The sequence below is a fragment of the Cupressus sempervirens genome, chromosome 6 (genome assembly GCF_028749045.1).
Source record: "Cupressus sempervirens isolate cs-2001-9-10 chromosome 6, ASM2874904v1, whole genome shotgun sequence".
Lineage (NCBI taxonomy): Eukaryota > Viridiplantae > Streptophyta > Pinopsida > Cupressales > Cupressaceae > Cupressus > Cupressus sempervirens.
Genome location: NC_143123.1, coordinates 623,283,939 through 623,428,117, shown reverse-complemented (window position 1 = coordinate 623,428,117; position 144,179 = coordinate 623,283,939). Strand labels below are relative to the sequence as shown.

Below are 144,179 nucleotides of genomic sequence, written 5' to 3'. Positions count from 1 at the left end.
CCACAACACCCATAAAGATCAAACTTGATTCCTTAACAGGCAACCTGATAACAAGATGGTTCTCCCATTCGAGTACACATAAAAGCTCCACAAATAAAACTCATAAATATAATCTCCAATATGAATGTCAAAACACATCATGACATCCAATCACATCAATAGTATAAAATAAATCTCACAAAACCTCTGGTGTACTCCCTAGACTAGTCGACATCTAATCAACGCCAAAATCTCAAAGCATGGGAAGTACAAGTAAAACAATACAGATACCAAGAGTAAGTTTCATGTTTGGTTTAATCGAACTCACGTAGTTAAGTTGAACATAAGGTTTCATTTTCAGTTAAACATATGTTCTAGGTAATAAGTTTTCATAATCATTCCTTTTTAACTAACCCATTTCTATATTTAATGATTGTTCAATTACCTTATAACTAAGCTAAGGATAATCATTTATTTATTTATATTATAAAAAAAATCCTTAATGATTTTAAATAAAACAAATTCGACTTTATTAAAATCATTAAACCCTCATTAATATCTTCTATTAAATCAATAATCTAATTTTACAATTTTAACAAATAATGTCCATTATTAATTAACTTTAATTAAGCTAATATTAATTAAATTAATCAATAATTGTTCATTTAAATACTTATATTAAAATCTTCATTGATTATCAATTTATTAATATTTAACTAAAAACTATTAATAATTATGAAAACTACATTAATATATATTAATATTTAAATTATTAAATATTAATAAAAATCATTAATAAAACATTATTAAATCACATTTATTAATTACATTTTAAAACGCATTAAAATTTATTAAAAAATAAATAAAATATAAAAGTGTATATATATTTTGACGTGTTTAAAGGCCGGTCGGCCTGGTACTTGCAACAGCAGGTACCCTGATGTGCGCAGCAGCGGTACCGGCTGCCGCGGCAATCAATGCCGGCAGCAGGTATGGTGGGGGGGTAATATCCCCACCCTACATTATGTATTATTATTTTTTTTTAAAATTTTTAAATTATAAAATTTTGAAAAACGTTTTATTATTATAATTAAAAGCTTTGTGTATATATATATAATTTATTATAAACTTTCTTTTATCTCATATATATATATATATATATATATATATATATATATATATATATATATATATATATATATATATATATATATATATATATATATATATATATATATATATATATATATCATTTTTACACAATACTTCTTCCAGTTCATATTAAAATATGTATATATATTTTTAATCCATGATTGAAACTTCAGTCTAATAGGAAAAATAAATCGAACCCTTTGAATTTTCAATCCTAAGATTTTCATTTCCACAAACAAACTCTTTCTAAATTTAAATTTTAAATTCCAATTTAATTCAAAAGCCTAGATCCCGATTTATTACCAATTTCTTTCAATTGCTGAACGAGGTTATTTAAATAGTTTTTCAATCCTGATTCCCAGAAGAAATCAAATCGAAAAAGATTCAGAAGAAAGGTAGCAAGATTCATTCAATAAAATTTGAGAAAGCAATTTCTAACAAGCACGAAGAAGACAAAGATCCGAAAGTGTTTCTAGAATGGTTCACAAACCCTACCTTGATCTGATGCTAACAATCTGGTGATCCCTTGCTAAACCAAACCCTTCAAAACTTTCAAAGATTTCTTTGTTCCTCTTTCAAAAGTGTGTTCCCTGAAAACCTGTCCCCCCGTAATAATGACCCCAAAAAACTCTAATATAGAATCTAATTACCTTTAGGGTTTCTGTCTCCACAACTCTAAATTAGAATAATTATTTAATTTAATTAATTCATTCATGCACAATTAATTTTCTTTTTAAATTAAAATATTCTTTTATTATTCCTTCATGCACTTTAAGTGAATTATTAAATTACTTTATTTAACTTCCACTCAACTTCTATTTTAAATCAATTTATAACTTTTTAAATCTCATGTGCACATTATTAAAATATCTTTATTCGAGTTAACATGTTTTTATCTTTTAAATTAATTTCTTTTATTTTCAACTCATGCATAAATCATGCGAACTATAATCTTTATGATAATTAAATATCTTTTCACTTTTAATTTCATTTTTTTAGAAACTTAATTGATAAAATATTTATTAACTTAAATAACAATAATATTTAGAATTTATTTAAAAATGCACTCTAAATATATTATTATTAAATTAAATAAATATAATCACGTTCTAAATTTAAACTTTATTTAACTTTTTAATATATTTAGAACGTTTAATTTGATAAATATTTATTAACTTAAATAACAATAATATTTAGCATTTATTTAAAAATGAACTATAAATATATTATTATTAAATTAAATAAATATTATCATGTTCTAAATTAAATCTTAAAACTTTTATCTTCAATTTAATTCTTTATATTTAATAAATTTCTCAATTAATTAAATATAATTAAATATTCAAAATATCATAATAATTTTCCATTACATTAAATTATTAATTTAATCTATTAATTAGACTTAATTAATAGAAATTCATCAAAGACTCACAAAACAACATACGCACAAAGGACTCGCAGATTTTTAAAAGGGTAGACAGTTTGTTACGAGTCCTCCTTACAGGACAAGTATTATAGGCTTATGGCTAGGATTGGACCTGATCATTATCTTCACATTCTCACCATTTGAGTATTTGTAATAGGGCACGCTCATCCTGGCAATTCAGGGAAGTCGATGCCCGGTACCTGCATCCTGCATAAAAGATGAGCATGTACATGTATATAATATATCTAAACTAAACAGACAATGGTGGGGAGTGGTTCATCGTGTAGATCCCGACTAGCAGGTGACTACGACTCCCTCCCTTAACCACATCAAACACGTCAGACAGAAAGATAAAATAAACATGCGCACCATACACATGTAAGTATGGGGTAAGTATCATAAAAATCATAAGTCTAATATCAAATGCGTACATATAATAATGCATCTCTATCAATACAACATAATCATCATTAAAGACATCATGTTAACATTTTTATGAAAGAAACCACATTTACTAACTAGGATCATCAAAATACCATTAACAACACATGAATGAAATCAACTAAGCAATAATAACCGATGCATTTGTAATTCAAGACATGAAATAATATCATAATATTGTAATTCCAATATCTCTAAACTAATCAATGCATAAAATCAACCTAAAAGAATTTGACAATGATAACAGAAATGCGAACTAGGGGCAGGCACTACAGTTACATCCATACTGATTATACTACGTGAGCTAAGCTATTGCAAAAGAACTATATTAACGTGCAACTAGACTAGAATGCCATATGACAAAATGCTATGGATGAAAGAAATGTAGACAAGAAATAGAAGTTCTCCACAAAAGGATCTTCAAGAATCCTAATAGAAAACCTATAGCACAACAATACTCAAGAGTGTAGATCATTTGAGGGGGAAAGATCTCTCCCTTTTAAAGAAAAATGGACGATAGAGATCAAAAGACAAGAATATAGCAATCAAGGATTGAGATGAATCTAGAATAAGTGGATAATATTCTAATGGAAGAGACAATTCATAGTGGAGGAATAAAGAAATGAGGAGAGAAGAAGACAATTCATAGTGGAGGAATTTAAAATTGAAGGTAATGGAGGACATGTCATAGTGGAGGAATAAAGAAAATAAATTCAAATATTCAAGGAGGCTTTTTCAAGCCCCACGATGGATGCCAAAAATGTACACTAAGAAAAGTGCACTTCTCTAAACCCTCCTATCCAAGGTTTTCCATATATTTGAAAGCTTGAGATGTTGGATTAGAGCTCCCTAGTCATGGAGTACAAAAGGCATACAAAAACCTAGTCGAGGTATACATGGACTTCCAATCTAGAGGATGCACTTATAAATGGATGCCAAACAAATATGAAAACACCTTTTGTGAGCTTTTTGTGGAGAACTTCTATTTGCACCAAAAATGTACACTAAGAAAAGTGGATCATATTCTATTGGAAGAGACAATTCATAGTGGGGGAATAAAGAAATGAGGAGAGTGGAAGACAATTCATAGTGGATGAATTTAAAATTGAAGGTAATGGGGGACATGTCATAGTGGAGGAATAAAGAAAATAAATTTGAATATTCAAAGAGGCTTTTTCAAGCCCCATGGTGGGTGCAAAAAATGTACACTAAGAAAAGTGTACTTCTCTAAACCCTTCCATCCAAGGTTTTCCATAAAATAAAATAAAATAAAATAAATTTGAATAAAATAAAATAAATTCAAATAATATAGTGTAGAATAAAATAAAATAAATTTGAATATTCAAGGAGGCTTTTTCAAGCCCCACAGTGGGTGCCAAAAATGTACACTAAGAAAAGTGCACTTCTCTAAACCCTTCTATCCAAGGTTTTCCATAGATTGGAAAGCTTGAGATGCCAGCTTAGAGCTCCCTAGTCATGGAGTGCAAGAGGTATACAAATGAGTACAAAAGAAGCTCTCAGTTGAGCCTTAAAAACACAACCCTTGCTAGTAAACCATGAGATGGGAGATTCTTTGAGCAAGAGCAAGAATGCTAGTGTCAAAGAACTCTTGTGTATGCAATGCAAGAATGAGAACCTCTTTGATTTTGCAGGGCCAATTTTGGGTGATTACAATGATCACCAAACTTTAAAATACAAGATTTAATCTTAGAAATAATTTGTGTCATATGACAATTGAACCTTGAAAAATGCATGCATGCATGTATTTTTATGGCCATATAAATTTGATAAAAGGTTCAAATAATAGTCTACTAATATTAGATGTTACAGTGTGTAGGAAACTATATTACTCTCTCAATGATGTTGCAATTCAAATAAATGAATTTTACAGTATAATAGATACGTCAAATGCTCTACGATTAGTGTTGAATCTTTTGCCATTACTATAGTAGTTTATGGGATAAGAAAACATGATCTCCACTGTTAGCATGATATCTACATAGAGCATCATATGTATGATTATTTGCACATTTAAGCTACATCATAAGGTGTAGATAGTTGTGCTTTGTAAAGAACCTGAGTTATTTAAAATTTAGGCTTTTTATAACACTAGGAGACTAGTGGATTTCATAATTTATTTATTTTAAAGCTACAATTTACCTTAAAATGAGGTTCATGCTTGAGATTACTACACACAAGTTTTTGGATTGCCATCTGGGTGCTACTAAGGGGGGGAAGGGTGAGTTTTCTATCCAACTATTAAATTGTTTACTAACCTCATTAATCATTAACTATGTGAACAATATAATCAACAACCATAAGAAGATACACGTACACAATAACACCAAATATGCTAACTAGGGAAACCCTTGATTAGAGGGAAAACCCTAGTGGGGATGGTACTCACAAAATGATGTACTAGTATAGAAGTTCCTTGTAAGAGGATGAACTCTATTAGGAGTCAGTGAAATACATTCATTACATATTAGTCCTTGTTAGGAGAATTTGAATCCCTGTTAGGTGATTCCAACCCTATTAAGAGTTGTAGAAGGCAGAAGGACCCACTTTCCAAACAACTTTAGGGGCAAGACCACCAAACTCATATCCAACTAGTCTTTGCATTGTTCCTTGTAGAACAATAGAATGAAATGACTTGAACTCCTACTTTGTCCTCTTGACTAAACCAAGCTTCTTCTGATCTCAATACCAAGTCATCAACTTCATGTCCAATAATCCCTTGGATCACTTACACATATTTACCAACTTCCCTTATCACTTGCTCAATACTCAAAAATAGAATACACAAACACACTTTATCACAAGGAAAATAACCTTCCTTTATACCATATCCTCAAAATAATTCCTTGAGTTGGGCTTGAGGCTTTCCCAATTAGTTATAATAGGACCTCATTAAAATAATAAAAAATAATACATCTTTTCACAATTACAAACCACTCTTGGCTCATAGTAGATAGAAATTTCACATGTGTGACCTCTAACCTTGCACACTCACTAACTTCATCATCAGGCTATCTACTATTAGTATCTAATTTCCCTTATCATGGTTCTATCCCTATTAAGAGATATAATCCAAACATCAGAAACCACTTATCAGGTACTCTGTTTGGACATTATCCTCTGTAATTCTTGAATAACTCTTGCATGTCTTTAGCTTTCTACACACACTCTTGTCCACTTCATCAAGACACAATATAGAACATATTCACGACTGTTCTTGGCTTGATAATCAATAAATAGTCTGTATGACCTCATTCTCTATTTTCTACTCTTCTAGTCTTCATAGAAATAATACAATGTTGACATTAATGATAAACACAATAATGAATGTAACATGTCAATCATGCTAACAATCTCTCCAATGCTTAGGATACTCCCCAAAGGAATACCAACAACATTCATACTAACAATTTCCCCCCTTAGCATTGATGAAAACATAGATGAAAAACATATAAGCTCCAAGAATACCAAATCCAATGTTGTTACTACTACTATTCTCTTCTTTTCAAATCCTCTTCATCAATTAAATCTAAACTCATAGTAACATTTCTCCTTTTGTGCTTCCACATTCTTAAGATTGGCATTAGTTGTTCACACTCTAACTCACATCAACAATTCTTCATTCTCATTTATTTTTACATGGATGGAGATCAATTGTTCATACTTCTCCCTCATACATACATCTCCCACATACTACATGTACACTTTTCTCCCATGTGATCATCTCCCTCATTATGCTAGAGGATGTTTCTTTCATGCACATTAATCTCCCCCATTATAATAGAGGATGTTTTTCATTTAAACATCTCCCCCATTGACATCAATAACAAAGGCTTCATTATGTCAATCATCTTCTCAAAGTCTTCAAGCATCTCAAGTGTCCAAAGATATTGTTCTATTCCAACAAATAAGAGTCCTTGACAACTTTGCTCATCATTAATACTCCCTTATATAGGAAGCATCAACACTCAGTCCAGATAAATAATAATACTATATACCACTAGACTAATGACATTTCAACATCATTTACATAGAAGTAGGTAGGCGCATAATCCCAAGCATACCTCACAAGTACTCAAATGCATCCTTAGGCAAAGGCTTCATAAAAATATCTGCAATATTCTCTTTTATACTAACATATTCTAATCTGATTCCTTTCTCCACAACTTTCTCTCTCAAAACATGATACTTAATGGATATATGCTTAGTCTTAGAATGCAATAGAAATTTTTTAGATGTACTTACTATACTTGTGTTGTCACAATGTATAATAATATGTTGTAAAAAATATATCCCTGTGTCCTTCAACATCTACTTTATCCACATGATCTGATTATAATTGTTTATGGTGGCTACATACTCTACTTTTGTTGTACTCTATGAGATACAGTTTTGTTTCTTTCTTAGCCTAGAAACCAATCTTCCTCCAAGGAAAAATGATCCAGTACTAGTGCCCTTTCTGTCATCCATATTGTAATGCCCCGCCAGGGAACCCAAAAGAAGTTAACCTAAAGTTTTACTAAGTTTGTCAAACATTTTTTTTTTAAATATAGCATACACAAAAGTAATAGAATAGTAGAAGCAATAACATACACTCAAATAACAACAACACATAATCAGGTTGCAACTCTTAAGGGTCCCATGATGATGAATCACATTTAATTTTAATTAACACTAAATCCAATATATAATAAATCTACATCAAAGCATAATGTGCAAGTATGATTCCATTAAAATAATATATAGTTATCTCGAATGCCACTTGACAATAATCATAATGCACCTTCATCCACTATATAGGTCACAAGGTATGAAGGGCTAAAATAATATACATCATAAAAATAGATTACAACAACGTCACATAAGATTCATAAAAACAAATATAATACAACAAGTATAACCATCCATCATAGTACACAAGAATAGAATGAAAGAGATGCAAAACAAGGTAGTCTGGCCACTACAATCAAATTGTCAGATCTTAATGGTAAAAGTAAATAGCATTACCACCCAACCTCATGGTAACCCAAAAAGGTCCACTCCCACTGCACTGAGGAGATAGCCTCAATTCCCAAATAGGATAACAAACTCAAAAGTAAAATCCAACATCTAAGTCAAGAAAAACCTAAAAGCAATCTAACTCAAAGGTATCAAGATACAAATGACATCTAAACCTAGAGGCAACAATGGCACATAGGAAATCTATTATGTGAGTCAAAAAGTGTCATCGCACAAGCCAACTCTAAGGTTACCCATCTAGTCTTTTAATCTGTCAACTCCCCTAATGACTCTATGCAACATTAGTATCATTTCGTATTGATAAGGCATACTAACAATGAAAGATCACAACCAAGCATCCTCTCTACTCCCATCCTAGCTTATACTAGCACTCGAGGCATGGGCAAGGAAAATAATGACTCTTGTTAATTCATTTTACTCTCATTTAATGTAGTGTTTTTACTTATTAAACAACTTACAATGGGTTACCTACACAACCACTTAGAGCTCTGGGCTCCATTACAACCCACTTCCTAACATCACATTTAGATTACATACCCTAGGCTCATAAAAGTACAACTCAAAGAATCACAGTTTTTACCAATACAATCATTCTAACATGATCGATCAAAAATCAAGTACACATAAACCAATCCATGTCATAACATGACATCACCAAGAACAAATCATACAAACACGTCAGTCCTATATAAGTGACTAGAAAGAAATCCAAAAACAACTGATTGAAAACTCAAAGGCTAAATTAGATAGATCACACCATTCACCTCAATTTCACACAAGAACATTAGAAAGCAATAACAATCAATAGATCAAAACTCATTGATCATACAAGACACATTACCATGGTTGAGTATAAAAGATCGAGATTAAAACATCATCATGACATGACAAAATAGAACTCCCAAGCCTCTAGTAAACATCCTAATTTGGTTAAAGCTAATTCAACACCAAAACCCAACAGTAAAATCACACGTCATAAAAAGAGTACATACAAAAGTCACTTTCTGAATTCATCACATTTTGAAAACATGACAGTTCAATTCTTAGTAAAGGTTTTCATGTTTTCATTTTCTTTTTTTTTTAGGTATTGTAGATTCCCTAACGTTATCTAGTTCACTAGAATCCAAGATGATTCAACAATTCATATAAAGTTGGTTTAAACATTGTTTCATAGTTCAATTCATTTCCAGAATAAAAGATTCAATAAACATACACATACAAATTTTATCTTTACAAACATGACAGATTGATAAAGTTTTCGTTTACAACCAAGGTTCTAGTTTTCATTTCATTGTCTGATTTTTTTTGATAAAGTTTACAAGTTTCAAAAATAAAAGAACACACACTTTTAAATTTCAAATCAATGTATTATCACTAAATCACTAAATCATGTCTCCACTAGGATTATAGAACGAATTAAATAATTATCGATAATTATGCCTTCTTTTTTCAAAAATGTTGGTATATACTAGGGGAAGATTTATGGAGAGCAATTGAAGTGTCAAGGAATGGTGGATCCTTACTGGCTGAAATCAACTATTCCTTCTTCACACTCATCCCTAAGAAGGATTGCCCAAAACATCCTGGAGACTGCCCTATGCAATTCTATATATAAAATATTTTCAAAAGTTATAGCTAATAGACTCAAGGGGTAAAAGCACAAACCTGTGTCACCTTTTATAAAGAAAAGTGATATCAGAATGTGACAGTTCAACATTAATGACAAAAAAAATGGTATTTGCATTTAAAATATGAAGATGATGTAAACTGATGAAATGTGTAGAATTGTATGAATTTTATGCCTATATTTTTTATTATTTTTTTGACTAAGAATTTATTCATTTTATTTTATTTTGAAGTCCCTTTTTTAACTGTAAAAAATATAGGATGTAGTTCCCGTCAAACAAGTATGTGCAAATCATTTTTTTTGTTATGATTTGAAAATATTTTATAGATGACATGTATAGCTAGTGCACAAAAAAAGAAATAATTATTTTTTATGTATATTTTCTTTGTTATAAGTACTCAAGTTCGACCTTGTCAGAATCCAACAGTTTTTTCCTCCCGTCAAAACTTCCTTATCAAATCTATACCTTCTTGAAAAAAAATTACATATTCATGAAGAGGATTCTCTCCTCTAGTGATAAATTTATTTTTTTATTTTTTTGATATGATTTAGTATTTTTTTTCATTTTTTGAGAGAGCATCTTCTGAAATGTTGAAATATCGACTTATAATATTTTTAGATTATAACATATTATAACTAATCAAAACACTCAAAAATTTATATAATGATGATATTGAATCTGAAATCTATAAAAGGGTATTTTTAGTTTTTTTTAAAAATTGAGTTTTGATAGAGAAATGAGATTTGACCAAAACAGGTTTTCGTATCACAAATGGTGACACAGATCTATGCTTTTACCCCAAGGTCATCATGCCAAAATTGATTTCTGAAGAACAAACAAGCTTTGTTCCAGGAAGATCTATTTTGGATGGTATAATCATAATTCAGGAAGTCATTCACTCGATTGTCATAGATAAAGAAGCATGTATGTTAATGAAGTTAGACATACAAAAGGCTTACGATATGGTCGATTAGCATTTTCTCTGTAAAGTCTTAGAAGCATTTGGTTTTTCTCAACAATGGGTGAACCTAATATTTAAATTTATTTCTACTCCGAAGATTTCGGTTCTCATAAATGGGACACCTGAAGGTTTTTTTGATATTTCCAAGGGTATTAGACAAGGAGGCCCACTATCTCCCTCTCTCTTCATTCTAATGGATGAAGCTTTCAGGAGAGCAGTCTCCTTCGCTTATCAGGAAAGAAGGATCTCCAGTATTTCAGTTACCAGGAATCTTCCTAATATTACACACCAACAGTATGCAGATGACACCATTTTACTTGGCAAGAGCTCTGTCCAAGAGGCCATGGGTTTTAAAAGCATAATTCAGAAATACATGAATGCTTCAGGTCAGAAGGTTAATAAAGAAAAATCTAAAATTTTCTTCTTAAACATCGCTCTTGAAATGGAAAATAGGATATGTGGAATTTTGGGTTACAAAAAGGGAATGTTCCCATGCAAATATTTGGGTATCTCCCTGGAAAAGAACTCGAGGTACACCAAAGTTTGGATGGACACGATTGATAAGGTGGATAAGCTGATTGGTAGCTGGAAGAATAAGTGGCTCTCTAAGGCTAGGAAGATTACCAAGATCTGAGCAGTCCTTTCAACCACACCAATTTTTCCCATGGCATGCCTTCCTCTCAATAATTGGATGTCCAAGAATTTTGAATCAAAACTTAGAAATTTCCTATGGAAGGATAAGGAAAATGACAAGAAACTTGCTCTTATTAAGTGGGACAATCTATGCAAACCCAAGGAAAATGGGGGGATTAGGAATTAAGAAATCGCAATGGCAAAACGAGGCTTTAGGAGCTAAACTTGTATGGAGGTTATACCAAGAAAATGAACACAAATGGGCCAAAATTTTATATTATAAATATCTAGATCCAACGGAACCGGAATCAGTGTTCAAGATGGAAAAATTACCTAAAGGGTCGGAGTGTTGGAATTTCATGTCAAAATGTCGGGGAATCATTAGCAAATATCTAACTTGGGATGGCGGTAGGGAATAAAGCCTTGTTCTGGGAAGATTCTTGGGATGGGAAACCTCCTATTCATTCATCCCCCAACTTAGAGAACCTTATTACTAAGTTGAAATCATTGTGGGGTAATAAGGTAAAAGACTATCAAGTTAAAGAGATGTCGGATGGAGAATTGTGATGGAGATGGTGCTCTATCGATGATTTAGAACTTGAACCGGATTCAGTTGCAGCCTTTGAAAATGTCATCTCGAATAGGAAAATTAAACAATCTGAAAGGTTGGATAACCTCATCTGGGCTGGATCAAAGGATGGAATTTATAGTGTGACGCTTGGGTATCAATCTATTATTCATTTGCAGCAGTGGAACTATGTGGAGATCCCTTTAAAATTGTGTTGGGATCTAGCTTGCCTTTCCAAGGTGGGTTTCTTTTTATGGATGGCCCTTCAGAATAGAGTTCTAACCGTAAACATATTAGCTAGATTTGGTATAATGGGTCCCAATTGGTGTGTCATGTGTAAATAAAGCAATGAAGATGTAGACCATCTCTTCCTAAATTGCCCTTTTGCTCAAAATTGCTAGGAATGGATTAAATCCCAACTTAAGTGGTCAACCCCTTTTCAGAATTCCCTTAAGGGGCTCCTTATCTCCTGGCCCACACATTTGATTCATGGGGTATACAGAAAACTTTGGAATATTTTCCCATCCCTAGTGGCATGGGAACTATGGAAAGAAATAAATCATTGTATTTTCCAAAATAAAGAGTAGAATTTAGACAGTTTTCTGCTAAAACTCAAAGAATCTATAATAGAAGTTATGAATGCTAATCTAAAGAAATCATCTCATGAAGAAGGTTCTTTCTCATTTTGGGATGGTATAATGAAGAAACAATGGTCCAATCTGATCAACCCTCCACTGGTATATGCAGCCAGCAATAAGGAGGCAAGGGCCAACTGTAAATGGGCTCCTCCTCCCCTAGGATGGCATAAACTGAATTTTGATGGTGCTGCGAGAGGGAATCCTAGTATAGCTATTGAAAATAGAGATGGAGTAACTGATAGGGGAGGGGTGAATCAGTTACCATAAAAATAAATCCACAGATCCTTGTATGTCTTAAAATAAAGTTGTTGCTGACACTCGGTAACCACACAAATAAATGTTGAAACTAGATAGATGTTCTGTTAACTTGTTAAGAATTTAAAATGATTAATATGCATGCTTAAAGAAATAATCATGAACACAAGAGACACCAGATTTAACGTGGAAACCTAATTTTGGGAAAAACCACCAAGTAACTAGTTACCAATTTTCACTCTTCTGAAGTGAGCCCTGTTAGGAGCCAACCCTGTTAAAGGTTACAAAACATACTGTTAGGTGTGACCTTGTTAGAGGATTTAATCACTCTGTTAGAAGTGGCCTTGTCAAAGGTCTTTAAAAACAATTCAACTCAATTGTCACCTTGTTAGAGGATTTACAAAATGGTTTTCAAACCAACTCTGTTAAGAGGTTTTGAATCACTGTTACAATGATTAGAAAGCAACAATGAAATGATCTTAAATATATGCAACTTATGTTTGCTGAATACAGATCTCTGTTCTGCTTCACTAGATCCTTACTGATTGAACACAACTTTGCAGCTTCATAAGGATATCTAATCCTTCCTCAACATTCACTCATATATCCTCTTATTCATACATTCACACTCTTATGCATCCACACACACACCTTATGAATTCACAACTTGACCTTTCATATATACTATTTAGATTGTCAAGTCAGCTCAATTTACAAGTTACAACAACTTTAAAAAAATATTAAATCAGTCGGCTTCACAAGACAATTTAAACTTTATTCTTTAGAACAATAAAATTCTTTGCTGCTCGACCCAGCTCGGTGACCATTGCTCCAGAATGGTATTCTCAGTGTTAACCAAGTGAAGCTCGGTAAATATTGAAAACCTTGCAACTTTCTTTGGAGACTGAGTTAACTCGATAAATACTGACCTTCCTTCATTTACTGAGTGAGCTCGGTAAAAGCTAACTTTCCTTTGCTTACCGAGTGAGCTCGGTAAAAGCTAACTTTCTCTTTGATGACCGAGTGAACTCAGTAGACATTGAACTTTCCCTTTGTTAACCTTGGAAGCTTGGTTAACATTAACTTTCTGCTACAAGATTCTTTGATGCCCGAGTGAGCTCGGTAAGAGCTAACTTTACTGTGTAATGTACAAGAACGTTCAACAAACACTGTAAATTACTTTGCCAACCGTCTGAGCTCGGGAGACTCTGTCTGATGGCTGATATGACATTTTTGTAACATCAAAGACAATACACAACTAACAATTGTATCCAACAATCTCCCTCTTTGGCATTGATGGCAACACAACATGTCATAGCAGAAATGAAATTTGAAGACAAGTCTTTATCTTATATGGAAACACAACATGTCAACATAAAAATTCTCCCTCTAAGATAAAAAACTCTCCTTCTTACAGTAATCTCCCTCTGTGAAGGAATTACATAACAAATTCTTTATATTTTGAACAAATTTCAGAGAGATATGACAATAAAACTCTCCCTCTTTGACAACACATGCCAAAGATAACTCAACTCAAATGAATTTCAGTGTACCTTTAGTACTGATTCATATGCAGTATTTTCTGGTTACACTACATCAACTGATAGATCTTCAATCTGGTATGAGTTGATGCATCACTAAAAATTTATTTTAGTGAACTTCAGATAGGGGAGTGACCCCTAACTTACCTCTTAGATACAGGAATGCATCCTTAGGTAATGGTTTAGTGAATATGTCAGCAATTTGTTCCTTTGTATGAATATATTCCAATCTGATCTCCTTATCTTGTACCGATTCTCTGACAAAATGATATTTTATTGCAATGTGCTTGGTTTTGGAATGCATCACTAGATTCTTAGATATGTTGATTACACTTGTATTATCACAAAACATAACAACTGGTTCTTTGATTTCTATCTTCATGCCTTCCAACAATTGTTTAAACCAAACTATATTAGAACAGTTTATTGCTGTAGCAACATACTCTGCCTCTGCTATAGATTGAGATGTACAATTCTGCTTTTTGCTTGTCCAAGAAACCAACCTCTTTCCAAGAAAGAATGCACTCCACTTGTACTTTTTTTGTCATCAAGGTTTCTTGCCCAATCAGCATCAGTAAATACTTTCAAATCCAAATTTCCTCCAAACTTATACCATAAACCATACTCTTCGGTTCCTTTCAAATATCTCATTATTCTTTTGATTGCCATCATGTGATTTTCTCTTGGTTTTGCTGAAAATCTTGCTACAATACCAACTTCAAGGGCAATATTTGGCCTAGTATGAACTACATACTGCAACTTTCCAATAATAGATCTATACACTATTTGATCTACTTCTTTTGATTCATCTTCCTTGGTAAGTTTTAATCCAGTACACATAGAAGTCCCGACTGGTTTACAATCTTCCATTCTAAACTTTTTCAATGTCTCTTTGATGTATTTTGATTGAGTAATGTAGATACCATTTATATTTTTTTGAATTTGAAGACCAACAAAAAATTTGATCTCACCAAACATAGACATTTCAAATTCCTTTTTCATTTGTTCTGAAAATTCTTTGCATAGATCATCATTCCCTATGAAAACAGTATCATCTACAAATATTTCTGACAAGACAATCTTATTATCTGGTCCTTCCTTAATATACAGGCTTCTATTATCATTAGTTCTTTGAAAACCAATCTGAATAAGATAGTTATGCAATCTTTCATACCATGCTCTAGGGGCTTGTTTCAGACCGTACAATGCCTTGTGTAATTTGCAGACCATGTTCTTCTTATCTAGATCAACAAAACCTTTAGGTTGTTCAATGTAAACCTCTTCATCCAGTATACCATTGAGGAATGCTGACTTGACATCCATCTAATAAACTTTGAATCCTTTGTGAGCAGCATATGCTAGTAAGGTTCTGACTCCTTCCAGTCTTGCAACAGGAGCAATAGTTTCTCCATAGTCTATTCCTTCTTCTTGAGCATATCCTTTGCATACTAGTCTAGCTTTGTTTCTTGATACCTTACCATCTTCATCCAACTTGTTTCTGAATAACCACTTAGTTCCAATCACATTTTTGTCTTTAGGTCTGGGTACAAGAGTCCATGTCTTGTTTTTCTCTATCTGCACTATCTCTTCATTCATAGTCTCAATCCAACTATCATTTTCCAATGCATCTTTGACATTTCTAGGTTCAAAGTCAGCAAGTAAACAAGCACCTTTCAACTTATTTCTTGTCATGGTTCCTTCAGATTTATCTCCAATGATCTGATCTGCTGAATGATGTCTCCTGACATACTTAGCTAATACAGGTTCCTTGCCTTTTGAATGGATTTCATCATTATCTTCTTGCATTTCAACTTTAGGTTCTATCTGTTCTGGCTCAGTAGATATTTGCTCGAGTTTTCAAACTCGGTAGACACTTGCTCGGTTTGAACTTCCTGTAACTTGGTTACGGATGACTCGGGAGTAGAAGATTCTTGATTCTCTGATGTAACTGGTACTGTATCAAGTTCACTGAAGACAAACCTTTTATAATCTTCTAGTTTCCTTTTGCTTTCTTCTTCAATCCTTTCTGCAAACTCATCAACTTTCACATGTGCACTTTCTATGACTTTGTGAGTAGATAAGTTCAAACACCTATATGCCTTACTTTTGCATGAGTATCCAAAGAATATACCTTCATCACCTTTCACATCAAATTTACCTTTTCTAGATTCTTTCAAAATGTAACATTTACTTCCAAATACTTTAAGGTAACTTACATTAGGTTTATAGCCATACCATAACTCATAGGGGGTTTTGAATGAGTCTTTCTTCAGTTGTACTCGGCTCAAGGTATAAACTGCAGTGTTGATAGCTTCCTTCCAGTATTTGATAGCAATATTTTTTTCAATCATTAAAGTTCTTGCACAATCCATGATGGATCTATTTCTTCTTTCAGCTATTCCATTTTGCTGGGGTGTTCCAAGGGCTGATACCTATTTTTTGATTCCTCTTTCAATGCAAAAGTTATTAAACTCATGTGAAATGAATTTTCCACCTCTATCTGACCTCAAGCATTTTAATCTTTTCCCTGTTTCCTTTTCTACTATGGCCAAATACCATTTGAACTTTTCAAATTCTTCTGATTTGTTTCTTAGATACATGACTGTCATCATTCTTGAGCAATCATCAACAAAAAGAATGAACTTTTCTCCAGTATAGCATTCAATTCCAATGGGGCCACATAAACCAGTATGCACAATTTCTAATATATCTTCAGACTGATAGGTTTTACTTTTAAAACTAGTCTTTCCCATCTTTCCAATCTAACAGTTTTTGCATAGACCGACCTCAGGTTTCTTTATGTTAGAAATGCCTCTAACTTTCTTGAATTTGCTTATCTTTACCAGATTATCAAAGTTTACATGACACAACCTTTTATGCCATAACCAACTTTCTTCAACTTGAGCAATAAAACATGAACATTCACCTAGTTCAAGATAGAACAAGTTACCTTTAGTTTGAGTACCTGATCCAATCGGCTTTCCTTTGTCATCCAGCAATCTTGCTTTACCATGCATGAATTCTACTTTAAATCCATTATTGAGTAGTTGTGCCACACTTAACAAATTATGCTTTAGTCCTTTTACCCAATAGGCATTATCACATATAAGTTCCTTGGTTAGAGAGATTCTTCCTCTCCCTTTTATACAACAAGGTTCATTGTTACCAAATCTTACACTGCCACCATCGTAGTCTTCAAAGTATTCAAACTTAGTTTTGTCACCAGTCATGTGATGAGAACAACCACTATCTATGATCCATGTATCATTTTTGCTCATATGAGAAATGAGTGCCATTTCCTCATCATTATCAGATTCATCTTTTACAGCAATGTAGACAATTTCATCTTCTTCTTCATCATTAGAATCATTAGAATCTTTAGCCATAAAACATGTTTTCTTACCTTTATCCTTGAATGATTTGAAATCTTTCTTGCCATTCCATTTGTGATCTTTTTCTTCATCTATATTCTGCTTGTTTGGACACCTAGCAGTAATATGACCAACTTCTTCACATGAGAAACAGATTAGGGGTACTTTACCCTTGTATTTTCCTCTGCCTCTAGAATATTTCCTTGCTAGAAGGGCTTCAATTACTTCAAGATCACTGTCTGAACTTTGGTTTGATTCATCTTCACTTTTTGACTAAGATTTCTTTTTGCCTTTCTCCTTGAGTGAAATTTTGGCTTCAAATGTTGATTCAATGTTCTTGGAAGCTAGAACATAGTTATCGAAGTTGTCCAGTTCAAATGTAGTCAATCTTCCAACTATAGCCTCTAGATTTATCTTGTGATTTGCTTCACATCTTCTTTCTTGAATTGCAGAAACTCTGATTGCATAAATGGGAAGTAGAGTTCTGAGAACTTTACTTATAACTGTCTCTTCACTGATATCTCCTCCAGAAGCTTTGATTGCACTGACACATGCTTTAACTCTTTCAACATATTTTTTAATGTTTTCATCCTCTCTCATCCTCATTTGATCAAATTGTCCTCTCAGACTTTCTGCTTTGGCTCTTCTAACATTTTCATCTCCTTCATAGATCTCTTTTAGTTTTTCCCACATTTCAAAGGCAGATTTGTAGTCCTTGATATCATCAAATTCTGCATAACTTAGAGAAGATGCTATATCTATCATCATAATGTTGTGAGTCTTCTTTTCAACAATATCATTGACAGATAGTGTACCAGCTGGTTTTGCATATTTTTCATCAAGGTATTTTAGTCTTGTATATCCAATAGAAGCTAGATGAAGTCTCATTAACCCTTGCCATGCTGAGAAATTATTCCTGTTAAGCCTTGGAATTTCCCTCTTGTAAGACATCTTGATCTTTGGCTTAGATCCTTGAAATCTTTCCAGCAAGCACCAAAAGCTCTTATACCAATTGTTGAAAATAGAGATGGAGTAACTAAGAGGGGAGGGGTGAATCAGTTACCACAAAAATAAATCCACAGATCCTTGTATGTCTTAAAATAAAGTTGCTGCTGACACTCGGTAACCACACAAATAAATGTTGAAACTAGATAGATGTTCTGTTAGCTTGTTAAGCATTTAAAATGATTAATATGCATGCTTAAAGAAATAATCATGAACACAAGAGACACCGATTTAACGTGGAAACCCAATTTTGAGAAAAACCACCAAGTAACTAGTTACCAATTTTCACTCTTCTGAAGTGAGCCCTGTTAGGAGCCAACCCTGTTAAAGATTACAAAACACACTGTTAGGTGTGACCTTGTTAGAGGATTTAATCACCCTGTTACAAGTGCCCTTGTCAAAGGTCTTTAAAAACAATTCAACTCAATTGTCACCTTGTTAGAGGATTTACAAAATGGCTATCAAACCAACTCTATTAAGAGGTTTTGAATCACTGTTACAATGATTAGAAAGCAACAATGAAATGATCTAAAATATATGTAACTTATCTTTGCTAAATATAGATCTCTATTCTACTTCACTAGATCCTTACTTATCGAACACAACTTTGCAGCTTCATAAGGATATCTAATCCTTCCTCAACATTCACTCATATATCCTCTTATTCATAAATTCGCACTCTTGTGCATCCACACACACACCTTATGAATTCACAACTTGACCTTTCATATATACCATTTAGATTGTCAAGTCGGCTCAATTTACAAGTTACAACAACTAAAAAAAAAAATTAAATCAGTCAGCTTCACAAAACAATTTAAACTTAATTCTTTAGAACAATAAAATTCTTTGCTACCCAAACCAGCTCGGTGACCATTGCTCCAGAATGGTAATCTCAGTGTTAACCAAGTGAAGCTCGGTAAACATTGCAAACCTTGCAACTTTCTTCGGAGATCGAGTTAACTCGGTAAATACTGACCTTCCTTCATTTATCGAGTGAGCTCGGTAAAAGCTAACTTTCCTTTGCTTACCGAGTGAGCTCGGTAAAAGCTAACTTTCTCTTTGATGACCGAGTGAACTCGGTAGACATTGAACTTTCCCTTTGTTAACTTTGGAAGCTCAGTTAACATTAACTTTCTGCTACAAGATCCTTTGATGCCCGAGTGAGCTCAGTAAGAGCTAACTTTACTGTGTAATGTACAAGAACGTTCGACAGACACCGTAAATTACTTTGCCAACCGTCTGAGCTCGGTAGACTCTGTCTAATGGCTAATATGACATTTGTGTAACATCAAAGACAATACACAATTAACAATTGTATCCAACAATAGCTGGTGTAGGTTGTATCATCAATGATGAGGATAGTCAGTGGATAGCAAAGTTAGCCTCTCCTCTTCCTCCAGTTTCAAATAACGTGGCAGAATTTGAAGCGTTGGAGAAAGGTTTGCAACTCTGTCATAATTTAGGTCTTTCTAAAGTCGCCATCGAAGGCGATTCTCAAGTAGTCCTGAATGCCATTAGAAAAAAAAAAGACTCCTAATTGGGCCTTGAATTCAAAACTCCAAGAAATATTGCTATTATTGGAAAATTTTGAGGATGTCCTGATCATCCACATTTACTGAGAAGGCAATACGATAGCTGACGGACTTGCAAACAGGGGTGTTGATGGAGAATCGCTCTTGATATACAACTTAGAGTCTCCTCCTCCTTTGTAGTTCCTAGAGAGTTTTTCATATATATTCACTCATATTTTCTATTAAAAATATATATATACAGATATAAATGCATATTTATATAAGTATGCATACACATAAATATATATATATATATATATATATAGATATAGATATTCTTAGATATTACCAAAATTTATCTTTATAAATATTCGAAATTATATATATTTAAATATAATATATAATAATAAAGTAAGAAAGAAAAAGATAGAAAAGAGAATAATTTAAGATACATTTGAATATTTCATTCTTTAATCCTTATTATTAGTATTCAATAAAACTTATAATTATTAAAATTACTAATAGTATGTAGCTGTATTGCTATTCCTAATATACCTGAGATATATTTCCCATTTAAAGTCTCCTAGATTAGAGTTCTTATTGTAGCTTAGTATAAAGACTATACCCAGTAAGTATCACATTAGGCATATCTAATTTGGTAAGATATAGAGATTATCTACCAAATTGATCCTTATCCTAACCCACCATTTATTTGGTTTTGTTGTTTCGTGCTTTCCAACTGTCATCCAGATTAAGATCTTGTTAATTGCTATCATTACGAATTTAGATTCTAGGAAGATATCATAATTAGCTATGATTATGAGATTAGGCTGGAGGGAGTTCAGAATTTGCCACTTGGCTCATGAAGTAAAGATTCTGCAATGTGTGATCAGATACTCAATGTTAAATGTGAGCAGTTGAGGTAATTGCCAAATTGAAGCTTTTATTCTCGATTAAGGGTCACATAGGATAGGCCGAATAATGATGGGTTTCCTTTGTTAAATGGAAATGAAGTTTTGAGCGGGATCACTGATTGAGAGTGATAGATTTTTACTGCCTTTGTGTGATTGTTGGTTGTTACGATGAAAACTAATGTGAATGTCTATCATGTGACAAAGAACAGGATTATGGCCTTTCTCAGAAGGTAAAACTGGAAAGATGGAGTCATCTCCTGAGAAATGCAGATGATATGATGCATTTTGCTGTGAGTAGGGTGATAGGGGAAGATGCTTTTGACTATAGGGTGACCTGGAGAACCAATAGTTCTATAATTGGATCATTCAATGGGGTGATGGTAAGGGCGAAGATTGATAGAGAAGAGATTGTTAAGCTTTGTGTAGACATTTTCAATCCTGTCTGGAGGTGAGGGTTAGAGAAGGTTGTTCTCAGTATTGATGACAAGGGCGTAATCCCTTACCCTGAGAAATAGATGGGCCTTCCCCTAGGTGCGAAGGAGTTAAGGACTGGCCCTCGATGGCAGTGTCTAATGGTTAGGGATAATCTGGCCTTTTTAGGGCATGACCATGAATGGAAGCTAGTGTGAATTTCCTTTTAGGCTAGCGTGGGATTAGGGCAGAAGAGAATTTGGAGTGGGTGGTCAAGTATATCAATATGTTTAAATCATATGTGAGCCTGGGAGTAGTTTTCAACGACCTCAATGCCTTGGAATTCTGCATCATCAATGCGAAAAAAATCAAGCAGACTCAGGGTCGATTATGTACTCCCTCCCAACATGGTCATGGATGACCCAGACTCTATTCCAGAGGTGATTATAGTCTCATGGAAATAGTATAATATGTTTACAAGTTTTGGTTTCCAGTATTAGACTATTGTTTTGCTCCTAGATAATCAGGGCTTATATAGTAGGCCTACAAGTTTGCTTAGGGTTCTTATATCTGTATAATATAGGGTGATATGTTTATCTCTGTTATAGCAACATATAGTATTGTATTGTAAATCTTTGACAATATAGTATTTTACTATAAATATTTGATAATAGAAATATATTTCTAAATGGTTTGGTGTTATGAAGGACCAAAAGTTTAGCCCTGAATAATTAGATAATTTAAGGAAGAGATTTAAGAAATATAGTGGCTGGTTACAACAATATCTATTTAAGGAATGCTCTGCCAGTGTTAGTTACATAACAGAGATGAAATGGTATTTTCTCTTTTAAGTAAACAAAGGAATTTGATCTTTATTTGTATAGCCGGGAACCTTGATGGTGTGTCCCAGAATCTCTTCAAAGTGTCATTGTATGCTATCTCTGTTTGCTCCAAGGAGTCAAGACTCTGGTTTTCTTTCCTTATTTGATTCAAGGATGTCGGGTCGATATATAATGTTGTAGACTTCCAGTTACTTGCTTTGACTAGATTGCATTAGATGGGAAGTTTTGTTAATTCCTAATAAGGTTTGAAGATTTTTCAGGAAGATTATGAAATCTAAGTGTATGGTTAATTTTAATGTACATTGTCATTTGGTGTTTTTATATTTAGACTTAAACATTGTGAATACCCGGGCTTCCTTCTTAGTCTGTTAAACTATCTCGGATCTAAATTAATCATCCTAATTTTATAAAATAGGGGATTCATAGTAAGATCTCCCTTAGCGACATAATATTGATTTCAAGATATCAGTGAATAATCCTGTGACCAAAAATTATATTCGTTCCATTGTATGTAGACCTAATCATGACTATTTTGATAGATCTGAGGGGCTAGCGTTTTTAGGAATAGCTCACATTCAGGATGTATATAAGGTAGAAGTTGGTTAATGTGTAGACTGAAAAGACAAAAATTAAAGATCGAACCTTGACTTATAAGGGATTTAAGAGTACTGGTCTTTGTCTAAATTCATTGTTCATAGAACACTCATGTTAGATAAATATCTCCAATTTAGTTTAAAAAAAGGATCAATTAATTAATCAGTTTGATTAATGGACTATAATAAGATCTGATAAATAGATTGCTTAATAATAATTCTAAGTTTTATAAGAATAAAAATATGTATGTTTCTATTGAAAGTATTTTCATTTGCATACTAACCATCCTTGTGTCTTGAAGAAAGATTTTCTAGACATGTATCTGACATTGGATCTTTCCACTTTTAGACAGAAGGAAATTACTCTGAGACAAATTTCCATGGGAATGCCCATATGTATTTTTATGTAAGTTTTTGTAAATTCATGTAATTTATGAGATCTGGGGTATGCCCCTATGTAAATGTAATAATATAGGACATTAGTCCCTGGCAAGACTGGAGGTTTTCTTCTTCATTCTTTCCTACCAGTGGCTGTTTGAACGGAGTAACACATTGTATCTTTTATTTTACCTTTATTTTAATATAAGATCCAAGGCCTTGGCCGTTTATCGATCAAAAAAAAAGAAAAAGAAAATTATCGATAATTATTAATAAAATAATAATTTACTAAAAATCATGTTCATTTTAATAATAATAAAATAAATTTATTCAAAATTCCCAATTACATCCATTTGCCAATTAATTAAGTAATTAATAATGATATTAATTAAATTAATTTTAAACTTTAAAAATAACTTTGATTAAAATATTTAATAAATTATAAAACATTTAATAATTTATAAATAATTATTAATAAAATATTAAAATTAATAAAAAAAAAATTTAATTAAAAAACAAACAAATTTAAAAAATAATTATGGCGTGTTTAAAGGCCTGTCAACCTACCTAAAAAGGGTTGTCGTTACAGGCCCTGCTATGGCCACAACAAGTCCTGCTTAAGCAGTACCCACTGTTGTTGTAGCAAGACTACTACGAGAGTCCCTAGCATCGATTAAGAAGAGAAGGGTGGGGGGTGTTTGGTGGCCTTGCCCACCAACAATTATATTATATTTTAAGTTTTTTTTTTGGGTTTTAAAATAAAGAAACAAAACAAAACATTCCCCCCCCCCCCCATAAATTGTTTTTTTATAAAAATTGCGAACAATCCTCTAATAGCGAAACCCAAAAAAAGAATTTGAATTTACATTCTAGAATTCAATTTCTAATCCAAAACCCATCTAATTTAAATTTAAAAGAATGAGGGTTTTAAAAAGACTTCATTCCTCAAACACAGATAACCTCGAAACAAAAGTAAACTAAGATTCACAATAGGATTTTATCAACGATATCAAATAATCCACAAATTTTTGAGAGCAGATTTATCTAGACACGAAGTAGACAGAAGATTGGAAAATGGAAATCTTTTGCATAAATTAATCGCAGGATTCTACCTGAATTTGATGTTAATACGTAACCACACAAACACACAAACGCATGAAGCACGAGAGAAAACCCCTTTTGAAAAGCTTCTTCTCTGAAAAAAATCCCTTCTCCAAAACCTTGTTCTTGCAAAATGAGCTCCCGATCTCTGATAAAGAGTTCTCTTAAATTTGGGGCTTTGATTATGCAATCAAGAGAGGGGACTTGCTGATCAATTTCTTTTAATATTTTATTATCTTTTACATTTTCATGCACAACTCTTTTAGATATTTAATTACAAAATATCTTTATTAAATAATTCCTTTCTCTTTAATTAATTTTCAAAGCATTTTTAATAATATATTTATTAATTTAATTAATAACATTATTTATAGTTTATTATTAAAATAAAACTCCTAGATAATTATCATTAAATTAAATAAATATAACTACGCCACAATTAGAACCATAACTTTATCTTTGAATTTCATTATTTTATTTAAATAAATTCATGAGATATTTTTAAATAATATAGCTATTAACTTAATTAATAACATTTTAGAGTTTATTATTAAAATATAACTCCTAAATAATTATCATTAAAAATAAATATAAACACATCAAAAATAGAACTTTAATATAATCTTTCAAATTTAATTCTTTTATTTAATTAATTTCTCAATTAATTATATATAATTAAATACATAATTTTATTTATTAAATTTCCATTAAATGAAATCATTAAATTATCTTTTAATTTGATTTAATTAAAATAGAAAATCATCACAGACCCACAAAACCAAATTCGATAACTCAATTGAAGACAAAGAACATAATCAAACTCTAGGGTCAAAGTCACGAATTCATGTCACTTGACGAATTCAGACTAGTGAAACTAACTTAGATACTTGTCCTATTTTCTATGTCAATTGTCTTAGGTTAGGATTCAGACTCAAAAGTTATCTCCCCTCTCTTACCATTGAGATATTATGATAGGGTACGCTCATCTTAGCAATTCAGGGAAGTCGATACTCGGTACCTGCAATCTGCATAACAAACATGGATGTACAAACACATATATTTCAAACTAAATAGGCAATGGTAGGAAGTGGTACATCATATAGATCCTGACTAGCAGGTGACTACAACTCCCTTCCTCAACCACATCAAAAACATCAAACATAAAGAAAACATACGCGCGCACCATACACATGCAAGTATGGGATAAGTATCCATAGAAACTGCATAAAAATCATTCATCTAACTAGCATCATTAAATAACTGGAAGTCACTACATGAACATATATATCATCATCGAACAATCGTGAGATAACTAAAATAACTAACTCAATATATATATATATATATATATATATATATATATATATATATATATATATATATATATATATATATATATATATATATGAAGTAATATCCAACAATCTGGAAAACAAATGTCATTGATCATCAAGCATAAACATAAAGCTCGCCTAAAAGAGTTTGACAATAAAATCAGAAAAGTTATCTAGGGGTCGGCATTACACATATTGCCTGCCTAATCCACATCAATATATGTACATAAAGCAAAGTCACTTGATTTGTGATACGACAGTCCAAAATTAGATGTAACCTTTAAATATCTAAATATTCTCTTTACTTTTACATAGTGTGCTCTAGGGTCTTCTTGAAATCTTGCTACTATACCAATTTTATTTGTTATATCTAGGCCGATGTGAGTCATATATTGCAAACCTCCAATCATGGATCTATACTTCCTCTATTTAATTGTGGGTGTCTCATCTTTTCTAGATAATTTTGTCCAGTTATCATAGGAGTTACAATAGGCTTACAACTTTCCAAACTAAGTATTTTCAACAAGTCTTTCAAATACTTAATTTGTAATAGGAAAATACTATCACTGTTCTCCACAATCTATAGATCTAAGAAATATTTCATCTCACTAATCATAGTCATCTCAAATTCATTCTTCATTCCATCATCAAATTAATCACTTACTTCATCATTACCACCAAAGATTATGTCATCCACAAATATCACAATGATTAACTATCCACTCTCAATTTATTTCTAATATAGATTACTGTCTACTGTACCTTTAGTAAATTTCAACTTTATTAAATACTTATCTAACCTCGCATATCAGGTTCTAGGTGCTTTCATTAGACTGTATAATTCTTTTTTCAATCTGCATACCATGTCCTTTTCTTCTATCAAAGGAAATCATTTAGCATGCTCAATGCAAACTTCTTCAAGTTCTCCATTCAGAAATGTTGACTTTACATTCATTAGATACACTTTGTGTAAAGATATTAAATAGTGTGCAAATAACATTACTAATTAGATTAGCATTCACAAACTAAGTAAATTAGCTACACTTATGATGAGATGAAGGAAACACTGTTGAGGCAGGTAAACCAAGAATGGTAAGCTCCTCAAGTGTGACCTGTGATGACATTGATGTGCCTAAATATGGATGGATGTGTGCTCAAGCGTTCTTCAAGCTTTACTTGGTGATTTTTTGGTCAAGCATGAAGGTGGATGAAGGATTCAACAATGGAGGTGTATGGATTTTAACATGGTGAGGATGTAAAATGGTTGTGTGCTATGGTAGTTAATGGAGTATTATAAGTTTGCTTGAAATTTGATATGAATTGTGAGAGGGGAAGGGCTCAATTTATAGGCTAAGGGGTGATGAGATGGAGGGTCAAGATATGAGGATGGAGAAAAGGTGAGGAAGGGCTAGGATGAAAGGAAGGGAGAGCACATGGATTGTGCTTCTTTAAAGTCCTAGCCTTGTGACAAGTGTCACAAGTGGATTGAGTGGTTAAAATGGAGAGTCAAAGGGAATTATGAGGGAGGAGGAGTGTAGAAGAAGGATGTTAGAGGGATTTATGGCGTGTAAGAGTCATTAATGCTCTTGGATATAAATGTGAGAGGATAAGGGAGACTTTTGACCTTGGCTTGGGTTAGAAGGTCTTAACCCTTACTATAAGTTGTGCAAATTTTTAGGAGGGGGTTAGGTGGTAAGTGGCTTAGCATTGATGGGATGGGTTAGTTACTTGGCTAATTGAGGTTGGTATGGGTGAATGGGTTGGCTTAGGGTAACGATAGGGTTTAGGGATGGTTAGAGATTTGGGATTAATTTATTAAATGCTTTATTTAATAGAAGTTGGATGTGGGATTAAATTAAACAGAATTTTGCATTTATTTAATTTAATAAAGGAATGAGGATTTAATTGATAAATTGATTTTGGGTTATCATTTGATTTTATCAATTGGACTATAGTTAAATAAATTAATTAATTAACTAGGGGATGACAATTAATTAATTGAATATAAAATATTTAGTCAATAATATCCTAGAAGATGACTAAATTAGATTACCTAGTAATGTAATTAGATTTAGGTGTCTACAAGACCAAGTGAAGATTGTGAGATGTTCAGCCAAGAATGTAATTGAGGAACTTACAAAGGCCAAATGGAATGCTAGAGGGATGTCAATTAATGGTATTGATGATGTTGTTGTGGAGTTTGTAGTCAAGTAATTGCTCATAAATTCTTTCAGTCAAGCCAACTAAATATTGTACCCTACATAGTTGTTGATGTGGGTTACAAAAATTGTCAAGAAGGACCATAGTTATGATTTGGCTAAGTTGCAGTTGATTCAACTAGCAAAGAATCTCAAAGTGATAAGAAAAGTAAAGAATACTTCATGCAAGTTTCACTCACTTTTGTTGTGCATATTCTTTTATGTAGAAAGGCCATTTACTACCATTATTGAAGTAGTATGGGATAAAACTAGGCATGTAACTGAGCAGATTAATGGTTACATTGAGCAATTAGGTGAGAATTTTGAAACAATTTTGGATGGTTATTTTGATGAATTCAAGAGAAAATGAATAGCAAGATGAGAATTCCTAAGTCAATATTGGATCATTATTATAATCACATTTATTTCATGGTGGACACTGACTACACCTATGCTCGAGAAATTATGCAAAGGGTTGCATGGTTGAGACCAATGCAATATGAAGTCAATGTTGATGAAGTGTTTGTAGTAGTGATAGCTTTACTGTTAGAAGAATTCCAAGCCATTTGACACATATGAAACTACAAAGATAAAGATGAAGATGTAGACAAAGGTTCCAAAGATGGACCAAAAAATAAAGAAAATAATTTAAGATTTAGAAGGAAAACTTGGTGAGGCACTCCCACAAATTACTGAAGGTGAAGGGGAAGACCAATAGAGTAAAGATGATGAATCAAACTCGGTGAGGCACCCCTACAAATCACTGAAGGTAAAGGGGGAAACCAAGAGAGTGAGATGTTGAAGGAGAATGCTTGTCAAGCCTCAAGAACCAAAAAAGAAAAGATAAAAATTGTTGATCCTAAGGTCAAGAGGAGTTTGAAGAAAGTGGTTACTCCTCCCTCCTTCATGCACAGAAGAGTCACCAGACAAGGATCAAAGGCAACATTTCCTATAACTATCAAGCCTAAGAAAGGAATTGTAAATAAAGATCACCAAGCGAAAAATGGAAAAACTCCTAAGAAAAGGAAACTAAAGGCTAAAGAGACTAACCAAGGTCAAAAGAAGAGACCAAGGAAGAACTTGATCATAAAGCCTAATAATGAAGAGGATAATGAAGGAGAAAGAACAAAATTTGATGATCTAAGCAAATTTTAGATTGTGCCCAGGCAGGCTCCACAGGATATAGACAATGTATGTAAAAATATTCAAAATTTCGGAGGAATTTCTAGATTTAAGCATGTAAATATAATTCTTTAGATAAAGGAGATAAAGAAAAGGGAGAACAAGCAGTGTTGGATATGATGGTAAATTTTAATTATACTCTCATGGAATTAGGTAAAAAACTGCCATAGGAGTTGTATAATAAAATGGATTCTAAATGGAATTGGGCATTTTCTAGTAAGAGACAACTAAGGGAAACAACTCTAGCCCAAACTATGTTAGATTTAGGAAAGACACATATGTATATAGCCTTAAGAGATTGTGCAAAGTAATTTGTACCCAAGAAAAGAGCTTATAAAATTTTGAGAAACAAAATTGAGGAAGTAGTTCAAGAAAGTAAGTTGGTGTGGAAGAAAGTTTTTGGATTGTCAGCACCAACTACAAAGGAAGAGGAAAAAGAAGACGAGAAAAAAGAGTTGGATAATACATAGGATATTTATAGTGATGTTGAATAGTTTTTAGAGACTATAGAGGATGGCTCAAGACAAGGAAAAATAGATAGAGATAGTCACCATTGAGGATAAAACTCCTGACATTACTCCAGTGTCAACTAAGCTAGAAAAGATAGTATCTACCAAGTTAGAACAAGGATACTAAGCTCCAAAATCTATCAAGGACACTTTTATTGATACATCCAATCATGTGTTAGTGAAAATTAAATAATATTCTAAGATTGGAGAGAAAGGAATGGAGAAATAGGTAATTATAACAATTACCGAAACACTTACTGTTACTGTTGACTTCAATGACCCATTGAAATGAATGGAACAAATGGATTTGGTCATATATGTCAAGGAAGAAAGTGGGTTGGTAGTTGAAGAAAAGAAAGGTGAAGAGCCTACTAGGGCTTATTAGACCACAAAGGGTTAGGTTGATAGGATGGAATGCACAAGTATATAATTCTACTATTGGTGAAGAACAAAAACCAATCTCAAGACCTCTTATAGAGGCAAATAAGGAGACAGAGCAAATAAAATTACCGTGATTGGGTTACAGGGTCAGAAGTAAGACAAACCAAATATATGACTGAGTGCAGGACTCTCTACATAATCTAAGGCTAAAGAAAGTGGTACGGTTGAAAAATAGGTGATTGTGACTCAAAACAACCCAGTCTTAGCAATCATGGATGCTAGTGGAGAAAAAGATTCAAAAAGATCGAGTCTTGATGTTTCACCACACTCACTTTAGCTAGCATTACCAAACAACAACACTCCAAAGAAGAAATTATTGAAGAAGAAATTATTGAAGAAGAAAACAAGGTCACCTGGAAAGCTAGTAACCTTAGATGAAGTCATTGTCATAACCAAATTCAACACAAGAACTTGAGATTTGAACAAATGCAAATTTTACAAGATTTTTCGGTAAGAGAAACTAAACAAGAAGAAATGGGGAGAGAGATACAATAAAGGCAAGTACTACAGGAGATTAAGGACATTTTTGTTGAAGCATTTGATGTGGAAAACCTAGATAAGAATGCTCATGTTATAGCTCAATTGGTTCATATTGTGGAGAAGTTAAATCAAGATGATATAGATGCAAATGAAAAGTTGATGGAGTGGAGTTCCAAAAAAATTGATAAGAAAGACATTGAAAAAGTCTCTACTCAAATTGAAGTAAGGCAAGTACAATTGTCAAGTCTAATAAATATTGTTGAAGATGTTGTAAAGAATATTCTTTCTTTGTACAAAAAGTTGTGCGATGTCAAATTATTTACAAAGGATAATTAAGGTTTTATTGATAGACAATGATTAGATTTGAAAGAATCAATACATTCTTTGAACATGGACCCAAGTTCTAAGTTTAAATTATTTCAATAAATTAACTTTTGCCCAAGGGAGATTAGCCGAGATAGTGGTAAATGATGGTAGAATAAGAGATAAACTTGTCTCTATTCAAACAATGTTGTTACCTGATTTAGAGGTTATGTAGAGAGAGTTTATAATAGAAAAGGAGGTTGCACAAAGATATCTAAATCTCTTAATGGCTGAAAGTTTAATTGATCTAGCAGCCACACTACAGATCATGATTTAATTTCTAGAAACAATTAGAAATAGTTGAGATCATGCACTAGCCATGATACTCCATCTACATAAACCATTTTTTGGACAAATATGGTTTAACCCCTACAGCCCAGCGGCCATAAGTGACACAAATAAGGGGAAATTATATATGTATGAGGGAAAATATGTTAGGATGGGGATATGAATACAGAAATGTACATGTATTATTCTTTGAACATTTTTGCAAGTAGAGAATGTCAAAGTCATGTATGTTGTACATATTGAAGTCTTGATGAAGGTTGAATCATAATCTAAGGAGGAGTACTATTTTTCTGTTTTGAGATGTAATGTTGAATCATGATAGTGTTTTTACCACTAATGTCAAAGGGGAAGATTGTTGATCCCTATAGTTTGTTGTCTAATAGTGCCAAACACTTAGTCATTTATTTGGAAGAGTTGGTTGGTCATCACTATGACCAAGCTATCCATTAAAGGTTGAGAAATATATTTATAATTTTTCATACTTTAGTTAAGGTCAAGCAATTCAATGGTCACTGAGTGCTCTTGTACATATTGGATAAGACAAAAGTTTATTGATCTCAAATTGGTTTTGACAATTGAGTGTCAACACACTTAAGATATTTACTAAGTTCATGTCGAACTAGTAACACATGTTGAGCATAATATGTATAGATGTTGAGTTGCAATGAGTGTCGAGTCACTCATGTGCTGAGCAATTCAAGTGTCGAGTGAATAGTTGATGCTGAGCAAGACAAAATTATAGTAAGTGTCGAGCATCAGTATTATCAAGTGTTGAGTAACACATAATGGATCTAGTTGTTTGTGATGGCACAAACAACTATGTAAACCATTTTTGAGCTGACTTCTATATAGATCTCGAAGCTTTGAAGATAAGATCAAATCTATTTGGATTTCCTATCCGATCAACATGCAACCAATTAGAAAAATGGAAGGAATTGACCTAGAAAAATGAATGAATCTCAATCGTAGATTCATACCTAACCCTAAGCCACCAAAGTCTTTTTAAAGGGAGACGAAGCCCCATAATTCAAGAATGTATGAGTGAATATGAATGAGGAAGTGATGCTAGCAAATATTTGAAGGAAATGAAAGGGGTGAATTGATCAGAATTAGTTTCAAGGTGACTTAGAAGGGTGAAAGAATTACCGAATCAATTTGCAGAATAGAGGAGAAACTACACAACATTGCTACAACAGATCAAGAGGATCAAGATGGATAGAATTGCAATCTAAAATCAGCAAGGAAGAGTTGTAAGTATATCAGATCAAACATTCTACTATTACTTTCTAACAACTATATCAACAGGGTGAAATCCTTTGGACTAAGGTTGACTTAACAATCATTATAAAATCCTTTAACAGGGTGATGTTCCAACTGAGTGTTCTAAAGTCCTTTAGCCAGGTGCACTTTTAACAAGGTGTTAAAATCTTTTAATAGGGTGGGATCTAACAATCCTTTGTAAGCCTTTAACAGGGCAGATCATGAAAATGGTCAAACTAAGTAACCTTAAAAGGTAAATTTTATTGTTGCAGTAGTAAAGAATTGTGGGTGTCATCCTCACCCCAATTTTACCTTCTCATTGGAGGGTTTCTGGGTAATCATATCTGATGTCAAGTGTTTATGTGGATGCATTTACTTTACATGTTATTTCAATATGTTAATGCATGCATTATTTTAAAAGTTAAAAGTTTTATTAGTTAAAGATTTGTACTTCTGATTCACCCCCCCCCCCACCTAAGAAGTATACGTTTCGCATTTGTATTTCCAATAATTGGTATTAGAGCTAAGTTCTCATCAAGAGAAGCCTTACAGCTTGGAGAAAAGATCTTGAGATGGAAGTTTACAAGTTGGGAAAGACCATTGAAAATTAGGAGATTGAGATTCATCTCTTACTACAACAATTGAATGAAGCCAGAGATGCCTTGAGAAGTTCACTAAAGAGAAGGAAAGAGATTGATATGGTAGAAAATGACACACAATACAAAGAGATTGACACCACAAAGTTATTTGTAGATGGTAACTCCTGTGAATTTGATGCAGCAATTGTAGATCTCATGGACAAGAATAGAGCACAAGCTGAGGAGATCAGAAATCTCAAGTTGGAACAAGAATCACAAGCTATATTGCTATGTGAGGTGACTAAGCAAAAGAAGAAAGCTATAGAAGACAAGGCCATGATTGAAGAAGACAAAAAAAAATTGGCAAATAGATTGGAAGAAAAATCAGTAGAGCTATCTAGGATCTCAAACATGCAATTGGACACCCTAAGCCAAATGATGAATGTCCATCATGAGTTGAATGTCAAGGACATTGAGATAACTACATTAAAGTTGCAGAATGAACAATTGTAGAATGACCTAAAAAGAGAAAAGGACTTTGTTGAAAGTTTCAACAAGCCAAATGAAGCCATCAAGTACTTTGAGCAACTACTGAAATCCCCTAGATCTAGTAAAGACAAATCAGGATTAGGCTACATAAGAACTGAAGAAGGAGAATCATCCAAAGCTACTAAGGAAAGAAACAATAAAGTTAAGAATTATAAACCTACTTGTCATCATTACAAAAAGAAAGGACATACAACTAATGTTTGTAGGAATAAGAATGCTAGTCAGAATGCTAAACCAAAGAACATGACTCATTGTCACGAGTGCAACAAATAAGGTCATCAGGCACATGAATGCAGAACCAAAACCATGCATGCACCAAAATTTGAAGGACACTACTGTAATTGTCAGAAGTTTGGACATAAAGCTTTTGAATGCAGATCCAAATCCACGTGGTCATCAAACAAGCTAACAAAGGGAAGAAGCTATGAAAATTCCTATAACTAGGATTACAATACAAGACATAGTTGTCATTATTGTCAAGAGTATGGACACATCCCTAAGAATTGCATAAGGACACACTTCAGTAGTAACTACAATAGATGGTTGAGTCAAAATACATGCTTTAGATGTTTGAAGACTAGCCATATCAACAAACAGTGCCCAACAAGGACAAAGGCACCTAACTTCGAGTTCAACAAAGGAAAATGCAAGGTAGATATTGAGCACATCAGAGGAGAGACGAAAAAAACATGGAGGAAGCAAGATGGATGTAGCACATCAAATGAAGGGATCACTTCACCTAATAGGTCAAGTGGTCACATCTTGTCAAACTAAGCAAAAGGAGGTATGTGGGATTGATATTTAAAATGTTTCATCATATGTCAGTTCCAAAAGAAGATAGTGTTGAAATAGATATATTAGCATGAAGAGAGATGCAATATAATATGTAATCTATGGTTAAATCTTTAAGTTTTCATCTTACTGTCAAGTGTGAAAAGTCCTCTTCAATTGTCGAATAAAGCACTAGTATGTGTCGAACTGTCAACCAAAGCCAGTTGAAGCCAAGTTAGTTGTAGCACCAAATGAGGGAAATTTCTATTGGTGTTGAGTAAGGATAATTCTTGTAGCTATTGAGTGATGGAAAAACCAATGGATATCGAGTGAAACAAAAAATACATAGAAGCCGAGTTTAAAGCTATACATGTACTATGCAATAAATGCTATATTTTGAAAGGGTATAAGGGAGAATTCTACATATTTTTCATCATTACAAACATAAAGCAAGAGCGAGCAGAGTGAAGAATCAATTTTCAAGCAAGAACAAAGCATTTGCACGAATCAAAGTGAAGATTGAGCGTCAAATCATCGATTTCAAGGTATTCTTCATCTGCCGAGCTACGCAGTTTCATATTTATAAAACCCTAGCTTGCATAATGGCCTCAAATTCTAAGAATCCAAAGGAGAAGGAACCATTTGAAGTTCAATTAGTTAGTAATGAAGTAAAACAACCAAACTTTAGGGCCATACCAGAAGTTGCATACAAGAATGACCCAGCACATGCATTATTAATTATTTTGCCTAAGGTTGTTATGGTTCAAGATGTGAGAAAATGCTATAACTGCAAGGTAGGAGGAATTACAGACATGGAAATTATACAGGCGTACAATAGGTTATGCAAAGATGGAGTGTTAAAGGAAGAATTCAAGATTGTAGAGAGGAAGGGCTTAACCCATGCCCTAGATTTTTCAACTGTCTTCAAAACTGAGTGGATCAAGAGTGTTCTAAGTAGAATACATGACGAATGTCTATGGCTAGAAGGTGGACCCCTCAAACTTTTATATAGGATACCCAACCCTAGATCAGCCTAAGACTTTAAGAAGTGACTCTAAAGAGGTGATAGAGAGAAATAGAAGAGTAAAGTGGAACAAGAGAGGAATGACTATTGAGACTATTAAAGATCCAATTCTTGAATTTGTTATTAGAGTCATATCACACAAATTCTATTAGTCAAGCAAACTGAATAGTGTTCCTTGTATAGCAATTGATGTAGGATACAAGATAGTCAAGAAAGATCATACTAATGATCTTGCAGAACTACAGTTGCAACAAATAATGGAGAACTTAGGAGCAATAAGGAAGTCTAAAATTGCTCAATGTAAGTTTGGTTCCATACTAATATGCATATTTTTCTATGTTCAAAATAAATTCCCATCTTTTGGTAGAGTAGGATGTAAGACTAATAGGTCAGTTGCTATGCAAATAAATGAGTCCATTGAACAAATGGGAGATAATTTTGAGTCAATAATGACTAGTTACTTTGAAGATTTCAAGTAGTCAATGAAACAGAGGCTGAGAATTCCTATTTTCCTCATGGAGAAATACTACAATGATATTTTTTTTCTAGTAGACATTGACTACACCTTCATCCAGGCTATAGTATCTAGAGTGAGATGGTTAAGGCCTCTAGGTTATGAAAGCCATCACTGCACTTCTTGCAAAACAAGTTGATAAGGCAACTAAAATTTTTGGTAATTATGATGTTGTCAAATCAAAGGTTGAAATGGAGTTGAAAATGGCCTCAACCTTGAAAAAGAAAGACAAAATGGTGAGGAATCTGAAAGCCAAATTTGGAGAAGGTATTGAAGATGAAGATGATGATAACGAAGAAGAAGAAGAAGAAGAACAAGGTCAAGAACCTCTTGCATAGACCCAAGGCATGGGTGAAGATGCAGAAGAAGAAGGTGTTGAGGAGGAACAAGCCAGGGAAGCACCAGCCAAACAAGAACCAAAGAAGAGGAAGGCTAAAACACGACTTACAACATGCCTAAAGGGAAAGAAAGCAGCTAAACCAAGCCCTGCAATGCCTGCTTCTCCAGCTACTAGAGCCAGCGCAAGGGCCACCACTCAAAAGGCTAAGGAGCAAGTAAAGGAAAAGAAAAAGGCTATTAAACAACAAGGTCCTATGCAAAAGAAACTAAGAAGAAAATATATTACACAACTAGAGACTAATGATGAAAGGATCGAGTTAGAAGACACAAGCCAGTTCAAAGTGGTAAGTCATGCTCCCAAATCTAATCTTGAAAACATTTGTGACAATGTTAGGGATAATGTAGATTTAATAGGATTAAAAAATATTGAATTTAATAAACTTGGTAGAGAAGACCAGAAAATGTTAGAAGAATCAGTGTATGCCATGATGGCAAAATTCAAGAACACACCTCTTGAATTTGATAACACAATGCCCAAAGATTTGTATTCAATTGTTGAGAATAAATGGCACTATTGCCTAAATATAGAAAAAGTTATTAGAGAATCTACATTGGCACAAGTGATGCCAAAATTTTCAAAAGGGCAAATCACAAAGGCAAATAAGAAACATGGTAGAAAATTTGCACCGAAATATAGAGCCTTCAACATTCTATAAAACAAGATTGAAGATGTTGTAAAGAAATCCGCTCAAATGCAGAAGTTTATATATGGCTTGACTACTATCAAGGAAGGAGAAGAGGATCCGTTTGAGGGAAGGAATAATGGATAAGATGAGGATGATGATAAGTAGGGAGAAACTAAGAAAGAAAAGGGAGATAATATAGTGGAGGAGGCACAATAGAAAAATGATGAAATGGCAATAACTGAGGAGCAGCAAACAAAACAAAGTGTGCAAGACACACAATTGCCAGCATCAAGCCCCCCAAATGACACAAACACACCTACAGACATAATAAAAGTGAAAGATGTTCCTGATAAATCACCTCAGAAAATTAATGCATTAACTACAAAGGATTTGAAGAAGATCCTTGACCAATCCATATTACAAGCTAAATTGTGTGACAATCCAGTATTGGTCAGTGTGGATGAGCTACAGAAAGTTGTAACTAACATAACTAGGGATAAGGTGAATACACAAGAACCACCTTCTATCATCCCTATAGCTACTAGTGGTCAACCTCTAGTGCAAACATCAGAGGATACATCAGCAAAGGTTGACACCACAATAAAAGTTGTTATGATTGAACAACAAACTTAGACTACAAAAGAGCCTATAAATGATCAAGTAGGACAGACAGAGGATTCTATACCTAAAGCACAAACACAAGTTATACCTTAATTGATCATAATTTATTAGGGAAAATATGATGAAGATAAGGACATACCCAAGGAAAAGGAGTAGGAAGCCATACAAACATTGGTTAATTTACCAACAATTGGCACTCCTACCAAAGTCCTTCAAGAGCTTAGCACTTATGCAATGCCACTTCAAATTTTTGCACCAAGCTCGAGCTCAACAAAGGTTGCAAGGGTACTTCACTATGGAGACCCAACACTAGATGAAGAAATAGTTATACCAAAATATGACTATGCAACCATGTCCTTAGAATAGATCAGCATAATGCAAGAGGTATTAGAGAGAAAGAAGAAAGAAGAAATACTTAGGAAAGAGTATAAGCAAAGGCAAGCACTTCATGAGATAAAAGACATCTTCTTAGATGCCTTCAGCTTGCAAACACCTGATGAAACCAAGCCTATATTAGAACAATTGTCAAAGATTGTTGAACAGGTGACAAATGAGGACCAGGATACCAATGCAAAACTCATGGAATGGTCTAAAAAGAAATTCCAAGGTAAAGTTAATGAGAAGATATCAAGTGAAATAACACTATCACAAGTGGAATTGGCTACAAAGATTGAAAAAGTGAAGAAGGTACTTGAGAATATATTCTCACTATACACAAAATTGTGTGATCCCACACTCTTTACACAAGAAATGAGCCAGGGGATTCTAAGTCTAGAAAGAAGCCTAAAGATATCGGGCATACAATTGCCACAAGCCCAGCTTAGAGTGAGAAGCATTTCCATATAGTGCTTCACACACAAAAGGAACTAGTTGTATTAATAGCAGAAGAGGCTAACACAAGAGCCAAGCTAGTCCTCATTCAAGCTTCCCTAACCCTTCACATGGAAATACTACAAAAGGAACTAGCCTATGCTGAAACAGTGCTAAAGAAAGATCCTAATATTTCAACTTTGGACGGATTAGTTCACCTTTCATCAAAGACAACCATCCAAATCAAATCCTTAGATGTTACAATAGACAACTGGGATGTTGCTCTAAAGATTATAATGAAAGTTAACAAGAATTTTCAGGCTAAATACACAATTAGTGTATAGACCCTTTGACATAAGTGTCAAAAAGGGGGAGATAAATGTAAGGAGGAAATAAAAGCGAGGGGGAGAAAAATATGCAAGGGGAAGACATGTGAAAGGGGAGATAAAAGTAAATAGAGAGAAGAGCAAACAAAGGGGGAGTAAACAATAGAAAAGTAGAAACAAGGCATATCAGATAAAGAGTATCAGAATGATTGAAGACAAAGAGTATCAACAAGAGGCAAATCCACTCTAAGAAATTTTGGATACAAAAAAGACACATTAACTTAGGAGCAGTTACAAAATTTTGAGGTATATAGTCCATTGCAAAATTTTGAACAATTTTGAAGTTTTGTATATATGCCAAACTATGAATGTATTATACTCAAGGGAGATTAGATTCATCATGTATAGCTAAGTGTTTTTGCCACTCATGTTAAAGGGGGAGATTGTTGATCTCATATTGGTTTTGACAATTGAGTGTCAACACACTTAAGATATTTACTAAGTTCATGCCAAGCTAGTAATACATGCCAAGAATAATATGTATAGATGTCGAGTTGCAATGAGTGTCGAGTCACTCATGTGCCGAGCAGTTCAAGTGTCAAGTGAATAGTTGATGTTGAGCAAGTTCAAGTACCAAGTAACACATAATGGATCTTGTTGTTTGTGATGGCACAAACAACTATGTAAACCATTTTTGAGCTAACTTATGGATAGATTTTGAAGCTTTGAAGATAAGATCAAATCTATTTGGATTTCCTATGCGATCAACATGCAACCAATTAGAAAAATGGAAGGAATTGACCTAGAAAAATGAATGAATCTCAATTGTAGATTCATACCTAACTCTATGCCACTAAAGTCTTTTTAAAGGGAGATGAAGCCCCATAATTCAAGAATGTATGAGTGAATATGAATGAGGAAGTGATGCTAGCAAAGATTTGAAGGAAATGAAAGGGGTGAATTGATCAAAATCAGTTTCAAGGTGACTTAGAAGTGTGAAAGAATTGCATAATTAGTTTACAGAATAGAGGAGAAACTATACAACATTGTTACAACAAATCAAGAGGATCAACATGGATAGAATTGTGATCTGAAATCAACAAGGAAAAGTTGTAAGTGTATCAGATCAAACATTCTACTATTACTTTCTAACAACTATATCAGCAGGGTGAAATCCTTTGGACTAAGGTTGACTTAATAGTCATTGTAAAATCCTTTAACAGGGTGACATTCCAAGTGAGTATTCTAAAGTCCTTTAGCCAGGCACAATTTTAATAGGGTATTAAAATCCTTTAACAGGATGGGATCTAACAATCCTTCATAAGCCTTTAATACGGCAGGCCTTCCATAGGGCAGATCATGAAAATGGTCAAACTATGTAACCTTAAAAGGTGAACTTTATTGCTACAATAGTGAAGAATTGTGGGTGTCATCCCCAACCCAGTTTTATCTTCTCATTAGAGGGTTTTTGGGTAATCATATCTGGTGTCAATTGTTTATGTGGATCCATTTACTTTACATGTTATCTTAATATGTTAATGCATGCAAGTTAAAAGTTTTATTGGTTAAATATTTGTACTTTTGATTCACCCCCCCTTAGAAGTATACATTTCCCATTTGTATTTCCAAAAAAGTTAGTTTGTGTCAAGAAACATAGAGTCAGTTCATGTCATGTTATACAATTAGTGCTAAGCATTCAGAAGCTGAGGGACAACATGAAGATTAGTCATGATTGAGTGTTAGAGTGTTCATGTGTCGAGTGAACTAGTTTTGATATTTTTTTTTAGAATTGCACAACCACTAAGGTAAATAATTTTTGGTTGACTTATTGTATGTTTTAATGATTGAGGAGTAATTTAAGGAGTTGATTATGCATTTTGAGATGGATCATTAATCCCTATGCAAGGTGTTTAACCAATTTAAAAAATAGAAGCTTGAAGTGGCAAAAGGGAGAAATTTGGATCATTGATCTTGATCTAGAACCTTATCTAATTGTTATATAAGGAGAATCCAAACACTAATTTTAGCATGGTCACACTATATGTGTGAGAAGTGAAGTTCAGATGCTTTAAGCAAATTTTGAAGGTGATACAAGGAAGAGTGGCTAAGTACAACAGTGAAGTGCAGAACAAAGTTATATCATATCAGAGATGGATCAAACAGTGGAAAGAGGAGATCTATAATCAAGCATTACAATGTTAATTGAAGGATCAAGTACTGATACATTTTAGTAGAGTGAATTAGGGTAAATCTCTTAATAGAGTGGTTCTAACAAGCCTATGTAAATCTCTTAACAAAGTGCTTGCTTTGTTGTAAGTTTTAAATCCTTTAACCAAGGTAGACTAAATAAGTCTTGTAAGCTATTAGTAGGGTAAACCCTTCATAGGATAGACCATCAAAAGTGATGAAAATTTTAGCCCTAATAGTAAAACTTTGTTGCTATAGTAGTGAAGATTTGTGGGTCTCATCCCCACTCCAATTTTACCTTCACCGTGGAGGGTTTCTGGGTAACCAAATCTTTGAGTTATGTGTTGATCATTTACTTTCATGTTTATGGTTGTGATCAGTAGATTAGATCTGATACATCATTGCAATATATGTTTATGTGCTTTGTGATATTGTCAATGTTAGAAAGGTTAATCTTTCCTTGGATGTATTAATTGGGATATTCCAAGGATCCCTAAATGTAGTTTGTCCTATTGTATACATGTGGAGGACATGTCATTGTTTGTCCTTTATTCCACATGTAAGGACAACTCTTTTTTATTCCTTTATTTAGTTTATCCTCCTTAAGAGGATTGTGACACTTTGCACACACCTATTATGAATGTGGCATTCATAGAAATGGGAGTTACAAATGCAACTCCTTTCTCATCTCTATATAAGAGATGCTCCTCCTTCTTTCTTCTTCACTCTCATCACTTTGATGTTATTGTATTGAGCTATTTTGCTCCAACACTCTCTCTCTCTTCTCTAGGCATTTGCCTTCATTCATAATACTCACAAGGGGTTTTCTTTGCTTTCCCCTTATAAATCCTTGTCTCCATTGTTGAACCATCTTGGTGTATGCTCTTGGATTTTGCTTATCTTATGGTAACATTATTTCACACTTAACTTACTTGGATTGTTTCTCGTTCCTTGATCAATCTTATCATTTCTTACATGGTATCAGAGCTTGGCTATCTAATCCTTGTTTTAAGTTTTGTGTTGAAGGTTGCCATTTATTGGAGCACACCTTATTTGGAAACGTCATTGAGAGAAGAAGTTTGTGTTGCAATTTTCTGCTCATTCTAACATCCTTTGTGTGCAAATTTTAGTGTATTTTTTTTATCATTGCTTACTAACCCTCTTTGGAAGGCTTTCCGCCAAAGGTTTTTTCTATAAAAATTTCAAATTTTTTTTCTTGTTTTGGAAGGCGAGCCGCCAAAACAAGAAATATTACTTCATATTACTCATTTATTATAAAGTTGTGCATTTCCTTTTAAAAAAATTATTTCTCTAATATTATTATTGTAGGGGATTCTTAAATACCCTAAGTGTTACTTTTTAATCCTACATACAAAAGGTTCATTAAACCTCTTTATAGTTCTTTTAAAATTTAACTTATATTTTAATCATTATCTCTTTTGAAATATACAATATATTTTCTTTAAAATTTAAAACTTTATTCTAAAAATTTATCTCTTTTAGAAAGAACATCTATGAGATTTTTAAAAAATATATTCCAATACTTTCCCTCACTTCATTAAGTTTTTTTTAGTATCTTAACTTAAATCGATTGTTGTTTCTAAATAAGATCTTATTCTTTTTACTTTTAAAAGAAACTCTCCCGTAAGAATCCTTGAGCGCCTTCTGCTAGCTGCGTACGCGATTAGGGTTTCTGCATTGTGAAGAGGAATCATTCCTTCTAATTTATACATCTTCCACTGTACAAATAACGCATGTTCTTCATGTCGTTACAATAAGTATATCGATTACGCGTTCTTGCCTCTCTATCTGCAATCTATCGACGCCTTTTGCTGCTATTGAAAATGATCAATCCCGCAGCGCACTTCGCGTAGGCAACGAGCGGCTGCATCTTGAGATCTGGCAGTGAGATTGACGGGCATTACAAAGCCTTCAATCAGGCGTCTCGCAAGAAGAGGAGGCGTTAAGCGAAAAAGCGGCCTCAAGAATTTATTTTACAGCATTTCTCGTACCAGATTATATGTGAAACCTACCCCCTTGTCAATATTCTTCAAGTTCAACTCATCTAACCCTGTGTTGTGCATTCGCTGCTCAAAGATCAACTCGTCAACCCTTCAATAGCTCAGACAACAGAGGAGCAATCAACGAAGCCAGTTCGTACCTGCTCATGTGCACACCGAGCCAGCTTGTTTTACTAATATCAAAAGGTTTGTTTGGGTTAAGTTTCAGTGCTACGCTTACGTGCACAGACATTTGACATGCTGTCTATTGTTAGCATTATGTTTGTTTGATTGTGGGTGGCCAAAGAAGACGTTTTTTTTCAAAAAAGGCATTTTTTTTTAGGTTGTTTCAGTTTCTTAGTTTTGTTAAGGAATATTGTTTATTTTTAGCATTCCTGAGTTGATGCATGTGATGCTTTTTGATACGTGTCACTTTCATTATTATTTTTTCTGAAGATTCATTTTTTAACTTTGTTCCAAGTGTTGCATCTTAAACGTTTTGGATGCTATTTTTATCATTAGAAGCGTTTGAATTTCGTTTCCCTCTTGCATGCAATTGTGTTGCATTTAATCATTGTTTTTATTTGGCATATAGGCATCCTAAATATAGAGAATTAGATTCGTTGTCTTTTGAGGCTATTATCATCCTAATAACGCTTCTGCAGGATTCTTTTCCAAGTTTATCCTTGTACTAACGTTTTGTTGCAGGATTATTATTATTGTTTGTTCAGTTCCATTATCACGTTTTCAAGTTAACGTATAAGTCATATTTCTATTAGGGGGGGCATTTTTATTCATAAAAATGTCAACCTTAATTCCAGAAATAAAACTTAGTTATTCTAATTATCATTCCTGGAAAACTCATATCTCATTCATTTTTCGTTTTAAACACCTCTTCGAAATAGCCACTGATCCCTCTCTTGAACCTGGTTCAGCGGCTACCCAAGACGAAAAAGATACTTGGAAATCTAAAAATGAAGAAGCTTTAGGTTTAATTGGTAGTTCCATTATTCCAAATTTATATGTGTTAATTGCTCACTGTTCTAAAGCTCATGATGCATGGTCCATCTTGCAAACCAAGTATGACAGTGGAGATGAATACCGCAAAATACAGTTGCAGGATCAACTTGAAGATCTCAGGTATGCAGATTTTAAGAGTATGGATGAATTTCTATTAAAATTTGATTCTCTTAAAAGCCAAATTATTGCCTTACGTGTTCAATTAGAGGACATTCGTTTAATTCATCTTATTCTTAAAAAGTGTCTTCCTAGACAATTTCAACAGTTTATAAGTAATATTCATGCACAGTTTGCTATTCCTACTTTAACTTCTCAGTTAACTTATGTTATTTTTCAAACTTTATTAAGACAGGAAGAAGCTAAGCTAATTCAGTTTGGTACTCTTAAATCAACTGAACATGCATTTGTGTCTCGAAATTCAAATAATAATTTTCGTTCCAATAATAATAATAATAACAACAAACAATATAATACTAATTCAAATAATTCCAACAATACATTTCATGTGAAATATAATAATAATAACAATCATCATAATAACAATCGTAATACTAATAATCAAAGGAATCATTCCAATTCCAAACCTCATTGTTCGTATTGTGGCAAAGATGGTCATATTGTCAATAACTGTTTTAAAAAGCAAAATGATAAAAAACCTATGAACAATAGTAATAATAATTAAAAATCAAATCATAAAAAAGGTAACTCTACTGGTTCTTATTCTCATCATGCTTTTACTTGTAGCTTTAATCTTTGTAGACCTTTAGAATGGATTGTTGACAGTGGTGCATCACAACATGTAACTTCTCATAAAGAAATTTTTGATTCTCTACAACCTGATATTGCTAACATTCCTATTCAGTTAGCTAATAATCAGACTTGTAAAGTTGAAGGTTTAGGTGATGTAACTATTCCTAATGGTAAATTGCATGATGTATTATATGTACCTGATTTGAAAACTAATTTGCTTTCTGTTTCACTGTTATGTCAGGACTATAAAGTTGAATTCTACAAAGATACATGTTATGTCATAGATCCTCAAGCTCAAAAAGTGATTGCTCATGCTAAAATGGATAATGAAAATTTGTTTAAATTCCATGAATTTTCTAGTTCACGATATTCGTTACATACTTCTATTGATTTCAATATATGGCATGAAAGACTTGGCCATTTAAATTCAGATTATATTACTTTCATGCAAAAACATAATATGGTTGATGGCTTGCCTCACATTATTCCTTCTAAGATTTCCTGTACAGGCTGTATGAGTGGTAAGATGCATAGGGAGCCCTTTCCAAGTGTAAAATCATGGTGGGCAACTCATAAGTTGCATCTTGTCCATAGTGACCTATTGGGCCCCATGGAGAATAACTCCATCCAAGGTTCTTGGTATGCACTTACCTTTGTTGATGATTTTTCTAGATGAACTTGGATCTATTTTTTGCATAGCAAGGATCAAGTTCTTGATATATTCATTGAATTTTAGTTATATGTTGAGAGGCAATCTGGTTTTAAACTTAAAATTCTTAGAACAGATAATGGAAAGGAATATGTGAATAATGATTTTCACTCTTATTTGAAATCATGTGGAATTAAACACGAGCTTACTATTCCTTATACACCACAACAAATTGGTGTGGCGGAAAGAAAGCATCGGACCATTGTTGAAATGGCTAGAAGCGTGTTACATGCTAAGAATCTACATTATAAATTTTGGGCTGAAGCCATGTTTTGTGCAACTTATATTCTTAATAGGACTCCTACCAAAGCTCTCAAGGTTATTACTCCAGAAGAGGCTTGGTCTGGTAGGAAACCTAATTTACAACATTTGCGGATTTTTGGATCTATTGCTTATGTTCATACTCCTAAACAGAAAAGGCATAAATTAGATGCTAAGTCATCTCCTTATATGTTTTTTGGTTATGATGAAAACACTAAGGGTTATCGTGTTTATGATTCCACTACTAACAAAGTTCAAGTTGCTAGAGATGTTTGTATTGCAGAAAATGGAGTCCATGACTGTTCTGCTACACATGATGCAGAATTCAGTAGCACTAAAATTGTGCTGGTGGAGGACCAACCTCCTTCTCTTAACCCTACTCCTCCTCTTAACCCTTCAACTCAAGTTCCACCTATTATTTCTGCTCCTACAAGTCATGATATTCAAGTAGCTACTAATGATGCTTTTATTACTAATGATTCTTCCTCTAGTGATAATTCTATTGCAACTAAACGTAAACCTAAATGGGCTCAAAACTTAATCAATGAAGGTGATGACTACATTTCTAGATTTGGTGGAATTAAACATAGAAGGATTAATTATTGTAATTATGCTTTGATGACTACTATTATGAATTCTAATGATCCTAAGTCCTTTGATCAAGCTAACTCTCAACCTCATTGGCAGAAAGCCATGCAAGAGGAATATGATTCTTTAATTGCTAATCAAACTTGGGACTTAGTCAAGTTACCTCATGGCAAGAATATAGTTTCATGTAACTGGTTATACAAAACAAAATTGAATACTAATAATGAAATTAGTAAATTTAAGGCTAGACTAGTTGCTAGAGGTTTTTCACAAATTGAAGGATTGGACTATAATGAAACTTTTGCTCTTGTTGCTAAAATGCCTACTATCAAATTAGTTATTGCTTTAGCATCTAAAATGAATTGGCCCATTCATCAAATGGATGTTAAAAGTGCCTTCTTAAATGGTGATTTACATGAAGAAATCTATATGGCTCAACCTCCTGGATTTGTTAAGAAAGGTAGTGAAATTTTGGTTTGCAAATTGAACAAATCTATTTATGGTCTTAAACAATCACCTAGAGAATGGTATTCTAAAATTAATTCTTTCTTTATTTCTCAAGGTTTTGCTAGAAGTAAGAATGATCCTAATTTGTATATTAAACATACTAACGATGATATTATCATTGTTATTGTTTATGTAGATGATCTAATTCTCACTTCTAGTTCAGATGCTTTGATTTCTGATATCAAGTTTCAACTTAAACAGAAATTTCAGATGACTGATTTAGGTATCTTACATTACTTCTTAGGTATGCAAATTTTCCAAACTCCTAAGGGTATCTTTCTTTCTCAAAGCAAGTATGTTTATGATCTTTTAGAAAAATTTAAGATGAATGACTCTAACCATGTTTCAATTCCATGTGAACTAGGAACTAAATTACTGGCTGATATGAATACTCCTTTTGTTGATGAAACTTTGTATAGACAATTGGTAGGAAGTTTAAATTATTTAACTCTTACTAGACCTGATATTGCTTATAGTGTTGGTTTAGTTTCTCGATTTATGTCTAAACCTCAACAAACTCATTTTAAAGTTGCTAAATGAATCTTAAGGTACATTAAAGGAACTATTAATATGGGATTATTTTATGATGCAAATTTTGAATTTATTTTACATGCCTATACTGATTCCGATCTAGGTGGAGATCCCAATGATGGGAAATCCACTTGTGGTTATTGTTTCTTTGTTGGTTCAGGTGCAATTTCTTGGAAAAGCAAAAAAGAACACTCTATTTCCCTTTGCTCAACTGAAGCTGAATACAAAGGTTGTACCAATGCAGCTAAGGAAGCTTTATGGATTAGAAGACTTCTTGAAGATTTGGGTCTACCTCAACAATCACCTACCCCTATACATTGTGACAATCAAAGTGTTATTGCCTTGGCAAAGAATCCAGTTTATCATGCACGAACCAAACATATTTCACTTCAACATCACTTCATTTGAGAACAAGTTGAAGACAAGCAAATTACTCTTCTTTATTGTAAAGGAGAAGATCAAGTGGCTGATATTTTAACCAAACCACTTTCTAAAGAGAGATTTCAGTTCCATTGTAAAAATTTGGGTTTACAACCCGTTGATGTAAACTCCCCAAGTAAAGATTAAGGGGGGGTGTTAGAAAGGTTAATCTTTCCTTGGATGTATTAATTGGGATATTCCAAGGATCCCTAAATGTAGTTTGTCCTATTGTATACATGTGGAGGACATGTCATTGTTTGTCCTTTATTCCACATGTAAAGACAACTCTTTTTTATTCCTTTATTTAGTTTATCCTCCTTAAGAGGATTGTGACACTTTGCATACACCTATTATGAATGTGGCATTCATAGAAATGGGAGTTACAAATGCAACTCCTTTCTCATCTCTATATAAGAGATGCTCCTCCTTCTTTCTTCTTCACTCTTATCACTTTGATGTTATTGTATTGAGCTATTTTGCTCCAACACTCTCTCTCTCTTCTCTAGGCATTTGCCTTCATTCATAATACTCACAAGGGGTTTTCTTTGCTTTCCCCTTATAAATCCTTTTCTCCATTGTTGAACCATCTTGGTGTATGCTCTTGGATTTTGCTTATCTTATGGTAACATTATTTCACACTTAACTTACTTGGATTGTTTCTCGTTCCTTGCTCAATCTTATCATTTCTTACAGTCAAGATAAGGGTTAGTGGTGAAAGATATCAATTTGATAATTCTTTAGAAGGTTAAAGTTTTATATATCTTGATCCCCCTCGCCCACCTCTTAGTGTCTTACTTTCCTAATAGACTTGCAACATAGCATACAACTAGGCATATTTAGACACTCACTTGGAATTAGATCACCAAACCTTTTAAGATGGATCCATGTTGTAGAGACCATAATTGGTATATCTTACTATGCTAGACAAGGGTGAAGGCAAGAAGGTAGCCATCACAACATGGGGGGTAGCTACATCATAAATTTAAATATGGTATAATGATATGATAGGTATATTTCTTATAAGTGTGGATAGGGAGATAACACAATCAAGGCAAAGAAATGGAAAGCCTCTATCAAATGGCAACAACTAGAGAAGGAAGAGACAAGTCCAAAGAAACCTAAAATAAAGAAGAAATAAAATTACATGGTTTTCGCTACCCCTAAAGAAAAGAAGGGGAAGTTATACCAATAGAAGAGAAGTAGTGTCACACCTTCTCTCTATACGAGGTCCATTATTGAAGAGGAATATTATCAAGAATAAGAGGTTGCTCTCATAAGGAAAATTCGATACAGAATGAATAAAACAAAGCAACAAAGAAGAAATAACCAAATACAAAATCCTCCCTCATTCCTAATAATCCAATACATATTGAAAAATATATTGATCAGGAGAAGAACTTGGAGAAAGATTGGGGCTTGGATGAATTTGAAGAGGATTAATGAACAAGGGACCTTGCCAACTGAGAAACCCACAGTAAAGACATATACAAAAATATAAGGGGGTATCTTGTAAAGGATGTACCTAAGGGAAAAAGAAGGTTGACATATTAAAGGAGGGAGAAATAAGGATGGAAGAGGTAGTGGAGAAACCTAAGGGGAATGACTACCAAACCATGTCAAGGGCATAACCTACTAAAAATGAAACCATTCCCCCTTCTCCTCCACCATAGGTAGAAAAACTATATGATGAACTAGACAAGGACATAATGACTAAAGAGCAACAACAAATGCGTCTAGAGGTGCAGATTCCATAAGTTTCCTAAAAAGAATCACCATCCTCTCCTCCAAAACAAAAGAGACATACTAGAGGAGAAGGAAGTAGAGCAACATGCAGAGAGAAGAGGAAAATATGGCCAAAGACAAGGATCCCTTTACTAGTGGACAAGAAGAGACCCTTATGGAGTGATCATCAAGATAAGTCAAAACCATTTGGTTATTCAAGTCCATACAACTGAGGAAGACAACCTATACCATGGTTGAGGATATAAACATGCTCTCAATTGGACAATCCTTCCACTTACCTTTAACTAATATTGAAGCACACAAAATCTCATATATGACACAAGATAGGTGGAGAAGCCAAAAGGCATATATCATTATTCCTCCACCACATAGAAGCAATTTTGACCTTACACCCAAGGACTATTGAAATGAAGAAATTAAACTTGGTCAACTTATACAAGAAGATGGTAAGGAATTGATAACAATGGGGATGAAACGTTTGTTTAAGTGCATTGTCACTGATTAAAAACGTATACATGTCATTCAAAAGAAAAATAAGGCTTTAAGGGATTTTGTCACAAAGATAGTAGGTCTAACTAGCTCTGCTAATTAAGATGTTGCATTGAGTGTTGCGGTCAAAAAATGATCCACATTCAATATTCATTTAATTTATTTTTCTTGGGACATGCTCTCAACGAAGGCAAAAAATTTCCAATTTTGAAAAGTGTATAGAGATAATTAAGTGGCTGCTTCATTCTATTATTTAGAATAAATCCAAGCTTTGAGACTTCGTGGAAGGAGAGAACGCCATCTTGGATCAAGCTTATGATTGTGTCATGCCCAAATTTCCCAACCCAAAAACACACACACTCTTTTTTTTATAACAAGTTTAAATATGTATCTACAATTTTACTTTCATAGAGATGCAATATATGTTAGCTTTTCAAATAGATTTGCAAGTATTCAAATAATAAACTAAAATCCTTACAATGATTATTCCTTATACTGAATATAGGATTCAAATGCAAGTAGATACTCCAACAATTTTCTTACTCTTTCATTATACATGTCAACTCACTAATCTTTAGAAAAATGTCATAACTAGGGTACCAAGCATAGAACTCTTGACATTTCCATCCCATTGTTTCAAATAATTTTTATATAGGTTTCATAAAATAAACTAGTTAAAACACTTACCAACCTCACTCTTTTCTACCTTACCATAATGACATCATTAGACCTCTGAAAGGGTCCTAACCATACCCTCGAGAAAGAGATCTAAATGCACCAAGGAGATCATGGGTGTCACCACAAGAGATCTTTCTTAACAATACTATTTTTCCTTAACACTTTCTTCAACTACCTCTTAAGTCACACATTACATAAACAATCTTATAAATGCAAAATGGGTAGAAACACTTTTCATTCAAGCTTTTATTTTTTTCTCTATCTCTAAGATGAATGAACTCCTTCCTCTCCTTCTCTCCTTCTTTCTTCCACAATTTGTAATTCTAAACTCCTACTATCCCCAAGAATCCAAAGTGGGTGAACAACCCTTAATCTCTTCCCCTCCTTCCTCTAATAGTCCTCTACCCATCTTTAACATTTGTTAATAAGGCATGGGCTCCAAGCATTATGGCACAAGGCTCAAAGCATTATTTGTGTCTCACTCTTGTCCCCACCCCCCCCCCCCCCCCCCCCCCCCACCCCCCTTCCAACTCATCTTGTGGAATCTCTCATGATGGAAAGGAAAAAGGTAATCCCACTTTTATTTTCAATACTTTCTTAAAAGCGCCCTTTTTAAGGTGTCACATCATGTCTAAAATACATGATTACATCTCCAAATAACACCTTTCACATAGTTATAGACCTTGGGGGTCTATTTTGGCACATGTACTATGAAAATGACCTCTCATTACCTTTTAAAACCCCTAGGAAGTTTTTTTTGAAATTCTAGGTCATTAAGGACTCTCAGCCCAACTTCTACTTTAACTACTATGATTACATGATTTCCATAAACAAACTTTTATTCAACCCCTTACAAACACCTTCATTATTAACTCTCTTGTGACTGTAGATCAAGTCACGAAAGTTTCTTCTTCTTCTTAAGGTGCACTTACTTTCCTGCAACATAAGTATAATAAGAATTAGCTAACCATACTACACCATAATTTTTTAATTACATTTACAATATTTTAAATATTTTCAATAATACATTATTCATTCACATTTACAAAATAGCTCCACATGGATCCAATGTGGATATGAGTGTATGAAGAAATTCATTGAATCAAATAACATCTAGTCAACCTATAATTCATTATAACCAGTTAAGCTTATCATTGCATTCAATACCTTATTGCAGCACCATGGTGACAACATACATTAACAATCATGATACACATAATAGTGTAACCTAACATCATCATCATCATGAATACATAATTTAACACAATTCTAAAATTAAGTCTTTTCCATTTGAGTCATAATGTATGATCATAATGTATATTTTAGAAGTTTAGTAGATCTCTAGAGTCACTTCATGTATTCATTACCACATAATATCTAAATCAATTAGCTATAATGTGATTCCTAGAGGTGTGTAATTTCCATTATGAGATAAAACAAAGTAAGATAAGGTGCATAATCATAAAATAACTTGTATTAGCTAATCAGGATGTACCCAATATAACGTCCACATAAATTCATAAATCAATCATAACATAAAATGCATCACAACTAATGTTTCAATCTTTGTCAACCTATTATATCAATTAATTAGTGTAATGTGCATAGGCATCCAAAAGCCGTGATGAGTTTGATAGTGAAGTTTAATATTCCTAGTTCTCTATCATAACCCATTTCCAAGTGTGTAGTTATGTTTATATTACATAGATGTTTTTATATTCATGTTAATATATGTTACTATTTATGTTTATATGAATATATCATGCCTACAATAACAATTATCCTTTATCTAAAAGATACATTTCATCTCATGCAAATATGTGTATTTCCCATTTTACTGCATGGCGTCATAAAGCTTTAAAAGAAAAGTTATAAGGACTCTTACTAAGTTCAATAACTCCAAATCATATTCTCTTATACTTCAAAATTATAATTCTATCATAAGTGTTGCATATGCATTTTCGTTGCATATGCATTTTCACATAATATGAAGTCATCCCACTATGGTTATAAAGGACGAGTCGTAGTAATTTATTTAAATAATAATGCATGGAGTACCAAATGGGATTTAAAGGAGCCAAAAAGGAACTGCTTTGATCATGCTACTAGCTAGAAAGCAAGGGACCATTCATATATGAAGTAGATGCTTAGGTCACATCATGATCACTGATGATACTCTGAATATCACAATTTAATCAACTGACTATTTTAATATAGTTTAATTAATTATCCTAAGAAAAATGGTCTTACAAGTCTTTTGTGAGGTAGGGTCTTACAGATTGGGATGCACTATGATCAAACCTTGGGATGATTAAGAAGAAACGTTTCTAGAAGCTTCTAAATTTATATGGTGTTTAGAGATATATATCTTAAATGTTTGTATCAAAATCATTGACATTGGGGTCAAGGGACTTCTAGAAATGTTTACCAAAAGAGAAGATATCAAGAAGGAAGCATCCAAGAGGATAGTTGTGGGGACTATCTTTTTAACAAGATGAGTTTGGAGACATATGAGGATGACCAGAAGACCTAACTATACACTATGGAGATGGTGGTGCAATATTTCAAAGCATCATTTGAAGCTATCATGACAAAAGATGATCTTAGTGAACTCTTTAAGAATGAAGAGATATTCAGAAAGGTAGTCGCGATGATCAAAGAATTCAAAGCTATGGAACAAAAAGTATAAAGTTTTTCAAGAAATAGTACAAGAAAATTTGTACTTTGGATATGTCAGACCCATTTGATGTAATGGGGATTATAGAAAGGTTTGGGATAAAGTATCTATAGATCCTCCTAGAGAAATAAGGGGAAAAAATAGATGTTGGTTTTTACAGTTTTGTAGACTTACACAAATTTGTAGTTTTGTTATAAAATAGTAGAGATCCATCAACTTCATAAATTCACAACTCCTCAAGTCCAACAGATGGTCAACACTTAGAAGAATTTTAAGACAAAAATGATAAACATGAATAAGGTTGTGATAATTTTGGCTGACGACGCATTGTCACATTTTTCACCATCAGTGCTAAATTTAGAACCTCTCTTGCAAGTTTTTGGTGGAGGTAAGGTGCCTATGACTTAACTACAAGTTTTTAATGAGGAGATAATATTTTGGTGCGAAAAGAAATAATAACTTTAGAAGTGAAGCTTGAAGTGGTCATAGAAGACTTGTTTTTGCTAGAGTTCCATCTTCTTCTTCTCCATTTTCTTGACACATAATGGTTTTATGCACATAATAAATGTATGAAAACAAGTTAGAAACTACTTAAGAGTTAGTTGTCCCTAAAAATAGTTCTAATTGCATAGTTTTCATTATTTTTGCATGAGAGAAACCTTACCTCTGAAAATCTCAAATTTAAGGTTGTTTCTCTATTTAAGCACAATTGTACTATGTCAAAGGTTGGCATTTTTTTACAATATAGATATGCAATTAGCAATCATATTCATGGTGTGTTTATTCCTGCTTTAACATTATATTTTATGAATCTATGTTACTGTTTTATTATTATAATGGAGCTTATTATTTGTTGTGATTAATGTTTACGATCATTAGAAGTTTTAGAGTTTGTTACAATTGTAATTTCTTAGTTGTGACTAATTAGAGAGGAAATTTATGTTAGTGTGTTAAGATTAATTTGCCTTGTGTGTATGTGCATTTAATGTAGCTACATTATTTGATGAGTTGTGAAAAAATTATTCACTATTTAAAGTTTCCTTCGATGATTGCATCTGCAAAGTTATGGTTGTGTTGCTCTGGGCTATGCGGGTTTTCCTAATTTCCTCAAAGATTTAATTCACATAGTGTTCAATGATGGCTTATGTCCTTTTATGAATTATTTTTCCACAATTTTCTTAAATCTCACATTACCCTATGCTCTCTTTGTGTTTATTTACAATCTAGTTAATCTAGGAAATTTATTGTAGTTGCATTACTATAGTGTAATGTCCCCATTTTTGTCAATATCAAAATTTGAGAGATTAGCCTATTATTGAGATCCTCATAAGCTAATTATTGTGAATAGAGGGTCTTTTGTGGCAGTGTCTTTGCTTGGGAGGGTCTTGTCTTCTCCACAATTTAGTAAGCTACTGGTTGGTCTTCATTTGGCTCAAGTTGGATTTTGTTTGAACTTAGTTTTGTGTACTTACTACTTGTGGTAAGTCAAGTGTTGATTAAGATGGACACTTTCTATTTTTGGAAAGTGCATTTGGTCACATGGAGAAATAATAGGTATTACTCCTATTTTAGACGACATATTTAAATGATGAGTATTTTGGGAGTTATTATATTTTTAGTGGCCAAATTATTAATAATTATTAAATGGCTTATTATAAAGTTATAATTTAACTTTATAATTTCACTTAAGTTGAGAGTTGAGTTATCACTGGAAAGTGTCATTTATTAATTAGTTAAGCCAAGTCAAGTGAGTGAATCTAAATGAAGCTTCTAATCAATGTTGTGTGGTGAAGCTTCTTGAGTGAAGTCACATTTTGGCAACAAAAGGGAATTTGGAGGTTATAAATACAAGCCCATTTGTTGAGAAAAACATGCTTGAATATTTATTTGCTTTTTTGGCCTTTGTGGCTTTTCCTAAGTTTTGATTTTTGTGCCCTTACTAAAGTATAAGTGTCTAAATTCTAAGTTGTTCTATTGGATATACAGTTGAAGTATTGCAGATTCAAATATGAGATTTTGTTCTGAGTTGGCATTGCAATTGTGTTAAGGTATACAATTGGTCATTTCTCCTACTATTTTACTGTAGCTAAGGAGATTTTTGTGTTGAAGAATTTCACTAGCATTGAGAAAAATTAGTAAATTTGTACCTACATTTTCTGTTCGAAGGGATTGGTTGATTATTGAAGTCTATAGGTAGGGTTTCGTTAGATAAGTTTCAGATTTGTAGAATTGGGAGGCTACGATTCATTTGGTGTGCTAAGATTCAAATTTAAAGAGATTGGTATCCATCCTAGCATTACATTCTAAGTTGTGTTTGATGAGGAAGCTAGTTAGTTATTGTATATTTCATTTCCAGATATATTGTGTCTACTTGAAACACTATTGTGTCATGTCCAATAAATGAAATTGTTTAAAGGCATTTAATAAAGTGGGAAGTTGCTCATTAATTGTTTATCAATATTCTAATATCAATTTCCAGTCAATTTGTGAATATATCAAATTATTGAAAGAGTGGAGAATCAATTCTCATATTGGTATTATATATAGTTATGTGCATCTCCATCTCCAATTCATTTGCTTGAATTTTGAGTTCACTTGCCAAGTGTTTGACGAATAGTCGAATATATGAATAATTGATGTATTTTGGAGCTATAACCATCTAGAGTTATTATAGTGGTATCAGAGTGGTTTCCTGCTAGTCTGCGAGAATTGAGCTCAATTTGATTGGTGCTTTATTTTGGAGATTCAGTTTTCAGTGTTATGGGTGGTGACAGGAGGTTTGGTATTCATTATACCTATAGAGGGCATAATTCTCCACCTAAGGATGGAGAATCTGAGATACAGGGTATTGTGAAATAATTTGATGTGTTAGTGAATGAATTGAATCATAATTACAAGTGGATGACCCAAATGATTTTGAATTCAAGATTTGAGCAAAGCATGATATCGCTTTTTTGAAGAGAAAAATGTGATGATATAGTTGTGACTACAGTTGTGTAGGACATTTCTTACGAGTCACCACATGATTTGGGCATAGTTAAGGTGGAATGTGATAAGAATTCATGTCATGTTGAGTTAGATGATTTATTTTTTGGCATGAATTCCTAAGATCGTGTATTTGATGGCGATGCAACAATAATAGGGAGTAGGAGCATGTGAGGATATTATCATATCAACAATCACTTTTGTGTTCATCCATCTATCTAGAGAGGAGTTTAGCAATATGTATACAGTTGTTGATGTGTGCCTTGATGATAGTACACCTGTCATTGATGATGAGGTGAGTGATGTCGAGGTTGAGTCATGTTATAGTTTATATCAACACAGTGGTGAGGTTCACTTTGTTGACAATCCTATGTTTGACATGGATACAACATGGTCTTATTACAATCCATTGTTTGAGGTCGATGTTGATTACTCACCTGAGTGGAGTTGGACTCAGTTTTCATGAATTGCAAATTTGGTTTAGTTTTTTGTTGTGGTAGTCAATGATATTCTTGCATCCACATATTCTGATGTAATTGCACCCATTATTGATACAATTGGCATGAGGGCATATGGTGCTCCTGTAGCTACATCTTTTTCAAGGATTGTTTGTGATGACTAGGATTCCAATCCAATATATATTATGTGGGTGGTGACCAGGTTGAAGAGTATGTCAAGATTTCTTATGGAGTTGTCTTCTAGTAATGCCCTAAATTTTACATTATCAATATAGGTACTAGGTGCTACACTGTAGGTGATGTTGATGGTCTTCATGATGTTGGTTTGCAATTGGTTCAGTGTTGACGAGGATGTTGCATACTTCTTCATTTGGGATCCAGGTGGAGGTTGGAGTTCACTATATTGTCATATTGCTTGAGAACAAGCAATCTTGGGGAGGGAGGACTATAATGTCCCCATTTTTGTTGGTATCAAAATTTGAGAGTATAGCCTATTATTGAGATCCTTGTAAGCCAATTATTGTGAATAGAGGGTCTTCTATGGCAATGGCTTTATGTGGGAGGGTCTTGTCTTCTCCACAATTCAGTAAGCTATCAACTAGTCTTTGTTTGGCTCAGGTTGGACTTTGTTTGAGCTTAGTTTTGTGTACTTACTATTTGTGCTAATTCGAGTGTTGATTGAGATGGACCCTTTCTAGTTTTGGAAAGTGCATTTGGTCACATGAAGAAATAATAGGTATGACTCCTATTTTAGAAAACATATTTAAATGATGAGTATTTTGGGAATTATTATTTTTTTAATGGCCAAATTATTATTAATTATTAAATGGCTTATTATAAAGTTATAATTTAATTTTATAACTTCACTTAAGTTTAGAATTGAGTTATCATTGGAAAGTGTCATTTATTAAATAGTTAACCCATGTCAAGTGAGAGAATCTAAAGGAAGCTTCTAATTAATGTTGTGTGGTGAAGTTTCTTGAGTGAAGTCACATTTTGGCAACAAAAGAGAATTTGGAGGTTATAAATACGAGCCCATTTATTGAGAAAAGCATGCTTGAATATTTATTTTCTTTTGTTGCCTTTGTGGCTTTTATCGAGTTTTGATTTTTGTGCCCTTGCTGAAATATAAGGATCTAAATTCTTAGTTGTTCCATTGGACCTATAGTTGAAGTATTATAGATTCAAATATGATATTTTGTTCTAGGTTGGCATTGGAAATTGTGCTAAGGTATACAGTTGGCCATTTTTCCTATTGTTTTACAGTAGCTAAGGAGAGTTTTGTGTTGAATAATTTCACTAGCATTGGGAAAAATTATTAAATTTGTACCTACATTTTATGTTCAAAGGGATTGGCTCATTATTGAAGTCTACAAGCAGTGTTTGGTTAGATAATTTTTAGATTTGCAGAATTGGGAGGTTGTGATTCATTTGGTTGTGTTAAGATTAGAATTTGAAGAGATTAGCATCTATCCTGGCATTACATTCCAAGCTATTTTTGATGAGGAAGCTAGCTAGTTATTGTATATTTCATTTCCACATATATTGTGTCTACCTACAACACTATTGTGTCATGTCCAATTAATGAAATTGTGCTAAGGCATTTAAAAAAGTGGGAAGTTGCTCATTAATTATTTGCCAATATTCTAATATCAACTTCTAGTCAATTTATGAATGTATCAAATTATTGAAAGAGTGGAGAATCAATTCTCATATTGATATTGTATATAGTTGTGTGCATCTCCATCTCTAGTTCATTTTCTTGAGTTTTGAGTTCACTTGCCAAGTGTTTGATGAATTGTCAAACATCTGAATAATTGATGTATTTTGGAGTTATAACTAGCCAGGGTTATTACATATGGTTGCATTAATTAAAAAATTAGAAAATACAAAAAATTATGATTCTCATAATATTTCCTATTACCTTACAAATTTTTATTTTTAGAACTAGCAAAGGTCTCATTGTGAACAATCACATTTATCTTCAATTGAGCTACCTAGGTAGTTGACAAACAACCTAAAGGAACCTTGGGATCAATTCACATCCATCTTTAAAGAGAGAATTATATTTCAATTTTTTGTATTTAAAAATGACACTCAACATGGTGTAAACTCCAAAATTGATGATGGCGATGCCAAGGTTATCTTATTGAGTAGTATGTCATCAAGTTTTGATCATATTGTTTTTATATTAAACAAAGTGAATCCTAGTTTGGAAATAATAATTTCTTCTCTAATTGATGAAGGAAGTTGGGAACTAATAAAGGACATCAAATTACTAAGGAATGTGCTTTGGTTACAATACTTTTATTCTTAGAAAACATACATGTACAGTGGATTAGATTTAGTAGACCAATATCTAATTGATGGAAAGTTGAAGGAGAATACAAATTTTGTCGCAACTGAAGGTGACACACATTTTTGTGGATTTACATTACATAAAAATGACTCATTTGATGATGATAATCAACCTCAAGGTACAAGATTTGATAAAATATTTGTACTTTAGACAATATGAAAGAATGTACAAGAGGTTGGAGGCAGGAAGATTTTTATCATGTTGAGCTAGCATCTTGATCAAAGATGATTATTGCATGAGAAATAACTATTTGTGTCCCTATAAAGCATGGGGTTGGTAGATTTATCCCTAAAGAGAAGAGGGGACTTGGTAACATGATTGTCCCTTCAAGAAGTGAGGAGAAACATGATTTAAATATGATTCTCTAGCACTTACAGAGGTGTTATACACACTCAGATGAGATGTGAACTTCCAAAGGAAAGGTATCTCATTTGTAGACACATCAATGATGATTGTTTCCACAACACGGGAGGAGGAATTAAGCACACTTAGAGGAGATGTAGACTTTAATAGGCAATGTCCCTCATGTACAACACTAGAGGAGACATTAGACACATTCAGAGGTGATGCAAAATTTTAGAGGAAATATGTTTCATTGTGCAGGGGAGGTAGGAACACTCATATTATGAAGAAAAGTTCAAATTTTGTATCCAAGAGATCCATTGATGCGATCAGTTCAATATTTCTTAAGAAAGTGATGTAAGAGCATCCTAGGTGTAAGTGCAATCTTGCATCACCCAAAAATATTTCTATTTATGTTTATATGTTTTTAATAAGGGTTAATTCAGTTCAAAGTTGCTATTTTTGGAAGCTTTCTATTTTGATTAAGTTGGTCACATGAGCTCAAAATTTCTAATTTCATAGGTAGAGGTTCATCTCAGATATACAACATGTTGGTGGAGTTTCATTGCTATCATATGTATTGATAAAGTTATTGTAGATGTTTGGTGTGAAATTTTGGTAAAAAAAAACTTAGACTCAGATTTGAAGGCCTAAATGACCATGAATGGGGTTTGGAACTTGATTGACTAGAGCTTGCACGAGTCATAAGTTGTATAATAGGGACTACCATTTCCAAAATGGGGTTATAATAGCCAATCAACTCAATGGTTTGAAAGTTATGGTCTTTTAGAAGTTGGGCTACCCAAAAATCTTGGTACAAAATAAACTTTAGACTTAGATTTGAAGGCCTAAATGACCACAAATGGGGTTTGAAACTTGATTGACTAGAGATTGCACAAGTCATAAGTTGTTTAATAGTGACTAGCATTTCAAAAATGGGGTTATAATATCCAATCAACTCAACATTTTGAAAGATTGTGTCTTGAAGTTGGGCTACTCAAAAATCTTGTAATAAAAATTATTATTACTTGGAGCCGATTCAATGTATTAAAAATCATTTAATTTTTAGGTTGGTTGTTCTCAAGGGTTAGGGATTGATGTCTAGAATCTTACTAGCCATTGGAAAAATTCCTATATAAGGAAGGCCCATAGGTTGTTTAGGGTAGTTTTAGGTGGTAGTTTGTGGCTTTGTCTTAAAGAATATTATAACAAAAGCACCCATGTGGCTTGGCATATTGTATTTTTGAAATCTATAATTCCATATTTGTAGAGATAGTAAGAAGCCCATTTTTTGTTCTTGCAAAAATTATGTCATTTCTCTATTTTTGTTATGTGTTTGTGGTATTAAGGGGAGAACCCTCCATCAAGTGGTATCAAAGTAGGAATTCTTGAGTGTGTATATAGATTTCCAAATGCAAGGCAATTTGCACCAAGCTCATGGTTTAAGTTGAGCATGTAAACAGATTGTTGATTGTGAGGTAATAGGGTTTTGGAAAAAGCACAAATATGTCTCCATAAAGAGAGCATGATAGAAGAGTCAGAGGTGTGACACCTAAGGGTTTTAGAGCCCTCCAAAGATAACTACAATAATTACAAGAACATGTGTGCAAACAGTTGAACCTTGTCGTAAAAGATGAAAGTGGGGATGAAAGAGAAGAAGAAGGAAACATTTAGCAAGATGAAGAAGATGAAGTTCTAGACCTAGAGGAAGAAAGGCTCTTTAGGTCCATCTCCAAGATTAGGAAAAGACCTAATTTTTAGGTTTCCACATTTTTGGGAAATCTTAACCTAGAGGAATTGATCGAATGGATCAATGAATTAGAAGAATATTTTCAGTATGAAGATATTGAGGATCTTGATAGGGTCAAGTTTGTGAGGACCACACAAATATTTGGTGGTAGGAGATTCAATTGGAGTGAATTAGAAGACAAATGGATAAAATCACAAGATGGGATTAGATGATAGCTAAATTGAAGTGACAATTCACTCTTGTTGATTATGAGTTTGATCTACAAAAAAATTGCAAGGTTTGAAGCAAGTGGGAAGATCTATTCAAGATTATACAACAGAGTTTTATTGAGTTTTCATTAGAACAAGCCATGCAGAAGCTAACAAGGAGAAAGTTGCTCATTATCTTAATGGGTTAAGGCTAAGAATTAAGGAGGAGTTGAGTTTGGTTTGAATGAACAATATTGAAGAAGCATACCAACTTTCCTTAAGAATAGAGGAAAAGTTGAATAAGAAGTTTGAGAAAAAGTAAAGCAAAAGATGTCATAGTCAAAAATTTGTCGAACAATCTTATGAAGCCTATGTAGGGGTAAAATGGAATCAACTACCCTAACACATTTAGAAGGGGGAAGATTGAGATCCACCCCTCGGATTAGGTTTGATGGATACAAAAGGAAGGACCAATGCAAAAGGAATGAATAATTCATATATATTTCCCTCTCACCTCCACCTTAAGAGGGTTTAACCAAGAAGATATGATATATAGAACCGAGATATAAAGATATGACAAAATGATGAAGTATATAGAAATTAAAGAGATGAAGACAAAATACCTTGTGAGATAAAAACCTAAAAAAAGGATGTCAAATGACTTATGAAAGGGTTGATTCCCTATAAATAAAACCCACAAATCGTTCGGTGATCTATAGGAGCAAATTAGATATTTAGGGGTGAAATAGAGCATCGAGGGTACAATACACCCCTAATGAAAGGTATGTGACATTGATGCTAAGTTCATAGTTTTGATAAACAACAAAAAGGGTATCCAGATCTATAACTTGTTCATTGATCAAAGATTTGAAACCTAAAAATAAAGAGAATATTTGTTTGTTATTGGGGGGTTGCCTCAATCAAACACTAGTTTAGGAATTAACCTTGAATTGAAATAAAGATAGAATTCTAGCAAGTAGTAGTGATGGATATAACGTAAAAGCAATGCAAATATATGAATATGCTCTTTAATTTGGAATATAGTCAAGCATGCAAATGTAATAGCTTTTACTCAACTTTAAAACCTTAGAAAGGAAATCAAAGGAAAACCAACACCTTCATGAATGAATGTGCTTGAAATCCACCATAGAAATGAATGTAGATGAACATAGATCTTGAGAATATGCAACAAAGGATCTTGAATATATGAAGGGAGATCTTGAAAGTTGGAATGATAGATCTTGCATAAACTCCTTCAATAACTTGAATGCATGAATCCTTGTTCTTCGATGGAGAGATAGCTTGAATGCCTTGAATGCCTTGAATGCTTGAAGAGAACTTGATAACTCGAGATCTTGAGTGCGTAAATGCTTAAATTGTAAACTTGATGGATGAGAAATAAAGCAAATAGAAGGGTTTATAAAGGGCTTAGATTAGATTACCCCCCCAGATTGGCCTACCTAGAAGTTTGCACTCTAAAACTAACTAGACACAAGATCCGAGTAGAGGACCCAAAATAGGGCCTCATCAAGGGTGCATTGTGCCCCTAATTAGTCCATTAGGGTTGGACCACACTCCTAAAATCAAGGGATAACTTCACCCCTAAAATCAAGGGAGGACTGCACCCCTCATGACCAAGGCCCAAAAACCTCAAGAATTTGGGATCCCAAAACATGACTTGAAACCCCAAAATCAGTACAAAGTCTTAGATATTGTCATTTCGGTGTAGAGAGTAGATTCGAAGTGGATAAAGGAAAGGAAAAAAGGACCTAAGGGAAATAGATCCTACTTTGAGCTTAATGCCATGAAAATAAGAGCTTTTAAAGAAGATCTATTAGGTTTTACCCCAATTCCACCTAGGAGGAAGTATTAAAAAGGGAAGAAGGAATGAAAAGTGTAAGGAGATTGATGATCTCACATTAAATAGGTGCTAACCCTTCATCAAGTTGGAGTGTGTTCAATTTAAGATGGCACAGTGACCAAAATGAAGATCAGAAGAAGAAGGATGAGGTGAATAGGAGTAGTCATAACTAGAGGGGAAACAATTTCAATAATTTTGATCATCAAGATAATAGAGATCAAAGAGGAAGAGGAAGAGCGCAAGGATCTAGAAGAGGAGGGTTTTGTGGAACATGTTTTCACCATAGAGAGGAAGGGCATAGAGCATTTGAATGTCCCCAACACCAAGGAAGAACATGTAGGAGGACTAAAGGCCAAACTAGAGTTGTGTATGTAGATAAAGATGCCAAATCATCACATTCTGAAGATGCTAAAAGATGATAAGTCCTAGTTAATAGGAGAGTCCCACTGAGTGGTGAGAATGAACCTGATTAGAGGAGAAGTGTGTTCCACATCAAGTGCAAGTGTGAAGATAAGTATTGTGATGTAATTAATGATGACAAAAGCACTAAATTTTTTGTGTTAGAAAAAATTGTTACTAAGTTAAAGCTCAAGAGATAGAAACACTCACATCCATACCGTATTACCTGGCTACAAGATGACCACAAGGTCATTGTCAATGAATAATGGCTATTGAAGTTCAAGATTGGAGTCTACTAGGATGAGATACTATGTGTTATCATACCTATGGACATATGTCATATGTTGTTGGGTAGGTCATGGCAGTTTGACATACATGTTATAAATGATGGTCACGTAAATACCTACACTCAGACAAAGGATCAAGTGAAACATAAGTTGAAGACATAGAAGGATAAATAAGAAAAGGTATGTAGTACTACTAGAGTGTGTTATGTAGATAGAAACAAGTTCCTAGAGTGTATGATGCATGAGCATATGTATTTGTCTATGATTCCAAAAGATGGTAAAGAATAAATAAAAGAGGTAGAATATTTGTTGCGTGAGTTTCTAGAAATAATATTTGATAATGTGCTTGATGGATTACCACTAGCGAGGAAGATCAATGACCAAATGAATTTGATTCCAGGAGCCAGTTTGCCAAATAAGGCATCACATAGGATGACATCAACAAAAAGTGAAGAGTCAAACATATAAGTACACAAGTTGTTATAGAAGGTGTTGGCTCAAGAGAGTCTAATTCCATCTGTTGTACCATCAATATTATTAATAAAGAAGAATGAAGAATGGAGGATGTGTATAGATTCTTGGGTTGTCAATAAGATAAGAAACAAATACAAATTTCCATTGCCAAGGATGGGCAACATTATGGATTATTTAAGAGGAGTTGTGTATTTCACAAAGATATATCTATAGAGTGAATACTGTCAAATCTGGATTAGAGAAGGAGATGGATGGAAGACTATCTTCAAGACAAGGGAATGATTGTATGAGTGGTTAGTCATGCTTTTTGGGCTAACCAATACACTTAGCACTTTCATGTGGCTCATGACTGAGATATTGAAAGAATTTATGGGTGAGTTTGTCATTATTTACCTAGATGATATTTTGATCTTCAACAGGACATCGAAAGAGATACAATGCACATTCATAAGGTGATTAATAAGTTAAGGGAAGAAAATTTGTTGATTAATTTGAAGAAATGCAATTTTGTGAAGAAAGAATTAGCATATCTAGGATTTTTGGTTTCACCAAAAGGTCTAAGAATGGGCCTGGAGAAAGTGAAGGCTATCCTCTAAGGGCCTACTTGAAGGAATTCTGCTGAGGTAAGAACTTTGCATGGTTTGGATAGTGTTCACAAAAAATTATTAGGAGTTTTAGCATAAGTTGTAGACCCTTGATTGAAACAATGAGAGGGAATAGGAAATAGTTTAAGTGGACTATAAGAGTAGATAATAGTTTTAATTTGTTGAAATACAAAGTTAAAAAATATCCTAGTTTATCACTTCTAGATTTTGTCAAGGTGTTTCAAGTAGACTGCATGATGCTAGTGGAGTGGCAATAGGAGTTGTTTTGAGCCAAGCAGGTAGATTTGTTGCTTATTTTAGTGAGAAGTAGAATGATTCTAAAAGAAAATATTTGGTTTAGGATTATGAATATTATGCTATAGTTTAGGTATTAAATAAGTGGAGACACTATCTTCTTCCTAAGGAGTTTGTTTTGTATATTGATAATCAAGCTTTGCAATAGTTGAATAGTCGAGGAAAATTGAACCAAAGGCATTTGAAGTGGGTTGAGTTTTTGGAGTTACACATTTTTTTTGAAATATAGGAGTGGGGAGTCTAATAGAGTTGTAGATGCTCTTAGTCAGAGATAAATTATGTTGACAAAGATGTGATTGAAGTGGTTGGGTTTAGGGAACTCATGAGTTCGTGTCTAGGGGATCTTGATTTTGGTGAAGCTTAGAAAGCTTGTACATAACTTGATATACTTGATAGGACAAAGTGGTTAAATTTCATAATCCATGATCGTATGCTATTCAAAGGAATTGAGTTATGCATTCCAATAAGTTTAATGAAGGAGAATCTCCTCAAGGAGAAGTATAGTCAAGAATTGGTTAGACATTTTGGTAGAGATAAAATGATTGTTTTGATTAATTGGCCATGGTTGTAGAAAGATATCAATAAATTTGTATAGAGTTGCAGAGTATGTCAAATGATGAAAGGAGTAAAGCAAAATACGTGGTTGTATCAACCATTATCTATACCAGAGAAGTCATGGGAGGATGTTGACATAGATTTTATTCTTGGTTTACCAAGGACTCAACAAGGGCATGATTCACTTTCTGATAGTGGTTGTTAGGTTTTCAAAATGAAACATTTCATTCTCTATAAGAAGACTAGTGATTTTGTTCATGCAATAGAGTTGTTTTTCAAAGAAGTGGTCAGACTACATGATCTACCAAAGAGTATAATTTCAGATCAAGATACCAAGTTTGTTGGGTATTTCTTGCACACATTGTGGAAGGAGTTGAAGATAGATTTGAAGTTCAATTCATCAAAACATCTATGGATTGATGGACAAACAAAGGTTGTGAATATGAGTTTGGATAACTTTCTAAGATGTTTTGTTGGAGTCAAACCAAATGGGTGGGATTTAATTTTTTTGCAAGCAAAATGTGCATACTATAATTTTGCCAACAAAAGCACTAGTACATCATCATTTTGGATTGTATATTATAGTAGTCCCATAAATCCTTTTGAATTGGGGAAGTTGGATAAAGGAGAGATATATAGTGCTAAAGTTGAGTATTTTGTAGAACACTTGAAGAATGTCCATGAGGAGGCGAGGAAGCATATTACCAAGGTGAATACACAATACAAAGCTAAGAAAAATGAGAAAAGGAGGTATAAGGAATTTTAGGTTGGCGATGAAGTTATGGTTCATTTGAGGAAGACAAGATTTTTAGTAAGTACATATAAAAAGATGAAAGAAGCTTAGACCATGTAAGATACTTTAAAAACATGATTTAGGAAACGCCTATGAAATAGAATTGTCCGCAGAACTGAATATTTCACTAGTATTTAAAACTTCTGATTTGATAAAGTATCAAGATAGAGGCATCAAAGATGAGGTCACAAGAGCATAGTGGAGTGTTACAACAACTATTTTAGCTACAAAGGAGATACTCGAAAGTTGTGTTGCAAAAGTACAAGGAACAAAATTATTGTGATATGGAGCCTAATCAGACTCAGAGGTTTATTCAACATGGTTTTCTCCCCATATTATTTCTACACGGGTTCCCCAAGACAGGGTCAAGGGGTAATGCCTGAGGTGCACTCTCTGTCGTAGTACAGGGTGGGTCGAGGGGCAACATCCTTGTGGGGGTTTTTGGGGGCAGTGCCCTTGAAGCAAAAAATGACCTTATATTGTAAAAGGCATTAGGTACTATTTTTCTATTAATCTAGCCCTAATTTTGTAAGTGGCAAAATGCTTGTATAAAAAGGCTTAGGGTTAGGGATTTTCATAATGTATGATGTGAAAATTGGTTCTTGCAGTGGTATTGAGCTGTAAGGGATTACAGATTGTAATCAGGTTGTAATCATTGGATAATAATAATATTGGGCTTGTTGTTGGTGAACGTAGCCTAGGGATTGGATGAACCACGTTAAATCTTGGTTTCTTATGTTCTCTTTTATGTGATCTACTATTTTCTGGTATTGGTTATATTTGCATGTAACTATTATTTTTGTCTGAGGTTTATCCTAGCAAGTGGTATCAGAGCCATACAATCATCATTTTTTTTAGCCAGACCATCATCATTTTTTTTTGCGATCCTCTACAGGAAAGTCTCACGATTGAGTGAGAGTCTCATAGTTGAGTGGGAGCAATAGTAGACAAGGGTAAGCTAAAGGTTGACAAGTTTAATGGGCAGAACTTTCAGTTATGGAAGATGTAAATAGAGGACTATCTCTATCATAAGGATTTATAGAAATTGTTGGAAGCAAAAACCAAGAATCAGGGATATATGATAGATGATGACTAAGATCTTTTAGACAGAAAGGCACTTGAAAGCATTCAATTATGCTTGGCACCATCAGTGACATTTAACATTACAAAAGTGAAGACGACAGAAGAATTGATGCAAACTTTAGTGAAACTATATAAAAAGCCCTCCACTTCAAACAAGATATTTCTCATGAAACATTTATTTAATATGAAAATGACAAAAGTTGGATCTATTGTAGATCATTTAAATGAGTTTAATACTATTACTAGTCAATTATCTTCTATGGGTATCAATTTTGATGAAGAAATTAAGGCTCTCTTGATTTTGTGTTCTTTGTTTGAAAGTTGGAATGGAATGGTAATGGTTGTGAGTAATTTTGTTTTTGGATCTAGTACCCTAAAATATGATGATGTGTTCGGTGTTATTTTGAGCGAGGAAACTCATAGGAGAACTTCAGGTGGATCTACATCGGGAAGTGCTTTGAATGCACAAAGTAGAGGCAGAACGACTGAGAGAGGAAATAATTTCAGAAATCATGAGAAATCAAGAAGAAAATCAAAGGGGAAGAGGTTTCAATCCAAAGAATCGAGAGATTGCTGGTACTGTGGTAAACTAGGGCATAAGAAGAAAGATTATTGGACTTGAAAGAATAATGAAGGTGATAAAGTAGCAGGGAACAAGGAGGCAAATGTCGTAAATAATAAATCTAAAGAGGATGCTTTGCTTCTGTCTTTAGAAAGTGTTGATGATTCATGAGTTTTAGATTTTGGTGCTTCATTTCATGCTACACCTCATAGAGGTTATTTTATTGATTATGTCCAAGGGGATTTTGGGCTTGTTTATTTGGGGGATAATGAACCCTATCAGATTTTTGGAAAGGGAAAAGTTAAGATTAAGTTGCAGAATGTGAATCTTTAGCTACTACATGAGGTAAGGCATGTTCCAAGGCTGAGTAGGAATTTAATTTCAGCAAGGCAACTCAGTGATGAGGTTTGTGTAGTTACTTTTAATGATAAAAATTGGAAGGTTTCAAAAGGTTCCCTTGTAGTAGCAAAAAGTGTGAAAGTAGGCACCTTATATCTTTGTATAGGTCATATTGTTCCTTCTACTTTGATTGTTTCAGAGAAAAATGAGTGTTTAAGAACAATTGTTGCAGTTGAGATGGGAGAACAAATAGCTACTATAGATTGTGATACAACATTGTGGCACAATAGACTTCGGCACACAAGTGAGAAAGGTATGAAAGTATTTCCTTCAAAGAAAGTTTTACTAGGTCTACAATGTATTAACATGGATTTATGTGAAAGTTGTGTGTATGGAAAACAAAAGAGAGTGAGTTTTGTGAAGACTAGGAAGAAAAATAAAAGTGAGAAATTAGAGCTTGTGCATATAGATGTATGGGGGCCAACTCAGGTATCTTCCCTTGGTGGCTCTCATTATATGTTACATTTATTGATGATGCAATTAGAAAAGTATGGGTTTATTTCCTTTGACATAAATTTGATGTATTTCAAACTTTTAAAAAATGAAAATGCTTGGTTGAAAATGAGACTGGAAAGAAATTAAAATGTCTCAAATCTAATAAAGGTGGTGAGTATTGTAGTCATGAATTTGAAGATTATTACTCTGCTAATTCGTACATAGAAAACTATTCTAAAGACTCCATAGGAAAATGGAGTGGTTGAACGAATGAACAAGACTATAGTGGAGCATGCAAGGAGCATGAGGTTGCCCTTAAACATGTGGCTAGAGGTTGTCAATACTGTTGTATATTTGATTAATAGAGGTACCTCTACTCTTTTGGTGTGTGGTATTCTAGAGGAAGCATGGACTAGTAAGAAGGTGAGTTATTCTTTTCTCAAAACCTTTAATTGTGAAGCATTTGCTCATATAGATTTTGAAAATAGAACCAAGTTGGAAGCTAAGTTAAAGAAATGTATATTTGTTGGATATGACATTGATGAATTTGGTTATAGGCTTTGGGATTTTGAAAATCATAAAATTGTAAGAAGTAGGGATGTCATATTCAATGAGAAAGTGTTGTACAAATATATGTTGTAGCAACATGAGAAGAAAGAAAATGATTATGTAGTGTTGGATGATACTCCAAAAGCTAATGTTCTAGTAATTTCTCATGATCTGCAACAACTGCAACAACAAATACCACACACCCCAGTGAATGTTAAATGGTCAACAAGGCTAAGTAGACCTCCATAAAGATTTTCTCCTTCCTTGTATTCTATTTTACTTATTGATTCCGATGAACCTTAATGTTATGATGAAGTTATGCAGGTGGATACAAAGATTCAATGGGAGTCTGCAATGAAAGAAGAAATTGACTCTTTGCTGAAAAATAAGACATGAGATTTATGCAAGTTGCTTACAAGTAAAAAGGTTTTACATAATAAGTGGGTTTATAGGTTGAAAAAATAGGATGGAGATAAGAAAATATTTTAAGCTAGGTTAGTTGTAAAAGGATTTACACAAAAAAAGGGGCATTGATTTTGATGAGATATTTTCTCCTGTTGTTAAAATGACTTTTATTCACATTGTTTTAAGTATTATGGCTACTAAAGATTTGCATTTGGAGAAACTTGATGCTAAAACAATCTTCCTTCATGGTGATTTGGATGAAGAGATGTATATGGCATAACAACAAGGATTTGAGGTCAAAGGTAAGGAGAATTTAGTGTGCAAATTAAAGAAAACTTTGTATAGCTTGAAGCAAGCACCTCGACAATGGTATCTAAAATTTGATAGTTCTATACATGAGCATGGATATAGTAGGTGTCATTTAGATCATTGTGTTTATTTTAAGAGGTTGGATGATGACAACTACATTATTTAATATTTATATGTCAATGATATGCTTGTAGCTGGGTCTAACATGGATCACATTAAAGGGGTTGAAACGTCAGTTAGCGTATGCATTTTCTATGAAGGATTTGGGGGCAAGAAAACAAATCCTTTGGATTTGCAGAGATAGGAAGAATAAGAAAATGATATTATCTCAGGATGATTATATTGAGAAGGTGTTGCAATGTTTCTCGATGGAGAATACTAAAGTTGTTATCACAGCTTTACCTGGTCATTTGAAGTTGACTAAGGAGATGTGTCCCAAGACACAAGAAGAGGAGGATAACATGTCTAAGGTGCCTTATGCTTTAGTTGTAAGAAGCTTGATGTATGTTATGGCATGTACTAGGCCAGATATTGCACGTGTAGTGGGAGTTGTTAGCAAGTATATGAGTCATCTAGGAATTGAGCATTGGAATGCATTTGAATGGATTACATATTGTAAGTAGGTTGTAATCAATGGATAATAATAATATTGGACTTGTTGTTGGTGGATGTAGCCCAAAGATTGGGTGAACCATGTTAAATCTTGGTGCCTTGTGTTCTCTTTTATGTGATCTACTATTTTCTAGTATTGGTTATATTTGCATGTAATTGTTATTTTTGTTTGAGGTTAATCCTAACAATAAGTGGTTTTCCTTCCTTTGTTGTCACTTGTAAAGGGTATGGGCATGATTTTCTTAGTTGGGGAAGCATTTATTGGCCCATTTTATGGCATTTAATGATCAAATATACACACATAATTAGATTTTTTTAATGATTTTATCTTGATTTAAACCCTGTAATCATAACTCAAGTTGGTTGGAGTTTGAACTTAACTACTATAATCTGAGTTATGCCTAAACTCTTTAAAAGACAACTTTGTACATATTTTTTGGGTTCTTCTTTGTTGGTTCTTTGTAGTGGTATGATGCTCTATGGTTGCAACTTCCTTTTTTTACCGTGCATAAATAGAAATGTTAGCTTTACCTTTTCTCACATTCAGTTGTATGTGAATATTTTTTCCTTATGTTGAATGCTCATTTTGTCTTCCTAGTTTATATGCCATGTCAAATATTCTCATGAATGCCACATTGTGAGAGCCACTTTCCTTGTGTTATTTTATTGATTTTGACCTATATATGAGTCTTAAGGTGATTAAATAGATTTGAGATTTGTGTATTTGTTTTTTTTAAATTTATGTTATGTGCATTGTAGGTAGAGGTGATAACCAAATTTCAATCTAGTGCATCACCCCCTTTTCTTTTCAACATTTTAATTTTTTGCACTCCTCCCTATTCCTCAAAAGTTGTAGTTTAGGTGCATCCTAATTGTAAGGAAGTCGACCTTCTCCAGAGATTCAACCTCAAAGCACAAGGCCCACACATGAAGGTTGTTTCCATGTAACTTGAGATTGTTTGAGGGTCATACCTCAAGCAAGGTGCAGACTTTTGTGTCAATAGTTATTACAAAACTTTGGTATGAAATTTTGTTACAAAAAAACTTTAGGCTCAGCTTTGAAAGCCTAAATGACCTTAGTTGGAGTTTGAAACTCGATTGACTAGAGCTTGCACAAGTTAGATGTTGTAGAACAATGACTGCCATTTTTGAAATAAGGTTATAATAGTTAATCAACTCAACCATTTAAAAGTTATGGTCTTCTAAAGTTGGGCTACCCAAAAAATCTTGTAATAAAAAATGTAATTTTTTGGAGCTGACTCTATTTATTAAAAACCATGTAATTTTGGGGTTGGTTGGTCTTAAGGGTTAGCGATTGATTTCTAAAACCTTTTCAAGTGGTAGAAAAATGTTTGTATAAGGAAGGCCCATAGATTGTTTTAGGCAATTTTGGGTGGTAATTCATGGCTTTATCTTGAAGATTATTATAACGAGTGTACTCATGTGGCTTGGCATATTGTATTTCTGAAAATATGCAATTCCATATTTGTGGAGATATTAAGAAGCCCATTTTATGTTATTGCTAAAATTCTATTGTGTGTTTGTGGTATTAAGTGTTAGCTTGTGGTGACTTATTAGGAAAGTATTATACTATACAATTAGGGCAAAAAATTGGGGCTATTTTTTGGCTATTTTTCTAGGGGTTGACATGTTGTAATTACTCTAGCCCTAATATTGTAAGCGATAAATAACTTGTATAAAATGGCTTAGAGTTAGGGATTTTATAAGGTATGATTAGATAGTAGCTCCTGTCAACAGTGTTGAGTCACAAGGGATTGTAAATTATAATCAAGTTGTAATCACTAGATAATAAGAATATTAGGCTCCCTGTTTGGTGGACGTAGCCCAAGGATTGGATGAGCCAAGTTAAATCTTTGTGCCTTTTGTTCTCTTATGCGTGCTTTATTTATTTATGTTATTGGTTATATTTGCATGTAATTATTATTTATATCTCTCTAATCCTAACAAGTGGTATCAGAATGAGGTTGTTTTAGTTATCCTCTACAAGATGGTCTCATGATTGAGTGTGAGCAATGGAAGACGAGGGTAAACTGAAGGTTGAGAAGTTTAATGGGAAGAACTTTTAGTTATGGAAAATGAAAATGGAGGAATACCTTTGCTATGAAGGATTTGGGGACATCCAAACAAATCCTTGGTATGAAAATTTGTAGAGATAGGAAAAATAGGAAATTGAGTCTATCTTATGCTGATTATATTGAGAAGATTACAACATTTTTGTACAGAGAATTACAAAGTTGTCAACAAATCTTTGCCTAGTCATTTGAAATTGGCCGAGGAGATGTGTCCAAAGACACATGAAGAGTAGGATAAAATGTCCAAGGTACCTTATGCTTCAGTTGTAGGAAGTTTATTGTATGTTATGATATGTACCAGGCCAGATATTGCACATGCAATTGTAGTCATTAGCAGGTATATGAGTCATCTTGGGATTGAGCATCAGAATGTAGTCAAATGAATGCTCTAATATTTGAGAGGAACATCTAGTAAATGTTTACATTTTGGGGGCTCTATTACTAATTTACAAGGCTATGTTGACTTAGATTTGGCAAAGGATCTTGATACCAGGTAGACTACTACATGACATGTATTTACTATTGGTGAGATAACAATGAGTTGGATTTCTTAGTTACATAAGGCGAATGCTTTATCCACTATAGAGGCATAGTATGTTGTTGCTACAGAGGCAACCAAGGAGATGATATGGCTTTAATTCTTAATGAAAGAATTGAGACACCCACAATAGGACAATTATTTGTTTACAAATAACTAGAGTGTCATTCATCTTGTGAAGAATTATGCTCTTCATTCAAAGACAAAACACATATAGTTGTGGTACCATGTCATTCAATCAATTTTGGATGATGGACAATTAAAGCTAGAAAAGATACACACAATGACAATCCAATAAAGATATTTACAAAGGTAGTAACAAGGGACAATCTAAACCTTTCTCTAGCTTTGGTTGGTCTTCTTGATTGAACAAAATAAAAGATCAACTGAGTCTAGCATGGTTCAATCCAGTGGGAGCCTCATGGGATAGCGGTATTGCTACAAGATCAATCTCCAAGTAGGAGGTTGTTGTTCAGTGTAGAGTTTGATTAGTCACCAAGTGGGAGATTGTTAGCTCATGGTGACTAATCAATAAAGTAGTTTACTATACAATTAGGAAAAAAAATATTGGGGCTATTTATCTAGGGGCTAACATGTTGTAATTATTCTAACCTTAATTTTGTAAGCAGTAAAAAGCTTGTATAAAATGGCTTAGGGTTAGGGATATCATAAGGAATGATGAGATAGTAACTTCTTGCGGTGGCATTGAATCATAAGGGATTGCGTATTGTAGTTAGGTTGTAGTCACTGGATTATAAGAATATTGGACTCATTATTTGGTGGACGTAGCATAGGGATTGGGTGAACCCCATTAAATCTTCGTGTCTTGTGTTCTCTTCTGCGTGCTTTTTATAATTTATGATATGGGTTATGTTTGCATATAATTGTTATTTATGTCTCTTTAATCCTAACATTAAGGGGAGCAACCTTCATTAGAAAGTGATGAGGATTAGTGAAGGAACTTCAGCAAAGTCTCTAGAGGGTTGGGTTAACAACCCTTGCAACATCTAGTCCTGTTCAAGTTAATGTAATAAGGGAAGGAATGTTGGAGTATTACATTAAGTGGCTTAATTTACAATTTAGATTAATAAATAATAATTAGTTACTTATTAGTTATTTCTCTAAATAGTTTGTTTAAGGGAAAACAAGGCTATAAAAGCCACCTCATAGTAATGTAATATCACTAAAATGAATTGAATATATTAATCTATTACAATTCTTCTGCTATTGAGTGTTTTATTACTTTTCAAGTAAGTTAGAATTTCCCCCCTTATTCATTTTTATGCTTAATTTTTCAAGGTAGTCCTTTTCCACATAAGTTGTAGTTAGATTTATAAGTGTGATAGATGCTACTCATTGCACATTTTTAATGTTTTGTAGGCTTCAAAAAGAACACAAGTATGAAGATAATTAAAAAATGATTATATATTTTGAACAAAAATACATCCTTGTAAGTTTTCATAATAATAACAATAATTTGTTTACTTCAATCTTTTATTAGTTAGAATACTCATTATTTGAATTTTGAATTTAAAGTAGACATCCTTACAATTCAACCAATTTCAACAGATTTGCAAAGATACATCTAAACACCTGGTGTAATTAGATAAGAGAAATCAAATAGTCAAAATTCGTCTAATTTAGATTCAAGTTTATGTGCTAGGTTCATAAACACAAATCTAAACTAGAGTTTACACAGATTCTAAAACACACTAAAATTTGACACTTTAATTATTTGTTTTATATATTATAAATCATTCCCCGAGTATCCTAACATTGTGCCATGTCAGGTCTGGGCCTCGTGAAGACAAAACTTTAAACTGACTAGTTTCGTTCCTGACTCGGGAGGGTGATTGCATGGGTCCCATAGACTACTTTAGTCTTGTGGACGTCATTAAAATCTATCATATCATATCATATCAATGAACAGCTTGGCATTTGTTTTAAAATTTTGCGACACCGATCGGATTCCGACAAAACATAAATAAGAAAGTTCAATTTATTACCATTTCACTGCCGTTGAATCGATAGGAACTGTTCACGATGATCCAGCGTTAATTCGAGGAAATTGACGAAGGGCAGCGGGGTAAGCAAACCCACAAGAAGCAATGAGCGCAGACGGGATTCCGCAAAGTTTAGTACCGGTTAGGGCCTCTCTTAAAAGTTACATGGATTAGTCGGTGATTCTGATCCGAATAATGTGCCACGAGATCGGAGCACAACTGGGAGTCTAATTGTTAAGGCCATGGTGGTCTGTAAATGCAAAAAGGTGCAATCACTCCCCCATATTTGAATTTAGGGATTCTTCATCTATGCGTTTTTTAAATTCTTCTTCATTGGTTTTTAGTGTTTATAGTCATACTCATGTGCCTATCAGGGACAATTATCGGATCTTGCCTTTTTGATAGTCAATGATCATATGCAATGCGACTTAGTATGTCTTAGTAGAAGATCTGTTGGAATTGAGGAATACCCAATACTTATTCTTTTTAATTGTTACGCCCGAACTCTTCCCTGTTTTCTGCCCTTCATTGCCGCACATGAATCGGTTTGAATTTGCATATTGATCTGTACAGCTGATTTCTGTATTTGAAAAAAGTCGATTTCTTCTGTGATATAATATTTTATTCTCTTGCAGTAGTTTGGGTTTAATTTTAGGTATAAGTGTTCATTTTTTTGTTAATGTGCTGTCAATCTTTTAGATGATTATATGAGACTGTTTTTGAAAAACAGTATGAACGTGGAAATTACTGACTATATCGAAAACTGGGGATATCGTTATGATATGATTTGGTTTTGGTGGAGTGGTGGGCGGAATCCACATTTTACCTTTTGTGATCAACTGCCCTGAATTAAAGTCTTATCTACATTAAACTTGGCATCACTCGCCCTGCCACTCTCACTCCAGTCCTCGCTAGTGGTTTAAAACCAGATCAGCGCAACATCAAAGCTTAGATTCATTCATGACTGAATTCATTTTGGTTTGCGATGGCATTTCGGGAAGGCATATTTTCTTCTGAGGTTGCGAGACAGTCAGTCTCATCACTTTTATTTACATTGCATTCCAATGGCGAAAACTTCAACTGGAAAGGAACTATTGTGGGTGTTATAACTCTATGCATCACTCTCCAGAGAATCTTATCACTGTTATCATTGTGCCAAATTGTTCACATGGCAGCAATACTAGCCTCGTCCCTTTTATTCACATTACATTTCTATGGGAAGATCTTAACTAGAAAGGAAGCGTGATGTGTGCTAAGAATCTTTGCATCACTCACCCATAAACCATGACATTATTACCATTTCATTGATCAAATCATACTCTTCAAGTATTGGGATGATCCACCCTCATGCTACGGCATGTTACATGCCCGTGAAGCCAACTTATGCATCAAATTGCAATTGGCTATTCGGGTTCTTTGGAAGCTAAATCCTTTGACACATTTAATAAGCCACATTATTTTGAAGATTGCTCTGTATGGGGGCACATCTGTCAGATTATGAACACAGGACATCATTGCAATTAGACCCCTTTCATGGTGACATGTCAATTTCTTAGGTGGCATCACATCAATGATGACTATAACTGCTGTTTTAAAAATTATCTGGGTCCTTGCTCGGAATCATTTAGCCAACAAACTTTTCTGGAAAGGGTTGTTTGGATTTCCGAGATTTGTTTTTGATAGGTAATGGGCTGAAGTCTAGAGCATTTATTATTATTATTTATTTGTTGAGATTAATTATTATAATGTGTTAAGTTCGAGTAGATTCAAACCACCTCCCAAATGAGAGGCTCACAATTTACCGTTGTTTTGTAGGCTCTTGCCTTCCAGGAAACTATGTTTGGTTTTCTTGTTTTCATTTTTCATTTTGGAGTTGCATCAAGTATTCAGTACCTGATAGTTTTCATCTGATCAGTAATTTGCAGACCATATGTTTTTAAGCTCGGGAACATATAGCCGACAAACTTCTCTGGGAAGGGTTGTTTGGATTTTTGGGAAACTATGTTTGGTTTTCTTGGTTTATTATTCATTTTGGAGTTGCATCATGTATTTCAATACCTGATATCTTTTGTCGGATCAGTAACTTGCAGCTCCATATGTTTTTTAACTTCTGCAGCTTCTTCTTTATACTTATTGTGATAATACCTCCAGTTTTCTAGAATGCAGATACTTTATTAGATTGAGACATTTCTAAAAGCATAGCAAAATACAAATTAAGCCATGCAAGAAAATTCAAAATAAGATGTTATTGACAATGGTATTGAGAGACTTAGCTCACGACAACTTATTTTCATAGTTTTTCTCTGGAGGTTGACAGTCTCCCTTTTGCAATTCTGTTCCTAGCCTTATATACAACCTGACAGCCTGCTTGTTTAGTTCGATTTTAGCTAGGTAGCTCAGTTATAAACATTTTGTTCATCAGTGCACATTCTGCAAATTAAATTCATGTTATATTTTGTTTGTGAATGTTTTGATTTTTAATTCTACTTTCTGACCAAAAAGTATTATTATTTTTTCTTACGCTGTAATCGTGTACAATAAAATCATAATCTTTAATTGTACTATGTATTTTATCTATGCCCCGAAGATTAATATGTTGAAAGGATTTCTGATTTCAGGCAACTAAGCTTTATTGCTTTGTGCATAAAGCTCCAGTTTGTGGGGAATGTATATGTTTTCCCGAACACCAATTATGCGTGGTAAGTGCCTGAATCTTCTTTATAACTATTTTATTCAAGATTTACTGAAATGATCACTTGCTCTTTTCTTTCATTGTATTAAATCTACAAATGCTGTTTAATTCAATCCGCGACATTGGTCTTGGAAGACATTTTTTTAAGATTAATTAGCTGGGGATTCTATTGGGGCCTCCACCTTTGAAGAAGACTGTTTACAATATTATATGATATTACAAACATGACGATATGGTTGATAGTATAAGCTCATACAAAAAACTGACTAAACGCTTTAAAATAAAACCACCCAGCACTGCAATAAGATCTAATTACCACCCTGTAGAACCAGAAAGGAGCACCACCCTGCACCAAAATCTGACATGACAATTACTAGCAAAAAGGGACTTGTAAAAAACTAGCAGACACCCCAATGACAGTATTTTATCTTCAGCCATGCCCTAGCGTTTTAAATCTTTCATTGCCACTGTATTCTGAAGCTGACCCACAGAGGAGCTATGTGTGGTTCAAAGATGAATATTGAAGCTGTGAAAGAGTTCATATGACCTCTGTGGCCTGACTAGCTTCCTTCTCTAAAGTAGTACGAACTGTAAAGACACTGGAAATCTCAAGGTGCCTTTTATTGTGTGTTACTTTCTGCACAGTGAAATGGTAGCAGAAGGCACAAAAGCCACCCTCTCTGTACAACATCTAGCACTGCCTCAAGCAGTTGAGATATTTAATCCTAACTAATGTTAGCTTTTGACGGGGTACTTGCAACTCCTAGATCATTCTCACCAAGCATAGCTTCTACAAACAATGTAGACATCTCTTGGCAGTTGAACATAGCACTCAAGATGCTTATCAGACACTATGCCACATAGGTAGGCATTGCTCGCCTTATGAGACTTTCTATGGTGCATCCTCTTGAGACCTGTTGATGTGTGTTTTATGACCCACCAAACAGTAGAACAAAATACCGAAATATCTTATCCTCTCTTGAATAAAGTCTTGCATATGCTAAGATTGCTATAAGATCATATGATGACTTCAAGGTTCCTTTAATGTCAGGTCTTGAATGTGGATAAGATCGGTGGTTGATGTGATTTGTTGATGATCACAAGGGGGCCTTACGTGTTTATTCAGATTCATTTCAAGCCATACTAGATGTGGGAGCTATCTTAAGGTTTTGCAATGAAGTACGTTTTTGGAGTTTTCACAAAATATGTAGAAATTCAATAAGATAGGGTGTAGGAATTCTATTCTAACCCTAAGGGTAGTGATAACAACAAATAGTACTCTAGTGGACAAATTTCTCAATTTACCGAATTCTGCTTTGCCAAGTTATACTACAACTACGCGTGAATTGGTGCAATCTTCAAGGGTTATGCTAAAGATTTTCATATCACTGCACATGCCATCATAAAGAACAATGTATACGAATGATAGAAGTTAAGCATATGCATGAAAGGGGTTCAGGCTAACTTTACACGATGAGTTAGAATCACTAAAACGTCAAAAGTATGAACCAAAGGAATTCATCAATACACCATCATATTCTTCATTGTAATCACCACACATTAACTAGGCTAAACCTAATCTAATTGAAGAAATTTAAGAGAACAAGCAAGCACCAAGACACGTCAAGTATTCACCAAGCTCCAATGAAAACTTTATTATCTCAGTAGCTCATAGCAACAATCTCATAAAAATCGCCCCTTACAAATGAGAAATGAGGCCTTTATATAGGTCCTCGATTACAATAGGTGGCCTGGATGATCACAATAATCGATAGCCAAGATCGTGCCACATCAACCCTAATTAGGGTTAGGGCAAAGGAAAGGAATCTACATTAATGCAACAAGGAATCCACTACCGAAGTGGGTAATAAATGCCCACTATGCATGCTCATTTAGGAAGGAGTGGGGTGTAATAAATGAGTCCTAAGAACGCCCACTATGCATTAAATGCATTTATCCTTGATTTCCTCGCATGAAGGAGCGAAATCGATCTAACACTGTTTCCAACTCCTCTGTACTGATGCTTGGTGTAGACTCCTGCTTGAATTCTAGAACTGCAATTGCTCTTTCTGCTTTTCCCAAGCTTTCATCCCAATCTAGTAGTAAGTCCTTAAGTAGTGTGCATTGTATTCGAGAAGATGGATAAATTCTCAAAATCATCTCTTTCGTAGACATTTAGTTGAAAGAATTCCTCTAACTTGACTTTCAGATTATCAGTTGTTATTTCTTCTTCCACCAATCTCTGTGATAACAAGGATGCAACTGCGTTGAATATTCCTTGCTTGATGTTGTCAACAATCTTATTCCATCGAGGGGATTCTCTGGTAAAGCTCTCAAACATTTCCTTAGCTATGATCACTACGTTGTACCATCGAATAAAATCATAGACATCTCCCTCGCTGATAACTTGACCATCGATCAATACTTGCTTTAGATTCTTAATGTCGGCAATCACCTCTTCTTGGTAAATATGCGCATCCACCCATGATTCCTTCATGCACTGGATCCTAGAGAGTGCAGCTAATGCCCTATTGTGCACTTGCACTAATTCTTCTGCATGTTTGAAGGCTACCTCCTGGATTCCTTCAATCCAAACTTTTGCACCTTGAGCAGTCCGCTTGATTCTATCAATATCACCTACCACTTCAACGGAAACACCTGTTGGAGGGACAAATGATGGACCTTCCTCTTTTACTGGATGAGGCAAGTTATTGATGTACTGACATAAGGCCCTAATTTCTCTTCTGTTTTTCGTACCCTTCTTCCACTTTCTTTAGCCTATCCTTCAAAGCCTGTGTAGAGTCATCAAATTCTTCTATTATTTGCTCTCGGGAGGCCCGACCAAGATTTATTTCCGTAACATGATATTCATATGGAGCAATTTGATTTTTGCCTTTGTCAATCGTGGGAGTCGCAATCTGCAAGATTCTAGATCTTTATTCTCCTCTGATGAATTTAGTATATCTTCTTGCTTTCCCTTGTTCTTCCGATCAGTTTGATTGGTCCAAAATTTCTTGTAATTCAATTGTCGGATCAACCTCCTTTTGTTGATGCAGTTGAATTCGTTGCCTCAACCAATCCGGAATGGGTATACTTTGGTCTCCTGGAATCACCAATTTCTCTTTCCTTTGGACTGCTCGAATTTCAATCTCCTCTTCGCCTCCTGGACTGTCCACTGTAACCTCAAGAACTATTGCTTCAACATTTGGAGGATGTATTGCTTCTGTTGGGGTTTCTTCCTCTAGTGGACTATCTTGATCATTAATCATTTCCCGCTCTAAGATTGTAGCAAGACTTTCCTCTGTAGCGATATCTTGATCTCTCCCTCTTTCTTGCATGGACTTTTCATAAGCATTTATACTTAATCTATCATGAATTGGCGTAGCCAAATTTTCTTCTTGCTCAAATCTCCTTATACTTGTCCCTATATCCTGCCTTTCAAATGTTTCTATCTCTTGAACACTTGGAGTGTGACTCAGAGAAGAGGGAGCATTTCCATGTTTCTGCTTCTTATTTTGAGGTTCCTGGAGGACTTACTCAATCCTAGGATGCTTTTCTCAAGGTACCTCTTTCCCTTTCTTGGTTTCTACATCCTCGGATGGAGTTCCTCTTTCCTCAACAGTCCCCTCAAATATTTGTCTTGATCTTTCATCCCTAAGTGTTCTATGACCAAGCAACCTATATGTGAATCCATTAGCTGGTGCAACTAATTTTTCAAGCTTATGCTCAATCCACCATTTTGTAAAATTTAAGATTGGCTTTGAAAGAGCTTCTAGATTTGTAATTTCTTTCCTCTTCCAATCATATGGTTGAGCTATCATTTCTTGATTGAATCCCTTCTGCATCACGTTTGGGTCCTCCTCCATTTGATCAGGAATCTTGAATATGTTGCATGTTCTGATAATGTTCAATGGTAGTCTTGAATGCATCTTCTTTCTAATCTCATTCTCATCTGCCGCATTTGCCCAAAAGTCTATAAGGTGAACCTTGTGTTGCTTCTTTGATCCTCCTACTAATGAGATCTTGTTGTAAGGATCAAAACCATTCCTCTTCAGATAAAGCGGAAGACGGAAGAAGTGGAGCTCATTTGATGATCTCTCTGCAGCCTTTAGACATGGCCATACCTCAGTTTTCCCTTCTCCTATGGAAATTGGAAACTGCAATCCCAACTTCTTCTTCCCTTTCTGAATCTTGTCATAGGCTGTAATGTAATGGGCACCCCTGAATGTCCCAAAAACTAAACCAAATTGCTGAAAGGAATTATGTCAAACAGTTTGCATTCAACCTCTTATTTCTCCGTTTAATGTTTTAAACCCCTTATAACTCTAGAAATCAAACATTTATTTGTTTGTTGTGTTTGTGCATGGAATTGGTATCATACAACATAAACAAGAAAGAAACTACAATAATATGCAAAGTGGAAATGAACTACAGCCAAATAAATGTTATTTTCAGAATTCATAAAACCAAATACATGGCAGATTTATCAACTCACTAATTACTTCAGCATTATTGACATAATACTCCAGCACATGCTTTCGAACTTGCTGCTACAGTACTTTGTCCTTCAATCAGTCCACTACCTTCGTAATATCATTCTCTCAAAGCGGCATAAGCGTCGGACAAGTAGTGAAGAAGATATGAGCAAAATACCAAATCCGCCTGTAGCCGGAAATGCAACTAAACTGCCTGATAATGAAGCCGATAACAAAGAATTCCAAAGGCCAAACCTCAAGGGAATGACGTCTAGAACGTTACAAGAGAGGATAAACGTCCTCAAATGCCAAGAAGGGAGCTGCAACTCACACCAATTTCTTCTCATATTCAACCTGTCTAATGAAGCCACAAATGCTTCCTTTTATTCAATTCCCAAGGGTCCGCTCACTCATACGGGCAATGTGGGATAAAAGATGTGTAATATATAAAACATATATTAAAATACCCCTTATGTCTCCCTTGGGTACACATCACCATAAAATAAATATTAAAGTAACACTTTAATATTTTACAATTAAATTAGACGTTACTTTAATAAAACTTCAGGCATTAAAATGTATTAGCAATTGGACTCCGAATAATGCGAGTGATAGCTCATCGGAAAGCTCTCACCGAGGAGTATCGAATCCAATCACCAAAATTGACCTGCACTGTGTCCTACCGACTTACTAAAAATAGTAAGTATGCCTGAAACTGAGTAAATCAACTTCGTTTTGGCCCAAACTGGAAATGACTAGGCCAAAACACTCCAGGATCCCATTAAACCTTTCGTTAGCCCTCGGGACCATGTAGAACAAGGCTAACGCACACACACTTGGTCAACTGCTAAAATGGGGACATTACAGTCCGCCCCCCTTGAAATTGCTTGTCCTCAAGCAATCTCAGTCCAGCCTGCTGAATAACCTGCTCACTCTCCCATGTAGAATCTTCCTCCGGCAGGTCTTTCCATTTGACCAAATACTCCTTCACTATCCTGTTTCTAAGCTTCCTCTCTCTGGTGTCCAGAATAGCCTCAGGTACTGACACAAGCTTCCCCTCCTCATCCAAAGGGGGTAAATCTGTAGAAGGCACTACACTCTGACCAATGGCTTTCTTAAGCCTAGACACATGAAACACATTGTGCACTCGATTGCCCTCTGGAAGCTCAAGCTCATAGGCGACTTTGCCCACTTTGCGAATCACCCTGTAGGGACCATAAAATCTAGGTTTCAACTTTTCAGCTCCGCTCTTCTTGAGCGATGACTGTCTATATGGTTGTAGCCTCAAGTAAACCATATCCCCTACCTCGAAGCTACGCTCTATTCGGTGCTGATCGACATACAATTTCTTTTGATTCTGGGCCTGTTGTATATTTTCTTTGAGCACTTTCAGGATGTCCTGACTATCCTGCAATAAGTTTTTGGCTTTGGGCACTCTATTGTCCCCCAAAACTAAATCCATGAAGCTAGGTGCTTCATAACCATAGAGTGCCATGAAAGGAGTCATCTTGATGGACATATGATAAGTGGTGTTATAACAATACTCTCCCATATGCAACCATCTGATCCAAGCCTTTTATTGCGTAGTTACATAGTTCCTCAAATATCCTTCCGCTCATTTATTCACAATCTCTGTTTGCCCATCTGTTTGCGGATAATAACTAGTGCTAGGTGTAAGATCTGTACCACACAACTTAAACAACTCTTGCCAAAAAACACTCATAAACTTACTATCCCGGTCGCTGACAATGAATCTAGGCAGCCCATGTAACCTGAATATCTCTCTAAAGAAAAGATCTGCCACCTGTGCTGCTGTGTAAGTGGACGGAATAGCAAAGAAGTGAGCAAACTTCGTCAAGCGGTCCACCACCACATAGATGCAATCCCTTCCCTGCACTCATGGTAAACCAGTGATGAAGTCCATCGAAATACTTTCCCATTTCCTATCAGGAATGGGCAAAGGCTGTAATAACCCTGCAGGAAATGTGTGCTCTCCCTTATTCTGTTGACAAACCACACACTCCCTGACATACCTCTGAACATCATCCTTGAGCCCTTTCCATGAAAACCGCTCTCGGATCTGCCTGTAGGTCTTGAAGACCCCCGGATGTCCAGCTGTGGGTGCATCATGAAATGCTTTCAGTATCGCCTCTCTCAAATGTGATGACGGAATCAAATAAACCCTATCCTGAACTCTGATCAATCCATCTATCACCTCATAGCGATCATCCTGTATGGTACCTGAAATCAATCCAGAAGCCCAAGCATCTCCCACATACTCTACTATAATCCGATCTCTCCAATCTCCTGAAATCTCTGCCAGAGCACATAAGTGAGGTCGTCGAGATAAGGCATCAACCACCACATTTTTCTTACCTTTGACAAACTCTATGTCAAAGTCATAAGCCTGCAATTTAGTCACCCATTTTTGTTGCCGGTCATTAAGATCACACTAGCTCATGAAGTATTTAATACTGTTGTGATCAGTCTTGATCACAAAACGTCCACCTACCAAATATGATCGAAATTTGGCCAATGCATGCATTATGGCCAACATCTCCCGATCATAGACAGAATAACTTTTCTCAACTCCTCGGAGCTTCCTACTCTCGAATGCAATGGGATGCTTCTCTTGCATCAATACTGCTCCAATCCCATCACCTGATGCATCACAATGAAGCTCAAAAAGCTTCGTGAAATCCGGTAGAGCTAGAACTAGACATGAAGACATTACCTGCTTGAAATGCTCAAAACACCTTTGTGCTGCCCCTGTCCACATGAAAGCTCCTTCCCTGGTAAGATCTGTCAAGGGTGAAGCAATCTGTGAGAATCACTTAACAAACCTCCTATAAAAACCACATAAACCAAAAAATCCCTTAAGCTGTGTAAGGTTTGTGGGAGTAGGCCAGTCTACAATAGCTCTAATCTTTTCGGGATCAACCCGAACGCCATCTGCACTAATGATATGCCCAAGGTAAAGGAGCTCAATCATGCCAAACTCACATTTAGATTCCTTGGCATACAATGACTCTCTCTCTAGAATAGATAACACCTCCTCTAGATGATGTAAGTGCTCCTCCTAGGTCTTACTGAAGACCAAGATGTCATCAAAGAAGATCAAGACAAATCTCCTCAGCTGCTTCCTGAATACCTGGTTCATACAACTCTGAAATGTAGCGGGTGCATTGGTTAGACCAAATGGCATAACCATGAACTCAAAGTGGCCATAGTGACATCGGAAGGTTGTTTTCTCAATGTCCTTTGCTCTCATCCTAATCTGATGGTATCTGGATCGCAAATCAATTTTGGTGAAGAAGCATGCCCCATGCAACTCATCAATCAGCTCATCCATCCTAGGAATGGGATACCTGTTTTTAATTGTTTTCTTATTGAGTGCCCTGTAATCGATGCACATGCGCATCGTCCCATCCTTCTTTACCAATACAATTGCTGAAGCAAAAGGGCTCTTACTGGGCCTGATATGCCCCATCTCCAACAAATCCTTAATCGCCTTCTCTATCTCATCCTTGTGTTTCTTAGGATGACAATAGGGAGTAATCATAACTGGTTTGGCTCCCTCCTCGAGCTCAATAACATGTTCCATCCCTCTGTCAGGAGGAACCCCATGAGGAATATTGCTAAATATTTTAGCGTGTCTATCAAGTATCTTTTGGACATCTGGTGGATGACTCTTTTCTTGTGGCTCTGGTGAAGTTGGCATAATGTAGTACTCTGCCGCCCACTCTATGTCATCATGACGAAAAAGTCTCTGCATTCTCCTCAAGGACACTACTCTGCAACCTCCATCTGAAAGTCCTCTAAGTACCACAGTTCTGCCCTCATGCTGGAATCTCATCTCCAATTTCGCTAGGTTGAGTGTGAACTCAACTAGTGAAGCCATCCATGTCATGCCGAGGATGACATCATAATCTCCCATATCCACAACATAGAACTCATCCTCCAACTCATAGCCATCTCCAAACCTGATGTGAAGATTAGATATCTTCTGAGTGCATAATAATTTATCACCGTTAGCCACCATGACTCTAAACCCATCATGCTCCTCTGTCTGTAACCCTCTCCTGGCTACCAACTGTGCATCTATGAAGTTATGTGTAGCCCCAGTGTCAATAAGAGATATCACTTTCTGCCCCTGGATAGTACCCCTGACCTTAAATGCGATTGCCTTTTGGGCCCCTGTCAAGCGTGCCAATGATCTATCATCCTTAGGAATGCTGCTCTCCTCTATAGTGTTACCCTCATCTGAATCGGCGTGCTGATCCTCCCCCTTTGACTCTGAATCTTCTGCTGAAAAATACTCCATTTGATTTGCCTTAGCCTTGAGAGAACATTTATGAGATAAGTCCCAAGGCTCTCTACAATGGAAGCACAACTTCTTCTTTCGAAGTTCATTCAAGGTTTCATTGTCTAGTCCTTTTGATCCTTCTTTGGGTTTGCTATACTCTTTCTGAAACGGTTTTTTGTCTTTGTCCTTGCGGTAGGAAGAATCTGTTGAATGGTTTTTTCCTTTGTATACCAAAGGGGCTAAATCTCATGCCTTTTTAGTTGCTTCAGCTAAGGTGAGTGGATCATGTCCCTTCACCCAACCTCATAATGGATCAGCAAGACCATCACAAAATAACACCACCAATCTCCTAGGAGAGATATCAGTAACAAGTACAGACAAGCGCTGAAACTCGGCAATGTAAGCATCCACAGAACCTGACTGTTTTAACTCTGCTAGCTCCTTGAAATGTAACTCGGGATCCCTAGTGTCAAATCTCTCAATCAATGTTTCGGTGAATTCCTCATAGGATGTAATCTGATTATGCCCCAAAGTCACCATGCCATGATGCCACCATTCATGTGCAACGCCATCCAAGTTCATAGCCGCATACTTGATAGCCTCCTCTTTAGGCATAGGATTAAGCTGCAAGTATGTATCTACCTTTTGCACCCAAGCTCGTGCAGTCATCTTCCCTGAAGCATCATAATAAGGTAAAGAAAGTTTTCCAACTTTCTTCCTCAGCTCATAGTTTTGATTCCTCCCTCCTGCTCTAGGCATGTGTCTCATCCTCAAGTCCATATAATCTCTGAGGGAAATATCCGCTTGAAACTCCGGTCCACTAGCCTCCCAGTCCCTCCTGAACTGATCCTGTAACTCGGTAATCTGCGGTTCGTTTACTGGTTGAACCAGATCTCTGGGTGGAAAGTGAGTAGAAGAGGTCTCGAGCTCGCAGTCCGCGCTAGGCGTGCAACGTGTCTAAAGTTATCAGCCTCATTCCCATTGTTGCCGTGTCCATTATTACCATTAATGTTATTCTCAGGACCATTGTTGTTGCCTTGGCCTCCATGGTTATTGTTTCCCCCGTTGTTATTGTTTCCCTCATTGTTATTGTTTCTGTTGTTGGCATCACCTGGATTAATATTGACACCCATTTGTCTAGCCATGAGCTGCAACATCATGTCCATTCGCCTATTCTGCTCCTGCTGCATACGTTGCCCCTGCTCTAATGTATCCAGTAACTGTCTGAACAGTACCTCCCCCTGATCTGGACCAGCATTTCCGCCTCCGCCTAATCCTATATTCCTGTCATCTCGATCACCCATATTATTGTCCTGATCAAAGAATATCTCCTTTGTATCTGTATGGTTGGATTCAATGTCCACCTGCACGGATGTACTAGACTGTTTGCTTTGCAAGTCTGAAATCCTATTTTGTCTTGCTCTGGTATTGCGAAAATTATAAGACCCCTGTCGCATGCTCAAACATAAATGCTTAGCCTGGTTTTTTTATTTATTTCTGATTTTAGTGTTTTGACATTTCGTCAAACACTTTTCCCTCTATTCGGCTGTTCCAAATTCTCTATAAGACCTCCACAGGATGGCAGGACTTATAGCTCTGATACCACTGTAATGGGCACCCCCGAATGTCCCAAAAACTAAACCAAATTGCTGAAAGGAATTATGTCAAACAGTTTGCATTCAACCTCTTATTTCTCCGTTTAATGTTTTAAACCCCTTATAACTCCAGAAATCAAACATTTATTTGTTTGTTGTGTTTGTGCATGGAATTGGTATCATACAACATAAACAAGAAAGAAACTACAATAATATGCAAAGTGGAAATGAACTACAGCCAAATAAATGTTATTTTCAGAATTCATAAAACCAAATACATGGCAGATTTATCAACTCACTAATTACTTCAGCATTATTGACATAATACACATGCTTTCGAACTTGCTGCTACAGTACTTTGTCCTTCAATCAGTTCACTACCTTCGTAATATCATTCTCTCAAAGCAGCATAAGCGTCGGACAAGTAGTGAAGAAGATATGAGCAAAATACCAAATCCGCCTGTAGCCGGAAATGCAACTAAACTGCCTGATAATGAAGCCGATAACAAAGAATTCCAAAGGCCAAACCCCAAGGGAATGATGTCTAGAACGTTACAAGAGAGGATAAACGTCCTCAAATGCCAAGAACGGAGTTGCAACTCACACACCAATTTCTTCTCATATTCAACCTGTCTAATGAAGCCACAAATGCTTCCTTTTATTCAATTCCCAAGGGTCCGCTCACTCATATGGGCAATGTGGGATAAAAGATGTGTAATATATAAAACATATATTAAAATACCCCTTATGTCTCCCTTGGGTACACATCATCATAAAATAAATATTAAAGTAACACTTTAATATTTTACAATTAAATTAGACGTTACTTTAATAAAACTTCAGGCATTAAAATGTATTAGCAATCGGACTTCGAATAATGCGAGTGATAGCTCATCGGAAAGCTCTCATCGAGGAGTATCAAATCCAATCACCAAAATTGACCTGCACTGTGTCCTACCGACTTACTAAAAATAGTAAGTATGCCTGAAATTGAGTAAATCAACTTCGTTTTGGCCCAAACTGGAAATGACTAGGCCAAAACACTCTAGGATCCCATTAAACCCTTCGTTAGCCCTCGGGACCATGTAGAACAAGGCTAATGCACACACACTTGGTCAACTGCTAAAATGGGGACATTACATGTAAGTTGTCAAGTAAGCTCTAACAAGACCATCTTGTCCGTTGGGTACCTGGGGAGTTTGTATGGCTCCATGGAGAAACCTTAAACTCGGATGTATGAGAAGGTGGGAAACTGAATGAACCAGACGCCATATTCTTCGACCAACTTCATCGCACCCATTGACATTCTTATATGTAGCCTCTTTTGTAGTGTTCTTACTATGCGCATGACAAATATATCGTTAACCCTCATGTAATCATCCTTTGAATATAAATGCAACTGTGGGTAACATTCATGGACTTTGAGGTGTGGGGTTTCGCTTCTAATTTGTCCTTTGCATCATAGTCCATCATAATTTATCCTCTGTGCTAGCATGTAGACGACATACGAGCTCATGTAAAATTTCCTTGTATGCTCTAGATTCATCAACTGTTCATTCAGATTATCACTTATGAGCCCGACCCAATCTATTCTGTCGCCTTCCTCCATCACCTGCTCAACAAAATACCACATCCAAGATTCAAATCTATAAGAATGAGGCATGCCAAATATGCGACTTAACATCATAACCATGTCACTATATTCCCTCTGCAAGTCGAACCATACTATTTCTTTAGGAATCTTGGAATGATGTGATCTATTCTTTTTCAACCATCTTTTGTTGATTATTTCTTCACAAAAATGAACTACAGAGGTGTAGATTCTCAGTGCTTGCTCCTGTGTTTTTGTGACCATCCTTGGGTGAGAAGGAATCCCAAATGTTTCACAAATGGATGTTGGAGAAAAATCTCCTAAAATATTTCATTCAGAATCCTTGATGGTTCTATCCCTAGGATTGTAGTGTTTGGTACATTCCACAATTAACTTTGGATGCTGAAAAGGAGGAGGGAAACCAGACACAGCAACAATTCCAGTTCTCACAATTCTTGTGGCTAGGTGTGTTGGGTGATGGTCATTGTAACCAAGCATTCTCCGGTTAAAATCTTTCAAATCAAGGCTGCCGAGGCTTATATCTCCGATTTCTGCCCACTTTGACACAATTTTGGATTCAGGATAGAATCCTCTCCTTTCATTCTTTATTAGTTGTCCGTGCGTTTCTCCTGTTCCCCTGGGTTCAGCCATTCTCATTTCCTACAAAATAGAAAATGTCCACACATATGACTATGCAAAAAAACAGATACAACCTGTCCATAAGACAAAGATTTTAGATTTTTGCCAAAACTTCCATACTCCTTTCGAGATTCACTTTTCAATATTTCCGCGAGAAATATGCAATTTTCCACAACTCACTACAAAAAAATTCCTTTATGATAGGATTCAAAATCCTCTGTCGCGAATTTCTAGAGAACTCCTCAACAATTTCATAAATTTCCCCAAAAATCTTGTTTCCGAACTCCTTGAATTTCACTCCTATTTCCAATTTGCACTTCAACTTTCTGTGTGAGAAGGAATGAATGAGAGGATTTCTTATATAAATCATCCCTCAAAAAGATGCCTTTAAAGGCTGTAGGCTAAAATTAGGTAGTTGCTTTGCTTAGCCATCAAGGTTTCCATCTTTTGTGCCACCTGTCGCTTTTTGCTGTTTGTTTCAAAAAGTTGCCATTATTGATGCTTTTAGCTTCAAGACGAAGCTAAGTATTCCTTTATCCCATTTTGTTTTTTTTATAAATTTTTTTATTAATTAAATATCAATTAAAATCAATATTTAATTAATTTCCATGTTTTAATGAAAAATCAAATTTCTATTCAACTTTTCTCCAATATTTATTTTTTGGATTATTATTTAAACAACTAAATTAAATATCAGTAAAACTAATATTTAATTTTTTATGTAAATCCAAAAAAAAAATCTCTTTAAAAGAAAATCGTTTTATTTTTATTTATTTTTGAATCCAACTTTTCCATTCATGAAGAATTTTCCATTCTTTTGCTTTTTTTTTTTTCGATCGATTTTCTCTTCAAATTTGGAATTTTTCTCAAATTTCCCAATATTTCAACTTTTTATTATTTTTAATACTTATGGGATTTTTCGTGAGATTTCGGATTTTCATCCTCAAGAATTTTGAATTTCCACCAGATTTTGGATTCCAAAATTCTTTTTCCTTCCCTTTGGAATTATTTTTGGGACGTCTTGGATTTTCACACTTTCCATGTTTAACGATTTTTCACATTTTTCAATTTTTTAATTTTTCGAATTTTTGGAAACTTGGGTATTTTTTTATTATTTATTTAAATTTTAGAATTATTTCAAGTTTTCCAAATTTCAATGATTTCTCCAACACTTTTCTCGCCCTTTGGATTTGAGTTCGTCAAGGATTCCACTCCAAAATAAAAAGAAAAAAGAAAAAAGTGGAGAATAGAATCTTCCAAACTCATGGATTTTATCCATGTTTTAATAAATAAATAAAAAATTCCCATTATGTGAAAAGTGCACTTAACAAAAGGTGTGCGTCGCAGTTTAAAAGTGGTCATGGGTTGAATTTCCATGGGAAACTTTCCACAGCCAACTCAATTATGCGCTCCACAATTTGCGGGAGCGGGGTTTTTTCGGAATGAAGGATTTTATCCTTCTCAAAACATTCCCCACCATCACATAAAAATATTCCAAGCTATGCGGAAAGCGCATTTTTTAGGCGGTTAGGGATTTTGGATTTGACCATTCAGTGGGTGAGGTTGACTTGCGCTCCAGAATTTGTGCGAATCATTCCATGGCCGAAAAAAGCAAATCCACGGCTGGCTTAGTTTGAAAGTGGGGGTCCCAAGCATGGGCGATGGTGACTCCTGGTCACAACAAGACCAAGCAAGCAAACTGCTAGAACCCAAAAGCACAGATGTCACTCCTAGCTAATTGGAGTCAGCATGGAGGAATACACTGAATTGACATATCACAAAAGGCACATATCACCAAAGCATCAATAATATGTATTATTCCCATGCATCATCTGACATGACAAAAGTGCTACACAAAATTTGCAGGGAGGAGTATTGGAACCTCTCCTTTCTACCATAGAAAATTATGCCTATTTTAATGTTGGCATGCTGGTTTTTGGAAAGAGGACAGTGTGTTGTCAAAAAGAAACATTCCCCATTTAAGACAAAGGAAGTCATCTTTAAAGAGATATAAGGGGTTCTTGGTCTGCACTGCAGTGGAACAGAAATCTGCTGCCACAACAGAGGCTAAATGACAATGCAAAAACACAAGGACCTAGGTTCTTGAATTGCAGGTTTTTAGATTATGCCTTCCACAACAATCTCTATAGATGCCGATTTGGACATGAACACTCCCTCAGCAATTAATCACAAGGAGTTGCCCTCTGCAACTGATGGCTACACAGTCATAAGATGCCAGTGCAGTTTCCCAACAAAAAACCTTCACAGTCCGCTTCACAATTGATGTGATATCCCAGCAGAGAGAAACCCCCGGGTCAAGCTGCCATCTTCCTTTCAAAGAACAAAACCAGCACTTGTCCTTCCCAGGATTCTTCTAGGAGCTCATCAAAGCTGAGTTTTCTGTACTCAGGTGTGGACGGGGAACCAAGCCTCGTTCACATTATCACCTTAGTTCTTCTTACCCAAATGAAATTACAGGCTTTTGTTTCTTTCGGAATGCAAACCTCCTAATGTTTTAACAGGGGATCTCAAAGGATTTGTAAAGCTATATAATATGAAATAAGTAAAGCACATGTGCCTGTTGTCAGATGTTTAAGCATTTGTTGTCCCATATTTCATGCTTTTCCCGATAGTGGCACAGCAAATCTAAGCTTTATCAAGCCTCTTTACGAACAAGGCTTTTTTGCTTCCAATATTATCGACTTTGATATTTATTTCTACAGATTGAAAAATTACCCTCCAAGAGAAAAAGGAACCAAGGGTTGCAAGCTTTGGGTTTAACTGTGGAGGAAACTCTGTAGTTAAGCGCGCTCAGGCTGGAGTAGTACTGGGATGGGTGACCTCCCGGGAAGTCCCGGTGCTTCACCCCTGTGAGCATCACCTAGATCCAATGAGTGCCAAGTGTTCCATTTATTCTCATGAGAGATGGATTCATGTTGAATCACTACTCATGAAACAAGAGTCATCAAGTTTGACTCAAAATCACACAGTTAAATCCTGATATTCACATCACAATTTGACTAGCTGTGGAAATTATCTCCTACTTATCAAACTTTATTTAGTCAGTATAGAGCTGAAGATAATACTTTGGTGATGAGCACTGAGCCCTTTTGACAAAGAGTATCAACATGCAAGTAAAACTAATTCTCAGAAAGGGGCTGTCCAGCCAGAGATAAACCAAATTCTTATTTAATCTTAACTTTAAGCCATAGGTTGTACCCCATCAAGTGTATCCTGATTGCTTTTAGGTGTAAAACATATCAACAATTAGGCTGGTCACTCAGAGGCTGCCAAATGCTAATTAAAGTGACAGCCATAAGATTCCTCCATTGACTTTATCTATAATCCATTGGATAAAAATCTTAATGAACATTGGAAGTATTTTTTTCGGCTTGCATCCTATAACATTAAATAAAGTTAGATACATTATAAATTAGGAACTTCCTTGCTAGAACCTTAGTATCACTTCTAATCTATCATGAGAGGTTGGAAATTCTGAGTACATACTTAAAACAAACATGATACAGGACATTTACAGTAGATAATGAGTATTAATTCAATGCATTTGATTCTGATGCAATAAGATAGATAACTTTCTCATAATTGGACATTATTGATGGACGAAAGGTAGAATTCCTAATCAAATGTAATGATCATAAAGAACATGGCATATAGAATGATAGTTTCTTTTGCTTAATCATTAAAATGTATACATACAATAAATAAATAATGAAATTATGAAATCTACACTGATAAAATTAGTCAGAATCTTATTATTTTTGCTAAGTGTATTTTAATTCAAGCTGTTCATAATGGTATCATAAGTTCAATTATTCAACTTATGGAACATCTGCGTTGAATACCTTTAGGCTTTAAGTGTCAGGATGAGCCACATGTAACATGGTTGGATCTATTCTCAAAGCAAATTTTAGGCATTCTTTTAATTCTGAGAAACACCTATTTAATTGTGTCAATATTAGAAAATCATAGAAAGTTTAATATTTTCCAGATGGTGGTGATTTGTAATTTATAAATTTAAAGTGTATTGTATGCTTTTAACAGGTTCGGACTTATTCAGATTGGGTGATAGATGGAGACTATGACTGGCCTCCTAATTGCAGTGTCTGCCAAAAAGTGTTAGAAGATGGGGCAATTACTACTAGATTGGGTTGCTTGCGTAAGATTGGTCTTTCAGAAAAATAATATAATATTATCCAATTTTTTGTAGTTCTGTTCAACGCATATGGAATTTTCACTAGTTTTTTATGACTATGAATTCTGGAACACATTTCTTACTTTGGCACAATTTGCAATTGAATTTAGATGTTGTGCATACACATTGTATGGTGTCACATCTCGAAAGTTTTCCTCCTCACACTGCTCCAGCAGGATATGTTTGTCCTGCTTGTCCATCTCCGGTACAACATTTTAACTTGAGCTCTTTTGCATTGGATATTTTCTCCATGTCTTTAACAATTTTGTCTTTTGGAATTATGTACATCTTGAGAAATAACTGGCATTTATCAAAATGATTTTTATGTAAGTACTGATAAATTTTGTTATTATATTTGCCTATATAAATGCTTGTATTCTTTCTTGCATTTTTTTGTTTCAGTTATAGCATTGGAAGTTCACATTTAAATCAATATTTTCAACCCTAAACATTATAACCACCAAAAGTTGACTTTGTTTCTGTTTGTTGCAAATCATCTTTTCCTTTTTAAAGTTCGTTTTGTGGCATTGTGTATAAAGTAATTGTTGGAAAATGTGTGAAGTTGATCTTCTACCAACAGAGGCCTAGCATCTAGTAAGTTATACCTTTCACATTGTCAAACAACAAATACTTAGAAGGCAAGGCTATCTAAAGAACAAATGTTAAAATCGGAAAACTTGGTGTTAAAACTACCTATTGTCGATTTGGCTACTGGCACATTACGTCCTTGGTTTTGTGTCCAATTGCTGTTAGGTTTAAGCTCTTTAGCTATCACCCTGCGAGAGAGGTCCAAAAATCTATATGGACATTCTTAAGGACTTCAGAATTATGGTAAAATAATGAATGTGTCATAAAACACAGATCATAAATGATCTGTATATACAATTATATGTAAAAGAATGTTTCTATAACGAATAAAGAGAGGAACATTCTGAAGAGAGAAAGAGAAAGTTTCCATACTTGAAACAGAGAGAGAATATGGAAACATAGAAGAGTGACCATTATAAATAAAAATAAATCTACAGTAGAAAAAGAAACAAAAATACAGAGATTTAACTCGAATACCCTCCCTTAATGGTCAATCTAACTTCAAAACAAAAGTTTACAAGTGAATCCTCAAAAGGCTTAGCCAAATAATTTTTTGCTGTTGAATCTCTGATTGCCTTTCAACATTAAGTTGGTCATTGACACCATATTGCATGTTTCCCAATGCATGAAAAACGAAAAATCAAAGAAGAGGTGATATCACAAAATCTGTAATACGTATCCCAATGCAGAAAACAGAGGTATATGCAAGTACAAACTTCAGAAAAATAATGAAGTACAAAGGGCATGGATTTCGACAATTTTCCTGCTAGACACAAAAGAGATTTAAAAATATTCAGAAGGAATTTGAAATCAAAATATATTTCCGGCAGCACAAAGTTTTAGGCACAGAAAATGAGGTATCCAGAAAATCTTAGGATGACTCAAGTGAGATTTAGAAAAACCCACCAAGAATCTGTAAAGAGTTTTTCAAACAAGCATTGTAAAGGAGAGTTTTGAATGATTCCTTAACTGGCTTAAGAAAACTTAAAAAATTGTAAAGTTAACTACAAAAAATGGTGGAAAAGATCTGGCCGTAGATGAGAGAAAGAGTTTTTTTTGAAACCCTAGATGGTGCTGAAAATGAGCTGGGACACCCAAAAAAATGAACCACAATGGCTGTACAACATCCTTGCAAAAAAAACTGCCACGCAATTCTTGAAAACAGATTATTGAACACACCTAGTGAAAGGATTTTGAAAATCTTATGAGTCCAAAGTTTCATGGAAAAATTAAAGATCTTCAAAACCTATTTCAAAAAATAACTTAGGAAATTTCAATAATGGAAACACTATTTTTTGAAAAAAATACTCTTAAATAATGAATGTGTTACTAAGCAAAGATCATAAATGATCTATGTACAAGTATACGTAAGAATGTTTCTATAACAAACATAGGGAGGAAATAGAAACATTTTGTAGAGAGAAATTGATGCAAGAGCATCCTGGGTGTAATGGCAATCTTGCATCACCCAAATTTGGTCTGTTTTGTTATTTTTCATAAGGGCTATTTCAGTACAGAGTTACTATTTGTGAAACCTTACTATTTTTAGTAAGTGGGTCATACGATCTCGGAATGTTCTGATTTCACAGGTGGAGGTTTATGTTAGTCATATCAGCTTGTTAGTGGAGTTGCATCGTCATACCATATGTATTGCAAAAGTTATTGAGGTTTTTGGGTACAAAACCTTTGAGCTCAGATTTGAAGGCATTAGAGGCTCTAAAACGAGGTCGTGCCTGGGTTGAGTGGCATCTGTGTGTGTTAGGCATTGTAGTTTAGGAGTTGATGATTTCGAAAAGTACTTATAGTTGAAATTGGAGCTCGTATGCAATGTTATGGCCTTTGGAAGTTGGGGTACCTAAAAACATAGTTATGGTCAACCCTATGTAATAAATTAGAAAATACTTTTTAATTGGGGTTTTGTCGGCCCAAGGGCTAGGGTTAGTGTCTAGAACCTCCCCGAGCGGTGAAAAATTGCCTATTTAAGGAAAGGTCCGTACTGATGTCTAGATAGTCTGGGGTGATAGTTCACAACTTTGTCATGTAGATTATTTTAAGGAAGGCGCCCATGTGGGTTTGCGTAATGTATTTCCAAATTCCGTAATTCCGCATTTGCGCCGATAATAAGAAGCCCATATTTTGTTCTTGCAAATTGTTATTATTTCTTTATTTTTGTTATGTGTTTATGGTATTAAGGGGAGCGCCCTTCATCCAGTGGTATCAAAGGAGTTCTTGAGAGTGTAGATAGATCATTGATTGTGAGGCAGTTTACACCAAGACCGTGGTTTGGGTTGAGCGTGTAAACTGATTGCTGATTGTGAGACAATTTGCACTTGGGTTTCAGTGAAAGTGCAAAAATGCCTCCATGAAGAGAGCGTGGTGGAAGAGCTGTAGGTGTTACACATGAGGGTTTTAGAGCCCTCTAGAGACAAATGCAAGCATTGGAAGAACAAATGTGCAGAGGAATAAATTTTGCCGTAAGAGATGAACGTGAGGATGAAGGAGAAGAAGAAAATGCGAAGAAGAAGCAAGTTTGAATCCAGAAGAAGAGAGGCTTTTTAGGGCCATCTCCAATATTGGAAAAAGACCTAAGTTCAAGGTTCCTACATTTTTTGGAAATCTTACCTAGGAGGAATTGATCGATTGGATCAATGAATTAGAAGAATATCTTGAGTATGAAGATATTGAGGATCCTAATAGGGTCAAGTTTGCGAAGGCCAAACTAAAGGGTTAGGTGAAGATCTGGTAGTAGGAGATTCAATTGGAGTGAAATAGAAGAGGGAAAGATAAAATCAAACGAGAAGATTTTCTTAGAGTATACTTAAGAGTTCTGCCGAGTTCTCATTAGAACCAACTTTGCAAAAGCTGACAAGAAGAAAGTCGTCAGCTATCTTAATGGGTCGAGGCCAAGCATTCAGGAGGAATTAAGCCTGGTCTGAATGAATAATATCGAAGAGGTGTACCAGTTTGCCCTAAGAGTTAAGGAAAAGTTGAACAAGAAGTTTGATAATAAGAATAGTGGTAGAGGTTGTGGTGGAAGAGCTGACAGATGGTCTTACAGAGGCCGAAATGAAGAGCAGAAGAAGGACGAGGCCAACGTTAGTAGTCAAAGCCAGAGGGGAAATAATTTCAATTGTTTCCACGATCAGAATAACAAAGATCAAAGAGGAATAGGAAGAGGGCAAGGATATGGTTGACAAGGTTTCCATGGAACATGTTTTTACTGTGGAGAAGAAGGGCATAAGGCATTTGAATGACCCCATCACCAAGGAAGGACTGATAGGAGAAGCGAAGGCTAGGCCAGAGTTGTGCATGTTGATGAAGATGCCAAATCATCGCATTTTGAAGATGTTGAAAGAGAAGTCATCATTAACATAAGAGTACTGCCGAGTGGTGAGGATGAACCTGATCAAAGGAGGACCTTGTTTCACACAAGGTGTATAAGATAAGTGTTGTGATGTGATCATTGATGGTGGAAGTACTGACAATCTGGTGTTAGAAAAGATGGTCACAAAGTTAAAGCTTAAGAGGTAGAAACACCCGCGTCCATGCCACATTGCTTGGATGTAGAAATGACTACAAGGTCATGGTCAATGAGTAGTGCCTAGTGAAGTTCAAGATTGGAAGCTACCAGGATGAGGTGCTATGTGATATCATACTTATGGACATATGTCACATGTTGTTGGGTAGGCTGTGGTAGTTTGACATGCATGCTATACATGTTGGGTGTGCAAATACCTACTCTTTGACAAAGGATGGAGTGAAACATAATCTGAAGCCATTGAAGGATACAGATGAAAAGGTATGTAGTGTTTTGTTGATGGAAAGAAGTTCGTAGAGGGTATGAGGCGTAAGCATATGTGTTTTGCTGTAATTCCAAAAGATGGTAAAGAAGTAGAAGAGGTACTTGCAAAAGTTGCAGATTTGTTGGGAGAGTTTCTTGATATTGTATCTGATAATGTACCAGATGGATTACAACCAGTAAGGAAGATCAGTCACTTGATTCCAGGTACCAAACAAGGCAACACACAGAATGACACCAACAAAAAATGAGGAGTTGAATAGACAAGTGCATGAGTTGTTGTAGAAGGGGTTGATTCGAGAGAGCCTAAGTTCATGTGCTATACCAACAATATTAGCACTTAAGAAAAATGGAGAATAGAGGATATGTACAGATTCTCGAGCTATCAACAACATCGCAATCAAGTACACATTTCCATTGCTGCAAATGGATGATATTATGGACTGTTTGAGCGAAGCTGTGTATGTTTCACAAAGATAGATTTGAAGAGTGCGTACCATCAAATTCACATTAGAGGAGATGAGTGGAAGACTGACTTCAAGACAAGAGAAAGATTGTATGAGTAGGTAGTCCGACCTTTTGGGCTAACCAATGCACTAAACACTTTCATGCGGCTCATGGATTCTGAAGGAATCTTTGGGTAAGTTTGCCATTATTTACCTAGATGATATTTTGATCTTTAGTTAGACATTGAGGAGCATATGATGCATATTTGTGAGGTGTTTGAGAAGTTGAGGGAAGAAAAGTTGCGGATAAATCTGAAGAAGTGTAGTTTTGTGAAGAGGAAGTCGGTGTATCTGAGATTTGTAGTTTCAACAGAAGGTCTAAAAATGGACTTTGAGAAAGTGAAGTCTATCCTTGAATGACTTACTCCTAGATGTTAAAGAAAGTTTATCAGATGTTTTAGTAGTATTTGTGGACCCTTGACTAAAACAATGAGAGGGGATAGGAAATAGTTTAAGTGGACTGTAGGAGCAAATAAGGGTTTCAATTTGTTGATATAGAAAATTACTGAACAACTTGTATTAGCACTTCCAGATTTTAACAAGGTGTTTCAAGTAGATTGTGATGTCAGTGGTACTGCAATAGGAGTTGTTTTGAGCCAAGAAGGTAGACTTGTTGCTTATTTCAGTGAGAAGTTGAATGATACCAAAAAAAAGTATTTAGTTTATGATCAAGAAGTTTATGCTATAGTTCAGGAATTGAAGAAGTGGAGGCACTATCTTCTTCCTAAGGAGTTTGTTTTGTACACTGATCATCAAGCTTTGCAATAGTTGAATAGTCAAGGAAAGTTGAATCAAAGGCATTTGAAATGGGTTGAGTTTTTGTAGAGTTGTACATTTGTTTTGAAGCACAAGAATGGAAAGTCTAGCAGAGTTGCAAATGCTCTTAGTAGGAGACAACTTTTTCTGACCGAGATGCACATTGACGTGGTTGGGTTGAAGGACCTCAAACATTTGTATCCGGAGGATCTTGATTTTGGTGAAGCTTAGAAGGCTTGTACAAAACCTATTGCACTTGATAGGACGGAATGGTTGGATTTCATAATCCAGGATAGAATGTTGTTCAAACGAAGTCAGTGGTGCATTCCAAGAAATTCTATGAGAGAGAACCTCATGAAAGAGAAGCATATTGCAAGATTGGTTGGACATTTTGGTAGAGATAAAACCATTGCTTTGGTTGTTGATAATTATCATTGGCCACAGTTGCAGCAAGACGTTAAGAAGTTTGTACAGAGTTGCAAAGTATGTCAAATGGAAAAAAGAGTGAAATAGAATACAAGGTTGTATCAATCATTAACTCTACTAGAGAAGCCATGGGAGGATGTCAGCATGGATTTCGTTTTTGGTTTACCAAGGACACATCAAGGGCATGATTTGATATTTGTGGTGGTTGATAGGTTTTCAAAGATGAACATTTCATTCCGTACAAGAAGATTAGTGATGTTGTTTATGTGGCAGAGGTATTTTTCAAAGAAGTGGTGAGACTATATGGTTTCCCAAAGAGTATAGTTTTAGATCAAGATACCAAGTTTGTTGGCTATTTTGGGCGTACATTGTGGAAGAAGTTGAAGACAAATTTGAAGTTTACTTTATCCCATCATCCACAGACTGATGGGCAGATAGAGGTGGTTAATCTAAGTTTGGGGAACCTGCTGAGATGTTTGGTTGGAGATAAGCCAAAAGGCTGGGATCTAATTTTACCATAGACAGAATTTGCATACAATAATTTTGTGAACAGGAGTACTGGTAAATCACCATTCTAGATTGTATAGGGGAACAATCCTAGAAATGCTTCTAAATTGAGGAAGTTTGATAAATGAGAGATAAGTAGTGTTAAAACTGAGGATTGTGCTGAACATTTGAAGAACAAATTATTTAGCTGCCTACATCTACTTTTGTCTGAAACTTGTAATCTTATCATTAGCTTTATGAATTCAAAATTAGGAGATGGAATTTGAAACCAAATCTGATGGTCAATAAAAGTTGCTATTAGAATATCAAACACAAGATAGTCATTTTTTGATTGCCATTGGACCCATTCGCATGTGTGGAAATGTTGTTTCTGTAACATCCACAATTTCGGGGTCTTAAATAGCAACTAACATACTCATAGAAATACAGTTATCACTTCAATTTCATAGGAAGACAGTTATATCGGTCATATTCATGTGAATGAGATTTACTGTTAAAATCAGTTAGACAAAATTTCTTAACTAAGAACTTAAAACACCATCAATGAATTTACCATAGAAATTAAAATCCACATACCGTGAAATTTGAACCAATAAATCATTGTAAGAAGGCTTTTGCAATCACTTAGATTAGTCCACAAATACCACTATAACAAAATCATATAACGAATGTCATTCAATACCACTATATTAAAATCAGATGACGATTACTATTAAATACCACTATATAAAATTAGAGCATTACAAACCATTGTATCAATTGGGGCATCGATTACCATTGGATCATTTAGGGCTTCAGATACCATTGTATCACTTAGGGCTTCAATTACCACTGGATCATTTTGAGCATTAGATACCACTGTATCAATTAGGGCTTCAAATACCACTGTATCATTCCTTTTCTTCCGATTGCTTAACTGCTCATTTGAAGCTTGCAATAACTTAAGATTAAAAGATTTGCTCATATTCAATATTCATATAAATAAAAGACTGAGATAACAATCCATCTGATAAATCTATCTCTCACAACTAAGTGTAAAATAAATGTAATAATGATAAAACTCAATTAGTCTTACCTTAGTCTTGCATATATATCATAAAAGTAAAATACTTGTTTTCGGTAACCAATTGAATGTATAACTTATCTTTGTTTGTTGTACGTCTGACAACTTGGGGAGAGGTGAAACATTGTCAGGGGCTTAACCACCCAACCTCGGACCTTAACTTATTCCTCACACAATCTCTAACGAGAAAGACCCTCCCTACCCGGAATTGGACTTGGAACATCTGTCATCTACTGGGCATCGTGGTATTTAAACACACCATTCGACTTGACAACAGGAGGGTACAATTATCAAGATCATGCATGAGCTATTAAATGATATTATTCTAGATTTAATGTATCATATTTGACTTTTATTTTCTAAGTCATTGCAGACTCCATCTCAGCTCTTCACCCTTTCCATGGCTATATAGTCGATGAATCCTAGGTGTTCGTATCTTAGAGCAATCAGCTCTGTCTATTGATTTCCAACAAATTCATGAATAACATATATGTTCTAGCTTATCACTATTTGTGATTTGAAAAAATATTCTTAAGGATTGCAAAATTTATTGTTTAAATAATTAACTTAATCATATCTGATTTCTCTTCTGCATTCTTACAGATTCATTCCAGCTCTTCACCATTTCATGGCTTCTTTGCGGTGAATTCCTCGGTGTCTGTAAGATTATGAACATTTTATTATTATTTACACCTATTCACCAATTCCATGGCATCTTGCCAGTGAATTCCTCAGTGTTATAAGTATTTTAAATATGTTAGGAAATTATGATAGTATGTGCATTGATGTTGATTCACACAATCAATCAAGTTTTCTGCAGCTACCATTGAATTCATAAATGATGTAAATTACAAGGATACTCGATGAAGATCTTCAATGATCTCTATGCAATGCAGGGAATCAACAACAAGTATTATAAATTGATCTCAGTCTACAATGCATAGCCGGCTATGGATGGATCCTTAAATCAGAATAGAAAGAAGTTATGATCTTAAAACATATTTGTTTTATCCTCAGTCCTATCATTATATACCAATTGTAATCAGACATTATACTCAGTGAAATCGAACTATGAATTTCAAATACTTCTATGGTATTTCATTCAACCTTGGAATGAGTAGCCGACTATAGTCGGGCTTATACTTGGAAAAGAAGATGATAAAAATAAGACATGTAACCTGTGATTAAGATGTGGCTCCTTTCCTGGTGGGAACTCCTAACGGCTACTAGCTCACTCGCTAAATTGATATTTGTTCTCAGACTTTAGTCGACGGTAGTATCTAGGAATATAAGGAAATCGGGGCTGAAAAAAACTGGGAAAGATGTTCAACTGAGAACGTCTAAGCTCGGCTTAATATGAAACATAGTAGATAAAAGAAAGGAGAGGAAGGAAGGAAGGAGGGAATGATCCGCCTAAGTCGATTCATGGCTTCTTTAAAGGTTAGCCGAGACTCCTCGGCTTCCATCGGTTTTAAGATGACCATTCGAATACAAACATATATTCGATTTAACATGCCAAATGCTAATCGATTAAAAGCAAGAATATTAAAATGGAAAGAATAGAGTTGGAAGATTATAATTTGAAAATTATTATGTAATGTCCCCTTTTTGACAGACACCAGCTACTTATTTTATTTTAGCCTTCATTTTCCCCGGAGGCTAAAAAGGAAGAAATAAGGGGGAAAAGATATATTAAATTAATTATTCATAAGGTTACTAAACAATGAAATATTAAAAAGTAACTTTATATTTAATTGATTTAATATTAAAGTGACTAACACAATAAAATATCAAAAAGTCACTTAAAAGAATAAAGTGCTGGATTCCTCTAGAAGCTTCTTGGAGTTGCTTGTGAAATCTTTATAAGGAGTCTTTGGGGGGTCATTTTACACATCTTGAGTTGCATATTCATCTATTGTGTTGAGAGCCTTAGCGCTTGCATACTTGCTTGAGGGTTTGAAGACTCTAAGGTGCCAATTTCTGTTGTGAGATATCAACCCTAGTTAGGAGTGGAGGAATTGGTATTTAGCCAATTCATTTGTGATTAATTGGGAGATAATATTTAGTGATTTTTGTTCAGCCCGTGCATCTAATTTTTGACATCAGTTGGCAAGGAGAAAGGTTTCAGTTTTCGTAGCGGATTCGAAAAAGCAGAGCCGAAAAAGCAGTTCGAAAAAGCAAAGCAAAAAAGCAGAGCCGAAAAAGCAGTCCGAAAAAGCAGTCTGAAAAAGCAAATCTGAAAAAAGCAAAGCAAAAAAGCATGTCATCTCAGCTACTTATTCCAGGTTCTTTTGGTATTTACATTTGACAATTGTAGATGGATACATTTGACAAATAATATGTCTTTTTGTTACTAAAGTATTCAGTCATTGTAAACATTGAAGTATTGAAGGGAAATCAACTTAATTCAGCTGTCCAATTTCTATGCCAAATGTTTGTAAAAACGTCTCATTGCATAGTCATTCATAGGATGCATGCCAAGTGTTTGTGAAAATACCTCTTGGCTGTAGATGTGCATTTTACATCAGAATTTCATGTACTTGCATTTGGAAAATAATAAAAAGAAATTGCATATCACTTTGATTTCCAATTAGTTATTTTACAAACATTTGTATTCATCAATATCATTGGCATTCAAAAATCATAGCAAAACAACAAACATCAGCAAACTGAGGTTGCAAGGGAAGTGTTTGACAAAATTCCTAAGGCAGAAAAACAGGGATAAAACTTCAAAAAATGTCAAGGCACTTTACATATTATAATTCAAATGTTATTATATTTGAATATTATTATCATTTTATATTATACATGTACATGTAAATATTAATGGGGTGACATCACTTTATTAGATTATTATAATATAATGGTGCCATCTCATTTTTATATCTGTATGTATGTACATGGATATATCTATTATAATAATAAGATAAAAGATCATATTTAATCCTTAGAGGTACATTTATATTTTAACTCAATTATTTTATATTTCTCAATTTATTTATTTAAATAGCTCATGCAGGTCCCATAGATGTATCCTGTTTCAAGTCGTTAAGTTCTCAACCCATCCGCTCAATGATGGTGATGCTCTTGTGCCTAATTCTTTTCTGACAATGCTTCCACCCCTTCGCCGTGCTTCCTGCAAGGAAATTCTCCGTAATTAAATTATATTATCATAATAAATTATTTAATTGTAAATAATCATAACGTTTAACCATCTTCTCAATTCCATGAATTCGTGATAAATGAGCAACTAACTTGTTATCCTCACTTGACATTATAATGACTAACCATCTTACTATTTCACAAGATTATAACAAATTAATCTATCAACTGACTTCATGTGAACCTCAATGGCTATATTTTAAATTAGGTCAAAAATTGGGATATAACAGTTTCACTTTGAAGAAGAAGAACCTCTTTTTTTAAATTTTATTTTACTATTGAGGACTCATTATGGGGTGTCATCCCGATACACATTGATGTTACCAACAACTAGCATATATTTACAAAATTGCTTATGGACCCATGCAAAGTTGACAGGTTCCTCATAGAAGAACCTTTACACTAACATCATGGTAGTTTAAGCTATGTAAAAGAAGCTACTAACACTAAGCATCATATAAATATATGTCATAAAGAAACCCACTTAAGCAGAAATGAAAAATCTAAGGAGACTTCTGCACCATTGCAACCAGACACAGAAAACACACTGCCCAATGAAAGCCCATGAGCAGAAGAAACCTTTAGTAGTTAAATACACACTATGGGGATTACTAGCATCACTCCTGGATTTCATCTCCTTTTTATCTGGCCCAAACAAGACTCTCTTAGTGGGCACGTCATTCTGAGAATATAATTGACAAAAGAAACTTCTTAAATGAGGTCTCTAGATAGGCCTTGTTACATGCATCTTGATAGAGAGACTTTACAATGACAAACAAAAAGAGAAATAGGTCTTTATTGCTTTCAATCTCTCTATACTTGAAAATAACATCACCTGAATTTCTAATGGTCATGTTGGTCTCAGATAGGAGATTATGAAACTCATTGACAGCATGGCGTGTCAATCTTGACAACACGCCTAATGCAGATCTAGTGTAGATATTCTATTAGATAGTCCATTAACTCTAATTTTACTTATTCTTACTTTTCTTTAATTGACAAAATTGATCTCCTTGTGCCAAAGGCAATGAAACTAGCCATAATGTCTTAAATGAGATATTTGTTGACTACAAATAACATTAAGGAAGAATATGTAAAAATAGAGAGCAAAATACATGAGCAAGAATCATATGTAAAACCAAGTTGCTGTCTTGGTACAGTTAAGGAAGTGGTATAGATATCTACATTTTTTCACCCTTGGGCATGGGTTTTTGTGCGTGTGTGTGTGTATACGTGTGTGTGCACATATATAGTTATATAGCTATATAAGTGTGTACATGTAAATGTACATAGATATATATGTGTACTTTCATATGTGCCTACGTATATATGTGTACATGTATATGTGCATACATATACATGTGTACATACATACACACATATCAAAATTATAGAAATAATGTTACCCATAATTGCCAATATACAAGGTTCCTTTTTTGATCTGTGACAATTTTTGTCATATTAATAGGAGAAAAGTCTGATAAATGAGAAGTAATCAACTAGAAACCCTTTGCGAACTAACCAATAACACCTGACAACCCTATCTTCGCCTCCAAAATTGAGGTGATTTACACCTCCCCACCATGTTCGACTTGTTATGGTGAATTGATGTTGTTATGTTGTATTAAATAGAGGAGATGAAAGCTCCTTATATAGATTTACAAAGACAATGTTTCTAAAAGAAACAATTGTGAACTAAGGACAAAAATAGAAACTACGTAGTAAACTAAAGACAAACTAAGATGGCCATTCATGAAACATCACAATATTTTAATACCCTCTCTTAATGGTCATCTTCTAACCACCCTGTAGAAGACTGCATATGTCTTGTGGTCATAACTTCTTTAGAACATTCTGCTGCTGCTGAGACCCTCTGCTGTGTTTCGGTTGCAACAAAATCCTACACAATCCCGATTATACATTATTGAATTCAACAGCAGTCAAGCTAGTTTGACAGTTTCAGTGGGTGCTGAATATGAAACCAACACTTTTGTTTCATGATGACATCAGCCTAATGAGTGTCTAGATTTCCCCAAACACTTTATTGCTATTTTACTTTGACAATTTGCCATATGCAACTCTGTTTCATATATTTTCCTCAGAAAACGGGTCTTAAAAGTGTCTTGTCTTCGTGAGAACCCTTTAATGGCTGTCTTAGCTAATTTTACCAATTTAACAAGTCTACTTTGGATCAATGTTGTAAGGGGTTAGAGTGGAATGATTCTATGATCAAGAGATTGAAGATCATGGCTAATCAAGGTAGTAGTTGCCATGTTCCAGGACTTGTAGAGTCTGGGCCAGATCTTGACGAGTTCAGAGATGAGTCACCTTTGTCAGGTTTGGGTAGCTCATGAAATGGACTTTCCCAAGTTTTCCATACTTAGTAGACTTGCAGAGTCTTGAGCGAGAGACTCTGTTGTGGCAACGCATCCATATGCCATTAAGTGGAAAACAATTCTATGTTTATATGTGCCTCCCAACCCTAAAAAGTCAATTTAATTGTTTGCAAATATTGGATTGATGATCTTGTCTCTAGTGACGAAGACTTGGAATGGGTTGATCAAGTGCATCAATAGGCACAAGTAGTAGTGATGGTAGCGGAGGTTAGAGCATGAGGAAACCCATTGGAGGACCCGAAGGATGTGGATGAGGATCTACATGTCAGTAAGGCCGAGTTCGAGACAGGCAAATATCATGGCTACAACATTATCCAGAACCTATCTTAGGCACACACATAGGAGGGTTGCAGTGTTGAATGGTCATTGATATAGGTTCCTCTCAGCCTTACCTATCTAGGCTCTAGCTTTTGTTTTGATTTATGTTGTGAACTTTCGATAGCATGGATTTCAAATTGCATTATTTTTGTAGACATTTAAGACTCTATATTTCTGGTGTGTAATTTAATTTGATTTATTTCCTTTAGCTTAAGCTTAGAATTTGCATTTATACTTATGTGATTAATGTAAACTTGTTTAATATTTATGTGTTTGAAACTTTAAAATAGCTTCTATTTGATGAGATCATTATGTCTTTAAGGTTTATTTATCAAAGGATGCATGAAACAAGTTTTAAATCCTTAAAAATCCTGAATGGTGGTGGAGCTCTCCCATTTTGAGATGGAGTTTCTTCTTGTGGTCATGATATGTACAGGTTTTTTGGTGTGGCATTCTACCTGCTTCTTGGTTCCTATTGAGGTGGTGGAATCCCCTATGGAGGTGGTGATGTGTATGTTGGGAGATGTTGATTGTTACTCAGTGTTTTTCTCTTATCTTTGTCTATTTGGAGGTGGGGTGGTCTCGGAAGTGATTTTTCCGTCTATTTGAGTTTTCTTCAGCTGTTCCTATGAAGGTGGGATCCCTTTCTATTGAGGTGGAGGGAAGTTATGCAGGTGAAGATTTGTTGTTCAGTGGGAAGGTGTTGTAGTGTTTTGCTAGATGGTTTTGGGTTCCATTTTTAAAACCCATTAGGTTATGGGAGGCTTGCTTAAACTCATATTTCAGGTTAGGGGAGCTTGGAAAAACCTTTTCTTCTCTCAAGGTTTAGGAAGCCTTCTAGAACCCTCTTCGCTTTGAGGTTCTAGTCTCTTGTCTGGATCAGCCTGCATCTAATTTGTTTAGCTTAAGGTGTTCAGCTGATGTTTTGCTAATTGTTGGGCTGCTGTTTGTTTTCGTTCTATCTTATGCAGCTGTTTGTATGGGGGTTCCAGATCCCTCCAAAATCTGACTGTAAAGGGTTCCAGGATCCCTTTAAAACCAGATTTTTTCTTAATAAAAAACGTTTTCCTGAATGATTACGCAACTGCCCAGATAATAAGTTCACATCCAACCAAGTCTTCCCCATTCTTTTTTGGCTTGTGATGTATCTGTATGATGGTTGTTGAACTTAAACGTGGAGGCCATGTCTCACCTTGTGAATGAGTTGGCCGACAAAATCCTCAAATATGTAACTCATGAAATGATCCAATTTGCTTGGTGCCTACTATTATGAGCTTCATATTCTGATGAATTTAATGTTTTTCATGAGATGCAATATGAGTACAATAACTTTGAAATGTGATGCATTTCCACCTATGGGTAGCTATAAGATTTTTATTTCAAAGTAATAAATGGGAGCTTTTTAATTTGAAGAAATCTGTGAGAAAATGTATTAATTTTCTATAGTAAGCTACAAATACTTGGGATTCTTTACTTATGGAATGTCAAGCACAACTATGGATTATCGATATTCTGGATATCAATTTCTTTGTCTATCTCTCACATGTATGAAACACTGGAAGAATGTTATCTGACAACTATAGAAAGTAACATTTCACTTAGAGTATTACTGGTTGCAAACTTTGGTGACTGTTGATGCATTCTATCTTAAATGCCTTTTTATCAACATACCAAACCTGATTTGTGAGACTATCCTTCTGCTGTTTGAAATCAGGTTGAATGTAGTATGTCCAAATGATCGAATTTACTCTTTAAAGTCAAACATTGAAGCTTTACATTAGTGGGATTGGCTGCATAATGTTATTTTGCCTCACAACTATGCTTTCATGAGTCAGGTATGGCCTCCAAAAAGCATAAGGGAACCAGGATCTGCTCTGCATGCCAAATTGAAAGAAGCTATTTCTCAGGTAGAGGTTATTCTTTGGGTACCATAGTATAAACTTTTAGCCTTCTGATTAGTATACTGTTATATATTATTTATTGTTTAGTATTTTTTGTTTGCCTAACATGTTTGAACTTCTCTGCTATAGATTGTATGTCAAAAAATATGAAATGTCTTAATGTTTTAGTCAGAACAATTCACTGGACCAACCAAAATAGTTTTGTGATTCTCTTGAATAATGCAATTCTATAAGTTAAATCCCTTATTTAAATGAGGAATTGTACCTTAACATATCTCTAATGTTTTCCTACTACTATTGCTTGGATAATCCCATTTCTGTTGGCAATTTTAGTGTCTATAATGTGATTCCTTAAGTGAGTGTCATGGCCTTTATATTCGTAATGGGACCCCATGTTTCCCTGATTCCAATTGTTCATTTTACGACATTACATCATCAACCTGTAGCTCATCATGTTTTTTGACTTTTTACACCACCTCTTCTTTATCGCCTCTTCCCCTGGGATCCTCCAATATTCTCCACCATGGTTTCTTTTAATGCTTGGTACTGGGTATGCTAATGCTCATGCAGTCCACCTTTATAATCCTGTCTGACTATTCTCTCTCTCTCTCTCTCTCTAGGCCAACTATGCATGGATTTTTTATCCTTGTTTTCTTGAAGTGACTTTTTTTGATTCCTTCCTAACATATTTTATTATGTTGAATATTCTATAATCTACAAAGCATATGGTATTACTGCTTTGAATGGTGATAGATTAATGACGTAAATCCTTGTTTATGAGATGTTGTGTTGTTCTATTCCATAGCCCTCCCTTTGTACCCTCCACGTGTGCATATCTTTTCATGAAAGAGAATCGGGCATTTTGAATTTGGGCAACATGACCTCCTTGTCTCTCTCCATAATACTGAGATCTTTTCGAATGTCCCTTCTAAGGAAAACTCTATCAGATGGTGATTACAAAACTTGGGTCTCTCATCCCATTTTGTTTTGGATTTAAACAATTTTTCCTTTAAGAGGTTGCAGTTGATTTCTTTCTTGGAAGTTTTCCATTTTTCCATACCACGCCTATGTTAGTTGTCCTATGAATCATTGGTATGGCAAGGACAACAAACATACATACGGAAATACATAACATGCAGATTACAAAGGCTTGTAGCAAATTAGATGTAGGTTCGTCTTTCATGCTTTTATCAAATTTCAGAAAAATGTATTCAAGATGCAATTGCATGCATGGTCAACGTGAAAATGTAAACCATCAAAATTAGTGATGAGAACACTCTATTGATGAAGCAAGTGAAGGAGCATATATGGGACATTCGTACTTGAATATTTGTTGGTTGTGTTTATTCTTTGATGTAAAGGGGGGCATTAGCTTGAACCATAATACTAATTGGAAACAAAATGAGGCCTGAAAATATTATTGTGAATTCATGTCTATTTTGCATTTTTTGTCTGAATTCATTATGTCTTGATTCAAATGCATTCTGTTAGTTTTCGAATAATGTACGAATGGATCAAGATGAAACTTGCACGATACATGTGAATCTGTTGCAGAGCGTGCATAAGACCTCAATAGCACTTTAAAGCACAAGACAGGGCTTCACTTGCCATCAGTAAGCATGCACATTTTGCAAAGGATATGGGAACACTGTGAAAGTAATTCAAATGTTTATCTCTGCTTTGAAGAGTTAGGAAAACCACAAATTATAGCAAATATGTTAGAGGCCTGTATAATTGCACAAGGTACAAAAATAGTCGTACATGACGCCATTCGATAAGAGCATAGTTTGTGATTCATTAGCATGGTCTAATTGGTCTTTGTGGTGGCATGGCATCCTGCAATAGCTAGCTGTCTTTCATCTTAGGTCAAATCCTAAAGTGGCATGCAAAACAATTTGGAATGTCATTGTGCACAATTTATAGTTATCAAGTTTGAATTTAAAGGGTTGATGGTGGCAATGAGAGGTCTCTTGATCCTATTGTGCAACACATATCAAAAGAACAAAAGTGCCTACCCAAGAATACTGGCTGGTAGACTCAATCTGTTTACTGGTTTATGATTGAGAGACATGGCCAATGCCTATTGAAGCCACAACCTTGCCATCACTATCACCTGTAGCAACCCAAGCCTTAAAAAGTTCTTATAAGGCTACAATCAATCACACCTTCAACATGCCTGTCAGCAACACCACCTAAAAGGCATAGTTGGGGTTCATTAGCATAGTCTAAGTTTTGGTGGCATGGCATTCTGGATTAATTCTCTTTCATCTTAGGTCAAAAACCTTAAGTAGCATGCAAAACTATTTGGAATTTCATTGTGCACAATTTATAGTTATCAAGTTTGAGATGTTCCTTGATCCTATTGTGTAACACATATCAAAAGAGTAAAAGTGCCTACCCAAGAATACTGGCTGGTAGACTCAATTTGTTTACCGGCTTATCATTGAGACATAGCCAATGCCTATTGAAGTTGCAAAAAAGACTCAACCTTGCCATCAGTATCACCTATTGCGCAAGCCTTAGAAAGCACTTATAAGGTTACAATCAATAACACCTCCAACATACCCTTTAGCAACACCACCTCTATGATAGCTCCCACCTTGTTCAAATTGTATCACAATATCATAGAGGTGTATAATGCTCCTTGTTCACATATTTTCTGATATATCTTATGGGTGTATAATGCTCCTTTTGTCCTTTATATACTTTTTTATAAGAAAGGGTGTCTTTTTCGTTAAATTCATTATTATTTATTAATGTTAATACCATGATTATGTTATTAATATTATCATATATACTTCAATTTGATTAAAGTAAATATTCTATTTTATATAATAATATTTAATCTATTTTCATTCGTTAATATTGTTATTATTATAATATTATATATTGTGTGATATCATATTATAATGTAAAATTATAATATTATACTTATATCATTAACTATATTAATTGTCTGTTTCTATAAATCTTATATTAGTGGGGATATCACAATCCTTAATTTTTGCTTGTCAAGCAAAAATTAAGGATTGTGATATGTCAAGCAAAAAAAAGATAAATTCATAACTTGTGTTATAGAGCATATAATTGAAAGCAAGAAAGCATAGGGATTCCATGGAGTATGCATGTAAACATGAAGCAAATACATAAATGCATGAAAACATGAAGTAGAGACATGAATGCATGAAGACACAAAGTAGACACAAAGTAGAAATGTGAATGCACAAAGACATGAAGTAGACACGATGCATGTATATAATGCATAATGCCTAATAATTTACAATTTGCAATGAGCTAGGGTCAAGAAAAAGATTTACAAAATTTTGAGCTAGGGTAAAGAAAAAGATTTACAAAACTTACTTCTTCAATATAATCCTGCAACCACAAGTGATCATTAGTACACATGTATATATAAATTTAAAAGAAAATGTTAGTCATGATAAATTACTCCAAGCCAATCTCATATTAAGTTTAAGTGCTGAATGTTGGCCTTGGTGGTGGTGTTTATTCATCCACACGAGGTGGCCTACATAGCAGGATGCTTGTTTTGTTTTGCTCTTATTATCATTCTTAGTCGAGAAGAATACTTAGGATGTAAACAGATTGCTTAGGCACCAAACTCAATGGTCTCGTGCACGGTTTCTGTGGATCCAAACCCTAAAGCCCATCTTGGACATGTCCTCGAGGCATTCTTTGGGGATGCTGATCCTTACCCTCTCCGAATAACCTGTTGGTTGGACTTAAACTAGCCTCTCCCTGAATACAACTTGTTCTCTCTCCCGAGGTTACCCTTATAGGTTAGTTAGTAATAAACTATATAGGAGTTGAAAAGTCCATGCTATTCCAGTTATAACTTTGGTCTAGAAGGAATGCTAAGATGCAATAGGTCGCTTTGACACCAAACTCAAGGGTCTCCCTCAAGGTTTCTGTGGATCCAAGCCCTTAAATCCATCTTGGAAATGTCCTCGAGGTATTTTTGGGGACGCTGACCCTTACCCATCTCAAGATAATCTGTTGGCTGGATTTAAACAGGCCTTTCCTGTATTGTATCCCTGTTCATTTCTTCCAGTTCAGAATTATAATGGTCTGAGCATGGTGTTATTGAAATAAATAAGTCTAGTTTGTTTAATGAATTATCTACTGTCCTGTATATATATGTTATATCAGATGCAGTTCAATTGGCTATTAATATTTCTGTGGCTCTGTACACTGTCTACCATTGATTGGCTCTTTCAGCCGTCTGTGCCACTGCCTTAGCAATCTTTTTCTCAATCTGCTACTGATCTCGTGCAGTAGAATCATTTTATGGACATTGACTTCAATGAATGTCTACTATCCATTCTAATCTCCTTTGATCCTCTTTCAAATTTGATCAGTACCAATGTATTTAATATATCTGATTTCTCCCTTCAAGTTTCTGACATGTTCCCCCAAAATGACAAATTCCATATAAAATAAAAGATGATCAGAGATAAAACCTTGCCAATAAGAAAATACCTTTATAAGATAAATCAACACAAATGCTAAGTACAAATCAAGAACTAAAGAAATACTTCCTGTTGGGATCTTGTAGCCTGGATATCAAAATTGCTCCAAATTTTTAAATCCTTGCCATTTTTAAACTATGGTTATTCCTGGAATGTACCTCATTTTTAACATTGAAATGGTTGCTTCTTCTCAATGTTTTAAGCAATTTTTCCCTTCAAATATCTTCGGCTCATTCCCAGCTCCGTTTCGCCTTTTGAATTTCCGAATTCCTGTTCCCGAGTCTTAAGTTATCTCAGGTTAATGGAAGGCACCGAAAAATGTGTTTTCCACTCAATCATTAACCATTAACCTTTAAAGAGGTTAAGGTTCGGGGTTCAAAACACGTGTTTCAAATTTGAAATCTTAACCTTTCCATTCTAAAAAGGGTTAAGATAAATTTCCAAAAGACGTGTTCTATACCATTAATCTTAATCTCTCGTTTAAAAAGGTTAAGATTGAAGATCGAATCATGTGTTTTAGAGATGGTTATTAGCGCCTTTTTGAGAGAGGTTAATAACCACGAGGTTTAAAATATATTCCAATTGCCTTTGTTCAAAGATCATTTTATGTTCTTTCCAATTGTTTGCAAAATCTTATCTCACCCATTTTTCCCAGTTTCAATTGTTCTTTGTAAACATTTCAAATCCAAACACTAAATTTAGATCCAGAATGTGAAGCATCTGCAGACATCAAGTGTGCTACTGAATTTGGCATGCATGTCTATGAGTTCGTCACACACCATGAGGCGACGCCCTTCAAGAAATTTATTGAAACAGTACCAAGTGTTGCACTTTCCATCTCTATTGGACCATAATAATTTGAGGCACTTTGTCAAACACTTCATAGTCTCTATCCAACTACATTGTGCACATATATCTTAGGGTGCTCTAGCATCTACAAAGACTGATAGAAGTCCGCTCTAATGGATGTGCATATGTTGTATCAAACATTTCTTTATTAATGTGGCAAGAAGAATGCTAGCAAATATTTGTTTAATTTGATTCTGCAACAGCAACTTGAGCTTTCATAACATGTTTGCAACATTGTTTAAAATATTTTAACCTCATTTTCTCACCATTGATGAGGGTAATATTTGACGAAGATCTTACTATATGCTTTACAGCCTGTCACAAAGCTCTTGGTTCTGCAGGTAGTGATGTTTGTGTCAGCGTAGCTCACAGCCAGTGCCCATAGAATTCACGAGATAGAATGTCTTTGAAATATTCTTCTTTTTATCAGGGATTATAAGATGGCTTTTCATGTTGGAAGTATTCCATCAAACATTTCAAGTGAATTATTTATGATGAAACTTTTTGCATGTATTCAATATACACTTGCATATATATTCCTTTTTACGGACCATCATATTATGCACATTGGATTAGACTTTACACCCGCCAGTTGTGTTCTCATGAGGTTTTTAAAACTTTATTAATACCATTCTACTCCATCTATATTCTTCGTGTATTTCATCGAAGGCTTTGAAAACTGCACATGGTACACATAGCAGAGGCATCGTGTCAAACGTGTCATTGTCATTGTTTGTGCATCCAGGTTTGAACATGGGCTTTTTGTCAAACATGTAATATAAGAGCTCATATTCCATTCTTCCACAACGTGTTGCTGATGCTTATATACTCTGCATATATCACAGTGATGCAGATCACCATTTGAACTCTGAGATGCTTCGTTAAGACTGCAATGGTTGCATGTGGGTTAGAGCATCTTTGGCATCCCACTGTGGTAGATGGAGGTTTCCAGTCAAACATTTGACCAACATTTCAACAGAGCGCATTCACCAAAGCTAAGTAGCAATAGTCGTGGGGAACTTTCCATCCACAACCGCTATTGAGCTCTCTGTTGAGCTGTATATTCTGTCAAACAGTCAACAGACTGTGCTGGTGTTTATGCTATATGCCTCTATTATAATACATTATAGTTGCCTTTGGAAAGCGCAGGGGCTCATGAGTTTAAAATTTTACTCATGGGAAAGCAAACATTAATCTATGCTTAACCAAACATATTCCCGCAGCATTTTATGAAACATTGGAGTCTCCACTGGTGATCAGAATGCACACTTCATCTTGAGTGATATATATTGGGTGCCTCAACCGCATAGCTGGATAAAAGAATTTGAATGCAACCATTAGTCAGCCTGATCTTTCACTGCGGGATCCTTTTGTGTTCATGAATATGAAGAATAGCAGTGATGTCTTAAAAGTCTTACTTTCCAAAATATATTATATCCATATATTTTGTCACGGTAATCACTTTTAGCATATATTTGTTCTATGTAGGTTCCTAACTGCATTTACCTCAGCTTCAAAGGCCTGCAACATTGTTCTGTACTGCCACACACCAGGCTCTTCATGTATATATTTCTATTCTGTTTTGATTCTGCCACAAGGTAGTTATCTTCTTCTTCAAGATATGGTTGGGGTTCTTAAAAATTTCCAGGTTAAGATTAGGGCGAAAAGTTAAGGTTGTAGAAAGAGAGTACATACAGATTAGGAAGATAGAGGGGATGTTGACTCCTGGAAACATTTGACTATTAACTTCAATTTCCCAAATCCAACTTCCTAACCTTAACTTTTCCAATAAGTTGTGGTTCGGGGAGAGAGAATGTGCATAGGTTAGGGAGAGAGAAGGGATGTTAATGGAGATGAGGAAAATGTGACCCTTAACCATTAACCTTTTTAGTTAAGATCTTAACCTTTTTATTAACCCACTTTTTGTGTTGTAAGGAAATTGAAAAATATTAACAAACTTCAAACTCACAAAACTTTTAGCTTAGGGCTCCGATTGTGGAAATCAAAATGCAACACGGAGTTGATAACGAGTTGGATGATTTAGAATCATGAGACTACCAAAAATTGGATAAATCCCTGGCCATTTTAAAGCGTGAACCTAGATGTTCATTTTCACATTTTGGCTAAAAAATTTGAAATTTGTGACAGGGTAAATATCAGGGCAACAAATTGTAAGTTAATAACACATTTCAAATATGTAAACAACACAAAAAACATTTTATCTGATTATGTAAAGTATGACACAAAATGATTAACGAAACTAAATAGAGTTCAAAATTTACCTTAAATAATTCCAAGCGGGAGAAAGTTCTGAAAATTGCTTGTGACATATGGTGGTTTGTCAGAAAGATTTGGATCTCCTCACCCTCGTACACTTTTTCCACCTATTCAATTTAGGTGCCAATTGCTTTCATCACCGAGTTCAAGGAGTGGATGGTGCATGCTGTCCAAAAGATATGATCATATTGTGCTTCTACCAAAGCACCTACAACCCAACAAACTTTAGCATTGCCTGTTATTACTTGGACAACATTGTCAACTCCCACGAAGTCTATGGATTCAATGAGAAGTTGTGCAATAAAATTTGCATCCTTTACTTGCTCTTTACAATCAACCGCCCTCAAAAACATTGCCTCATCCATTAGAGACAATACTCACCCTCGTTTATATCCAAGAATCTCTTATTGGTTTGAGGAGGGTTTCTACATTCTTTCTCTCATTATGCAATATGATGGTTCTTAAATTTTTCATATCTAGGGCCTTGGTAACAACGAAGTGCTTCATTTATTGCTTCCACCATCTCTCTCCTATAAGGTGATCTCGCTAGATTGAATGGAACACCATTTGTAAAGAGGCAATGTCTAACCTTTATGTCAGCAATTTCTCTCAATTCATTTTGAAATACCCTATCTAATGGGCCTCTCTTGTAGGATGTGAGCGTTTCTATTTCTTCTTCATTTGTAGAAAGGGTAGGTAGGAAGGGATGTTGTCTAGTGGCTGTTTGAGAGGGTGTTGTTGGTGGTTGGTGGTTGGTGGTTTGTGGTTTGTTCTTTCTTTTTTCCCCTTTGACACTAATTTGTGGCTGTCTGCCTCTTGTTCTTTTAACATTCCTGCTATTTAAAAAGCCGACAACCCCTTCCTACCTCCATCTGGGGGCCCCTCACACATGCTAATCCCTTGACCTGCAAGGTCTATCAAATGATGTTTAACTTTGTAACAAACAATTTTTCATAACAAATTAAGACGATCGGTAAAGAGTTTTCCCCAACTGAATTCCTTTTCATGGGACATTAACTGCTTTTAACTACCAACGATTAATTGAAATAACCATGCTCAATTGAAATAACTATAACAATGATCAACTGAAACAATGATTAACTGTAATAACTATAATAACTATTAATTGAAAATAATTGTATCAATGATCAACTGAAATAACTAAAATAACGACTAACTGAAATAACTGTATCAATGATCAACTGTAATAACTAAAATAACGATTAATTGAAATAACTGTATCAATGATCAACTAAAATAACGATTAACTGAAATAACTGTATCAATGATCAATTGTAATAACGATTAACTATCTTTCCCTACATACAAGTAAAACAAATGCTTAACATGAAAAGAAGAACATACGAGTAATATCCTGTGAGTCTTTAGTTGGTTGTGCAAGTCTCGGCTTTTGGTAAGAGGAGAAGCATTGACTTAGGCTTAACTTTCCAACCTCGGACCGTACTATTGAATTAGAAAGACCCTTCCTATCCCGGAATCGGGCTTGGGATACTTTTAGTCCAACCACCTAAGCATTTCGGTGTTTAGATGTCTGCACAATTATGGACGGACATGTCTGAATAACTGGTACCACTGACATCAAGTGATCATAGATGGAAAACATGCTTTTAAACGACCTTGGCCAAGGTTTTTCTGGTGGGTTCAATGGCCCGATCACCACCGCTCGATTTGACAACAGGGAAAACAATATTATGGACTAGCATGAGCTATTAAATGAAATTAATTTAGGGTTATTGTATCATGTCTGACTTTATTTCCATGTCATTGCAGATTTCATCTCACCTCTTCACCTTTTCCATGGCTATACAGCCGGTGAGTCGTAGGTGCTCGGAAATTTAGAGCAATCAGCTCTGTCTGTTGATTTTCAACTGATTCATGAATATTATATGTTTCCTGCTTATCACGATCTGTGACTTAAAAGAATATGTTCTTTAAGACTTGTAGAAATATCATTGATTTTGACTTCCAAATGGTATATTTAAATCATGATTTCATTACATCATATATAACTCTTTCTCAAAGAGGAAACTAACCTATAATACTTATAATGAGTATAACTACAATATACTGTTATGGTTGTAATGCCCTGCGAAAAGATCCAAAGAATTAACCTAAAGTTTCATTAAGTTTGGTAGCATTTTTTTAAAAAAAATCATTAAAGTAAGAACTATTTACAACTTATACATAGTAACGGAAGCGATAGCAACAATTCAATGAAAGTAAACATACATACATAACATGTTACATTCTTAAGGATCCCTTAACGTTAAATCACATCTAAATTAACTATTAATGAATCCATCTAATACTACATCCACATGAAATAATAATGAAAAGTCCAACGTTCTTAAATTACATTCCTAATTGCTCAATCATCCGTTGTACATGCCACAGGGTATGAAAGGCTTAAAAGAATATACACGTGTGAAAAAAAGTACATCATCATACTAACTCTAATCCGTGATGCAATAACATAAATGAAACCACAAATCATACATGATACATCATCATAGGAGATAATCATAAATTACAAACATAACTAATTGCACGGTTCCTCCCAACCGTAAATAGCATCATTAGACCATCATGGATCCTAGCCATCCCTCCGTGCGTAACATTCCAAATCACCGAAGAGATCATCGGTATTAACATAGTAGGAATGTCACTCCTAAATCATATTACATCATATGCAGAAAGTAGTCTAACATGCAAAGTAAAGCATAAGATAACATCATCTAACATATGCAAATCATCAATGTAAGGATACATGTCCACCATCATAATCCATGAAGATAGATACCAACAAAGAATGCATCAACTACGGTGTCTCAAACGGATCTCAAATGGTAAGAGTGAAAAAGCACTACCACATGACCGTGTGGAACCTAAATGGTCCACTCCCATCGCACTGAGAAGATAATCTCAAGTCCCAAACAGGTTATCAAAATCACATAGCATAAATACTCTCTAAGTCCAGGAATCCTAAAAGTATACTAACTCAAAGGTTCCAATCACAAAACTGACATCTAATCCCAGAGGCACACAAGACACATAGGAAACCTACTATGCAAGTGGGAAAGTGTCATCGCACGGATCATGCTAGAGTTACCCTGATAGTCTCTCAATAGACCTCGGCCCCCTAGTGATCCCTATGCGGCCACTAGTATCCTCTCTTACAGACGAGGCATACTAAGGAATGCAAGGTCGCAACCAAGCGTTCTCTCTACTCCCATCCTAGTCTGTACTAGCACTCGAGGTATGGGCGAGAACAAACAATTATCTTATTAGGTTCATTTAATCCCCTTTAGTGTAAATGTTTTCACTTATTAAAACAACTTACAATGAGTTACCCTAGTAGCCACTTAGGGTCCCGGCCCCCATTGCAAGCCACTTCTCGACACTACAAGTAGATAACCTAGCTTAAGCTCATGGATCATAAATCACAAAATCACCACAGTCCTATACAAGCGACTGAAAAAATACCAAAAGATAATCCACAATAAGAGTATCAAATCTCCATGAGCAACTGAAAAGCATCCATTAATAATCATGACCACAACAGTTCTCTATTGGCAATTGAAGGTATCACTGATAATCAAAAGTATCCATTGGTTCTCAATAACCAAAATATATCTCAAAATCATACTGATCGAAGACTCCAAAATGGTTGAGTCAAAACATGTCACAACATGACATCATCAAGAAATAAATCGACATTTCAGTCCCATCATGGCGATTGGAAAGTAATCCAAGTATAACTGATTGATGACTCAAAAATGGTTAAGTCAAGTGTCTCAAATACATACACCTCAGCTTCACACAAAAAGACTGGAAATCAATAACAATCAGTAAATACAAACATCTCATAGAGCATGCCATCACATTACCATAGTTGGGTTTATAAAGAATCGAGATAAAAGACATCATCATGACATCACAATCATAACCCCCGAGCCTCTGGTAGACGTTCTATAACTGGTCAACAACTAGTCAACCTAAATCCCAAAACAAATAGCATAGAGAAAACACAATGCAAACACATGTTTTTGGTTTGCTAAAATTACATAGTTGAATTGAGTATGGAGGTTTCAGTTTTTGTTTGCAAGTATACTTCAAGTATATAAGATTAATCATTTGACCTACAAGTCAACCCGTTTGTTCCCTCGATAACATTATCTTTCCATTATTTAAAATTACATTCTAAGAATAACTGAAGGATAAATATTTACTCATTACACTAATTTTCATTGTCCCTTAATTATTATTTGCTTTATTAATTAATCTTAATTAAATCAATTAATAATGAACATAGATATGACTCTTTATCATTCTAACAATACTTAATTAAAAGTCAACTAAATATTACTAAAATTTAGGTCTCTTAATTCAATCATCACTAATAACCATTAAAATATCTAAAGTCATTATTCAAGTTATTAGAATAAGACTTATCAACTTTGATGTAGATACTTTACAACTTTGTTAAAAGAATCATATCAATTAAAACTCTATTACATAACTTATTTATTAATTAAATTTAATTAACTCTAATTAATTAATTAAATTAATAATTACATATCCATATCAACGACCCAATGAATATTAGTTGATTAATAACTAACTATAATTTATAAGTTGAAAGTCAACTATAATCCAATTTTCCAATATTAATAGTTCAATAACGACTTGTTATTATTTAATAACAAGTTATATTGGAAATCTTATTAATAAATCTATAATGACCACATTCGTCATTCTTTTCAATGAATACTAATATTTTCTTAACAAATTCGTATTATCCATAATCATTTCAATAAGTCAATTTACAATTTCGAAAACCCTAAAATAATTGGCAACTTAAATATTAAAACTCATTCTAATTAAATAAAATTCTAACTATATCACTTATTTGAAATTTTATTGACTTGATTAATTACTTAAATAAAATTTTATTAATATTATATATATATATATATTAATATATACATATATATAATAATTAATATTCAATTACTTAATCATACTTAAAAATTGAATTACAATATATATATATATATATATATATATATATATATATATATATATATATGTATATGTATATATATATATATAAATATAAATATATAATTAACATTTAATAACTTCATTATATAAAAATCGAATTACAAATTCGATTCTAACCAAACACATGCTGATATTAATAACATATGAAATTGAATTCAATTCATATCATATATTTTACCAACGCCACTATTAAAAGAATGAGTATATTGCATGTGTACTCGCCATCCGCGATATTGATGTCGCCGTGCGGCAGTAATTGGTGACTGTACCATCGCCAGTCGTGGGTACACTGCATTCGCAGGTACCTTGTGACTTCTATTCGCAGGCCGAGGGGGTACGAAATTCGTCCCTCCCCAGTATGTATATATATATATATATTTTAAAATAACGTTTTTAAATAAATGTTTTTCAAAACGATTTCCCTTTTCTTTTTAATACGTTTTAAAATAAACACTTTTACCATATGCAATTCGGATTTTATAAATAAAGTTTCTCACTGCGATTTACACAAATATATATATATACATGCAGTTTGCTATCAAACATTATTGCAATTTTATATATATATATATATATATATATATATATATATATATATATATATATATATATGCAGTTTGCTATCAAACATTATTGCAATTATATATATATATATATAACTTTTAAACAAAAAGCGCTTTCTAATTCTTTAAATTAAGAATTTTTCTTTAAAATAATAGTTCTCTAAATTTACCCATTAATTCCTTAAAATAGGTTTGTCCAAATACATCTGAAAACCCTAGCCCCATAGTTTCCTCAGATCTACGCATATAAGGTTCTCTCAAATAGAATTTTAACTACCCATGACAAAATGCATACAACCAAGATATTCAACACATGAAATCCTTAGAAGGCATTCATAAGACACGAAGAAGACAGGTAGTGCAAGAAGCGGAAATAACATAGGCGAAATCACAAGTGTCTACCTGGACACTGATGCTAAAACACTTCTCCTCAGAATTCGCAGAGCAAGCTCCTTCCTTCTCCAACGTTCCCGGGTCCTCCAAAAAAACACGCTCTCTAAGCTTCTAGGAGTGCTTGAATATAAAGAACTCTCAGGAAGCATCTAAAATGTCTTTAGAAGCAACCAGAAGGTGTTACAACTAAGTATGAGTCTTTTCCAACCTTCTAGATGAGTCATAAGGTTGTAGACACCATGTGCTTAACTTGTGCGCTAACTCCTGTGTTGTTGACAACACGTGCATAATTAGAGTGCAAACTCTTGTGTTGTCTACATGACAACTCTCGAGAATTCGCAAACTCCTATATGAACAAATAATGCGCATTAATTAATTTAATATTCATTTTACTCTTTTCAATTTGATTTATTAATTTTTTAAATCTCATCCACTAACTTTAATAATTCCACTTGTTTTATCTTAATATATTTTAATCACATGCATGCTTCGTGCGATCTAGAATCTTTTAATAATTTTAATATATTTTCCACTTTTAAATTCATTTTCGAAACTTAATTGCTAAAATATTTATTAACTTAAATAAATATTATCACATTCCAACTTTAAAATTATAACTTTTATCTCCAAATTAATTCTTTTATTTAATTAATTTTCCAATTAATTAAATTAAATAAATATTAAAATACCATATTAATTTTTCATTAAATTAAACTATTAATTAAATCTTTTAATTAGGTTTAATTAATAAAAAATACACTAAAAACTCATAAAATAAAATACGAAAAACCCACTATAGCAAAACACATACAAAATCAAACCAAAAGTCACGAATTACGTCATCCGACACATTCGGAAGGTAAAGTATATTAGATACTTGTCCTACCTTTTAGGACAAATGGTTTAGGGGTTTAGGATTTGGACTTGAAAATTTATCGCCCCTCTCTTACCATTGAGACAATGCGATAGGGTACACTCATCTTGGCAATTCAGGGAAGTCGATACCCGGTACCTGCAACCTGCATAAAAACCATGCATGTACATATATATATATATATATATATATATATATATATATATATATATATATATATATATATATATATATATATATGCTAACTAAACAGGCAATGATAGGAAGTGGTGCATCGTGTAGATCCCGACTAGCGAGTGACTACGACTCCCTTCCTTAACCACATCAGAAACGCCATACATAAGAACAAACACGCACACCATACACATGCAAGTATGGGGTAAGTATCCATAAGAAAACACATATGATAATAAATCAACTAACTAATCATCATCAACAACTGCAAACACTGAAATAATCATCATGCAAACATGAAATATAAAGTACCAAGTAATCTCATCACATATCGACTGAATCCATAACACAATATCTCATAATCTCAAAACAATGCTACTATTAATCATCAACATAAAACTAGCCCTAAAAGAGTTCGACAATGATAGCAAAAATGCGAACTAGGGGCAAGCACTACAATGGTAATAAGATTTCAGTAACATCTGATAAAGAAATATCTAGCAATGCTTGGAACATGATTGACCACATAACCTGATATAATTTGGAAGATAGGAGTCTAGCTGGACGATGTGATTCGACTCTTCCTCGAAATGATCTTCAGGTGCAAAAACCAATACAAAATATATCACGTTTTTAGTAGGAAGATTAATACAAGGCAGAAAAGAGATTGGTAATAGACATAAAAATATCAGATGGTATTTGCAGAGGTATCGGGTGGTAGATGGAAGTGAGATACTTGGAAATATAGAAGTCGGGTGCTTGAAAAATATAGGTCTTCCGCCTCTCTCGACTTCATAAATAAAAGATAATGTCTCTTTAGCTTCCAAGAAGCCGTAACATAAAAGAAATGTTGTCACTCTTGAATGCCAAATAAATATGCCAAGTGTTACAATCAGTTTCAAGTAAGGAATGGAATAAAAAAGGATGGGAAAAAGTTTGAAGGTTATAAATTGAAAATAATTATGGTTTATATCTATTTACATGCACGTAGATATAACTATGGGGTGACATCATACTATTATAGAAGAAATAATAATATTATGGTGTCATTTTATTCTTATATCTATGTGTATGGTGGAAAGATCAATTAAAATCCTTTCGAGGTACGTATTATATTTTAATTAAATTATTTTATGTTTTAAAATGTTTACTTAATAGCTCATGTGAGTCCTTCAATTGTATTATGAAGTTCAAGTCGCTATGTCCTTACCAAAACAATTTAAGGTCATACCTGTCAACTTGATGACTGGACTAAACCTGTATCCCATTTTGTTGATCCCATTTAGCAATACTTCCCCTCTTAATCTTCTCCTACAATCACCTGTGCAACATTTCCACGATAATAACAAGTTCTTTAATAATTTTCATATTAACATTTAAAAGAATTTAATTATTAACCATAATTCACCAAAATCAAGTAACTATTAAACATCACATGACAATTAATGAGTAATGACCATCTTCATTAAATAGTTAATACAATGGGTAAAAATAACTACCTACTTACATGATTATCAAAGAAAAATCCGTTCAATCTAATGGCTATGAACAAATTTAAAATTAAGTCAAAATTTGGGATGTAACAAACTTCGTAATAAGAGCTATTGGGTTTGGCAAAAATTGCATTTCCATATACACCCTTCCCCTCCAACACATTGTACAATTCATGTTGTATACTTCCACAAAGGAGAACTTTTATCAATGTTAAATCTTTGGGATCTCTCCCCACTCACTGAATTCTGACTACTCATTCTTGCAATCTATAACAAAAATAAAAATAAAAATCTCAAAATTTGTACAAATTTTTTATAAAATTTTAGAAAAATTAAAAAACTAAAAACAAATTATCAAAGAAGCAAAGGAAAGGATCAAATGCATACCTGGAACGCTCAACACTGATTATTGGAAATATTTGAGACTCCACAAACAATCTTTACAACATTCTTTTCAAACTTGCAAAATGGCCACACCAAAATGAGAGAGCAAGTGAGAGATTAGATGAATGAAAAGTTTTCTATTAGGCTTCTTTTAGGGTTGAAAACAAAAAAAATTTAAAAGTTGATATTTTTATGTTTTAACTTCACTTTTTTGGCCCCACAGGCTGCAGGTTACCTGGGTCTGCCCGGACTCGCCCGAGTCTGCAGTGGGTCCGGGCAGGGTCCCTGTTGGGGACTGTCGGTCTGCCCACGCGGACCTGGATGAACCCACAGTCTCCAATAGGGACCCTGCCTGGACCTGCAGCGAACAAGGACCTGAATCCGGACCCGGACCCAAGCTCTAGGGTATGAACCCGGCTTCCCAGCATTCTTCTAGGATTCAATTTAGTCTCATAGGCCTATTCTCATAAATTGCTTTCATGGTGAGGTGGTCAAGCTGAAGCACAACAATGTCCTCGGGCAAGATGTTTGCCTTTCTATAGGGGTGTAAGGATGTTTCAGAATAACATAATGATCTGTTCCAACTGTGCTGTCTGCTAAACCTTAAGTCACTTCTACTCCACTTATAGTTTTGAATACTCCAGAACTAAAATTATAGGTAAGATTGGATGCATTATTTTGTTGACAAGCATAATTACAGTATAGATCACAGTTACAGTGTTTGCAATGTGTTTGAAAATACCTTCAATTGTTTTGGCACTGTAAACCTTCTAGCTTCTACGAAGACAAATGTACCTTAATGTACATAGAATATGAAGTAAAACTATTGGCTCTGAGCTGTTTAGCTAAAAAGGTTTCAGTTTGTCATCTGTTATACTTGTTTTGTATCCTTTCCAAAATGCCAGGTGTAATCTTTTTGTAATTTGGCCTTGTATTTTGTGTACCTTTTCTAACAAGGCCATGACCTTCACTAATTGATATTATCAAGATAACCTTCACTTGGTATGATCTCTCACAGTAACATGCTAACATAATTTTGAGACAATAGTTCTGTTACAGGACAAATTTTCCTATGTGTAATGCTTTTAACAACACATATTAAAGCTATCCTTGTCAAGCCTTTGTTTAAGATATCAAAGAGATTAAATTATTCTTTTATGGTATAAAGACATTGTTTGACACTGTCATTTAGATTATCTGTGATCTAGATAAATTTTTATGACAGCTATTAATTTTTTACACTGATTCTTGGGCCTATATGATCAATTTTCAAGGTATATATGGTAGGTATTATAACATTAGTGTGATGTTTAAGGATTGTACCTTTGAGAGCGTGGTGTGGATACGTTTATAATGTTGGATAACCTAGAATTAAATGGTTGGTTGGTACATTATTATTTAATAAACCTTGTTTGTTTGATGTTGAAAACATGTTGCACTAGCATATGGTTCTCTTTTGCTCCCTTCAATCAATAAACAGTAGCACATATTCTCTTCTTTCTTATCCTACACATTTTTATTCTATATTCATTTGATGGAGAATTTCTTTGAGTGGATGGCATTTCTAGTTTTTATCAACATCAAAAAACTTTTGATATTTCTGTGTTTACTTGTAGTTTGGTAGAAAGCTTATTTCTTGCTTCATAATTGGAAATGAATACTTGTTGAGAGTGCATAGGTTCTAATGGTACTACTTGTTATCTCAGAAGAGTGAACTGGCCAAGAATATCTTAGGAAATGATCTAAGTGCTGGTAAATCATATGAGCCTCGGACTACTCCACCAGCCTTTGCATCTGGTCCACTTGTTAACGTGGCCACCACTTCATCCCAAGAAAATACCCCTGCTAAAGCGACAAATGCATTGGGAGAGACACCTTTGCCTGGAACAAGGTCGGGCACTTCTCTCAGTTTGAGTTCAGATATTATTGAGATAGATGGAGATGTTTCTGTTGGTCTCCAACCTGCAATCACTCCTGATCCTCAATTCACAATGTCTCCGAATACAGCCGGTGTAAGTTTGTGTAGCTTTTCAATTACTTTCAATTTCCAACCTTGTATTGGAAAAAATCAATGGAAAAGATAATAGAAATTTAAATGCAGCAAATTTATGATATGTAAGGTTTGTAGACAGATACCATCTGTTGGATTCAGTTTCAGTTGATCTCTAAGAATATTTGGGTGGTTACGTGAATTTCAGCCTGGGGCAACAACAAGAAAAGGTTCTTACCGTGGTGATAAATACAATCCAACATTTTCCACTTATGATGATGATGATGAAAGCAAACGGAAGTATACCCGACGTGGTTAGTATTTGAATTTTCAAGTATATTCCTTTTCTTATAAGTGTTTTCATTAATATACTATTTCTGAGTTGTAGAACTTTTCCAATTAAATTTTCATCATATATGATGGGCATTCATTTTAGACAAAGATCACGACCAAACTCAACGTTATAACTGTTAATGGCAGCATTATACCAGAAGTATAGCAGCAATTAATTATGAGGGCAGTATAACATCAGTATAACAACAATTAATCATGGCAGCAGTACGAGAATATTCAGTATTACAGTACATAATGAATTAATGAAGGTATTTGTAATTTTAATGACGTCCACTAGACCCAATGGTCCAAGGGACTAAAATACACCAAAATGATACATTTAAAAGTTCTTTTCCATGCCTCTTTGATTATGAATCTTAAAGTATGAAACTAGCTTTTTTGTGAAGCCTCGTCTCTTCAAAAAGCTCATTCAGGCTGCCTGCCTCAAAATAATCTTCAAACTGACTGCAGATATCTGCACACACTGCACACTCTTTGATGAACATTCCATTTCTACCATCCCCTTGCTGCAGCAAATGCAAGTCCTTCCCATTCTTCTTTGAACACCTTCCATCTACCAGTTTGAACACTTCCCGTCTACCAGTTTCGCATCTTGGATGAAAAGAGCTAGTCCTCAATTGTGCAATCAAAATCTTAGCCTTTTCCTCTAATGTTAGATCTCAAGTATCTTTTTCATCTTGCTGCCCAAACCCACGGACTCGTCCCAGAACCTGAACCCGAACTGACATCTTGGATTTTATGACTAGTCTTCTAACTAGGCATATACTATTTTCCTTAGACAATGATAGGAATTTAGGCTTGTGAAAATTATAATTCACCTTCTTAAAATGTATTGTTTAATTTCTAAGAGTTAATGAATAGTTTTTCCTCCCAGTTATTTGAATTTATATCAACAAGAAAAACAACTTTCACCACAAATGAGTCCAAAAAAATTGCATAGACTCTCTATGTTTTAAAGGCACAGCTCTCTTCTACAACAATTTATCAATGCTACTCTTATTGTAAATGAATTATAACAGTTGTTCTTTTGACTTGAAAGAACTTAAGGAAAATGAAAACATCCTCTCATAACCACAAAAGAATGCTGCAGATATAGCAATTAACATTTAATACATGCCATACAACACACAGCTTACAATTCTAGAATTATGATCAACCTCACCAAAACAACAAAAGGAAAAGTAATCTCAACACAGTTAATGAAACAACATCTATACAAGAATGAATTTCACATGAATTCCATGACCCAGCAAGACAAACACACAATTATCAAACAGATGCACCAGAAATTACCATACAATCACTTCTATTATCATCAACTTTACTGTTCATCAACAAAAGAAAGGGAAACAACTAAAGTTACTAGCAAAAAGAAAGATACTAAGTCCGGAGAGCCGACCTTTTAGATCAATCAAAACATTACATATATAGCCATGCAGGGCTTTTTGAATTCTTTCCAAAAGTAACTCCATAAGGAATTCCAAATGTTTTTAAATGAACAGTGTTAAAGAAAAGTTAACTAAAAATAGGGAAATGATGTAGGTGACTCTTTGATCCTCTCCTAAGCTCTAGCTGTATCACCGATATTGGCACGAGGTTCTTGGGAATTAGGGCAACTGCCACTATTTTCTTTCCAAACTCTATTCACTGCGAGGAAACCAACCAACTTCTGCTGGTGTGGGACACCTAGCTGCTCCAGGCGAAGTTTCCACATCTTCATAATCCGGAAGATATGATCAAGCTTTTTGTCTTGTACATCCAAGTGATCAGTACAGATGATCATCATGGAGTCTTCTTTGGCGACAATGGTTAAATCTTTGATTGAGACTTTGCTCATTTCCTTCAACAGTTTAATCTTGGAGAAAAAGGCTGTTTCCACTTACTTCGGGGGCTTTTCATTCCGATCTTCATTCCCATAATCTTGACGTCAATGCATTTAATATCAGCCACTAGGATTTCCTTCAGACATCCTACTTCATTTAGTAGTTTAGAGCATTCTTCTAGTCCTTGTTCTATCACTATGTTTCTCCATTCCAGGTTAGCTCAGGCGACGAATAGAAAATCAACGTCGAACTTGGCTAATGAATTTTCGTTCAAGAATCTGTCTATGCCATATTCCTGAACCTCAGAAATGTTGATGACATACTCATTCCATTTGATCTTTTTAGATTCCTAGGCGTTCATCTCTGATTCTAGGGCTATTGTCAATTTATCATCTCTTGCATTGGTATTTGTAAAATGAGAGAAATAACTGGTCGCCTAAGCATGAACTGCATTCAACCACTCACCATAGGTTTGGGAAATGGAACGATCCCTTTTAACTTGTTCGATAAAGCTCTTATTCAAGGGAGATTCAACGTCAATGACAGAAATGGCAGTTGGCAGAGCTTTTGCATTTAGGCTTTGAATTTCATGGATATACTCGGCCATTTTCCGTAGTGATTGTTTTAGCTCTTTCTTATCCCTCTGATTTTTCCATATACGCTGGGAAATCTTGGAGTTCCCTACGTTCCATATCTTCATATCAGTTGCCCTAGAGGCAGGGTCGAGAATGGTTTTCTCAGTTGTATAATCTTGGGGCTGTATTTCATCTATACCCTTCTCAGCCGTTGGCTTCATTACTTTTGCTACCCACTGCTCTATATTCTCATCAATATTTAGCATAGTTTCAATTTTTTGCCCTTTTGGTCTTAGGGATCTTCCCAAGGCATTTGCTTACCACATCGCCCATTGGAAGAGTTGCTGGCACTATGCTCCTCTTCTTACTCACTGATAACTTGAACCAATTAGGGATAGAAGGATTCTCTTTAGGAGGAGGAGTTTGTAGCACATGCGATGAAGTGAGTGCCATCGCACTCAAAGTGTTAGCCCCTTCTATTACTTGTTGACTTCCTTGTTCCATCTCACCAATTGGGGATTCCCCTGTTCCTTTTGTCTCTTCTCTTAAGTCAAGCTCCATTGTTACTTATTTATCACGAGTCTCCTTTAAGGTACTTGTCTGCTCTTGTTTCTTCCTGCTACGAGAACGAGTCCACTTGACGGAAGGAGGGAGATGAACTGAACCTTGAACAGAGTGTTTAGGTTCAACTCTTGACTTCAATTTTCCTGCAATGAAAGAAGGAACAACTTCATTAGTACCAAGAACAACTAAGGGTGAACTGGAACTAGCACGAACCCTTTGACCACTACGGGCCACTGATTTTGACTATTTCTTGCTTATGAGCCATTGTTCAGTTCTGGTTAGGACAGGCAGGGTTCTTGTATGCAGGTCATCCTCCTTTGGCATTGTCCAATCAATTTTTGGCAATGGGTAAGCTTCCACCTGCTCAATGTAAGTTGAGTCATCAACTTCTTCATCTGCTTCCTTGATTACCCCAGAAGTATCTAGCGGGAGATTGAAATCTTTGATTTGTGCTAGTGATAACCTAGACCATAGCCTCCTCCTAACTTCATAATTATCTTGACAGTTAGCTCATAAATCTTCTAAATGGGAAACATAGAGAGCAGAGGAACCTAGCTTGGACTACCTTAGGGAAAACTCTTGACTGTCAAAGTTAGGTCTAGTAGAATAGTTTAATAGGTTCATGGATCTAATCTCAGCTTTGAGCTTAAGGGTGTCTTGGATTGTCCTACATTTGTAGTGCCCCCCAGTTCAACAGGGAAGGTGTAACCATAACCTTTTCGAGTCTTACAATTCTTGTCAGCATCTACCAATTGTCTACATATCTTGATCAACGCAAAATGATCCAGACAGTGACGAGGTAACCTTAGAGGTTTTCCTTCATATCCTCTGATCCTGAGGTAGCTGAACTTGGGGAATTGAGTAAAGAAACTACCGTAAATATCAATCAATTGAGTGGCCTCCTCCATCAACCTCACATTCTCCTTCCCTTGTAATTTAATCACCAATTTAGCTAGGAAGGTATCTTGAACTAATTTGAAACCCTCAGGGTTTTTATTCTTCTGCAAGAGAGGATAGTATTTGTAAATAGGCATGCTTGGATTTCAGTCTGAGTGTGGTAAACCCTTCCATTCTCTACCACAAGCCAGGATATAAAACAAGTAGTAAGTCATATAAAATCCAGAAATTCTAGACACCTGGGAGAGCTCTTCTTGCAATCTAGTAGCTATGATATCTGCCCAATCAATGAATTTATCTTCTCCCAAGATTGTCTAGATGAAAAAGTACATCCAATTCTCCCAAGGAAAAGTGTGTGGGTTCCCTTTCACTCTGTTCAGCAGTGTAATGACATCTTTAATCTTGGGGATCATTTGTTCTCTGGTCAATGCATGCGGAAGGCGAGAACTCTCTCAGATTTGAAAAGCCAGCCTTTTGCAATGGCATTGTTGAATTCAGTGACATCTGTAGAGAATTGGGTGTAGGAAGAACCTATAGTCCAGTCATCATAGATTTCACGCGAAGGGATTCTTAGTGCACCCATGAAAGCAACTCGGCTAACATACACTAGGACTTCACCATTAAATGCTCGGATACACTGCTCGGCTGCATCATACTTATCCCTGCATGCTAGGACTAATTCAGGACAGGGGAAAGCAGACGCCTGCAACAGACTGCTATCTGAGACCTTCTGAGATATGGAACCAGGTTTCGGGTTTGCAAGTCTAGCTAACAATTTACCCATATCTTCTTTTGCCAGGAAACTGTCTTCAATGTCAGGCAGGACACTACTTAGAACAGATTCCCTAACTTTATCAGGGAACTTAGGGCGGAATGCAGCGGCCATTGCAGGCAGGTTAACCAGAATGAAACAAAACAGAGAGAAGCACAGCCCTTACGATAATGCAAGAAAGAAAAGACACCTGAAAAATGGAAGGCTAGAGACTCACCGTTCCGAGTGCATGCAACCTTGCTGAAACAGAATGCTTAAGCTAGTGCCGCGTATATCCAGACAAGACAAAATAACCTTTACTAAAAGCAAAAATTGCAAGGGACTATAGGAATGATGCTATTGGTTGTGAAGTTTGCTTATGCTCAAATCCTCTACAGATTTTATTCTGATGAGAATACATTTCTTTTAGGCTTACCATTTTCTATGTAGGGAGCTAGCATGCATTATTATCCATTATTTTCACTGGTTCTGGTTTGAAATTGAGAAACTTGTTTAATCCTCAAAGTCTGGGTGCATTTGACAGGTGGTTTTCATAGGAATTTCTTGAGAGTTTTGCTGCCATTTTGGTCTCCTGCATTGCCTACCTTGCCCATAACAACTCCACGTAAAGATGATCGAGATGGATCAGCAACTGATGAGTTGATTGAGGGGCATTCTCGAAGGCGGCGTTCCACTGTGGATCCCAGGAGAATCCTACTATTCATTGCAATTCTGTACTCATTTCAACTTTGCTTTTCCTCTTTTTTTTTCTTTAAGGAATATATATCTTTGTTTCAGTGTTAGATTTAGCTTTTACCAATATTATCTTTCTTAAAGTTGCTTGCTTTTTATCCTAGATAGATGTGGCAGGATTTTTAAAAGCCTATCTTAATTTCTGGTAGTAATAATGCATACTTGAAGGTTTATGTGTAAAAGATTGGCATTTGTTTTCAAAATTTGAGATTGATCCAATCAATTTTGTTAATTGGTACTTGTACAGGTCTTGTATGGCCACCATGATGCTTCTGTATTACAGGCTCTCACAAAGCAGTATAGATGAAGATCGTCCTGAGCTAGAGCAGCAATAGTTACCCCTATTTTTCTGTTATTATATGTTTATTTGTCATTTATCTTCTTGAAATGATTCTTTAGAAATGCAGATAAACAGTAGCTGCTTTCTTTTAGTCAGAAACATAAGGATGCCTATCAGAGATTTTCGCTTTTGCTCTTGTCAAGTTAATTGCAGTTCCTATGTTGTTCTAATATTTTTGAATTCAGAAGGCAATTCGATTATGTAAACATGTTAGCCATGCGGGTGGATGAAAAACTGTGTGGAAAAATCTGCTTTTACAGCAATTTTCAAATATTGGTGCTCTATTTATGCTTACATGATAGATGCATGTACAATAACTATCATGCTGAATAATTAGTTCGATCAAAGAATTCAACCCAAAAATCACAAAATTGTTTAAGCCACTCGTGGTTTTCTGTAAACATAGGTCTTCATATTCAATTTAATCTTGAACTTTTTCTTTGCAAATCTTGGAAGTTTTGAATGAGATCCACTTATGTTAGTTTGCTGTAAATTATTATTTTAGGTAGACCCATTGCGAATCTTCTCACTAAAGCTAAACGACCTGTATATGGATTCCTTGATTTAGCCGTGCAAATGTACAATTTGCTTTAAGCAAGATATGGAACTACTGCTTGACGGGGATTCGTGGTGACCAGATGTTTTTTAAATTGACTAATAAATGATCTATGACATACTTTTTCTAAGTGTTTTGTTGAGAGGCTAGATAAATGTAAGTCGTTATTTTGGCCATCCTATGGGGTATTATGCTTTTAGTTTGAATGTCAAATGATATATGCTTTAATAAATGAAATCTGTTCGTACAAATTTTTGTATAATGGTATGCTCTCTACTTTTGCACAATAAGGCACATACAACCATCAGACCGAAGAATTGGAACTCAAAAATCACATTACTAATCAAGCTACTCTTGGTTCTTCTTCGTGTAAACCCATTAGATCATATTTAATTTTAATGTTGTACCTTCCTCCATTTTAAATCTTAAAATAGTTATGGAAGGCATACTTGTGGGTTTCCTTGTCACACTTACAATAAACTGCATGCGTATGCTGATTCTTTCATTCAGTCATGCAAAACATATAAGAGATCGTCAATCAAGATTTAGAAGATCTATCCTTTAGGAGTTTGTTGTTACAAAAAAGAGGAATTTTTATTACCTAATAATGCTCATCTATGACATTATTTTTTCAATAATGTTGACCATTAAATACACTTATCCAATATTATTTACATATATGATGTGTTTTGTTGTATATTTTGACCCTTGAATCTGAACTGCTTAGCATGCACCATTTTTTGGCAGAATAGGGATTTTATATCTCATTCTTCTAGGATTTGGACCTTTGAGGGGTACAATGGATACGCTGATACTAAAATATATATCAAATGGTGACGTTGTGATATATTTATGGTTCTCTAGGCCCTCTCCATTTTGATATTCGTATCTCTCTCCCTAGCTCACAAACTCTTCATATATACTTCCATATTGTTACCTTAATATATTTTTTTCTCACTCACATTGACACCCCTTTCTCCCTTCCTATCTCTACCTTATCTTACTCCTTTCTTTATTGTTTACCTCCTATCTATATCTTATTTCCTGTATTTGTCTTTGATATGATCTATTTATCTGTCTATTGTTCATTTATAACCTCGTATATTTTTATCATTTAATATATTCATCTACCCTCTCCTCTTCCTATTTCTCTCCTTCCTATTCCTCGTCTCCCCCTTCATAACTATCCATCATCTTTTGAGCTTGCTCCCTCCCTACCTCACCACTTTATCTCTTTCTAGACTTCTGTGTGTATATCTATTTGCATCTCCATTTATATTTTGAAATTTTTTTTAATAGCAAAATTCATTACAAAGTTACAAAGTAAAAGTTAGAAAGCTTCAAATTAAAGAAGTTTTTATTCAAAACGTATGAACATTTAATAAGTAGATACATACACTTCTATAAATATCTTAAATTCAAATTATAATAAATCTGTTATTGATATATATATATATACTCTTTTGATTACTTTAAATTAATATAATATTTTTATTTACAATAGTTATATAAATATCAACTTATATTTATCTAAACTACTTCATACTTGATATATAAAGATATTAAAAGTTAATAGAAAGACTGGTGGATAAATTATTATAAAATTTACTCGAGAACTATCGTATTTTATTATTTATTCAATATTTTGTTCAACGCTAATATTAAAATCATATAAACAATATACCCATTTCCATATGTTAGGTGAAAGTGTAAACTTTATTTTACTTTTGAAAGTGAAAACATTATGTTATATTATATCAAATATCATGTGATATGAAATATTATTTATTTTATTTTTCTGTAGTATTTTAATTTTCTTTACATATTTACCTTAAAAAAACATAACGTAACAGTTATATTATATTTGATTATTTGAAAAAATATGATAATTTTTAACTATTAATTGGCATTAATTATACCATGTTTACTAATTAATTGAAGATTTTGAAATCTTACTATTATTACAATTACTGCCAACCAGATTCTCAATGGCTAAGGATTTTCAAAATACAGAAACATTTTTCACTGAATCAAATTAGCTGATCCAACAGAATGACATAATCTGAAATTGGTGATTTTTACATGCAAATATACTTTGAACCGTTGTTTGTATTCTATTTGTCTGGTGCAATGTATGCATTGGTGATCCTTGCTTAGCGTATAGCAGTATTACTCACTAATCATAAGGACGTCTCATTCAAAGGAAGTTTAAGAAACAAAAAGACAGATAAAAAATTGAGTTGGAACATAAAATAATCTCAATGAAATGGAACCACCTGTCGTGGTTGGTGAGATTTGTTTTTGTAATTTGGACAGTGATCTCCTTATCGATAATTTATTTCTATTTTTTTTGGTCATCTTGAGTACTTTTGAACTTGTTAGTTTGATTTTCTCATTGTTTGCTTGTAAAGAGATATTCTTCTATTCTTTTGCATGTGATGAATATCTACTGTATAAAGTTTTTGCATCAATTGTTCGAGTTTATGCAAGTTTCAAGTGAGTTGGGAATTCCAATGTTTTTGGAGAGCTTAGTTTCAGGTTTTCCTAACATGTGCTGCTGGTTTGGTGTTCAATTTGTTATCAAGACTGTGATTATCTCCTTTATAGCATTTTGAGCCTTTGGGTTGTTCTTCATGGTTTGGAGGACATAGTCATTTCTAGCGCCATTTCTAACATCTGACATAATTATACATCATTTTTTCAATTTTTAAGTGCTTAGTTTTTGTTCTTGGCACCTTAGCAACAAAGTGGTTCGAACTATTTCTGGGTTGTTGAATACTTTTTGGAGGGCATTGCTATTTTATAGAGTGTTTCGATATTTGATATCATTTTATATCGTTTGTCCAATTTGGTAGGTTTAGTTTAGATTAAATGGTGCCTCTTTTGGCATTTTTTCAAAGTTGTTTGGATTATTTAAATTATCACATGTTAATGTTAAAATATTTACTTTAGTGTTTGGGTCTATTAGAAATGTCAAGAAAAATAATTTATTTTGAACATTTTTAATTTTTCTTTATTTTTCAAACACTATAAAAGGAGGTAATTGGCCTTCATTTGGACTATTGAAGTTTTCACACATAACATGATGATTGATTGAGCAAAGCTCTTTCACAGTTGTTTGAGGATGAAATCCATCATCAAATCATCAATTTCTTTGGTGAGTGATCCTCCATAGTTTGTAGAGAGATTCTAAACAAGAACCATTATTAGTTTCATAGTTCTAGTTTCAAGTAGGTTTGAGGATTATTCCAAGTGCGATAAGCATGCACAATGTAATATGTATCAGTGAAATAGTTTAAAGGGTTTATAGGCTTACCTTAAATAGTAATCAGAGGACATCCCTTAACAATCGTCAAAGGCTTAGGATATCATATGCAAGGGGTATCAATAGAACAAACAATTGTAGAAGGAAGTCATGTACACAACTTAATATAAAGCTTGGTAGAAAGAGATGCGGAGTAGGATCATGAGAAACCTTATCCAACAACATAGCATCTTCACAAGCAAACTCCTTATCGAGGGTGCTATTAGTATGCACCACAAAGCTATCATCAAAGTACTCATATAAGAAATTAAACATCTTGAAAGTAAATTATGTTGCCAATGCAATTCATTTTTCGTTTTTATGTTATATGATTTGTTTATATTTTTATATAAAGAATGCAAGAACATATAAGAAGGATAAGCTAATATCTTTCATTTAATTTGCACTTCTCCCCTTTCTTCTCATTCATTTTCATTTCTCCTAGGTGAAATTAGGTAGGGCAAAATAAATGTTCCTTACTATTCCTATTTCATGGCGTAAAGCTCAAGGTAAGATCTATCCACTTGGGTCCTCCCTTGCCTTCATCCAATCACTTAAAATCTTTTTTTTTTCGCACTGAAATTGATTTTTTTTGAAAACTGCAACTATTTTCCTAAACCTGAGACCTGTTATGGGACCCTGAGGGATTCTTAGAGATTACATGACCTTCTTTGCAAGGACACAATGTGTCCATGCATGGATAATCAGTGATGCAGTTTGTTTGCGCTTGGGGCCCATTTTTGGTCCCCCTCTTGGGTCTTGTTCGAGGGTTGATTCGAGGAGTTAATTTTGAGGTTTAGTCGACCTACAAGAGAGTTTATTTTGAGCCCTTTACCAATCCATCTACTTGCCTCATTTTACATCATGCAGTCACAATATCATTTCACACACACTAGAACTCAAGCACTCAAGCCTTCAAGTCTTCAAGCATTAAAATGTTCTAACATTCAAGCCATTTTCACGCGCAGTCGAGGAAATTCTTTTGCAAGTCATTGGAAAGGAGATATCTTGTATTCAAGGTGCTTTCAAGGAGCTTCAAGGAGTTCATTTTGGGGCTTCATCATCTATCTTGCATATTCATGCTACATTCCAAGATCTAGCTTCCTTCATTGATGATAGCAGAGCTTGCCATCAGGGAGGGCTTCTATATTCATACTTATACATTCTCATCCATTCAATTTATAAAGTGAGCTCATTATATTCAATTTGAAAAATCCTACTATTGCAGGATGAATTCATGTATCTACTTTACATTTCTAGCATTTTAATTATTTCAATTTCTAGAGTTTTTCCTAAATTGGGGTTTGATCAAGGAAAACCCCCATCAACAAAACAAAACAATTTTTATTGTAGGTTGTGGATCTATAGAGGAAAAACAAGTTGTAGATTTAGATACTCTTTTTGTCAAACTTTGAAGATTCAAGAACAATTTTGCATTGGGATGCTGTTGAGAAGGGATGCATTTCATCTTTGCCAAGTCGACCCTACTACTAAAAGTTGACCCTTTTGACAAAAGTCGACCCTGACAAACAACCAATCAATCACAAAATTTTGGAGATTTTGCCGTTTCAAGTTTGGGGCTCAGACTATTCGCTCATTGGAGTTGCACATGCATCATAAATCAAATATAATATCTCTTAATTTTCAAGGCGAGTCATTTAAATTGCTTTCTTTAGTTCAACATATTTACTTTATACATCTATTAATTTTCATAGTTCTTGCTATACTAGGGTTTTAAGGGTCTTCCATTCTTTCTCTAATTATATAACCATTAAATCTTTGATTTCATTAGTTCTCCTTTATCACTTGGTTGGCACTAATATCTTTACATCTAGTTACCTTAGAATTGGAATTGAAAGGATCATTCTCCTTAATTCCCCTTTGAGGTATTAAGTTATGTGATGAACTTAGGCTTACTTCGTTGCTTTAGATTCCCCACTACACATCTTTTGTGAAAGGTTGTAACATGAATATAGAAGATTGATTGATGAAGCCCCCAGATGAACTCCTTGAAGCTCCCTAATAGTACCTTAAATGTAAGTGATCACTTTTCCAATGACTTACAAAAGGATCTCTTTTGTGCACTTGAAAAATGACTTCAATGCTTGAAGGCTTGAGTGCTTGAGTACTAGTGCATGGGAGATAATATTGTGAATACATGATAGAAAATGAGGAAAATGGATGGGCTTATTAGGTGTTCAAAATAACCTTTCTCCTGTAGGATGACTAGACCTCAATTGGCTTAAGTACTTTAGCCTCAGGGACTTGGTATGCTTTCTTGGTTATCCTCAAATCTATGCATTGTTTCTTCATCATTCAAGTCTAGTCTTCATGCTAAGGTTGGGATCTAGGGATGTATCTACTTAGGTCCTTCATTTCTTTTCTTCTAATCACTCCAATTCTTTCTCCACATTGAAATTGATTTTTCTCAAAATCTGTACCTGATTTTCAAAACTTGAGACCGTCCCATGAAATAGTCCCAAGGATTTTTTAACCTAGTTAGCAGGGATACAATAAGGGGAAATGTGTAGGGGGAATGTGAAGTAAGGAAATAAACCTAAGTTCATCATATAGCTTAACACCTCAATAGGATGAATCTAAGGAGAATGATTCTTTTCAACCAATCCTCAAGGATATTAAATTTGAGTAGGTCAATGCGATCCAAATGATAACATAATACTAACACAAACCAAGACCTAATGGTTATGAATATAGGTAAAAGAATGCTCTAAGTCCTTGAGATCCATGTAAATTACTTGTACACTTATGAGCAAGAATGTAAAATGGATGTAAATTAATGAATTGACAAAAACAAATAAGGTACTTATCTTGAAAAGAAGACCACTGATTGTATCTAAATTCCTATACGTTGCCTTACTCCAATCAATGAAAAAATATAGTTCTAGGCCTGATATTGTTAGATCTACAAAATCAATAAATCTTTTGTCCTTCTGACAGAGTCAACTTTTGTTAGCACTATCAACTTTCATAATTAGGGTCAACTTTTAGAAGCAAGGCCAATTTGGTAGGAATGCAATGTGTCCTTGTTAAACAATGTTCAATCTCAAAACTAATTTTGCACTTTCGAAGCTCTGTGAATATGGTACCTGAATCCTTGATTTGTTCTACCTTTGAAGATTTGCTAATATATGAAAATAAGGTGTTTTGGGAGTCTACGTATTTTCCCTAGTCAACCCCCTATTTTGGTGGTTCTCATCTCCACAAATAGTTGTTAAATCAATTGTAAAGTGTGTGATGCTTGTGTATGAGATTTGAATGTACAACGCCAAGATTTAAATCCCTAGATCCAAACCCTAACATGATGATTGAATTTGAATGATGGTGAAGAAACAATGCATAGATTTGAGGAGAACAAAGAAAGCATACCAAAACTCTAAGGCTAAAGTACTTTAAGCCATACTCATAATCCACATTTGCTACTCCATAATTGAATATTGCATGCTTGAATGATAGAATAGAATGGAAAAATGAAGATTTTTTTTTTCTTCAAAGGATCTTTTGAAGCCTCCTTGCTTCCACCTTGCAAATGTACAATGGAAAATGATAAACTCCACAATGGCTTGCTTGGTCACTTATGCCAAATTAACTAATTGAGGGTGTTTATAAAGGATTTTGAATTAGCTTTCTCCCGTTGACTGACAAGGCAAGAAAACTAAGCCTCAGATTAACCCTAGACTCAAGGCCCAAGAAGGGGACCCAAAATGGGATGCACTATATACATGATTGAGTAGGTACACATTGCATCCTTGATTGAGAAGGTACACACTCTATCCCTGCTAACTAGGTGCAAAAATCCATAGGGCTTCTTCGGGGTCCCAAAACAGGTCTCAGATCTTGAAAGTTAGGTACAGGTTATGAGAAAACTCAGTTTCAGTGAATGAAAATAATTAGAGTGATTAGAAGAAGAGGAAGGGAGGACCTAAGTAGATATATCATACCTCAAGTTTTTCATCATAGAATAGGAATTCCAAGGAGGATGTATTAGGTCCTACTTAGATCTCGTCTAGGAGAATTAAGAGGGAGATATGCAAATGCATCTTAAATGCAGATTTATCATAACAATACATTAAATAGGTACAAAATGGTCATAAATTGAAGTGCTTCAATTTAAGACAGTACATTTTGAAACTTTCTATAAATGTATTTGATAATCTTCACATGAATAGAAAAATGATTTCCCTACAAATATAACTTGTATTCTTCAAAAAGTTGAGATAGGTTATTGTAGAGAGACCTAACATGAACCTATAGTTTGAAATAAATTGTGCACAAGTTCCATGGTTTAAAATAAATAGTATATTAAAGTTTGATAATTTTTCACACTTAGGTCACTTAAGGGATGTCATCTATAGGGTATGGCATTGAGAGTAATGTGGACAAAGGAAAAACTAGATAATGCTAGGGCAAACCCACCCAATCAGATACAACTCCAATGTATCACAATGTATATCCATGTTCAACCTCTTTTGAACCAATTTTTATCATCACCCAATTAATAAAACTATTCCTCTGCTAGCACCCTCTAGCATTTTCATCCATGACCAAGAAGTGGATTTTCCCTAATTCATCTCCTTAAAAAAAGGTCTCCAAACCAAAACTGATCTTATTTTCAAATAACCATGCAAAATATCATAATCAAATCCATATCTAACCATCAAGTCCAACTCATATAATTTAGAAATCACTTGGAGATCATAAATCTCCTAGATTTAATGGTACCACCTGCACAATACAATTTACCAAATTTGTCAACCAAGAACAAAGAATAAAAATAAATATACAATCATTTACCAAAAAATACATCAATATGATCCTTATGATCCATGCATATAATCAAATCATCAAGAAAATAATTCAATAACATCCTATAACATTTTTATAAGATCTCATCTACACAAATCCATCACAACCATTGGATTTTCCCACCCTTTTTCATGCATTCCTAAAGAAAACCAACACAAACCTTAGAGACTATAAAATTATGACATGTCAACCTATGAATTGTTAACCCTTTTAGTTGAGGACACTTGAGTATGTACCAAACACACTCCTAAGCACGATCCAATAGATTCCATCTTGATTCAACACACTAGACCCTTACTATCTACTTGTCAACATTATCTACCCCTTTGTCTACTAGTAACCAAATGTGACCTTGAATCATACCCAAACCTTCATAA

At 34.5% G+C, this 144,179-nt stretch overlaps 1 protein-coding gene and 1 long non-coding RNA gene across 2 annotated transcripts; both read left to right on the top strand.

The window, feature by feature from the left end:
* Positions 1-45,145: 45,145 nt before the first annotated feature.
* Positions 45,146-47,906, top strand: LOC149553772 (uncharacterized). The gene is made up of 2 exons (XR_016353424.1): positions 45,146-45,250; positions 47,375-47,906. It is a non-coding gene; the product is annotated as an uncharacterized LOC149553772 (long non-coding RNA).
* A 27,662-nt stretch (positions 47,907-75,568) lies between these two features.
* On the top strand, positions 75,569-135,565 carry LOC149553771 (RING/U-box superfamily protein). Its single transcript, XM_089789128.1, has 9 exons — positions 75,569-75,825; positions 78,178-78,258; positions 94,920-95,034; positions 95,181-95,275; positions 110,427-110,498; positions 128,778-129,083; positions 129,270-129,375; positions 134,570-134,759; positions 135,026-135,565. Exons 1-9 carry the CDS (start codon positions 75,802-75,804, stop codon positions 135,111-135,113), a joined length of 1,077 nt encoding a protein of 358 aa, XP_089645254.1. The 5' UTR covers positions 75,569-75,801; the 3' UTR covers positions 135,114-135,565.
* The last annotated feature ends 8,614 nt before the right edge of the window (positions 135,566-144,179 follow it).

What these genes read in the sequence shown, in the direction of transcription:
- LOC149553771 (XM_089789128.1), top strand. Translation starts at nt 75,802, where the DNA reads ATGGTGGTCTGTAAATGCAAAAAG. An exon ending in TGGTCTGTAAATGCAAAAAG is followed by an intron (nt 75,826 to 78,177) that starts GTGCAATCACTC and finishes TTCTGATTTCAG; the next exon opens with GCAACTAAGCTTTATTGCTT. An exon ending in ACGGAAGTATACCCGACGTG is followed by an intron (nt 129,376 to 134,569) that starts GTTAGTATTTGA and finishes TGCATTTGACAG; the next exon opens with GTGGTTTTCATAGGAATTTC.